General features: G+C 40.4%; 2 protein-coding genes and 1 long non-coding RNA gene across 4 annotated transcripts in view; 2 read left to right on the plus strand and 1 right to left on the minus strand.

The window, feature by feature from the left end:
• Nucleotides 1-8,215: 8,215 nt before the first annotated feature.
• LOC137654472 (WD repeat-containing protein 26) lies at nt 8,216-73,461 on the plus strand. 2 transcript variants are annotated; one of them, XM_068388137.1, is made up of 12 exons: nt 8,216-8,726; nt 21,520-21,676; nt 26,162-26,298; nt 26,634-26,768; nt 40,463-40,541; nt 43,046-43,231; nt 44,630-44,755; nt 48,097-48,180; nt 59,206-59,402; nt 59,652-59,860; nt 68,028-68,243; nt 71,740-73,461. In XM_068388137.1, exons 1-12 carry the CDS (start codon nt 8,473-8,475, stop codon nt 71,796-71,798), a joined length of 1,839 nt encoding a protein of 612 aa, XP_068244238.1. In that variant the 5' UTR covers nt 8,216-8,472; the 3' UTR covers nt 71,799-73,461. The 2 variants fall into 2 exon arrangements, with proteins under 2 accessions (XP_068244238.1, XP_068244245.1); XM_068388144.1 differs by having other exon boundaries at nt 8,217-8,726; nt 71,702-73,461.
• A 5,547-nt stretch (nt 73,462-79,008) lies between these two features.
• LOC137644138 (uncharacterized) lies at nt 79,009-83,204 on the plus strand. Its single transcript, XR_011045142.1, has 2 exons — nt 79,009-79,650; nt 82,499-83,204. It is a non-coding gene; the product is annotated as an uncharacterized lncRNA (long non-coding RNA).
• Nucleotides 83,205-142,316: 59,112 nt separating this feature from the next.
• The window catches only part of LOC137638509 (uro-adherence factor A-like), a 105,201-nt gene continuing 103,338 nt past the window's right edge, over nt 142,317-144,179 (minus strand). Inside the window, exon 10 of the mRNA XM_068370620.1 lies at nt 142,317-142,661. Coding sequence (XP_068226721.1) covers nt 142,317-142,661 — 345 coding nt within the window. The remainder of the gene's footprint in view (nt 142,662-144,179) is intronic.

Genomic DNA, 144,179 nt, shown 5'->3' on the forward strand with positions numbered 1-144,179 from the left:
TCCTATTATGAGTGGGGATACCTTAACGTGATGAAAGGATTTGCGTATCGCCATAATCAGCAAAGCTGTACTAGTCACGACCACCCATACTAGGTTGGTTTCCTGTGAGCGATCACAAGAAAATATCCCACTATCACCAATCCACACTGGCCAGTGGGATGATGAAAATAAGCTAAACCCTAGACATGAATTGACATGTCTGAGGCCTTTGTCTGGCAGTGGACTAGATACGGTTGCATAGTTGTTTGTTGTATATATATATATATATATATATATATATATATATATATATATATATATATATATATATATATATATAAATGTGTGTGTGTATACATAACTTTCCCAACAGAAATAATGAAACACCTAAGCCAGTACTAAAAGTTACAGTAGGGAAATTACAGAAAGCCTTAATAGGCATGAATAAAGGCAAAGCAGCAGGAGAAGATGACCTAACTATTGATTTAATAATAGATAGCGGAGGTTTCATAGTAGAAAAACTCACTGAACTTTACACAATATTTCTGCAAGAGTCCTTAATACTTGAAGCTTGGAGAAACTTTATAATTATACTAATTCACAAAAAAAAGGAGCCACAAAAGACCTAAAACATTATCACCCAATAAGTTTACTCTCAGTAATATATAGAATATTTTAAAAAGATCATATTAGGCCAAATGGAAAAACAGCCAGACTTTAATCAATCAAGAGAGCAAGGAGGATTCAGAAGCGGCTATTCAACAACTGATCATATCCATGTAAATAATCAGCTAATGGAAAAATCAATAGAGAATGACAAACCATGTATAGACTATGATAAAGCTTTTGAACCTGTCAAAACTTGAGCAGTAATGATAGCCCTTCAAAGACAAGGAATAGATGAATTTTACGTTAGAACACTTGAAGATATCTATATGGATAGTACAACAATCCTAAAACTAATTATATGTAGTGAGAAAATTTTGTATGAGAAAGGAGTTAGACAGGGAGACCCCATCTCCTAAATTGTTCACAGCATACCTAGAAGTTTTTAAGGATTTAGATTGGGAAAATGTAGGAATTAGTATTAATGGGGAATGCCTTAACAATGAGAGATTTGCAGATGACATAGTTCTGTTTAGAGAATCATGGGAGGAATTACAAAAGACGATTAAAGATTTGAATAAAGGAAGCAGAAATGTAGGACTGGATATGAATATGAGTGAAACTAAGATGAAGTTCAATGAAAATAATGATAGAAAACAAATAAGAGATATGGACGAACCTCTAGAGACTGTTAATGAATATATGTAGGCTACTTAGGACAGACAGTAAGTGTTCCCTAGTTTGCGTTCTGTTTTTTTTTTTTTTTTTTTTTTTTTTTTTTTTTTTTTGTAAAGGCCTTGGCGCATATGATGCCCTTCTTACAATCTCCAATGCTGCACAGAAATCCTTTGATTGTGGTCATGAATTTCATATATTTAGCCTTGATTTTAGTGCTGCCTTTGACCGTGTTAATCATGAGGTCCTTGTTTTCAAACTCAAACAGTTTGGAGTAGGTGGGTGGTTTCTTAGCATCATTATTGAATTTTTAAGCAATATATCACAAAGAGTTGCTATTGATAGGCACTAGAGTGATTATATGAATCTGATATCTGCTGTTCTTCAGGTAGTGTTTGTGGCCCATTACTTTTTATACTATATACACATAACATGTGGTTTGGCCTAGAAAACAAGCTTGTTGCATATGCAGATGATGCTACTCTCTTTGCATCAATTCAATCCCCTAAATGTAGATCTGGGATTGCTAAATCCCTTAATAGAGATCTAGCTAAAATGAGTGCATGGTGCAAATTATGGGGCATGAAGTTGAATCCTAACAAAACTCAAAGTATGATTGTAAATAGGTCAAGGATAGTGGCTACTCAACATATGGATCTCAGCATTGATAATATTTCTTTAAATCGGTATGACTCTTTTAAAATCATGGATGTTATTCTCGACAGCAAATTTACTTTTGAGAAACACATTAGGTCTGTGTCTTCTTCACTTGCACAAAATAATTGGCTCATTGAGAAAATCTTTTAAGATTTTCGGTGATCAATCTATTCTGAATTGTTTTAATTCTTTCATTCTACCTTGTTTCGAGTATTGTTCTGTCTGGTCTTCAGTTGCCGATTCTCATCTTAATTTGTTAGACAGGAACTCACGGTCTATTAAATTTCTTAATCCTGATCTAGATATTAACCTCTGGCACCGTCGTTCAATTAGTTTGTTATGCATGTTGCATAAATTCTTTTTTTATAATTCTGATCATCCTCTAGATTTAGATCTTCCTGGACAGTTCCATCCTGTTCGTAATACTAGACATGCAGTTAATTCTAATAGTCAGGCTTTCTCCATCATGAGGCTCAATACTACACAGTATTCTAGTTTTTATTCCAGCTGTGACTAAGTTGTGGAATGTTCATCCTAATCAGGTAGTTGAATTGGTAGAACTTAAAAAGTTCAAACTTGTTGCAAATGTTTCTATGTTGAACAGGCTGATATAAGTCTTTTATAGTTTATATAGAAAATATCTGTTTTGTTGTTGTTACTGTTTTTTAAATATTTCATATTCATTGTTCATTATTTTTCATATCGTTTATCTATTTCCTTATTTCCTTTCCTCACTGGGGTATTTTTCCTTGTTGGGGCCCCTGGATTTATAGCATCTTGCTTTCCAACTTGAGTTGTAGCTTAGATAATAATAATAATAATAATAATAATAATAATAATAATAATAATAATAATAATAATACTATTCTAGCAACATGTATGCATGTATTTGTATGTATATGCATATATATATATATATATATATATATATATATATATATATATATATATATATATGTATATATATATATATATATATATATATATATATATATATATATATATATATATATATTCTCGACAGCAAATTTACTTTTGAGAAACACATTAGGTCTGTGTCTTCTTCACTTGCACAAAATAATTGGCTCATTGAGAAAATCTTTTAAGATTTTCGGTGATCAATCTATTCTGAATTGTTTTAATTCTTTCATTCTACCTTGTTTCGAGTATTGTTCTGTTCTGTCTGTCTGTTCTGTTCTGTATATATATAAATGGACATGGACTACTTCTCCACTTTGTAGTGCAATGCAAATTATTTACCTCAAAAGATTTAACTCTTTCTTCTTTCATTTTTTCCCTTTACCAGTCATACTTCGATTCCACACACACACACACAAAAAAAAAGAGTTGGATCAGAAATAGAATAATACAATCTAGCTTTAGCTCTTATAAGCCCACTTCTCTTCCAAACCTTTGCATATTTCTTGCTGCGTTCCTCACTTCACTTATTTTGCTATTTAGCATTTCTCTTAACCTACCATTATCCATTACATTTACTCATAAACTATAGTCTACATACGAACCAGCCACTTCCATTTTTGTTCCCTTTCCATAGTAGTGGCGGTAAGTTTGATTTCATGTCAATGATAAGTGATATATTATACAATGGTGTTTATACTTTTAGGAAATCAAACGCCTAATACGCAATCAAAAAGGTCAATAAAAGAAGGAAATATAACATTCAAAGTCCAATAGGCCATACAAGATTCTAGTACTATATTAAAAAATCTGTGCACAAGTTGTAGAAGGGAACTATCAAAGGTAATCCCCCCTTACATAATAACGAGCATTCGGTCACGCTCAGCTCTCTCCATCCCTCGGGTATGGACTATGGGGGAGAGAGAGAGAGAGAGAGAGTAGTCATACCATGGTGAGAGGGTGTGCGTGTGCATACCTATCCAAATATTTAGCCGTCAATTTTGACGGTTCGCGTACACCAGTATAGAATAATCAAGAAGTAATTCCAGACTCCAAACGCTGGGATTCTGGTTGATTCATTTGAAGTTCTCTGACGTCATGACATCCAATGTTACTGATGCTGATATCATTTGCCAAAAGTATAATAAGAATGAGAAAATCAGACCAACTTAAAAGGGGGAATATATTAGGAAATATATCACTATTACATTCATTTGAAAATAGGACATACCTTTACGTGCAATTAAACATAATTAAGAAAAACTTTACTACAATACCCTATTGAAAAAAGCTTCAAGAGTATGTACAATCTTTATCAATCGAATAGTGGGAAGGGGGTTCTAAAACATTGTATGCAGATAAGAAAAGGTATGCTTAAAATAATACTGAATTACTCCAAATGAGTAAAGGATTCTTTCTTTAGAAAAGATTAAACTTGTCATGGAATAATCGTGCCTAATATCTTGTTTTATAAATATTCGGCCAGACTTAGCAGTACCATCTTTGTTTAAACCGTCACTTCCTATACAAAGGAAAGCGAGACTCCTTTGTGACTGATTTTATTTTTGTGAGTTGAGTAAATAATTAAAGGATTAGTTTAGGTTTTCGTTCCCATGAAGTTCTCTTTTATCCTTTTTAGGTTAGATAAAAACAAAATATCTTTCTAAATATGTTGGAGAATTGATAATGTTACACCATTATTTGTTAATTTATAGGCCTATATCTTAATAAAAATGTAAACTTGTAAGTAGTAGATCACACCCTCCCGATCATTGCAAAAATTCTTTAAATATCAAATCATCTAAACTTTTTTCGTATGTATGTTGACAAAAACGTTAGGATACCAACTCTGAAAATAATCAAATGTTTCGTAAGTTACTGTTTTTTTTCCTATAAATATATATGCATGACACAGTTTGACATAAAAACGAGCTTGTTATGTTACTGCCATATTGGCACCAACCCCATCTCTGAATCTCTTAACAGAAATTCAACTAAGATGACCTAAGCATTATTTCTAATAGGCCTATATCTGGGATATTGAGTCTTCTTCATCTAGATCTCTTTATTGCCTTCTCTATCATAAGGCTCAACAGTACACAGTATTCTAGAAGTTTTATTCCAGCTGTGACCAGATTATGTAAGGATCTTCCTAATCAGACAGTTGAATCAGTGAAACTTTAGAAGTTCAAACTTGCAGCGAATGTTTTCATAATTTATATATGAAAGATCTATTTAAACGTTGTTACTGATCCAAAGATATTTCATATCCTTTATTCAATACTTATCATTTGGTTTATTTATTTTATTTTCTATTTCCTTTCCTCACTGGGCTATTTTTCCCTGCTGGAGCCCTTGGGCTTATAGCATATTGCTTTGGAACTTTGCCTATCCCTAGCCTCCTTGTTGACAGCTTGACGGTGGCCAATACCAGCCATATTGCGACGCTGTTTGGTACACTTAACAGTGAGCCATTTGTTGACGGAATGCCCCACTTGTGGGACCGAAGGAAAAAGATACCTGCTTGAGGCTCGAGGTGAAGATGGCAGGTTCAGCCTTGCCAAGATTCTTGGACAGGATGTCTCGTACTATGGTAGCCGCATTTTTAGAATTATTTCCGAAGCAGGTCTTCTGAAAGCCATTTAACTGTTATAATGATATTTTTGATATTATGGTTTTAATTGAATATTCTTTTATTTTCTATTTATGATAAATTATATCGGCGTCAAATGACCTTAGATGTCAGGATGCCAGGGAACTTCAAATCAATCAATCAATTTTCCTAGGGTCATATAGCATAGCCATTAATAATAATAATAATAATAATAATAATAATAATAACGTTCTTCCAACTGCAAACGATTCCGTTCATCTTCTAAGCTCATCCATGACTGAAAAACCACTCCTTGAGATCCATATATAACCGGTCTATCTCTTCCTTAGTTACACATCAGTATTGGTATTTCAAGAATATCGAATAGCTGTCAGGCCTATAAAAAAAGCATATTCTCTAATCCCACCTTGTGTATTCAGAGTATGTTCCACGAGGTTACTTACCGGAAATGCTTGTTTTTCTAAGAAAAAAAAAAAAAAAAAATAAGGTTAGTTACAAGGTTCGTGTTTTCTTACTGGACACAGATTTGGTCTTTAATAGATACCTCAGCGCTTAAAGCATTGGACATAAATAACTATTATTTATTACCCGTCTTTATGTTAATTTCAATTCCGCTTATACTACTCTATTCCCTTGGTTTTTCTCAAGACAAAAAAAGTATCTTTTCTTAATCCAATTATTGCCTATGATTTATTTTGTTTCTATTTTCTGGGATTTTTTTTCTTCTAATTGGCAGGTCTTAGCCTAATTCTGCTTTTCCAGCCATGGATGCTGCTTGACTAATAAAATAAGGCAATAATCTGGTTTCACTTTAGTTTCTGTTTACTTACAATTGTTTTGTTATTGTAGGCGAAGAGAAGTATGGCCATATGATTATCATCATTATTTTTCGTATCAATACTAATATAGATGAATCATTATTACTATAATTAGTGACAATATTTAAATAAACTGCACCATTATTATGTTATGTACACTAATTGATGAAGCCCAGTACTTTTGAAAGATTAATATATCAATATATTAGAATAATATTTTGTCTTGGCTTAATTCTATAATTAAAAAAATGACTGGTAAAACAATTGAAATTAACTTTAATATGCTGAGCAGTAGGCTAAACAAATATTGCACTCATGCCATCAATCTGGTAATATGTATTGTGGCACAATAGGTGGTAGGCCCATAAAGACCAATGAACTAAGTTTTTTAAGTATCACTGAAAGTTTTGCATAGCCAAAGGAATATTTAAATATTTATTTTAGATAGTTTTTCACAGCAAAGAGGATTTTTATTTTTCGTAATTAGACAAATTTAAACTAAGCAATTTTCAAAACTTATAAACCCTTTTTTATCACCCGACTTCTTATCATCTGTGTATTCGAACGTTTTATGTTTATTTCTAAAAGTCTCGCATAAATATTTCACAATTCTCTAGAAACCTTTTATTGTTAACTGGACGCACGTTCCTCTATGTCAATCCTTCTGTCTTATATTTACTTTCACAGTCAAATTCCTACGATGTCCCTACTAATAGTTTTATTCTACCTTTTATCAAATAATGTCATTCTAAATTATTGATGTAATGTCGAACCAATGTTTCTCTTGATCTGTCATTCTTTACTGTGGTATATTATTACATAATGTCTTTCATTCAACTTAAATGCAGTGGAATTTCACAATCTAGTTGCTGTTTTATGGGTCTATGAACTTTTCATATACCCGTAATAGCTCGTAAAACATCTTTATTGTAAGCATGTGAGTAATCTGTTGATATTCGTAGTCCATTGTGTGTGTGTGTGTGTGTGTGAGAGAGAGAGAGAGAGAGAGAGAGAGAGAGAGAGAGAGAGAGAGAGAGAGAGAGAGAGAGAGAGAGAGAGAGAGAGAGAGAATGGAAAAGAACATTTTTAATATTGATCTTTTTTACACTTGAAGGTTTATTACGAAAACAAGCTGTGAATAAAATATCCATAATATTGTATGCATCCATGAAATAATGTGAAATTAACTTACAAACAATTCTGCTTTAATTTCAGTCATAAACTTTTCTTTCGGCAAAACACAGTAACATAAGTAAAACCATCTTAATTCGATAACGCCAGATATCAATACTCATAACATGCACCATTAAAACTTATACAAGCAAGAAAGGCCTATAATCATCAAAGACCTTGGCAGGCACTTCCTCCTTAAATGGTCACAGGAAAGAACTAGACAAACATTTGTTACTTTTTATCTTAAAAGATAGTAATTTAACAATAGTCAGGCGAGTTACCCAGCTAAAAACACACCCAGGCACGAATAAGTAAAATATTAGAAACTTTAGAATTATACCTCAGGGAAAAGGTGTCATTTATCAAGACAAGAGAAAGAGAGCAAAATGACGTCATCGGTTGTACCAAAACAATGATCAGGTTCCAATAATACCATAGTCATCAAAGAAACCCCTAATTCACTTTCTCAACAACACAGTTAGATTTCAATAAAATAGGCAATGTCAATTTCATTGTATAACTGGTAATATTTAATGAAGGCACGTCGACAAGGTTAGCAAGGTTCTTTTTTGTTAAGACTTTACTGTTTTTATACAACTCGTGGAAAAACAGAGCTGCATTCCAGTAATAGAATTTATTGCTCTTCCTACTTTTTTATTCATTTTATCTATATCAGGTCAATTATAAATTTACGTATATAATATAGTTAAAATATTCAAGTATATTTTTTGTTTAAAAATAATACGAGATACTATATGAAGAGCTCTTAGAACCTTTTAGAAGAGGTTGCGTGTCCAGTCGCAAGTTCGATCTCCCAGCTGAGAGTGAAGGAGACACGAAAAGTCGATCCTGTCTCGAGCGTTAATGTTGCGCACCACCGTAATTTCGGTGATTTTTTCGGCTCGCGTGAAGCAGGAGTGGTGTGGCTTCACCACGGCGTTCACATAAGACACACTGGCCTCCTGGCAGAACCCACAATACGGTGGAGTTACTCCGCCTCCACGCAAGAAACGCAAACAATCCATAGACAATATGCAGCAACAGAACTTGCAACAACAGCAGTTGCAGCAGCAGCAGCAGCAGGAGGCGACCAATGGCACAACAATAAACGAAGTGCAACAGAATGGTATGGAACAAACCAATGGGTGCGAGGAAAATAACAGTGTTCACACTCAAAATGGTGTGATGAGGGAGGAAGATTCTTCTACACACAACAACAAGTTGAGTTCAGTGCAGCAGGAGATGGTGCGACTTATTGGCCAACATCTCATAGAACTCGGGCTAAAGTGAGTGTCTCATTTGTTGCTCTGCTAAAGTGTAAGATTTGTATGTGAATTCAATGCTGGATATCTATGTCGCACGAGAGTTGTTATACTCGCGTTTACTGGGAAGTTCAACGTGAGCCCAATCCCATCGTCAGAGGTCTCCATGTAAGGAAGTCAGGTCATATGTTTACCATTATATCAGTAATTCATTTATTAATTTATATTAATGAGTTATGGATATGGTTACATAATGTAGCCTACAACCCGTATGTTGGGCCAATTAGGGTTTACCACCTTAGCCAATTTCAATTGGTTTTTCATGAGAAAAGCAGTGTACCCAAGAACAGTTATTATTATATCATATGTTACATCCTTTCATTATTCATGCATTTCTTTGACTTCAGTTTGAACATCTAATCTACTTTTGTAGAAATTTACTGAAATTCTAAAGTTCAAACTTGCAGTGAATGTCTTTGTGTTGAACAGGCTGACAGGAATTTTTCCTAGTTCAGATATGACAGGTCTATTTTAACGTTGTTACTGGCCTTAGAATATTTTGGTATTATTCATTCCTTAATTTTCCTATAGCTTATTTTGGTATTGTTGTTGTTACATTTTATTTCTATATTTCCTTTCCTCACTAGGCTATTTTCTTCTATTGGAGCCCTAAGACTGGAATCGGCCCACTTTTCGAATCAGGGGTGTAGCATAGCTAATAATGACATGTTACTTGGGTAATATATGCAGAAATTATACCTTCACTTTAGTTTGTTTGTGTCACCATATTTACCAATATTTTTATATTACTATAAGAAGATATGGTGCCAGGTGTTTATTATTAAAATTGAATTAAACTAGTCCCCAATTAGTTTGGACTTTTCCTAAAGTCAGGTCAGTGGTAGTAATCCGGGGCTTAATATATAGTAGTTCTATTAGGTGAAGTGAAGGACTATTTCTGAGTTAATTTCGTATTAAACACCATTCAGTAAAGTGAAATTATCCTAATTTAAGTGAATAAAAATGATGATTGATTACTTGAGTTATTTGGCATCTTGACATCTAAGGCCATCGACGCCAAATAAGATGACATTCAATTTTGTTAGGTATACTTTAATTGACCCATTACACTCTCCTGTAATGTCTTAACTTTAAGGAGGGACAAACTTGGGAAATTTAGGTACTGGAGTAATTAAAAGCAATTTCTATGAAATATAGAAAGCAATTTAACCATCTTAGGGCTTCACATCCTTTCTGACAACTGGTATAGTTTTTTGTTTCACCCTTTTTAACCCTAATTCAAAAAGTGCTTTCAGTGCAATAAAGTGTAGCCATTACTGTACTTAATATTTAAGGGTCTTGTAATATTTTGAGCTTTACACTTTGCCTTGTTCTCACTTCCTTTCTTCCATCTTGCTGCTCTCCAGCGTGTGTCTGACCTTTGGCCTACATTCTATTATGGAATCTCTTCACTTTTGCTGTATTTCTTAGTTTTTCTCCAGTTGTACCTGTAGCTAATGGTATTCTGGGCTCATGGCCCAGTCTGTAAACACATCCACCCATCCATTCACATCTAACCTGACTTAGGCCACCATAAACCAAAATGGGAAATTCAAGAATACATATTAATTACCTTTTACTGTGGTTGGCCTTGGTTTAACTGAACCTGGCGAGAATACTGTAAATTACAGAGAAACAGTTATATATCTATAATGGTCTCTTTTTATTGTCCTCACAGGAAATGTTCCCTCTTAATTTACCCGAACCCTACGACTGGTTTCCCATTTGATTCCCTCATTGTTGTTATAGTAAGAATGGTGAAATGAGTTCAACAACAATGTGATGAAAGTTATAGGAGCTTGATTAGTCAATCACATTTTAAACTATCAAACAACTAAATTTCATTGAATTCATTGAAGTTGTTTTTTCGTTCTTCGAAAAATATGAAAACATTCAAAAGTGATGCATTATTATTGTGTTTCATATGAGCATGGTAGACAAGTGACTGAATGAAGTTAGAATTTCTTGAAACAAACTATGATTACCAGACAAAACATGGATTCCCCAAAACATTGAAAGGTATTTATTATTGCTTAGTGATAAACAAGAAGCATTGAAGACCTGTTCAGAGTGATAGAATGACACAGGCTAAGTAAATTGAAAGCTATTTTCTTGATTTTACACATTTTCAATGATTTGGATACAGATATGAAATTATAGATTTTGTTGCAAATTGTGCAGTACTTTACGTAAGAAGCGCTTTTCCATTTGCTTATCTACCATATACAGTATTTATTTATGCCATTTGCATGTGTGAGTATACGTAATGAAAAGCATATTTATACTGATGTTTGTGTGCAGATTAATACTCAGATTTGCCAAAAGGTACAGAGATTGGCAGTACACTAGGCTCGTATAAGTCTGTGCTAAATATGATCTATAATTTGTTTATTATCAATATTAACCATTTATTTGCCCTAGCAATAGTAATGCTGTACAGTATTGTACCAACCGTGTGTCACACAATTGTACATAATTCCTTTTGCATATATTATGCTTGTATCTTCGCTCTTCCCTCGCACTAAACAAACATGAAAATTCATGTCTGCTGTTTCCTCTTCGTCACGAGTGGAGGCGTTGATGGAGGTTTTGAAGGTCATGAATTTTCATGTTCGTTTAGTGCGAGGGAAGAGCGAAGATACAAGCATAATATATGCAAAAGGAATTATGTACAATTGTGTGACACACGGTTGGTACAGTATATAGAAAAGAAACTGCTATAATGAACAAAATTAAAAGAAGTAAAAGACAAATCACTTTAATTTTTTGTAGGTTACATTTACCATTGCATTTAAGAATATTTTGAGGAACTGGAGTGATTATCATAGGATTTTGGGGAAATATGTATATATAGGAATCATAAGTTATACTTAAATTGTGACAATGATCATGAGAAGAAGACAGTTTTTGTGTTCAAGGACAAAGACTTGAGAACAAGTAAGAAGTAACAAGGTAAAAAGCAGGATGATAATCATTGATGATTGAGGGGATTCAGTCCAACTTAACTCGGGTACCACATCCCAGAAGCCACTGACTGGGTTCTTTGCTTTCCCACAGGATAATCTAGACCTTTGCTGAAATGTATGGCCTTGGTACATGCATTTACATTGATGGGTCTAAGCCAAACATACTTAAGATACCATAACCCACCCAATTGACCCCTTTAATGTACTAGTATCATATATAGGTGCAAGAGGTATTGCGTACTTGGAATTTTTTATTTTTTGTAAAGCACTCTATATTACCCTGAATAGTTTAGATGATATAGATATCCATTATATATTACTTTTAAATCTGTAATCATATAGTGTGTTTGAATTGTAAATCCTAAGGAGATTTTCTCCTTTACCAAAATTAATGCAAAATTGTAGTTACTGGGGTATTGAGAAAGTGTAAAAAGTATCTTGTTTGTTGTTTACCCATGTCAGCATAATGTGAGTTATTTAAGTTGCCCTTCCTTGTACGGTCCCTTCTTGATATTTTTTATAGTTACAAGAGTTACCATTTGAAAATGGTGAATACTTTCCCTTATTGTTCCGTTACCCAACCCATGGTACGTTTGTTTTCATGGAAGCCTCCTAGGTATTTTTAGTTTGATTGAATTTTGAAGTTTGCTTAGCCGTATTTTGTCTTTTCTGGTGGGTCATGGGGCAATTTTAAAGAATTGCTTAAAACTACTGTTACTTTTTTAATTTTTGTGGACAATCTGATGTTAAATAGTCTGTCCATATCTTTGGAAAAGACATGTTTGTAGGTGTATAGGTTCTTCAAACTGCTGTCACATGCTATGTTTGTGTTAGATGTTAGGTAATGTAAGTGTGACAAGAAAAAGATACTTTTCAAAGAGATCAGCTTTATTCAAACGTAGTTTAAAGGTGAATACAGTTGAGAATAATTTTTAATTAATAATGGTTACTCTTAGTAATAACCCTGTTTAAGTGAGGAGATCGGTAAGGGGGTAGCACTATGGACTATACTATCTTGAACAGTACATAATAAAGTATGTGCAGACACAAAACTGCACCTGACTGGTCGTGATCTGGAGTCTATATCCCTCCCATTTTGAAGGGATTTCTTCTTGTTTAACTTTCTTGGGTGAAGTGTTGCGATGGTAGCGGATCCATTTGAAATCATTGGCCCTTTCCTTTCTCAGTCTTGCTGATCATAGTAACCTTTTTCACCTTAACAAGGGGTGAAAATGGGTTGTGTTTACATTTTTCATAACCGTCAACTGGTCAGTGTCAAGAAACCTTCATTGTTATTATTTCCCAAGAGGTCGTAGGGCATTGCTCTCTGACCTTGGCACATTTATTGTCTTTCTATGTGACACTGCCATTACATATGAAGTACAGAACGACACAATATGATTTTAATACTTTGTCTTGCATATTTGAAAATCTGGCCAGTTTGAATCCTATTTTGTTCCAACACGAAGTACTTACCTCGAACTACTTTCTTAGGAGTATGTGGGATCTTCTTCCCATCCGACCAGAGTTTTGTGTAGTTTACCCTAAACCCATTTTCTATGAGGGGTAACCTCAGGCGGAGTGATATGCGCCCTGAGGCTAACCCCGGGTCAGAGAGCATGCTTGCTCAGGTCTCGACCTCCAGTAAGTTCTCTGGTCGCGTCGCGATATCATCTCACCGCTCTCCTAATCCCAGTGTGACTTTGTGTGTCCCCGACCCCTTTGTGTCTCACGCGGTACCCACGTGGTCCCCTTGTGCTTTCCCTGTGCGTGCTTGTGTCTCGTGGTGCTTTCTCCTGCCTCATGGAGCATCCCCGCCGTTGTCCTGGGCCTATGGCCGGTAAATCGTGTGGAGCGTTCCTCTCGAAACCCGAAGTTGACCCGCACTCCTTGTGTTCCTCGTGCAGGGGCAGCGTTTTCCTATTTTTTGTGTTACACATTTTGGAATCACTCAGTGGTGTGATTAATCAAGAAAAATACACAGTATTTATATCCTCTTAAACATTAAGGCTTCTCTTCCTTGTACGAGGAAAGGTGGGAAATGAGTTCTTTCCACACTTCAGTTGCTGATATTGTCTTCCTGAACTTCATTAGGTCAAGGTTTTCTTTTATCCCCTTTTTACACGATTTGCTGGTGTTTCCAACCGATTTATATCTGGCTACTGTATTTCTATACAGTATTTACTGCTTTTTTTATCTTATGTTCCTCATCCTTTTTCATCACATGTTGAACCTTCTCTCCACAAATTCCCCATTTATAATGTGATTTCCACACCCTATATTCCAACCACGGAAACTATATTATCCTTGTTATTACCCATGTTTTTGATGTTTAGAATACAGTTCTGAAGTACTGGCCAAAAAATCCCAACTTGATTGGACTATTTATTTACCTTTTGTCTAGCTCTTTCTTTATTTTATCCTTGCTGCATCTACTGTCTTTTTCAACTCGGTCCACATTTCTTTTATATCAATTCTATCATAAGCACTTTATAGGCCTATGAATGCTGTATTTGATTGTATCCTTTTACCTACAAACTTTGCTTATAACTTCTGTTTGTAATAAGCAAATGCTACATTTTATCTTACTTTTCTATACCTACACTTTTCTTCCCCCCGTGAGTCCTGTCATTTGTCATATGTTCTCAGTCAAGATAGCATAAATCTTCCCTGGTATACTTTTAATTTTAACCGCTGCCTTTATCGCCTTGATCTTTATATGGTGCAACAATTCTTCCTCTCCCCCATAGGCCTAAGTTCAGGTCCATTCTGTCATCCAGATATACCTTACAAATTCTGGTTAGCCACTCCATCACTTTCAGCACTATACTGCAGTATCTCACTAGTAAGCTCATCAACTTATGTCTTTCCATTTGTTGACCTCAACAGTCACTTCCACAATCACTTGCAGCCTTGTACTTACCTTTTTATTTTTTTTTCCATTATTAGGGTTTGTTTGTTCTATCCTTCCCATTTAACAAAACTTCAAATTGAATTTGCAGTACTCGCTTTATCACACTAAGTGTTCAAGCTTGGTTGTATATTTTCACTTGCATCTTTTATTTCCGGATCCACTGGTCATATTTTTGTATCACTATATTCTTGCCTATTCTATCTGTGATCTTGTTCTTCTCTTCTGTTATGCAGCTCCACCTTAAATAATCTCTTTGGTTTTCCCTAGACATTTTTCATTTTCATCTCTCCATATGTTATTTTGTTCCCACTCCTCCCTACCCTCTTGTGCTCATTAACACAGTTGCAGTTCCCATGACCCAACCATGAAATTTAATCAAACTCAATCTACTTTATCCACCTTCATATCTTTAGCCTAGCCCACATTACATTCTAATTTCTCACTCGTTTAAAGTACTTTTACAGTAAAATTTTTTAACTTTAATTCTCCAACTTGCAGCTAATGTAAATACTTTAGGAGCCTGGTCTTCAAGAGGTGTAAAGTAACACAGTTATCGTATGTGCAATAGAAATAGCAGTTACATGCACAAGTGTTTGAAGATTTCTATCTTCATTTTCAATAAGTACAGTAGTAGCAATTCAAGAGAAATACCACGAATTGAGTTAGTATAAATCCTCGATTTTTGTTCTTCTAAATATATACGATACATAGATTGACAGAAATTAGTGATAAGGCTATTGCTGGTGTAATGATGGAATGTGAGCATTTTAAGGTTCATCTGTTAAGTGAAAAGAATTGGTGATTGTCTGTTAATGAAAAAGTTTAATTCAGAATTGTTAGTAGGTGAAGTAGAGAAAATCGTATGAATAGTGGGGTACTGTATATGGTTTGTTATGCATATTGGTATAAACGAGCCTTAATGGCCAAGAAGCATGAATGCATGCAAGGTAGCGGTGAGCGGTGCAGTTTGTTTATGACTTGGTTCTACTGCTAACTAGCCTTCAGTGAAGGTATATGAAGCTAATAATGTGAACATTTTACTGCATTTGAGTTTCATTCATTATTATCTTTTGAATATGGCAAGGAACTGTTGCTGTTTTTTCTATGAAACCATCAATATGATGGGAAAAAATTTACTCCATTTAGGTTTCATCCATTATTTAGCATTGGAAATATGAATCTGACCAGGGACTCTTGCTCTTTTTCTGAAACCATCCCTGTTATGGGAAATTATTTTATACATATATAATAGGTGTGTTGCTGTTTAGGGGTCATAGAAGTAACAAAAAGTTTTTGTAGGCCTAGGAAGGAGGTTGGGTTAGAGTTTATAAAAAACACTTGAATGGTGGGTTGAGGAAATGAAAAGTTTAGTGAAGGAAACTTGAGATCTTTGTGGAAAAAATTAAAAGCCAGATGGAAGAAAGTGTTCAGGGATACAAGTAGATGAATAAAAAATGAAAAAGGGAGACAAAAAGATGGCCCTACCTCACCCAATGGGATAACCAAATGGGGACTTGTTTGCCACTTCTGTAAACAAAATCAAAGTAATTTACATATCCAGTTTCAGATTCTGTAACATGGATAGGTGGATACAATACCCTCTTACAGGACTGGTCTAATCTGGGTTTGTACGTCTTTCCACCGTTAGCCATGATTCGACTACAGTAGTGATAAATAGTATGGGGGTCCACGAATGTTGGAATGGTTCTTTTAGCTCCATTTTTCCCTTAAGGTTCTTCATTCTTTTCTTTTCTTACTGGAGAAGAAAATCTCATGCAATATCATCTTACTCAAAGTTGGAACAATAGGTTCAATCCATATATAATCTTTATTCCAGTTATGAAGAACCAACTTCAACTGCTGAGTTGGTTGGACAGTCACCATTGGTAATCCCAGTTTCCTTGGAAATTAGGATCCTAGACCTATCTCTGTTTACGGATGCTTACAGTTAGGATGGGGAGTAACTTTAGAGCTTATCCATAGGTCGGAGATATGAACGGTGCAAGAATCAACTCTTCATATCAGTTGCCTTGATATTCTAGCGGTGTTTAAGGTCCTTCAAAATCTGGAACCGATTATAATAGGACTTCATATCGGTGGTTTCAGACAATACGACAGCATTAGCATTTATTGTATGTATCTGGGAATAAGGGGGGACAAGGTAAGAAATCTTGTACTGGATAGCAGAGATGCTATTGACTTTGGTAATTTTAAGGAAATATTTCATCTTCTAGGGTTTATCTCATGAATATCAAACATCTTGACAGTTCAGATAAGCAAAAAACCAGGTCCTTCAGAACGAATGCTGTTCATCCATCAATATGTTTTAAGAGATCTGAAATTCATAATGACAACCTAATGTAGACAGGGTTGTAACATCACTTAACAAAAATTGTGTTTTGTTCACTAGTTCTAGGTGCTGTAACATGGAAGGAAGATGCCTTTTTATAGGATGTGGTAAATCTGGACCTATATTAATTTCCATTGTTTGCCATGATTTGACAGGTGAAAATAAAGTTCAGGGTCTCTGCAAACAGGAAGATAGTTTTGGTGGCTGGCTTCATTTTTCTTTAGTAGGATTAGGTGTTCTGATTGGCCTCTGTCCAAAAATGTTATGGTCTTGTTAAGTTTGGTCACAGAATCTCACAAGGAGTTGGTATTCGCTAAGCATTATCTTGAAGAAACCTGGCTTGGTTATCAAGTTTGCTGGGCTTTGGGTGCTATATTAGCTGCTGATGATTAATAGAATTGGTTAGATTTATCTAGTGTGTAAATTTCACCATATTGTTTTATTATAGTTTTTGTTTAGAACACTGTTGGGTAAATTATATAAACAAGTAAACAGGTAAAATATAGTTATTTAAAATGCAGTCTGGAGAATCAAGTGATTACAAACTTAAGGAACATTCTGGGGGAATCAAGGTACAGTATTACAAACTTTACTTTGAGGTGGTCTGTTTCCAAGATGTTAGTCTAATAGGTGAGTGTAGGGTATCAAATTTGTTATTGTCTTTCCTAAAATCAAATATGTTACAAAGACATGTATTCACCCCTGTCTATTTGTTAGGTTTATTTATGTTTGTGAGCAACTTTACACAAAAACTACTGTACCAGTTTTGACCAAACTTGGTAGTCATGTTGGGTATAACCCAAGTATTAGTCTAACATTTTGGATAAAGTAAATTAAAGTACAAGTACACAGCAGTACTGTACTTTGAAAATAACCACAATGTTAAGTAAATGGCAAATATTTTGTTAATATTTTGTTAGTGAACAACTTGGCACAAAAACTGCAGAACCAATTTCACCAAAACGATGGACATGTTGGGTATCACCCAAGGACAAATTCATTAGATTATGTAGTAGATACATCTGAGTACAAGTGCATAGTGGAGGTAAGAACAAAATAAGATAGCTTGGCATAGTAAAGGCATACTCTCTATCGAGTGCCTTGCTAGTTTTAGGTCTATTAATGGGTCATCTCTCTTTCAGAGACAATTTCCATCATATAGGAATCGGCAATATGAACGCCAGGGGAGGTTCACAGAAATAAATGAAATTTTAATGATAACATTTCTTATGTTAATACTCTTCTGATTTCATATACATGCTCACCGTCCTCTTCACTGACTTAGTGTGAAGAGGATAATGACTCGTTTCGATTTTGAGACTTGAAAGTTAAAAAATGGTGTGGCCAACACACACCGTTCTTATCGGCAATGACAGCTAAAATGTCTTGATACTATACTAGAGGCCAAAGCTTGTTAAAAGGAAAGAAAGTAACTTTATTTGAGAGAATGAACGTCTATACTGTATAAGCAAACTTTGAGAGTGAAACAGTATGAACGTTAGGTGAGTGTAGAAATAGCAAGTTTTATAATTAAAATTCTGTTATTTTGATGTAAAAATGTGTATAGTTTTGTTGTAAGTTCTTTTTGTTGAATTTGTTCACTGAATGATTTTCACATTCAACAATTATTTTTGGCTTTTCAATGACTATTACTGTTACACATTGTAGTCATGGGATGACTTGCTACATTGTTTGAATCTTCCCATTAGGTAACCATCGGAACAGGTTCTTGAATCTTTGACAAGATTGAAAGTTCCCAAAGTCTTTTACTAAAGTATCATAAAAAAAAACTGAAGCCATTGATGAGTTTTTTTTTTTGTACTTAAATTTCATTTCAGTACATATAGTAAAAGTATCCTTTTTTTTTTTTTTTAAATTTCATTTCAGTACATATAGTAAAAGTATCCTTTTTTTTTTTTTTTTTTTTTTAAAGATTATTGTAATTTTTATTTTATGAAGAAACCACGAGTCAAAATCACTATTCTGTCATGGTTTAATTAAGGACAAATCAAATTTTAGAGTTGGGTGTTAGTGGGTGACTTGATAAGTTCATTATATTATTTTCTATTCCTCTAAATTCATCATCTCCTTCACCATTTGATGCAAAGAGCCTCTGTTAGATTTTGCCAGTCATCTCTATATTGAGCTTTTAAATCAATACATATGAAATATTACTGATGGTGTTCCTACACAAGTACAAATCTGAGTTCTTTACATAGGAGTATGACTTAAGCAAAGCTGGAACACTGCTGTTAAAAGTTCTAATGAGGTGTCAATAGGTTGTTACCAGTTGATAGCAGGTAAGGCCCCCCTCCCTTGGTGCTCACTTGCTACAACTCCATGTTGATTTCAGCAGTCAGTGGAAACAGACCTCTGTTCTTTCTGGCTGGAAACTGGGCAAATTCCAGATTTATTCTTAGTATCTGTTCTTGGTATTACACTGAGACTTCTCAGGGATTTTGTTCTTGAGTTGGGAACTTGATCAATGCTATGTTCCTTTTGACTCCTTATGTTGGCCAAGATTGAAAGCTCATCCTGGACTCCTTGGCGTTAGACTTATATGAAGTCTTATGATTAGACTTGTCTACTTATGAATTCTTTTTCTGTCCATGTGTAAACGCCGACCCGCGAAGGGTTGGGTTTTTCGGCGGACATGCGAGCAGCGTGTCCTAGAGTATTGATTCAACATTTTCAGACTTGCTATTGGAAACTAGTTGCTTCACGATTTGGTCTGATGACCAAATTGTTAATGAAAGCTATTTGAGAGGTGCTTAACAATCTGCCTCTCAGCATGCACTCAGGTGGAAGCTAGCCTTTCACTTGAGAGATATGATTTAGTCAGGATATCCCTCTGAACTTGCCGACCCCTCCATGTTTTTTGGCAGACATATTTGCAAGAGCCAGGCTGAAAGGGTTTGACCTTCTTCTCTTCAGTAGTGCTGTTTATGCACACTCGAAGTTAGAAGTAGGTCTGCCCTTCATCGAAGGAGGTGACCGAAGTTCTATGTTCCGTAGAGGAGACCTCATGTGACTCACTGTCCTTGTCAACCAGTCATAGGTTAAGTTGGAAGTGGTCCTTGTTCTCGCTGACCTCAATCAGACTGGTTTGCGAGATCTATGGTTTCTCCTGCAACAACGCCTAGTCAATATATTTTTTGTTCTCTTTCATTCCTGGCTCAGATTGTTCATAGGTTACATATTTTCAGATTTGATGTCTTAAGGAGGGAACCAATCTTCTTGATCGATTGTTGTGTGTTCAGGGAGGGCACTAGGGCACTGCCTCAGGAACTCACATGGAGCTCATCCTCGGAGGAACATTTCTGCCAATGACATGAGAGTTGAGAAGATGACTAAGAACGTGATCTCTGCGTGAGCCAGGGAGGTCACTGACCGTATTTCAACCCCCTCTTCTTCCTTCCAAGTGGGACACGTCCCAGAGCTCATCCTGTCAAGGGCGTAAGGACGTCCCTGTCATTCAGAAAGATCCTTTGTGATGCAAGTTCTAAAAGCAGGGCCTCTGGAAGTGTCAGACATTTTCACAGTCCACTACCTGCAAGATGTGAACACACAGGTTTCCAGACATGTTCTCTCTAGGCCCTGTGGTAGCTACTGTATTCAGAAAATGGTGTAGCCACCTTAGCTCCTCTTTCTTATTTTGTATGCATTTTCATGGCCAAGTGTAGAAATCCCAGGTAAAGGTTTCTATCCAGTTGGAAAGGGGACTTCTACCCACATAAGGGTGTCTCCTATGTAAAGAACGAGGGTTTGTATTCGTGTAGGAACAAATAAAAAATTTGGAAGTAATTTGTATTTTTCTCAACTATACAAACCTGAGTTCTTTACACCAATGTGCTTACCGGAAGTCCCATCTGTAATCAAAGTGGAATTGTGCTTCCACGCTACCGTAACAACATATATGGATGTTGATACCATGTTAAATGTTGTAACAGCACTGTTCCAGCTTTGCAGAAGTCATACTCCTATTTAAAAAATGTAGGTTTGTATAGTTGGGGAAAATATAGATTACCTGTGCTTCCAAATTTGCCATTTTAAATTTCCCCTTAGTCACATGTCATTAAAAGAGTCACATTTTTAGGCTTCCTTGTTACTAACCTATACAGTAGGTTTCATTTTAAAAGAGAATTGAATATTGGTACAGAACTAGAAGTTTGAAAGCTGGAAAGGAACAGGCCGAAGGCAACATGTATAAAGATGGTTGTTGGAAACAGTGCACCTTGTCAAATGGATCCTAGCAACAAACCTTTAATGCTTCATGACATCTGGGAACATAAATTTTTTCACCTCTTTACTATCTAATTATCACTTGTTAAATCTCTTTTCTTATGCTTGTAATTCTTTACCATTCTAGATGCAACCATCATCATCTGTTTTAATCTGAAGTCCCTCTTGTAGGGTTGTATATATTATGAGCTGATGTTGACAGTTTAAATTATTTCCTTTATATTGTGGGTTGTTTTTCATAGGATTGAGGTGCAGTTTTTTATTCATTATTCTAATTTCTTACAGAAAGAGTGCCGACTTGCTCATGTCAGAATCTGGGTGTCGTCTTGACCACCCAGCAGCAGCTAGATTTCGACAATGTGTGATGGATGGCGAATGGGCAAAAGCAGAAACGGCTCTGAGTGAGTTGCGGAATATGCTTGATGACCCTGCTAGTCTTAAGGTACAGTATTTCATGTTTTTTTTTTTTTTCTTTCAAGGGAACCTTCAACAAGTATGTTGGGACTAAAGTATACTGTATTATTGTAGATATTCATATCAAGTTTAAGTATACAGTATGTGAATATTTGTCACTCTTACATCCGTTGAGATACTACCACTAGAGAGTTACGTGGTCCTTTGACTGGTCAGACAGCACTACATTGATTCTTCTCTCAAGTTACGGTTCACTTTTGCTTTGCCTACACAAACCGAATAGTCTGGCCTGTTCTTTACAGATTCTCCTCTGTCTTCATATAACTGACAACACTGAGATTACCAAACAATTCATTCAAGGGATTAACTAATGCACTGTTAATTGTTCAGTGGCTACTTTCCTCTTGGTGGTAAGGGTAGAAGATACTCTTTAGCTGTGGTAAGCAGCTCTTCTAGGAGAATGACACTCCAAAATCAAACCATTGTTCTCTTGTCATGGTTAGTGCCATAGCCTCTGTACCTTAGTCTTCCACTGTCTCTTGGGTTAGAGTTCTCTTGCTTGAGGGTATGCTCGGGCACACTATTTTATCTAATTTCTCTTTCTCTTGTTTTGTCTAAATTTTTATAGTTTATTTTAATGTTGTTACTGTTCTTAAAATATTTCATTTTTCCTTCTTTCCTTTCCTCACTAGGCTGTTTTCCCTATTTGGGCCACTGGGCTTACAGCATCCTGCTTATTTTATCAAAATTGGCTGTTATTTGAGTCATTATCAGCTAACAATATATTTGTAGATTAAAGCACGCCAGGCCATACACATGGTGGACTGGCTTGCTGATTTGACCATGACTGGCACAAACCAAGCAATCCTTATCGTGTAAGGGGGTAAACATAACAAACCCGGGGACACTAGCCTGTCCTCTCATGTTTTCAGCATGTTCAACCAGACATACCAGTCTCGCTAAGACTGGCAGTATCCACCCCCCGTATGTGTTGTCACAGGGCATGGGTTAATTACATAATATTAATGATTGGAGGCGGTGAAATAGACGATTGTTACATCGTAAGAGGATTTATTGTCTAAGTTAATTTTCACAACAAAAATTAGCATAAATCTTTTTGAAAGCGAGCGAAATAGAACTTTAAATTTTGATATTACATAACAAGAATTGATAAGTTTCTCGCTGGCTTTTAAATGATTTCATCAGTCAAATACAACGGAATTAACTTTTAACTAATACAATAATTACACACGGGGAGAGTGAACACTCGGGGAGACATTTAAATGACTACGAATTATTACAAAAAGAAATTGTTGGACGTCTTATGGTGTATGGACTTCCGCCCTGATTGAGGTAGGCTTACCATGGCAGGTGGGCCTAGTGAGGGTTGCCCACTCACGAGTAGAACTCAAACTTAACTGCCTTTGACTTACATAATCGGAGCGTTCTTATTTCCCCTACATTACTGGGGGGTTTGAGGGTTTGTCTCGCCTAAGGGTAGCAGTGGCAGGTGATGTAACCGCACCATACTGGTTCTCACTCTGCGTCCCATCTCCCCAGTGTACCTGTTGACATGAAAACAGTTTCAGTACACGTGTGCTTGAGTCAGCAAATACCCAGCAATAATGAAAGCGGCTTTAACTGCTTCCCACAAAACCCATGGATCAGGGAGACAATATCATAGCTCGGCAATATCCGCCTTACTTCCTGCGCATTTACTCTACTGTTTAGCCTTTGTTTAAAAGCATTAATTAGTCTGTGACAGTGTATATGGAGATGAATTAGCATGGAGACTAGGATGACATATGTATTTTGACATATACTTAATCATTATACGACCATACTTCGTCCCTTGATCGAAACGCTTTTTATAATATAATGAACTTTCTCCCCTAGAATGTCCCAGCTCCAATCAAAGTGACTTCTTAGTGAGCAAGTGGTGGGGCTGGTGCTTCCCCTCTCCTGGCCCGGCCACTTGTTTACTTGTCATAAGAATTTAACTGCTGTATAGTGTACTCTAGCTTCGCTGTTATCTCTCCTATGTGAAGGACTCAGGTTTGTATTTAGAAAAAGTACAAATTATTTCCAAATTTGTTATTTTGATACATACTAAGAAAGTATCCACTTGAGAAGACAATCCATGAATATTCTCGCCTCATAGAGGTATCGTATCGGGATCACTTTCTTCCCAGAGAATACGGTTCATAATGAACTACTACTCGGGACCTTAACAGTTGCCCCCGCCCTTCTACTGTCATTGGACACTTCAGTGGTGCCAACATTTTGAAGAACATTGAGAGATTTACCAAAATGTACTAAGGAACGTATCCACATGGGAAGGCAATCCTGGTACAGTACATTCTCGCCTTGTACGCAAGGGAAGGGGTTTCATATCAGGAAAGTATCCTTCCCAAAGAATATATTTTGGTACGCAGGACTGGTGTCACATGCCCGCCATCACTGCTTATTCTCCAAGACTAAACTCACTCATCCTCGTTCAGAAAGATAGGTGTTGTCCTTGTCTCCTTCCATTTTCGGAAAGTTCCAGAGACAGCCAACCAGCAGAAGTATTGAGGTACAAACTCTGACTAGTCAAAATCCATAGAAAAATTAATTTTTACCTTTCATATTGTGAAGCTTGCACTTTGAAGCATATATCATATGAATATGGGACATGTGTTTGAAGTAATAAGTTTTATGAAAATTTGCTTATCCAAATAAAAATTAATGTAGTTTTTCTGGTTTTGGAAAATTGAAAAAGCTCAATCATACCGTTTCTAACTCTCACACCCGTCATAATTTTGTCATTCTCTTTTGACATTTCTTTTTATAATCAATTTCTGCCTTCTTTTTTGTAATCACTTTTTTATCTTACAACATCTTAATAAACCATAAAATAAACTTCCACAAATTCAATGAAACTCCAGATAACTCCATCCAAATTTTCCATCATGCTTTAATTATTGTAGTTGTTATTTTTGCATCTATTTTATCATTCTTTGTGTCAGTTTCACCAGCCACCCATTGAGATACTACAGCTAGAGAGTTATTGGGTTATTTGTGGTCAGATAGTACTATATTGAATCCTTCTCTGGTTACGGTTCATTTTTCCTTTGCCTACCCATACACTGAATATTAGCCTATTCTTAACAAATTCTCCTCTTTCCTCACCCCTGACAACCCTAAGATAACCAAAAAATTCTTCTTCGCTCAAGAGGTTAACTGCTGCCATTCAGTGGCTCCTTTCTACTTGGTAAAGGTAAAAGAGAGTCATTAGCTATGGTAAGCAGCTCTTATAGCAGGGCACTATAAAATCAAACCATTTTTCTCTTAGCTTGGGTGGGGCCATAACCTGTTTACCATGGTCTTTCAGTGTCTTGGGTTATAGTTTTCTTGCCTGAGGGTACACTCAGACGCATTATTTTATCAGTTTCCTTACTGGGCTGTTTTCTCCAACAAGGAAAATACCCCTTGGCTTATAGCATCCTGCTTTTCCAACTAGGGTTGTAGCTTAGCAAGTAATAATAATACTAATATTAATATTCTTTAAACTGTACAGAATCTCCTAGCCTATTTAATCTCTACTTCATGAACTTTTCTATGTCATTTTTATTTCCTCCACTTTTTGCTTCTGAGAGAGATCTAATACTCCTTTGACTTTGTAAGTAGGAACCATGCCATGGATAAGAATAGTAAGGGGAAACATAAGTGAGTCATCTGTTCAGAAGGCCTCTGTAAGGTCAATGCCATTAATACCAAATGCCTTAATTTTCAAAAGTAATAAATCATATCCAAGACCTGTATTTATTTAAAACTGACATTCTGTAATCATCAACAAGACTTTTTATTTATTTTGAATAACTGTAACATCTAACTTTTGCTTTTACCCATTATTGAGAAATCACAAATCATTTCATGGTCTTACTATCATTGTGGTTTGGAGAAATGGGTAAATATGTCAGCTAAATCCATCATAACCATCTTGTATTCATCCCTTCTTTTAGATATTGTTGATTTGGAGGCTGATATGATCCAGCATAACATAGTAACATTGAACAGTACAGTTCTCACAAAGGTCCTATAATTTCATGCTTTTGTTCCCCATGATACAATACTTGGTTGATAAAAACCTTGGAAATACCTTAATAAGTTTGTTAAATTTTCTGGTGATATTACATACTTAATGCTTTTCAATTTATACGAATAGCTTTAGTAAAATATCCCATTTAAGTAGTGACCCAGTGTGAATGGTATGCAATGTTTTTATGCACTGTAGGACCAAGTCGATTTTCTAATACTTATAGTTTTATTTTACTAGTTACATCATCTTTGGAAGTTGTCTTTATTTATCTGGACTTCCTGAGGGTTGTCAACAACATTTCTGGATTGAATATAGGGCTTTCTTTAATGATAAATAAGAGTCGAGTAAAAACTATAATATTTTGATGGTTATACACATTGTTTGACAAAATCCTATTTAAAACTTGAATTATGATTTGATTTTCTTTGATAGGAAATGCGATTTTTGTTACTGGAACAAAAATACTTGGAATTGTTAGAAAGTGGTAAGGCGATGGAAGCTCTCACGTGTCTTCGATCGCAACTTACTCCCCTTCAACACAATATGGACCGTGTGCATCAGTTATCAAGGTAAGGGTGTATTATGTATGGAGTGAATTTTTAGTATTATTACTGATATTGTAACATATGCAGTATGGTTATGAATTTCATTACCCAACTTGTGTGCATTTGCATTCATGGCACCTTATAGATTTATTTTACATTTATTTTGTCATGGATTTTATTGATTTTTTTTTTTTTATTGATATTATTGGGATATCACCTCTTTGGGTTTTGACTACTGTACTTTTTTTTTTTGCAATAGTTACAGAACTTGGATTAATTATTATTTTTTTTTCTTTAATTTTATGATTTTCTTGAATGAAGGGTATTCACCAGGTATTAAGACGTCAAGCATTTTACAGCTTGATGTTCATGTCCAATCCTGAAGAGCTTCGTGTCGCAGCTCAGTGGTCAGGTATGGGAAAGGAATCTCGGAAAGGGTTGATGGACCGCCTCCAGCATTTCCTGCCACCATCCATAATGCTTCCTCCTCACAGGTATAGCAAAACGCTTTACTTTCATAGACTACCCGTGATATCGAAGTAAAACTCTCCTGTAGTACACTGCATGCATTTCCTTTTTATTTTTTGGCACTAGAATAATTGCTCATTACCAATCATAATTTAGTGTTCTTGAGTAATTATTTTTAACGACTATTTTTCAATATTTAACTTAGCCGGTGATTATAATAGCTGCAACTCTGTTGCTCGACAGAAAACTCTAAGGTAAAACTCGCCAGCGATCGCTACACAGGTTGCGGGTGTGCCCAACAGCGCCATCTGTCGTCCAGATACCCAGTACTCAATGTAAACAAAGACTCAATTTTCTCTGTCGTGCTATCGACAAGACGTACTTACTCGCTGTTGCTAAACTGGAGTTTTTTCACAACTAATTGGTGAAGTACATTATTCTAGTTTTGAGCTTTCGCTGTGCAGGGTTTCTCTTCACACAAATCCTTGAACTCTTTTTGATAACGGATTCTTTGTTGATGACTTTTTGATAGTTTTTTTGAATTCCCCTTTGACCAATTCAAAATGGCTGACCCTTCACAAGTCCCAAAATTTAGGAAGTGCAATGCTAGGGACTGTTCAAGGCGTCTTCCGAAGGCTTCTATCGACCCTCACACTGTTTGTTCCAATTGTCGGGATAAAACCTGTCAATTGGAAGATCGGTGTGAGGAGTGCGTTGGGCTTTCGGAATTCGATTTTATCGAATTCCAAAAGTATACACGTAGGCTAGAGAGAGATAGAGTTAGGAGAAGTTCCTCTCGTTCTATTGATATTTCCTCTCCTCATGCCCCACAACCTATTCCTTCCCCTGTAGTGGTTGCTCCTAATCCCCCTCCTGGCACTCAGGAACCTTCGATGGCTGATATGATGCGTGCCATCCAAGCTCTGGGTGAGAGAGTTGAGTCCCTTGCTAGTGACCGTAATCAACTTATGGCGGATGTGAAGGAGCTGAAGTGCAAAAGTGCAGTGGGAAGTGTTAAAGTGAGTGATAGTGTTGTGGATAGTGTTGCGCTTGAGGGTTCGTCTGTTCGTGCCTGTCGTCCTCCTAGTCCGGGACCTCTTGCAAGCTCCCAAGTCCAGGGGAGAAGCAATGTCGTACGACAAATGGGTTCGAGAGGCTTTAATCAGCGAACAGACGTTCCCTCCGTGGTATCGGGCGTATCTACCCAAGATCGCCCCTGCCTAACTAAGACGAGAGAGCCCATTTATACCTCGTCTTCGGAAGGTGTTTCTCACAAGAAACCCTGGACCAAGGTCTCACGACCGTTAAAGCGCAAGTCGGTCCCTTCCGCACAAGTCCAACGGCCCAGTTGTAGCCACTGGGTCAGTTCGGACTCGCTGCAGTCATCCGATGACTGCTCACCTCCTAAGAGAGGCAAAGCGGTACCGCTTCAGACAGTTACACCGTCTGTCGCCGCACCTGCTCCTGTAGACCCTAAGTGGTCTCTACTGCAAGACATGCAGTCTAAACTAACGTCTCTTATGCAGGACTTTCGTGCGGAGAAGGTTGCTGCCGCACCAGCTAGTGCAGCTCCTTGCCTACAACCGCCCACACGATCGGTTGTGCGTCCTGTGGACGCTGAGGTAACCTTCTCACGCACACCAGTTGAGAGAGTTCCGCCACCCATGCGTTCCAGTGTGATCTGCCAGCCGCATGTTGACGTTCAGCGACGCACGGAGGTCTCCGTTGACGTTCGTGAGGTTCAACAACCGTCAGAGTTGTTTTGTTTTGACGCGGTGCGTCAACCTCCGCAACCCAGTGTGGTTGCCACTGCTCACCCACATCAGTCCAGACAGTCTGGAGTAGACGCTGTGCGTCCCCGCGCTGCTATGGTTGTTGCCAGCTCACAGACTGGGCAGCAGTTCCATGACGTTGCGTCCGGCTCAGTCACGCATGCACCCGTGCGACCGGACTCAGCTATCCAGCCGTTACCCACTCCGTTGCCGTTCCCTCATCAGTTATCGGATGAGGGACTTTCTGATGATGATGTGGCTGCACACGTAGATGAACCGCATTCAGAACTGGACGAGCCTAAGTCTACGCAACCCTCTTTGGACTTTAGAAAAATTTTGGCCCTTTTCAAAGAGATGTTTCCGGACCAGTTTGTTTCTGTGGCTCCGCGTTCTCCTCCGTCAGAGTTTGTGTTAGGCATGCCGTCAACCACTCCTGCCTTTACTAGACTCGTCCTCGCACGCTCGTCCAAGAGAGCTTTGCGGGTTATAGGAGAATGGCTGCAGTCCAAGAAGAGTTTAGGGAAGACAGCTTTTACGTTTCCCCCTGCTAGACTCTCTTCTAGATCGAGCGTCTGGTATGCCACGGGAGAAGTTCTCGGCTTGGGAGTTCCTGCCTCTGCCCAGGGCGACTTCTCAAGTCTTGTAGACTCTCCCCGCCGCCTTGCCATGAGACGCTCAAAGATATGTTGGTCATCTTCGGACCTGGACCACCTTTTGAAAGGTATCTTTAGAGCCTTCGAAGTTTTTAACTTCTTAGACTGGTGTCTAGGAGCTCTAAGCAGAAAGATATCTCCAACAGAGAAGGAGACTTCCTTGCTCATTATGTCCTGCATGGACAAGGCCGTACTTGATGGGTCTAATGAGCTTGCTGCATCATTTGTGTCCGGAGTCCTTAAGAAGCGTGAAAACCTATGCTCATTCCTTTCAGCTGGAGTTACACCATGCCAGAGATCCGAACTTCTGTTTGCTCCTCTTTCCAAGTGCCTTTTTCCAGAAGACCTAATTAAGGAAATTGCCGCTTCTTTGATACAGAAGGACACTCACGATCTTGTTGCGTCCTCCGCTCGCAAAGCCACCCCTTTGCCTACCTTGTCAGCTAGACCAAGGATGGACACTCCAGCGTCCCGTTTTATTCCGCCCTTTCGTGGCAGAGCCTCCAGCAGAGGAGGTGCTCGTGCCGAAGGGAAACGAGGAAAGAAGAAAGGAACCAAGTCCTTTAAGGGCAGAGTCTGACTGCCAGCTTCTTCAGACAGCAGTGGGAGCCAGACTCAAGAACTTCTGGCAGACCTGGGAAAAGAGAGGCGCAGATGCACAATCTGTGAAGTTACTCAGAGAGGGGTACAAGATCCCGTTTGTACGGAAACCCCCTCTAGCAACGTCTCCCATCGATCTCTCTCCCAGGTACAGAGAGGAAGACAAGAGACGAGCCTTGAAACAGGAAGTGTCTCTTTTACTAGAGAAGGTAGCGGTGGTCAAAGTCTCGGACCATCAAACCCCGGGATTCTACAACCGCCTCTTCTTGGTGTCAAAGAAGACAGGAGGGTGGAGGCCGGTGCTAGACGTCAGTGCGCTGAATGTCTTTGTCACAAAGCAGACGTTCTCCATGGAGACCACAAAGTCGGTTCTAGCAGCGGTCAGAAAGGAAGACTGGATGGTCTCTTTAGACCTAAGGGACGCCTACTTCCACGTCCCCATCCACCCGGACTCCCAACCTTTTCTGAGATTCGTTTTCGAAAAGGTTGTCTACCAGTTTCAAGCCCTGTGCTTTGGCCTAAGCACAGCTCCTCTTGTGTTTACGAGGCTGATGAAGAATGTAGCCAAATTCCTTCATTTAGCGGACATCCGAGCTTCCCTCTATTTGGACGACTGGCTTCTCAGAGCTTCTTCCAGTCGTCGCTGTCTGAAGGATCTAAAGTGGACTCTAGATCTGACCAAGGAATTGGGTCTCCTTGTCAATATGGAAAAGTCACAAGTGGTCCCATCCCAAACTATTGTGTATTTAGGGATGGAGATTCACAGTCTAGCTTTTCGGGCTTTTCCGTCGGCCCCCAGAACAAGCCAAGCCCAGTAATGCATCCAGAACATGCTGAAGAAGGAACGATGTTCAGTCAGGAAGTGGATGAGTCTGATAGGGACGCTATCATCCCTGGAACAGTTTGTGTCATTAGGAAGACTACACCTCCGTCCTCTTCAATATCACCTAGCATTTCACTGGAAAAAGGACAAGACGCTAGAAGCGGTCTCGATCCCCATTTCCGAGAAGATGAAGTCTTGCCTGACGTGGTGGAAGGACAGTATCAGCCTCAGAGAGGGTCTGCCCCTGGCTGTTCAGACTCCCAACCACGTTCTCTTCTCGGACGCATCGGACGTAGGCTGGGGCGCGACATTAGACGGTCGGGAATGTTCGGGAATATGGAACTCGAGTCAAAGGACAATGCATATCAACTGCAAGGAGCTACTGGCAGTACATCTGGCCTTGAAAAGCTTCAGGTCTCTCCTTCAAGGCAAAGTGGTGGAGGTGAACTCGGACAACACCACTGCTTTGGCGTACATCTCCAAGCAAGGAGGGACCCACTCACTGACGTTGTACGAGATCGCAAGGGACCTGCTCATCTGGTCAAAAGGTCTAAACATATCGCTAGTAACGAGGTTCATCCAAGGCAACTTGAATGTCATGGCAGATTGTCTCAGTCGGAAGGGACAAGTAATTCCAACAGAATGGACCCTCCACAAGGATGTATGCAAGAGACTTTGGGCCACTTGGGGCCAGCCAACCATAGATCTCTTTGCAACCTCGATGACCAAGAGGCTCCCAATATATTGCTCACCAATCCCGGACCCAGCAGCAGTTCATATAGATGCCTTTCTCCTAGATTGGTCACATCTGGATCTATACGCATTCCCACCGTTCAAGATTGTCAACAAGGTACTGCAGAAGTTCGCCTCTCACGAAGGGACAAGGTTGACGCTAGTTGCTCCCCTCTGGCCCGCGAGAGAATGGTTCACCGAGGTACTTCGATGGCTAGTAGACGTTCCCAGAACTCTTCCTCTAAGGGTGGACCTTCTACGTCAGCCACACGTAAAGAAGGTACACCAAAGCCTCCACGCTCTTCGTCTGACTGCCTTCAGACTATCGAAAGACTCTCGAGAGCTAGAGGCTTTTCGAAGGAGGCAGCCAGGGCGATTGCTAGAGCAAGGAGAACATCCACCCTTAGAGTCTACCAATCGAAGTGGGAAGTCTTCCGAAACTGGTGCAAGTCAGTATCTGTATCCTCGACCAGTACCTCTGTAACTCAAATAGCTGACTTCCTCTTATACCTGAGGAAAGAACGATCACTTTCAGCTCCCACTATCAAGGGTTACAGAAGCATGTTGGCATCAGTCTTCCGTCACAGAGGCTTAGATCTTTCCAACAATAAAGATCTACAGGACCTCCTTAAGTCTTTTGAGACCACGAAGGAGCGTCGTTTGGTTACGCCTGGTTGGAATTTAGACGTGGTACTAAGATTCCTCATGTCAGACAGTTTCGAGCCGCTACAATCAGCCTCCCTGAAAGATCTCACCTTAAAGACTCTTTTCCTGGTATGCTTAGCCACAGCTAAAAGAGTCAGTGAGATTCATGCCTTCAGCAAGAACATCGGATTTTCGTCAGAAAAGGCTACATGTTCACTACAACTTGGTTTTCTGGCCAAAAACGAGCTGCCTTCTCGACCTTGGCCGAAATCGTTCGATATTCCCAGCTTATCGAATATGGTTGGCAATGAACTAGAAAGAGTCTTATGACCTGTGAGAGCTCTTAAGTTCTATTTAAAACGAACTAAACCTTTACGAGGCCTTTCTGAAGCTTTATGGTGTTCAGTTAAGAAACCATCCTTGCCTATGTCAAAGAATGCTTTATCCTATTTTATCAGACTGTTAATACGAGAAGCTCATTCCCATCTGAGTGAGGAAGACCAAGCATTGCTGAAGGTAAGGACACACGAAGTTAGAGCTGTCGCAACTTCCGTGGCCTTTAAACAAAATAGATCTCTGCGAAGTATAATGGACGCAACCTATTGGAGAAGCAAGTCAGTGTTCGCGTCTTTTTATCTTAAGGATGTCCAGTCTCTTTACGAGGACTGCTACACACTGGGACCATTCGTAGCAGCGAGTGCAGTAGTGGGTGAGGGCTCAACCACTACAATTCCCTAATTCCATAACCTTTTAATCTTTCTCTTGAAATGTTTTTATTGTTGTTTTTTGGGTTGTCCGGAAGGCTAAGAAGCCTTTCGCATCCTGGTTGATTTGGCGGGTGGTCAAAGTCATTTCTTGAGAGCGCCTAGATTAGGGGTTTTGATGAGGTCCTGTTGTATGGGTTGCAACCCTTGATACTTCAGATCCTAGGGGTCGATCAGCATCCTAAGAGGATCGCGAGGCTCCGTAAGGAAGACGTACTTAAAAAGGCAGAGTAATTGTTCAAGTCGACTTCCTTACCAGGTACCTATTTATTTTGTTTTTGTTATTTTGATAACTTCTAAAATGAAATAAAAACTCTTAGCTCATAATGATGTAAACATATATTGCTGGTCTCTACCCACCCCCCTGGGTGTGAATCAGCTATTATAATCACCGGCTAAGTTAAATATTGAAAAATGTTATTTTGATAATAAAATAAATTTTTGAATATACTTACCTGGTGATTATAAATTAAAGGACCCTCCCTTCCTCCCCAATAGAGACGCAGTGGAACGAGGAGAAAATTGAGTCTTTGTTTACATTGAGTACTGGGTATCTGGACGACAGATGGCGCTGTTGGGCACACCCGCAACCTGTGTAGCGATCGCTGGCGAGTTTTACCTTAGAGTTTTCTGTCGAGCAACAGAGTTGCAGCTATTATAATCACCGGGTAAGTATATTCAAAAATTTATTTTATTATCAAAATAACATTTTATGTTTATTCAGTTCTCAAGGCACCAATATTAATTTTCCCATGCATGAAACATCCTTGGGATATTTTGTCATGTAGCTTACTGTCAATTCATGTTCATCTTGGGTTACTCTGTTCTCCAGTCATTAATCATCACTTATGGATGTTACCTAAGAATTCCTGTGTTGGAGAGGCCTTGAATAGATGTGCAGATGAGAACTTATCTGGCAGTCTACAATTTTTTATGAAGAGAAAGTCTCTCTAGAGTTGTCGTTAGGGATTCAAATTTGTGTGTAAAGGTATACAAGTCTTCAAATGTAATTTAGAAATTATTATGACTTAACATCTGAAGTTTGCTGAAAGCACTTGTAAGAGTGACATGAAGAATGCGATGACATTCATGCATTACTGTTGAAATCTAGAACATGATCTTGCCAAGGTACTGCAGAATATTGTAAGATAGCTTTAGAATCCTTCAGTGCAGCTTGTATGAAACTATTTGGAATTTGATTATTGTTGAGTCAGACATTTTTTGGTTAAGGAACAGATTTCTAAAGGCTTTTAGTCAAGACTTCCATACTAGAGGATATTGTGTGGTAAAACTTAATTTTAATAAGGGCTATTTAATAAAAATTCAGCTTAAACAAAGAAAACAGTATGCTTTTTTTTTAACAGTGGCTGTGATAGTTTCAAGGCAATTCTACATATGAAGATTTGTGTTTGGATGTCAGTACCTGAACCCAATCAAGTCTCTAGTTGGATCAGTTGTTTGTTGGTAGTGTTGCATGACCTTTGCCCTTTTTGATAGATCTGTACTGAAAGGCCCATTCAACTTGTGTTATAATAACAAAGATATGTTCAGTCATATTTTTTTCTGATTTTGTAATTGTGGATGGGATTACCTGGCCACTTGGATGTCAACGTGACCTCAAGTAGCATCAAGACTTATGTAAAACACTCCTTGTTAGTCATTTGAGCTTTTGACATGTTTATCAACAATTTGGATCCAGTACTGAACACAACAAAAGAGATTTGGACTGGAATAATTTGATTGGGGTATTAGAAACTTTAGATCAAATTAGAATTAGATTAACAAAGATTAGCTGAGTAGCTTGTAATAAGGAGTTATTCACCTCCTTCCCAAGTAACTTATTCACTATAAGTAGATTTGTGGTTTGTATAAACCTGTACAAAAAATACAGAATGATGTAAACTATCATAATGGCTTTGGAATTACCATCTATAAATGCTGATTAATGCTCATTTCATGACCTATGCCAGAATCAAGAAAAAGTGTTTAGATGAAATTATACTTGATAAGAATTCTCATTTATTTTCTTAACTATTTTCTTATTAAAAGACACTTAGGGTTGTATTTGTACATTATAAAGATGTTTAAGGATATGTAGAAGTGTATGATAAGTTATCCTCTTGACATCATGAAACTTTTGGGTTAGATATAATATGAGTCATCCCTACTCTTTTCTGCTATAAACATTGTATGAATTGATTTCATGCATGGGTCTTCATCTTGCCAATTTTTGAACTCTCATTGTCCTTCTCCAGCAAATTTTTTTGTTAATTTTTTGTAGTGAGGTTTTTAGACTCGTTGAGATCAGGCAAGTCTTTGCGTTAATGTGCATTTTTCTTCCAAAGCTGAAGTACTACGGTATCTTTGGAGCACATTCATCTCTGCTCCCTTACAATCCAAAGGTTACTGTCATCACACCTTGCTGTTCCTGAGAGAGGCTAGGTCTTGGTCTCTTTCTCTCAAGCAGAAGTGTCTTCCATGGAGGCCACAGCAATGAACACCCTCCAGGCTGTTTCCTGGCTTGACCACGAGTCGGAGACTGTTGGGTACCTAACAGACACCAAGGACTTAACCAGCCTGAAGAAGAAGCAGTCATTGAAGGACATGATGCTAACGGGCATAAGGGCAGTAAGTACCTTAGGTACCAGGCTGCCAACCAGTGGACAAACTGGGTTCTTGAACACTGTGAAGCTGTGACCCCCACGATGCGCAAGCTCATTGGCCGCCGATATAGACTGGATCTATGTAATTCCTCGCTGAAGACTCCTTTTCTTTTTTCACTAGAAGTAGCATGAACAGTAGAGAACTGGAGGAAGGAAACCCAGCACTCCTTAATGCAGAGTTTTGTAAGCACAGCAACCTTCAACTTCAGGACACCCCAAGTCATCGGGATAGCCTGTTCAATCCAAGAAGGTACAGAGAGGAGGACTGCATCCTCAGCAGTCTATCCTCAAGAAGTCAGCACATTATTCCCCGTCTTCGGAGTCAGGGTCGCAGCCAAGGAATGGGAAAGGTAGAGGAAGATGCCTGCATTAGGATCTGCATTCCCTCTACCTTGCCCCAAGTGTGGGGATGCTTACATAGGAATTGGATGAGATGGTGGTTTCACATGGAAAAGGACTGGACAGTTCAGGTTCTATGCTCAGGATACCTCCTTCCTTTCAGCAGCTCTCCCCCTCCTCTGATTCCTTCTACGGTGACATCATCATCTTATCACCGTGAGTTGGAGAAAGATTTTGCCTTACAACAAGAGATCAAGATGATATTGGGGAAGGACGTGCTGCAGGAGGTCAACGACTGGTCTCCTGGCTTCTATAATCGACACTTTCTTGTGAGAAAGGTGTCTGGAGACCAGTCATCATTTTCTCAGTCCTGAATGTGTTCATTCAGCAGACCACATTAAAAATGGAAACACCAGCTATAGTCATCCAGGTGATAAGACTTTCGACCTAAGGGAAGCTTATTTGAAATAACTGTTTCCTCCATCTTCAGGTAACAACTTTGAGTAGTTGTCAACGGGTTTGTATGAGAGTTTTCGAACTGGCTTGGCTTGGGCTCATGACAATGGGATCAGGTTGCTTCATTACCTGGATGACTGGTTGATTTTAGCAAAATCAATGGAAAGCCTTCTAGTCCTTTGGGACAGGGTTCTCGACTTTTGTCAAGACCTGAGGTTTTCGTTAGGTCTTTTCTCATCCCCACGTAGAGGCTGAGTTACCTGGAATGTATTTAGGCACCATTCAGGGAAAAGTCTTTCCTTATCAGGTCAGAATCTTGGGTCTGCAAGAGGTAGCCCTCCTCTTTCTTTGTCAGTCTCATCTGCCAATTCATCATTGGCAAATACTCGTCAGCCACATGGTATCCTTGGAATGTTTGGTTCCGAAGGTAGGCTTTGCTTACAATCTTTGTAATGGCAGCTGAAGTCATAATGGTCTAAAAATCAGGTCAATCCTCTAACTTTGGTTCACATCTGAGAAAACTCCAAGGAAGATCTCAGAAAGTGGTGTCAACTCTCGATTCCCTGTCCAGAGTTTCATCTTTTAAACAGATGCATCCAAGGAAAATTGGCAGCTCATGTAGGCCTTTGCATGGTATAAGACTGCCTAGTGCACATCGTAATGGAAATAAAGGCAGCCTTGCTCTCTTTCCAGCTTTTTCAATTAGCAATATGGGCCTCAAGTAAGCAGAAGCCAACTCAATAGCTCTCAGGCCATTTATCCCGGTGAAGAAAAATATGATAGCGACAAACTGAACAAGAAGACCTAGGTCACTGGGGCAGAATGGTCTTTGTCGTCACATAGCGACAGAGATCCTGACTCAATGGGGTACCCTGTCAATCGACCTGTTTGTGATGGTCTTGAACAAAAAGATGCCAATATACTGCTCCCCTGTGCCAGATCCAGTGGCAGCCGCGTTCCAATACCCATGGGAAGCCCTCTACGTGTACGCTTTTCTGCTATGTTGCCTCCATAGAATGGTCCTGAACAAAGTCCAATCAGCTCCTAACATGTCCATGACACTCTTAGCACCAAAGTGGCTACAAAAGGAGTGGTACACGGATTTCCTGCATCTTCTAACAGAAACTCGAAGAGAACTTCCCCACCTGCCACACTTACATCAACCACATATCAAGATTTTCTCTGAGAGTTTTCTCAAGAGACAGCGCATTAGTTGTCTGGATACCTCTGCAAATCCTCAACCTCTGTATACCAAGCAAAGTGGACCTTTTCATTTGGTTGGTATTGTGAAAGGAGTCTCTCTCTCTCTCATAAAGCCGCTGTTCTGTTGATTGCCAACTTCTTGTTTTACCTCCATGAAGAGAAACTCTGCTCCATTTCCGTGGTAAAAAGTTATTGCTTGATCTTGAGCCAGGTCTTTAGACTAAAGGGAGTAGATATTTTTTCTTTGGAGGCACTCTCCATGCTCATACAAAGTTTTGAGTAGTCCTACCCTCCTCTTGAAGTGAGTCCACCTTCCTGGAACATTATTAAGGTGTTGCATTCCTTGAAGGGGGCACCTTATGAACTGTTGAGTCAAGCCTTAAAACAGGGACCTTACCCTGAAAACGGGGTTCCTGCTTGCATTACCCTTGGCTAAGCGAGTTCGCAAACTTCACATGATTTCGTCACCTACTCAAGGGGGTGGAGAGATCTTTCTCTATCTCCTTCGTTCCTGAGCACGTATCTCAAAACCTGTTGCACACAACCCACAATTTTTATCTTTTCAGGTTTAAGTCTCTGAGAGGTAACCGAGGATTCTTATCAGCTGATACTATGTCCTGTACGGGCGCTGAGGTGTTACCTCAAACGTGCCAGGTCAGCCAGACCTCGCCTGCAACATCTCTTTAGCATGGGAGGGAAGAAAAAGGTTTTGAAGAACACCATCTTCTGGTTGAGGGAAGTCATCTATTCGCTGTAATCTTCATCTGATTCAGAGGTATTGATTAAAGCCCTTGACATTAGGGGCATCTATACCTCCTTGGCATTTCATCGCAGGTTCTGTGTTGTAGGTTCTTAAGGCAGGTATCTGGAGACAACAGACCTCCTTCAGAGTCCATTACCTGCTGGATGTGACTCACAGGTTTGTAGACACTTTCACTTTAGGACCTGTAATAACTGTTCAGCTGATGGTTTAGCTACCTCAGTTCCTCTTACAGGATTAGTAACTTCAGGTTGAAGGCTAAGGTTATGAGTAAGTCTGGGATGAAATCGAAGAATGGCGGGCCTTTTCCTTCCTTTTCATCTTCCCCTCTCCTGGGGTATAGCCTTTGAAGCTTCACCAGTTGGACATGATCTAAAGTGAAGGTAAGGTCACTGCTTTCAGCAAGGGAGTCTTGTCTTCACTCTCCTTGCAAGGGGAAGGGTGAAGTATCCAGGTAAACCCAATTGTCTATAGAATGGCCTTCTACAGTATCTTTGACAAGCTCGGTATTGGGGGTAATGCCCTCAGATCTCCTAAGGAAGCTCCTCGTAAGTATAGCTGGGAAAAATACAAATTACTTGAAATTTGTTATTTTATGCATGAATCTCGAGTTCTTGGGCCAAGTTCCAGCCAGTTGGAAAGGCGATTTCCTTTCACCTAAGGATGGTCTCTTATATTAAAGAACGATGGTTTGTATTGCATAGGAACAAATGAAAAAATTAAAAAGTGATTTGTATTTTTCCTAACTATACAAACCTGAATTCTTTACTCGAACTTTCCCGCCAACACCAACCCTGAAGTAAGTCCCAACTGCAACCAAAGGGAGTTTGCTGTGGGTCAGCTGGAGGGTGGTTGTCTCCCTGCTTGTTTACACCTCATTTAAAGTATTACCATGTTAAAGGGAGAAATTTTAAGACCAGTTTTGGATGAAAAAAGTCAGGGTTTGCCTATTATACAATACTTTTGGGCCTATGAAAATATTTATTTTCTTGTCCTCTATTTTGTTGTAGTTAGGGTATTCTAATTGCATATGTTTCATTAATACGGTCGTAGTTTGCAAGGATTGACTTAAAATCGTAAAATATATTAATTTTAGTTACGGTATATAGTTTTGTTGAATAAAATATAAATATTTAGCGGTAATTTTGTCTTTATTTATTTATAATACTGTACTCTGGCTCTGTTGTGAACCTGTTGGTAGGCTAGTCTAATTGTTCGAATCCTAGAATTTTCCATATTTGTATCCGTAATTAATTTTTCTTCTTATATAGTAGTTAGGAAGGATTGACTTAACAGCTTTTAATGTGCTCAGTTTAATCATACACTGTAGTTGTGTGTTTAAATAAAATAAAATAATAAGAATTAATTTTTTCTGTTACAATACTTCCGTCACCAAAAACTTCTTTCGGACAACTAAGAATGTTTACCTTATTTTCCAAGAGATGGCGGTAGTGTTCGTTGTGCCAGGTTGCCTAAAACCTTAAAATTTGCAGGCTACTGGTATCTTACTATGGTATACAAAAAACAATGATGCAATTAGGTTTAAACAAAGGAATAAACTTTAAATTCATGATAGTTAGTAGGTAAGCAGCAACTGTTGTATAAAAATGGTTGTTTTGACATTTAACGGCCGTGGCAAGCGTATTAGTTGTAGCAAATTTGCCAAACAACTACTGCTAGTTATTGAGAAAGATGATTTTAAAGTACAGTATATGCTAATTACAATTATACAGTTGTATGTAAAGGTAAATTTATCAAATACAAGACTTTTTTATTTGATCTTTATTGCAGAAAACATTTTTTCTTAGTTGCAAAATATTGAGTGAGAATGGGAGGAAGAAGGTTACGAATGATGATATGTAAACATTGAGTGAATAATGTAAACATTGTGCTCAAACTCACTAATTGTTTTAGTTTAATACTTTCTTAAACAAATGCAGCTTATTTTATAAACTAAAAACATAAATGTATAACAGTAACAACAATAAAGATTATAATATGTGTGGTAAGATTTATAATAAAAGTTTAGTAACATTAGGCTGGTTTTGAAATTGCCATTCTCCCATTACATGGAATACAGTATTTGATAAAAATGCCTTTTTTTTTTTTTTTTTTTTTTTTTTTTTTTTTTTTTTTTTTTTGGGGGGGGGGGGGGGGTTTGCCCTTTATACAGTAATTGGCTTATTCCAGCTATATTATCATTCTCCTTGACCATTAGTAAAGAACTCAGGTTGTATAGTTAGGAAATATACAAATTACTTAAAAAATTTGTAATTTTTCAGTTGGTCACTGAATTATCCTCTATTACAGACTTGAAACGCTGATTTTACAAGCTGTTGAACAGCAGCGTACACAGTGTGCCTACCATAATACTCGTAGTGACAGTCAGGTTAGTAAATAAATCTGTTAAAATTTATATACCTTGATATTACAGGACATTGGTTTGTATTGCGAGAAAACAGAAAAATAACATGTAGAAAATGTGGTTTGTCCCTACATAAAATGTAAACCATCACCCTAGACCATGGGGTACCTTATTGGTAAGATATGCCTTTTTAAAAGACTCTGGTATGTAAAGCTATGAAAAATAAAGATGATTTGAGAAATATGTGTTTGTAGATTTTACTTGAGCTTTTTCACAAAAAGAAACCAAAACCAGTAACAATGTAGCTATGTGTATGCACTATCAGTTAGTTACTCTGTAACTTTTTTGGGGAGATAACAGTGAATGTTAGAAATCTAGGAACTTGTATTATCCACAGACCCTTTATTTCCTTACAAAGCAATCACATTTCAATATTTAAAATAGATAATTTTTTTATGTTTACTCTATTGTATATTGCTTATAATGTTTTATAATTTTCAATTGCAATTTGCCATTGCAAAATTTTTGGCTTTTGTTTGATTTTTTTTATAAAAGTGCTACATATCTTAACCCTTTTACCCCCAAAGGACGTACTGGTACGTTTCACAAAAGCCATCCCTTTACCCCCATGGACGTACCGGTACGTCCTTGCAAAAAAATGCTATAAAAATTAGTTTTTCATATTTTTTGATAATTTTTTTGAGAAAATTCAGGCATTTTCCAAGAGAATGAGACCAACCTGACCTCTCTATGACAAAAATTAAGGTTGTTAGAGCAATTTAAATAAAATATACTGCAAAATGTGCTTGGAAAAAAATAACCCCCTGGGGGTTAAGGGTGGGAAATTTCCAAATACCCCGGGGGTAAAGGGGTTAAAAATTTGAGTTATGGGTCTTGTATAAGAGCAAAGTTTATACGAGTAAAATCAATTTTTACAACAATTTGGTTACTAGTATACAGTAATACAAGAAATTACCTGTCACAAAATGTTAGCGAAAGGAATGATGTCAGTGATTGCTGACTAGTTTCCATCCTCCCTGTGCTCCTAGTCGGAAGTAATAAGAAAAAATGACTATTGCAAGGTATAATTTATTTTATATTTAGTTGGAAAGAACTGCTTCACATTTGTACTAAAATTCTGGGCTTTTAGGAGCACATACTGTATACACTCGTGTAACATGCGAGTTTTGAAGACTAATTTTGAAGCTAAATTCAAGGGGTCACATCATACATACATGAGATGTAAAATTAGCTTATGCACTATTGGACTAGGCTACTTCATTGTTCAAACTGTATATTCGTTTACTGTGGTTGAAATTACAGCTATATTGGAAATAAACCAGATTTGATTAAACTGATGTTATACTTAACTGTATCCAGTAATAATGCATGTAATATTCATATTTTAGTATTTAACTATTTATAATAAAACCATACTGAATTATAATCTTTTCCATTTATGCATAAAAGTTGATCGGCAGTCCTCTACGCTACCCATATCAGCTGTAAGGCAAACTACCGAAGGATATTTCACATTTCCTAAAAGAAACAATTATTGCTTGATCTATCATTTTCCAATTAGCATACAAATTTCAAAAGTTTTATTTGAAAAACTTCTCTTATTTTATGTACTGTTTAGTTGAATCCGATGTAGAAGCTAACAGGCGTTTCGTTCATGTTGCTGATACATGTGAATTTGATAGTTTTTCTAGCTCTGTGGTACTTGATTATAAAGCTAAAGAAATTATTTATATCAAAACTATATTGTCAGTTTTTACACACTAAATTCATCTTTGAAATTTGGCTTTTACATTTTATTACACGATTTGCAAATTCATAGGTTCTCAGTAAGTTTCCCTTTTGTTTCCTCCAGTATCAGACACAGCTTTCCAAGATTCCAAACAGAATGAAGGCTATGAATAGTTTGTTTTCTCGCCTTCATTTACAGCTTGTCAATTTATATTTAGCAGTAGCTGTATATCTTGAACTTTTCTCCATAGCGAATAAGGGTATAATGTAAAAATGTCAGTCTTATGCTACCTTGTTTACTATCGTACAATATCGATATGTAAGCCAAACAGCTGGTATCTGATTCGAGTGTTCATAACAAAACAACTGTTTTTTGTTTTGGTTGTTGTTATGGCTATATGCTTTTACGCAATGATTATAATGTTACTAACGATACTTTTAACGTCATCTTTTAATTTTTTAACCCATTGAAGTAGAAGATGGAATGAAAAAATGGTTTCTCAAAACATAACTCGCACGATACACGAGATATATGATAAAATCATATTTTATGGGAGAAAATTTGGGGTTACACAGTACGTGAGTTCGGCTGTTATACGAGTATATACGATATGTGCATGTAAGTTGTTTTCATCTTTTGTTCAGAAGTAATGGAATGATGATAAATTCTACATTTTATACACTCATAGTGAAGGATTTTTGTTTTAGACCAACTTTTAAATAAGGTTTTGTATTAGTTATTTATGGGGTTGCTGATAGGTGTATTTTTTTTTCATTAGGTTCTAGGATCGGGTGGATCCTTATTAATGGACCATAGTTGCTCACGTCACTCCTTCCCCGGAACAACCGTCCAGATTCTTTCGGATCACTGCGATGAGGTCTGGATTGCCCGCTTCAGCCCTGATGGAAACAAGTTAGCAACCGGCTCAAAGGACTCAACAGTTATTATCTGGGATGTTGATCCTGTAAGTAATGATGGATTTCATGACTTCATTTAGTAAAGTATCACTTGTATTCATGTGGTTATCCGGTTCCGATAAGTTTAACCCCCTTCATTATTTAGATATACAGTACAGTACTTTTATGCTTATAGAAGTGGTTGCCAAACATTTTTCTATCATTTCCCCCTGCACCCAGTTCAACCATCCAGGTTTTCCCCTTCATGGGTATGAGGTAGTTGAACACACTGACTATTTACTAATGTATTTTAAAAATAGAAAAATATAGTGATAAAAACACACCCCCATCCAACCCCCCCCCCCCCCCACACACACACACACACACAGGCGCACGCATGCACTAGGCATCATTGACCAGCTAGCTGGATGTAATCAGTGAAGCTTCAGAGTGGGCAGCTATTACAAGCGAAGTACCTCAATGATCCGTCCTTGGCCCATTACTATTTCTGATTTACATTAATAACATAGATTTCGAACTCAGAAGACGTAGAAGCCTTAAGAGAGGATCTAATTAAGTAAGGTGAATGGTCTGGAAAATGGCAAATGCTTTTCTACTGTAGGAAATGCTAAGTTATGCACATAAGTAATAGTAACCCACAAATAGATTGCTCTCTCCTGGGGTATGAAATAGAAAGAGTGGGCCAGGAGGATCTCGGCCTTATTATTAGCAATGCTTTGAAGTTCACCAAACAGAGCGTAAAAGCTGAAAAGAAAGCACAAAAACTAATAGGTTACATAGACAATTCAAATACAGAAAACAAAGACTGTTTATTTCAGAGAAATAAAAAATGTAGATTACAACAATCTATTCTCGTTTAGCACAAATCAGTTCTAAGTTAACAGATACAAACTGAAATTGAAGAGTTACAGCACAACGCAATGTGGCAATTTCTTTACATATAGAATAGGGAATACTTGGAGCAGACTTCCAGTCGATGTAGTAAACAGTAACATGGTAAACGAGTTCAAGAATAATTTAGACAAAATCATAAAAACTATCAACGTTAAAACGTTAATCGCTCTACCCAAGAGTAAATGGAGTCTCCCCAGATGAATTAAAAATTCTTTGAAAAAAGAGAGGGAGAGAGAGAGAGGGGGGGGGGGGAGGGAGGGAGGGAGATTGTAATGCGCCTGAACTTGCAGATCTCCCCTATACTTATTTTGTCAGTGATCTGCACGTTGATATACTGGCCCTAGAGCAGGGGATCAATATTTCTTTGGTAATCAGGTCTTATTGGATACCCTGCTCTAACCTTAAACAGGAAAGTCCTTGGAGACCACACATCACTTTAACTGCAAAAATTATTAAAACAAGAAATAAGTTGGACAAAATCATTTCATAACAGCTTGAAGGGAAGACTCGAGATAAATGTTAATGACTATTGTGGTTTTATTTTTTCCCAGGAAACCTTAACAGTCACCAGAAGGTTCACTTTGGATGGCCATTCATATGGTGTTGTATACCTAGCATGGAGTCCTGACAGTTCGAAGTTGATTGTTTGTTTGCAAGAGGAAGCAGCAGAGCTTGTGGTAAGACAGAAAACTTAATATTTGTTATATTTTTCCTGTATTAATGACAAATGGGAAATGGAAGGATTTTGCTTGGGTGTTAGCTAATTTTAATGATTGAAGGCATTTTATTACCTTTTATCTCTTATCTATCTTGTTTAGGTCATATGAAAAAAAGTTAAATGAAGGTCTTTTTTTCAACAAACCCATTACAGTAGTTATAATAGTCCACATAAGTTGTCAATAAACCTTATGGAGACTGTAATAGTTTTAAGAAAAAAAATAAATCAAAGCTGTCGCTAAGCATGCAATAATAGATCATCAGGTTCTATGTAGCTGCCGTAGTCTCTAGTTGTGTTTGTGTAGTGGCTAACATTGCAATTATTTTTGGCTACTACGTTCTTTCAATATTTTTGCTCATTCTCTGGTCTGAAATCTGTTAGAATGGTTTGGAATCTCTCTTAAATGTGTATCCCTCCTTTTGTATGTGTTATTTTAAGAAGTGAATCCTCACCAATATGCATATACTGGCTCTTCAGTCGTGAACTGGACTGCGAAAAAAGTAGTAACGAGAGTTTACTTGGATTTTACACCTCTCACAATGAGTGATAGAAGTTAGCATCCTTTGGTAACCTCCTTCAGTTTGCCTTTTGTCGCTAATGTGGCATTGTTTGAGTTGCAGTACATAATTTTTAAGTATTTTCCTATCCTGACATGAGGTTTTTGGGGGCCACTATTAAGCTGAAATTTGGTATCAGGTAGAATTGATGCAAGGGTAGTCTGGGTTGTCCTAATAAGATGTAAACATTTGTCAAGTTTGAGGATGATATTTCATCCTCATACACCCACTCCAACCTTCTGATCCATCAGAATTAAGCCCATAGAATGGAGCTGTTCAGTTTATCATGTATTGATCAGGGTTTATTCCTATGCGGATACAAACTTCCAAGTCATTTATATGCGGTTACAGGTAGTCGCCGACTTACGACAGATAGGGACCGTCTTAAGTCGATTTCTTGTTTCATAGGATATCACATACTCTATTAATGCATTTTTATGTTGACTTCCATGAAACTTTTAACTACAATAGGCAACACACATAATATCCAGAATAGTGTTGACTACTCACTCCGAGACCTTGAGCCAGAGCTTGTTCAAGATTCTTGCTTTTAGCCATGTCTCTGCACATCAGCCGTGATTTTGGAAGTTGAACAGTCTTGTTCAGAAAGACATTCCCATTGGAGAGACTCTAGAGATGAGACATGTTTCCCTCTAAGTCATTAAGCAACAGTTTTGGAAGAGGAAAGTTTATAATCCCAACATGTTCTCACAAACTAGGTTTGCCTTATAAGTAGGGGGGCGTCCTAAGCTTAGTTCTCCTCTACAGAGTCATATGAATCTTTAGAGGCTTATGATAATGGTAGTCAGACCATATCTTCACACAACTACAAATTCCTTTCAATTTACGCTCTCCTTCCTTATCAACTAAAGTAGGGAAGGGTCTTCCTGTTTTCAGTGGCGTTTCTTCACTGGACAGGAGTTGAATATGTTGCACTGATCCCAGACTTCTTCATGGTTGAAGTAAATATTCATTAGTTGTCAACATAATTTTCTACACAAACATTGACAGGATTGTAATAGACGCCTGCATATGCTTTACACTTGTTCTTTGGAAATGAAACCTAAATTGAGCCAAAACTTTGTTTTTACACTGGATCAATTTTCCCACTAAGTATAATTGGGAATATCATTAATTAGTCCCCACCCAAGGATGCTCTTATTTTGGGCCTTTTTTCCTCAACATACATATACCAAGGCACTTCCCCCAGTTTTTGGGGGTAGCCGACATCTATCAAAAGAAAAAAAAAGGGGGGGGGGCCACCTCTCCTCTCTACGTTCCTCCCAGCCTGACAAGGGACTTAACCGTGTTCGGCTGGTACTGCTAGGGTGCCACGGCCCACCCTCCCCCGTTATCCTCAAAGTTTACAATAAAGTAAATAAAATTATACAGAAATAAGAAACCGTTATAATTAATAGAATACTGTAAATAAATAAATATAGGCTAAATGTACATTGAACTCCACTTGTCTGTTGTAAGGAGAGTGAATAGCTTAAGTGGAGGGTAAGGAAGATGTATTGTTGTTGCTTGGAAATGTAGTCCTCGTCCATAAAAATTGATAACTACCCTTTTGTGGTTCTTTCTTTTCTTTGCCTTTTTTACTGCCACTAATTGTTATTTATTTGATCAAGGAAGGAATGTTTGTCTTATATTGTGATGTTTCTGAAATGAGTCGATGCACTGTCATCATGAAAATTATTTACGCTGCTGCTAGATAATGTCTTATATGGGTGATATTTTTCTACAACATGTACCTCAGCCCCTTTTTACATCACCTCCTCTATCAATGAACTATTTGTGGGATCCTTTCCCTTCCCCTCCTCTGAAGACATCTTATTTTGCTATTGTGTTGACCAGGCTGACATGAGTCTTTTTATAGTTTATATATGACATATCTGTTTTTTACGTTGTTAATAGTTTATATAGGACATATCTGTTTTGACATTACTGTTTTTAGAATGATTTATTGTTAATTTATTCTCATCATTTATTTATTTCCTTTCCTCACTGAGCTATTTTTCCCTATTGGAGCCCTTGGGCTTATAGCATCTTGCTTTTCCAACTAGGGTTGTAGCTTGGCTAATAATAATAATAATAATAATTGTGTATGGATGACAAAAAAACTAGAATGAACGAAATTAACAATAAAGTTGAAGGATCCAAGTTTTCTGGGTCTGAATGGAGTAAGAGCTACATGTAAACTAGCTTGGTTGCCTTTTTCTCAGTTGCATCAGCGTTTCGGCCCTTATAGATTCTTTCTGTGCAAGTGTTTGGACAGTGATGATCAAACAGCAAGCAAACAATATGCGTTGAGAAATGTTAAATGCTCCCAAATAAACATCGTAAAACAACCATGGAGGTCCTATAGAGAGTAGGGTTCCCCTGCTGTACGGGACCAGATAAGCAGCCCTTAAAGTAAAGTAAAGTTTAACCTCCAAATTTTTGGGTGATCTCTGGGGCAAAAGGTGCTCAAAAATATTTTTGCCTCTGAATAGTTTAGTTAGTGTGTTTGACCTCTGAGGTTCTACTGTATTTCTCTTTCTTTGAAGATTATTATTTCCATGTGATTTATTGACCTTAAATGTTGGGGTTGTATGAAAAAATTAATCTCTGCATATATATGTTATGTGAGGTAAAAGATGGTAATTTATTGCATGAATATGCTTAAAAAATAGGAAATGGTAATTTTATGTACACTTTAGAAAAGTCCTTTAAATAGTTTTTTGTATGTCATGTCTCTCAGGTGTGGGATACAGAACGAGGCGAGCAAATCTGCAAGGTATCCAATTCCCCAGATGATTCCTTGACGTGTGCAGCTTGGCATAAGGTAATGTGTACTTGTTAAAACTTTAGTTTTTAGTATTTTGTAAAAAATTTATTGTGGTCATTTTAGAAACAAGATTAAAAGAACAGTTTTAGGAGTTGTGATTTTAGTGTTATTTTTCTAATTTATGAAAATTTGGCATAGATAAAAGCAAATACATGTAGTAGGTAATCACTGCTGGTATATCTCCTGGGAAGTTTATTGATATACAGTACTGTCTAAGGATAGGCTGTACATGTCTGACCCATGGATTCTTGATGGCAGACGAACAGTAATCTTATTGTGAAGACTATTTAGTCCCCTTCACTGTGATGCACATGCCGTTAGAGTGCCCCTGTCTTGCAGACCTTTGTGGTTGGTTCCTCTCTGAGGCCCTAAATATGAATGGCTGGTATATCTGTGCCAGGGTGCTCAGAGAGATTGTAAGCTATGATGGTATTGTAATTTCTAAATTTGTTGCTAAAAATGCTAGTCTACATAAAATTTTCTTTTTGATATATTTTAATTTTAAATACAGTATTTTACTTTTGAGTATTCTAATGTATACCCTGTGTTTGTTACTTTTTATATTTGAATCTTTCCAGTGTTTCACTATTGAATATTTTAAATTTTTTAATTTGTGTTAATGGTTTATCATAATACCAGATAAGCCCAAGTACTGTAATAGATCGATATTAGTTTTTTTTGGTGGTGTTATCTGTGTCCTAAGTGTCACGATTAATGCCATTGGTGATTGGTGTGGTGGTTCCCCCAGTGTCAGGGAACCTTGTGGTTCTCCCCCTCCCAGTAAACCTGAAAATATATGCGAGCCTGGTATGGTAGCCCCCTAGCCCAGAAGGTAAGGTGTCAGAGTTATGAGTTATGGCCCTAATGGTTGGTAAACCAAATTGTAAGGGTAAGGGGAAGAAGAGTGTTGCCCCTATCCCTGGTGTGACATCGATCCCTAACTTGGTGACTGTGATTCCCACCCCCTTCTGGCGTCTGATGCTGTGACCCTTGTGGCAAGGAGGAGTCTGGTGCCCATTCCTACTTCCTCAGTGTCAGTGGTTGTGCCTTCAGCGTAGCAAAGTCTTGGGAGTGTGCCTTCCCCTTCCCATCTCCCTGTGGCAGTGTGCCCTATTGTTGTGGCTCCTGTTGAAGCAACCCTTGTGGTTTATTTCCTTTGTGGAGCCTCCTCATCAACGGTCGCTCAGACCTGGACCTCTGTGCTTGCAGAGCCAGGAGTGAGACTCATGAAAAAAAAAAAGCATACGCATTGTTCTTCCTTGTGGTCCTCCTCTTCTTCCCCCTCTAACTCATATTCTGACTCCACTTCTCATATTAGATGAAGAAAAGGAAGAGGTAAAAGAAGTCCTCAACGGCAGCCTTAATCATTGTGATAGGGCTTCTTGCAACACCAACACTCTCGAGGTGGGTGAACATCATCCTTGTGGTTCTCTGCCTCATACTACAGCCTCCCGGGTCTGAGGCCTGGATCCTGGGTACTCCGCTAGCCCCTGGGTTGCCCAGCTGGCCATTTAGCCTGCCGGGACAGTATTTTATGGCGACATACACTGTCTGTTCCAAGGTTGATGGAGTAGGTGTGATGACATCCCTCTCCCTTCCTTCCTGGACGTTAGACTCCTGGTCCTCGCTCTACCAATGAGCTGTTGGTCAGTGTGGCAGAGAAGATGGTACCTTTCTAGGCTATACTCAAGCACATGCCCACTTTGGTAGGGAAGAATATAGGGTGAAGGGATTTGTTCTTCAGGCTTCAGAGCAAGAATACAGAATAATGATAACGAAAAGAACTGCTAATCAGAGCTTGAGGGAGTGGAAAGGTCAGCACTAAACCACATTTTATTCATAAGTTATTTTTTGGTTGCGGCCAGTATTTTGCCGGTATCATACACTACTCTACTCTTCTTTTTTTGGGGGGGGGAGGGGAGATGGGAGGGAGTGGCATGAATACTGAATTTATTTGGTTTTCAATGTCATGAGGTCATAAAGCTGGTGCTGCTTTAATTGAGTTTGTGATCCAAAGATATATTTGAAAATGATAGATTTTATATTTTAACTTCTTGTTTGATCATAAGTATTGCAATGTATTTTCAGTAGGTGTTTAGTATAAATTGTCATAAAACTTGTAATTTTTGTTAATTTTTTTAGTTTTATTCAAATGGGTGTAGATATTCTTGATAGCAGTATCAAATCAACTGATAAAGTAAAAATGGTTGAAAGCTAGTTTTTTTTTGTGTGAAGTAAACCCTAAAACAGTATAGAAAAAAATTTAAAAATAATGATAATAAGCTTACTTATATTAAAAAAGTAATTCAGTTATAATAATGATGAAAGAAATAGCAAGACCTGAAATTGTCAGACTTCTGTATTTAGCAATTATGTAGGTATGGTTGATTTTGCTAGACTACCTTTTTGAACAGTGATATATGTTGTTAATAATTCAATGAAATGGAATGGTAAATGTTAGGTGGTGGTTTTTGCGGTATAAATTATGGCGCTAGGACCATTGCCACTGGGTACATTCCCCATGTGGGAACAATGCCACTGGGTACAGTGCCCCTTTTTTTCTAAGATAATTAGCTATTTTACTTTTAACTTGTTTTTTTTTTTAATTCAAAAGATAATTAGCTAGTTTACTAGTTAAATGTTACTTACAACCTATTTTGTTAGTTTCCATAATTAGAAATTAGTAATCTTTTAAACTGTTATTAGATTGTTGGAGAATGTAAGCTGAACATCTATTTAACTTTTACGTACAGTATATTACATTAATAAAAAAAATATTTAGTTGATATTTCCACAAATCTAACCTAACCTAACCCACCTACCTAACAAAAATTTATTTTCAATATCTTTTGTGTTTAAAAAGGCAACGTACACACAGGCAATGTACCCACCCAGTGGCAATGTTCCACATATGATAAATTATGTAATTAGTGTTACCTGTGATATATCTTCAATACTCGGACAAAGGTTAAATCCGAGTGTCTATCACTTATAAGAAAGCCAGCCCTCCAAGGTACAGTATTTGGTATGTTGAAGGGCTGCTGTTTTAATTAACATGAAACTTAATTTAGTCAGACTTGTCTGGATAAAAATCACTGTCACCAACTTTATTTCTCTCGAGCTACTTGTAAGTTTAATGTACTGTAATTTTATATAGCTGAATAAATCCATACTTTTTATGAAAGTTGAAATCTAGCTGTAAGAACAAGTGTATCATAGTAACATTTGAATAATGGATTATGAGACACATTGTTTCGGTTCAATCTTAGGCCCCTACCCATATTTCCCTGGTCATAATCCTGAGTTATGTGATCATCAAAGACTTGTGTATAGAGAACAAAGCCACTTCAGTGCCATACAAATGATGCAGCTTTTGATCAAAATGGTACATAATATTGGTAAAATTCAACAAAAGATCATTCTTCAGCTCTGATCCCTTGCATAGTCTATAGTAGAACTTTTTCTTTAAAATGTTTTGAAATTATCAATAAATGCATTTTAGGGTTGATGTTTTCTATTTTCATTCAGAATTTAGTACACACTGTGAATATAGCATAGTATTCTTGCACCACAGGCAAAAGTAATACAAAGCTATAATCTTTCAAAGACAAATTAAAAGTGGTTTTTCTTTTGGAATTCATCCATATTTGAGGTACAGTACTGTTTTCTCTTTTCTATTGAGAATTCTAGCTTCATTTTAAAGAAAATGCAAAACCACAGAATAATGTAAAAGGATATTTTTAAAACTTGATACTACAGGTATGTTGTGATTAACTACTTTCTTTTTTTTTAGATAGGATATTTAAACAATGTTACAAAAATATGCAAATCAATTGGCTGCTTGTACACCCTGCCAGCTTCAAAAGTTTTAAGAGGAACTTGAATTGTTTTGTTTAATTTCTTTTAAATAGTTCATGATTACTGGTAATATTTCACTAGGTCACAAAGCTGAAACCGAATAAACTTATGATTTCAACTGCACAACCATCTATATCTCAGTTAATCTTCCCTCTACTTTTTACCTTCATGTTGCTCATATAATTTCAAATTTAACTTAATTTTCACTCTGTATGGGTTCACTGTAAAAATAACATGTTCTGTCAGAATATCCATTATATAGGATTATGTTTTGTACCGATTAATATGAACTAATCTTTCTCAGACGATTTGATGTCAGTAAATATAAATGACCTTAAGTTTTATCCACACTTTTGTTCATTGCCTTTTTACCTATAAGACCTGATGTAAAGTTGTAGTTTAATGGGATGACTGATTCAATACAAAAAATTTCTAATTTAATTAAGAGATTTTAATTGCTTAGCTAATGCATATTTGTGTGCAATCTGTTCAAAATTGTATGTGGGGTTGGTGACATGGAGTTTTACAGATAGATCTGCTCTTTTTTCCTGCTCTTCTCTTCAAATCATATCTTTTGTCCCTTAAATCTTTTCATTCTGTCTCTTGTCTCTCTTCTGTGATCCATCTAATTACATACATTCTCTTACTGTGCTGCTGAAACCTCAAGTTCCCTCCTTCACGCAAAGGGATTTCCCTGACGAAATCTTTTTTGAGCAGCGCCTTGTGTCCAATTAAGAACATTTAAATTTAATATTTAAAAGGTTAGTGATAATGAAAGTGGCAGTGACAGGTGCTTGACAGTGACTTTATGCAAATTGATTTTGAAAGGGTGTTTGTTATTTTCTTAGAGTTACGTAAAGTTTATTTCCTTTGCAGTATAAAGCAAATTCGTAAAGGGTAAGTGGAGAATATTTAAGAGGTAAATTTTCTTTCATTTTGCACTTGCATTGTAGAGTAAAAACAAAATGGATTATCTAGAAGTTGAGGTGAATATGTGTTCTGTTCATTTTTGTAACTATTAGGTTTTGAGGTCATGCTGTGGAACTTACTAAACTTTTATGATAACAGTTGGTGGGCTGTGTAGTTTTCTTTTGCTATTATCAATCCTTGTAGGTAGACTTAATTAATGATATTGAACTAGTCTCATTTCACCTTAAATCTGAGGAATTTAGTAAACATAGAATGATGTATAATACCACCAAATTAAAACACTGTTTAAAACTTTATTTCTTACAAATTACTCTGTTTAGGAATACTACCGCTAGAGAGTTATGGGGTCTTATGACTGGTCAGACAGTACTACAATAGATCCTTCTCTCTGGTTATGGTTCACTTTCCCGTTGTCTACACATACACCGAATAGTCTGGCCTGTTCTTTATAGATTCTCCTCTGTCCTCATACACCTGACAACACTGAGATTACTAAAAAAAATTCTTCTTCACCAAAGGGGCTAACTACTGCACTGTAATTGTTCAGTGGCTACTTTCCACTTGGTAAAGATAGAAGAGACTTTAGCTATGGTAAGCAGCTCTTCTAGGAGAAGGACACTCCAAAATCAAATCATTGTTCTCTATTCTTGATTAGTGTTATACCCTGTGTACCATGGTCTTCCACTATGTTTGGTTAGTGCTCTTGCTTGGCACACTATTCTATCTAATTTTTCTTCCTCTTGTTTTGTTAAAGTTTTTATAGTTTATGTAGGAAATATTTATTTTAATATTGTTACTGTTCTTAGAATATTGTATTTTTCCTTGTTTCCTTTCCTCACTGGGCTATTTTCCCTGTTGGGGCCCCTGGGCTTTTAGCATCCTGCTTTTCAAATTAGGGTTGTAGCTTAACAAATAATAATAATTGTAATAATTTGGGTAATATTGTGGGCCAAGGAAAATAATGATAATTAGCAAAGTTCAACTGCAATTTGGAAAGTGTTGCAGAGATGAAATATTTACCATTTTTTATATTCAAAATAATATAGATTAAAAGAATTTTATTTATTGAAATTTTATGAATTATAAAAGGTAGAATAGGCCTGCAACATCCCCTCTTGTTTTTAAATTTCATGTTATGTAATAGCACTTTTTTTCTAGAAAAGATGTCTGCAAGTATCAAATAAAATGAGTGCACTTAATGATGATTTTCTTGATGTAGAATTTATTACAATTAAACAAATAAATGTTGAGATTTACAATAAGGACATAAAGTAACTCCATTTATTATTATTATCATTATTATTATTATTATTATTATTATTATTATTATTATTATTATTATTATTACAAGCTAAGCTACAATCCTAGTTGGAAAAGCAAGATGCTATAAGCCCAAGGGCTCCAACAGGGAGAAATATCCTAATGAGAAAGGAAATAAAACGATTTGAGAAATAAAGTTCTACCAATTCAAATACCCTACTAGGAAGATCATTCCACAGCTTGGTCACAGCTGGAATAAAACTTCTACAGTATTTGGGCTCACTGTGCCTTATATTACCTTCCAGAAAGTAAAATTCATGATAGATGATATTTTAACAAGTGGTTCAGTAAATACTGATTTTTTTTTTTCTTTTTTTTTTTTTTTTTTTTTTGCGTCTTAGGCTCCTAGTCTCATTAGAAATGTGAAGAATGTGCGAGTTGCCAGTTAGTGACCTTCAAACAAAAATCACTGAAATCAGATATCACGAGTTTTGCTGCATACTGAACCACTGAATGTTTGTAAATTGAGGACCTTCTATGTATAACCTGCTCCCTCTTTATAAAAACCAAATAGAATATGAAGATATTTACTAATGTAATATTAACACTAACAATGGTCACTTTATCTTAAACTGGGCGTCTCTTCTGCTTGCTGCTCTCGAAAGCTAGATATGACAAACTAGTTGTTTAAAAGTCGCTCATGAATAGCAGAGGCAAAGGACATAACAGTGCCTTATAAACTGACCATATATGCATAATTATCAGTGCCCAAGCTCTCTCACCATCAAGTTAGGACCAGGGATGACCAGACAATGGCTGTTTGTGACTCACTAGGTAGTTCTATAGGTTTCCCAAAACCCCTCCTCATTAACCAGGTAGATCTATAGGTTTTGCCAAACTCCTCATCATTAGCTCAGATGGATGGTGAGGTTGCAGATGTTACTAGAAATTATCAAGTTTTAACTCCCTCTCATGTGCAATTATTTTGGGTCGGGTACGATGTACGATACATACCTTGGGTATCGTACACTTTTGTACTATAATTTTGAGGTATGCAATCTTATGTATGGTGTGATCTAGGAAATTATTATTTTGCTTTGGTATGCGATCTCAATATTTTCTAGCTCTTTATGTACTGTCAAGCGATGATGTTGAGCTACGCACACTAACATCAATGATTGATTATTATTTTTTAGAGGGTTATTTCCATTGTCTTTATGATCCATTTTATTGAAGTCTTTTACCATTTTTTATTGGGTTTGCAGAAATGTCAGTGCCTTTTCTTTTGTCAGGCAAAGTAGTTATTACGATACTGCACTACTCGTGAAAGTTTCGTTGCTATATAAGGAGTTATTATTGTCATTTATAGAAAGACAGTACATGATAAAGACAAGTCTTGAAACAGTAGACCCACGTAGAGTAGAAAATTAACTCGAGGATATGGAGTTAGAAACAGTTCACTGTTATACAAAAAAGTTTTTTAACAATCTTGATATTAAATATATATATATATATATATATATATATATATATATATATATATATATATATATATATATATATATATATATACATTTACATTGTATGTATACACATACATATATATTATATCTAATTATTTATATATACATATATATATATATATATATATATATATATATATATATATATATATATATATATATATATATATATATATACACACCAAGGCACTTCCCCCAATTTTGGGGGGTAGCCGACATCAAACAAATGAAACAGTAAAGGGGACCTCTCCTCTCTATGTCCTCCCAGCCTGACAAGGGACTCGACCGAGTTCGGCTGGTACTGCTAGGGGTGCCACAGCCCACCCTCCCCCGTTATCCACCTCAGATGAAGCTTCATAACGCTGAATCCCCTACTGCTTCTACCTCCGTGGTCTTCCAAGGCACTGGAGGAAGCAGCTCGCTGTTCATTCCTATTTCTAGTACGCTCTCTTACCTCTCTCACATGTATCCTCCTATCACCCAGAGCTTTCTTCACTCCATCCATCCACTCAAACCTTGGCCCTCTACTTGTAGTTCTCCCATCAACTCTTGCATTCATCACCTTTAGCAGACAGCCATTTTCCATTCTTTCAACATGGCCAAACCACCTCAACACATTCATATCCACACTAGCTGCTAAATCATTTCTTACACCCCTTCTCACCCCCACTACTTTGTTCCTAACCCTATCTTATCGAAATACACCAGCCATACTCCTCAGACACTTCATCTCAAACACATTCAATTTATATGTCTCTGTCAATTTCATTCCCCATAACTCTGAGCCATACATCACAGTTGGTACTACCACTTTCTCATACAGAACTCTTTGCATTCATGCCTAACCCTCTATTCTTTACCATTCCCTTCACTGCCCCCCAACACTTAGCATCCTTCCTTCGCTCTATGACGTACATCTGCTTCCACTCCACCATTGCTGCATCAACATACCTCAAGTACATAAACTGATCTACTTCCTCAAGTAACTCTCCTTTCAACATGACATCCAACCTTGCACCACCCTCCCTTCTCGTGCATCTCATAACCTTACACCTACCCACATTAACTCAACTTCCTTTTCTCACATTCCCTTCCAAACTCTGTCACTAATTAACTGAGCTTCCCTTCCTAGTCTGCAACCAGTACAGTATCATCTGCAAACAACAACTGAGTTACCTCCAATTCATGATCACTCTCGTCTATCAGTTTCAATCCTCGACCAAGCACTCGAGCATTCATCTCTATCACCACTCCATCAACAAACAAAGTGAACAACCATGGCGACATGACACATCCCTGTCTCGGCCCCACTTTCACTGGAAACCATTCGCTCACTTCATTTCGTATCCTAACACATGCTTTACTACTTATGTAGAAACTCTTCACTGCTTGCAACAACCTTCCATCAATTCCATATAACCTCATCACATTCCATATCGCTTCTCTATCAATTCTATCATACGCTTTCTCCAGATCCATAAACGCAACATACACCTCCGTGCCTTTTGCTAAATATTTCTTGCATATCTGCCTAACAGTAAAAATCTGATTCATACATCCCCTACCCCTTCTAAAACCACTCTGTACTTCTAAGATTGCATTCTCTGTTTTATCCTTAATCCTATTAGTTAGTACTCTACCATACATTTTTCCAACCACACTCAAGTCTACTGGTACCATTGACAACATAAAACACATATTAAACAATATCACCAACCATTCAAGTACAGTCACACCCCCTTCCTTTAACATCTCAGTCCTCACATCATCCATACTAGGGGCTTTTCTTACTCGTTTCATCTAGTGCTCTCCTCAGTACCTCTTGTAATATCTCTCTCATTCTCCTCTCCCATCAGTCGCACCTCAACACATGCAACAGCAATTATATCTGCCTCCCTATTATCCTCAGCATTCAGTAAATTTTCAAAATATTCTGCCCACCTTCTTACCTCCTCTCCTTTTAACAGCCTTCCATTTCCATCTTTCACTGTCTCTTCAATTCTTGAACCGCCCTTCCCTACTCTCTTCACTTCTTTCCAAAACTTTTTCTTATTCTCTTCATATGAACGACCCAAACCTTGACCCCACCTCCAGTCAGCCACCCTCTTTGCTTCATCTAACTTACTTTTTACTTCCACATTTTTCTTTCTATATCTTTCATACTTCTCTACACTATTACTCTGCAGCCATTCTTCAAATGCCCTCTTTTTCTCTTCCTCATTTATCTTCACTCCATTCCCACTACCCTTCCTCATGCTGCCTCCAGCAATCCTCATGCCACACACATCACTTGCAATCCCAACAAAATTTTCTTTTACTAACTTCTATCCTCCTCTAAATTACCAGTTTCTCTCGCTTTCACTCTGTCATATGTCATTTCCAGCCTTTCTGGATATTCACTTTTTACCTCTGATTTTATTAACCCTTCAACCTTCACTACCTCCCTTTTGTATTCCCCACTCTTTTACTACAACTAAAAGGGCATTCATGTATTGTGTGTTGATAACTAGAAGAATGTTTAGAAAATTGAAAGACGTGCACGTATTAAGAGGTATGGCTAACAGTATGTCTGATCATTTTTGGTGGAAGTAAGAAAATATTGATAAAATATGACATAAATGACTGCCAAATCATGATGTAGCTTAATAAATCTACAGAAACTTCACTTTCTGAGTTTGACATATGTCCAGATCGACTTACTACATGTCTCTCGGTCCCTATCTAGGTCGCAAGTCGATGACTACCTGTATTCAGAATAATTTTTTTTTTCAAGATTGAGAAGGGACGTTCTTTGTTCATTTGGGTTGTTAAAATTGTTGAATAAGTTTATGCAAATTATTTCCAAAGTCAGAAAATAGTGTTAAACATAGATATGAAAATTTCAAGAAATTTAATTGTTGTGAATGGTCCTCGGCTATTTTGTCTGTACATAATAACATTGCTTATTGGTTTCTCACTTATTTTGGTTACTCCTTCAAAAAAGTAGGGGATGTAATTTTTTTTTCATGATTTGAATTGTCTTTGATAATAATGAAAATCCTTGTGCTGCAGTTTACTCCGGTGGATCAGTGTGGGTTATTTGAAATTTGTTGCTTTTTCCAAATGGACTTATTTATTACTGCATGTTTCAAAGAAAGGACACAAAAGTATTAAGAACTTTATTTATGCTCAGCTTCTTTGGGATGGAAAACATGAGAGAAGCTTGTATACTGGCAAAAAATATCATATTTTAAAAGTGAGGTTTACTAATATCATGACCAAACTGTAATGTGTATCCTCCTTAGTGACTGTTTTCCATCTCACTATCATTGTAAAACCATGAAATTATGTATAGCCAAAATACAAAACCATTGCATATGATTTGTGTGTTTTTTTTTTTATTTTTACTCTGATGATTACAAACTAGTAAAGTTTTATTGGTTGGTGTAATACATACTTATTATTAATTCAGGATTCCAGAAAGTTTGTATGTGGTGGAATGAGAGGTCAGTTTTACCAGTGTGACTTGGAGGGACACATCTTGGATTCTTGGGAAGGTGTTCGTGTTCAGTGCCTAGCTATCCAGAATGATGGTAAAACAGTTTTAGCTTCAGATACACACCACCGTATCAGAGGTTACCACTTTGACGAAGTTCAAGACCACAATATGTAAGTGATATTATTTTGCTGAATTTGTAAATATTTGTGGTATGGTATGTCTGAAATGAAGGCTTGTTTTGACTGCTAATTGTAACAGAAAAATACTAGAAAATATTCTGTTAATATGATTCTTCTTGGTTTTTAAGAACTTTTTACAGTTGATTGTGAAATTATGGAATGAGGGACTTTGAGAAGTGTGCTTCTTATTCAATTTGCAATTTTGTGTTTGTAAAGGCAAAACTAATAATTTTTCCACAGAATTCAGGAGGACCACAGCATTATGTCATTTACTTTAGACAACACCGGGAACTATGCACTTCTCAACGTAGCCAACCAGGGTGTCCATCTTTGGGACCTCCGTAATAAAACCTTGGTAAGAAAATTCCGAGGTCTTACTCAGGGCCATTACACCATACATTCTTGTTTTGGTGGTGATAATCAAGACTTCATTGCCTCAGGAAGTGAAGGTTGGTAATGGGCTTTTTGTTTTGCCTCACTTGTTTTGTTGTCAATAGAGATTGGTTTTAGTCTATGGACTGAATTGCCCCTTCTTTAAGTCATTGGAGTTTTGTGTCATTTTAATATTTGAGTGGAGGAAAATCAGTAGAATTTCAAATCACTTACATTCCTTTATGGATTTTATGAAAAGGAATTTTGCTGAAATTTAAATCTTACATTCATTACCTTTGAAAATATGATTGTTTTTTAAACATACCTATTACATTCTTGGTCATCATGACTTGTAGATACTGCATTTCCCTAATTCAAACTAAAGTAGTCTTTTGGACAGCAGCTTAAACCCAGGCAGCATGAACTTCATTTAGTGAAGTCTATACTATAAGTGTGAAGAATTTTTGGGTTTGGTGTCACAGTTTTGTTACCTATTGCTAGTGTTATTGGGTCCTTTAACTGAACAATATTACAATGGATCCATCTCTGGTTACAGCTCATTTTTCATTTGCCTACACATACACTGAATAGTCTGCCCCATTCTATCCTTATTCTCTTCTGTCCTTGTACACCTGACAACACTAGAGATTACCAAACAGTTCTTCTTCGCTTGAGTTAACTACTGCACTGTAATTGTTCAGTGGCTACTTGCCTCTTGATAAGAGTAGAAGAGGGGATAATATAGCCTGAAACTTTTAAAGGCAATAATCTTTAGAGAGTTCAAAGTGTGGGTTGTCAAAAGAAGGTAGACAGGACTGATGCAATGATGATGGTAAATCTTTCAATCTTGAATAGAATAGTTTAACAAATATCCAACTGCTACTAAGTCATTATTAGATCCAAGGCCAATCCAGTGTTGCTTCACCAAAAACTGTTAGTAAAAGTCTTAACACCTCCACGTGTCTGCCTGAGTGACTTTGCACAGATTTGTCTGTGAAGAATCATGACCCTTTTTCTTGAAGTGTTTGTTGAAGATTTTTTGACAAGTCCTCTTTGCTGTCCTTGCTTCTTCAAGATATGATTATTTGCTGTTATGGGAGTTGTAAAGGGCTAGTCTATGAATTCCAATTTTTGGCTAGAATTAGGATTAGAAGTTCAAGAAGTTATTTACATGCCTTGGAGATGCTTGTATCAGAAAAAAATCTGTCTTCAGCAAGATGTAATAAACCAGTTAGAAAAAACGGTTCAAAGGAAGTTTAGCAAAGCTCTCCTGGGTTAATTAAGGCCTCCATATAGATATTTTAGTTTATTTCATATTCCTTTAATGCCCAAATAAATATCGGTAGTATAGCTCAAATGATATCTGATAACTATTAAAAAGTCATGAGTATCCTTTCTGATCAAGATTTTTTCTTTTAGTTAAGGCAAGGAGGTGTATGTTGCGTTTATGGATGTGGAGAAAGCGTATGATAGAGTTGATAGGGAAGCAATGTGGAATGAGATGAGTTTATATGGAGTTGATGGAAGGTTGTTGCAAGCTGTGAAAAGTTTCTGCAAAGGTATTAAAGCATGTGTTAGGATAGGAAATGAAGTGAGTGATTGGTTTCCGGTGAGAGTGGGGCCGAGACAGGGATGTGTGATGTCGCCGCCGTAGTTGTTTAACTTGTATTTTGATGGAGTGTGAGAGAGAGGTGAATGCTCAAGTGCTTGGACGAGGATTGAAACTGGTAGACGAGAATGACCATGAATGGGAGGTATATCAGTTGTTGTTTGCAGATGATACTGTACTGGTTGCAGACTCGGAAGAGATGCTTGGCCGATTAGTGCTAGAATTTGGTAGTGTGTGTGAGAGAAGGAAGTTGATAGTTAATGTGGGTAAGAGTAAGGTTATGAGATGTACCGGAAGGGAAGGTGGTGCAAGGTTGAATGTCATGTTGAATGGAGAGTTACTTGAGGAGGTGGATCAGTTTAAGTACTTGGGGTCTGGTGGAGTGGAAGCAGATGTACGTCAGAGAGTGAAGGAAGGATCCAAAGTGTTGGGGGGCAGTTAAGGGAGTAGTAAAAAATAGAGGGTTGGGCATGAATGTAAAGAGGGTTCTGTATGAGAAAGCGATTGTACCAACTGTGATGTATGGATCGGAGTTGTGGGGAATGAAAGTGACGGAGAGACAGAAATTGAATGTGTTGGAGATGAAGTGTCTAAGGAGTATGACTGGTGTATCTCGAGTAGATAGGGTTAGGAACAAAGTAGTGAGGGTGAGAACGGGTGTAAGAAATAGTTAGCAGCTAAAGTGGATATGAATGTGTTGAGGTGGTTTGGCCATGTTGAGAGAATGGAAAATGGCTGTCTGCTAAAGAAGGTGATGAATGCAAGAGTTGATGGGAGAAGTACAAGAGGAAGGCCAAGGTTTGGGTGGATGGATGAATTGAAGGAAGCTCTGGGTGATAGGAGGATAGATGTGAGAGAGGTAAGAGAGCGTGCTAGAAATAGGAATGAATGGCGAGCGATTGTGACGCAGTTCCGGTAGGCCTTGCTGCTTCCTCCGGTGCCTTGGATGACTGCGGAGGTAGTAGCAGTAGGGGATTCAGCATTATGAAGCTTCATCTGTGGTGGATAATTTGGGAGGGTGGGCTGTGGCACCCTAGCAGTACCAGCCGAACTCGGTTGAGTCCCTTGTCAGTTTTGTTTCATTTGTTTGATGTCGGCTACCCCCAAAATTGGCGGAAGTGCCTTGGTATATGTATGTACTAAAATTGATGAAATAACTTAGTTGCAAAAGGATGATCTAAATAACTCGTAATTTCACAAAATGAAATATCATCATCTAGAGACAGCAAATTATTGTAAAAGAAAAATTTTGTAGAATTTCTTGAAATATACTCAAGAAAGCTGTTTGATGCGTGTAGCGAGTGTCAAGACTATTAGGCCAATAAGTAATGAGACGATTTGAGAGATAACTCTCATCAAAAAAGGAGTTCCTCATACAGCGAGAAAAGACACCTCTCAATATTACCCAAGAGATGTTCCTGCTCCCTTTCTGCTGTAGGAACCACATTCCAAGAATAACTACTTAACAAGACATCCTAAACCTGGGCGTATGGGCATCGCGTGATGCATTCTGCGCATCACATGCTAGTCTTGTTAGTACTCATCCACATAAAAGCCCCATATCGAGCTAAAGTTTTACTCAGAAGGATGCATTTTGCGTTATGCAAATTGAATTTGTATGCTTCCATCCCAATTTGCCCATATTCAGAGTTACTTGTAAACTGTTTTTTTATCTTTCCATATGGTTTTTATAAAAAGTACCAGGCTGTAAGTACTTTGTCGTCCATTTTGTCATTATAGGGAACATATTCTTTACTTTGTAGAATGGATTTCTAACCTACGTCAAAAATTGGGTCCCTGCACATCCCCTGGAACCAGATAATGCCAGATGGTCGGGGTATTACTGTAAATGTTATCTAGGTAGTACAGTGTTTGACAGTTCATGTTTAAGGAAAGCCTAAAAAGTCTGCATTTATTCCTGACATAACTGTTATAACCCTAAATAACAACCACCTAATAATTTCATAAATTTAGTCTTATAATTGATTTCCATTCTACAAGTTAGGAAAATATTGTATGAAAATCAATCTCTCTCTCTCTCTCTCTCTCTCTCTCTCTCTCTCTCTCTCTCTCTCTCTCTCTCTCTCTCTCTCTCTCTCTCTCTCTCTCTCTCTCTCTCTCATATATATATGAAAGATCTTATTTAATGTTATTACTGTTCATAAAATATTTTATTTTGATTGTTCATTACTAGTTTATTTGTTTCCTTTCCTCACTGGGTTGTTTGGCTCTTGGAGCCTTTGCGCTTAAAGCATCTTTCTTTTTCAAGTAAGGTTGTAGCTTAGCTTTTCATGATAATAGTAGTGTCTATAAAGGTTCATAGATTGGTCCTTTTCTTGCTGATGCAAAAGATTATCAGCCCTCATAACTTTACATCAACAAAATGTTTTTAAGAAGTCTGGGATGAAATGAGTGAATGGTCCGAGGGATTTCTAATGTCATGCTGTGTAGAAAGGAAGAGTTGGATGGTGCTTAACATCTTGTGCCAGAACTAAAGTACCTGTGGTTGTATTTGTTGAACATCTACTTAACCTCAATTTAATGCAAATCAGAGTGCTTAGTTACAATTTATTGGAGTATCATTCAATGCTGCCAAAAAGTATTTCCATAGAACTTTTGGTCCTTGGTGCATAAAGTAGATACAGAAGTCCCCTTTTCTGCTTGTAGCAGAGGACATCTCATTGATTCCATCTGGTGTCCCAACTAAATACGCAAAAGCAAACATCTACCACTAAAATAGGCAAATTGAAAAATTAAGAGACAAAGTGGTAATGTACACAGATATGAAACAGACAAGTTATTTAGTGATTAGTGGAATCTCATGGTAAGCATCCTAACAATCATACTGTGAAATAAGGACAATTCATCAGCATTATATATGGTTATATGTCGGCTCCTCCCTTCATGGGGTTAGACAATTAAATTGTAAAAGTACTAAATAAAGGACAAATTGACACATTCCTCCAAAAGATTACATTATCTTAACAGTTTTTCAAATTACGCAGATGTAGTAATAGAAGAGTACCCAGCAAAATAAAGCCACCGAGCCAGCGACAAGAACCATTGTCAAGAATGGGGCCAAAATCCTTTTTTAACTTGTGCTTAAGTTAAAGAAAAGGGTGATATTAAAAGTAATTAGTTTTCAACTAATAAAGAAATTTAGAAGGAAAAATGGGTCAAATATCTTTGAAGATGGAACCTTTGTCATCAATGAGGTTATATACATTGAGTGAGTCTCAGGTCTGGATATATGGGGAACATGTGCACATGCTATGAGGCAGTAACCAATTTCTTTTTGATTGGAGAAGTCGTAGGGATTAAAAAGAAGACTGCATAATTACAGTCAATGGGTTTGTGAAATAAATTTGTAGATTAATACAGTACAGTGGAACCTCTACATACGAATTTAATCCGTTCCAGAACCAACTTCGGATGTAGAAATTGATCGGATGTCGAAACGAATTTTCCCATAAGAATACATTGAAATAGGATTAATCCGTGGTTGAGCCCAAAAACCTATGATAACTTCTTAATAAACTACTACACATAACTTTCCCATGAGAATAATGAACACTAAATTAGATAATAGACATGTAAATAAGAAGAATAGACATGTAAATAAGAAGAATTAGCAAAAAATGATAAATAAGAAACGGGTTTTTAGCGTCACTTTACCTTAGAAACTCCAGCGCAGGTGTTGTTCGTCTTCGCTACGCAGAGAGGAGAGAGGAGACGGACGGACGGCGAGGAGGTAGAGAGGTTAACTACGATAAACGTAACACTACCGTAACTTATTCTAACTTACACTAAGTGAACTTTAACATAACTTAGCTTATTTTTTTTTTTATTTTTATATTTTATATTTTTTTTTACATTTTCTTTTTTTCTTTTTGATGATTACGTAATTTTAATCACTATCACTTACATTTAAAATTGACTGAATTTCTTTTGCTTCACTCTTTTCCGTTTTCTGTGTTTCACTTTCTTCCTCTTCACTCTTTGCCGTTTTCTTCGGTTCACTTACATCCTCTTCATCGCGAGTTCGCTTCGCAGTTTTTTTAAAGAAAGCATCGATAGATAATTGCTTCGTACGGCTTTTCAGAATGTTTCGAAAGTGCGTTAGGCAAACATCATCGAATTGAGAAACTACACGACAAACCTGCAATTTCTTTGGATGGTATTTGTCGATGAAGTCGACCACGTCTTGATATTTTCCTAACACCTCTTTTATTTGCGCTGAACCTAACACATGTTCTACCTCCTCGCTCTCTTCCTCGTCATCACTCATGTGCTCCGACATAGCATGGAGTTCCTTGAGCTCATCCGTCGTCAGTTCGTCGTGATGTTCGGCGACGAGTTCCGTAACGTCATCTGCGTCGACCTCCAGACCCATGGACTTGCCAAGGGAGACGATTTCCTCTACGGCTTCCGCTGCACCGACCACGGGATCAGGTTCGGGGTCAAAACCCTCGAAATCTCGGGGAGAAACTGCATCAGGCCACAGCTTCTTCCATGCAGAATTGAGGGTCCGTCGAGTTAATCCCACCCAAGCCTGATCAATGATCTTTAAGCAGTGCACGATATTGAAGTGGCCCCTCCAAAATTCACGCAAAGTTAAGTTGGTGCTTTGCGTGACATTAAAGCACTGCTTGAATAAGTGCTTGGTGTACAGCTTCTTAAAATTAGAGATGACTTGCTGGTCCATGGGCTGGAGGATAGAGGTGGTATTTGGTGGAAGATACAGCACCTTTATGAACTTGAATTCATCGAAGATATCATCTTCAAGTCCGGGGGGTGAGCGGGTGCATTGTCAAGGCATAGCAGGCACTTTAAAGGCAATTTCTGCTCATGAAGATACTTCTTCACCGAAGGACCGAAAACTTGGTTTACCCATTGCACAAAGAATTGCCTAGTGACCCAGGCCTTCGAGTTGGATCGCCAGAAAACATGAAGCTGATCCTTATCGACGTTGTGTGCTTTAAAGGCCCTAGGGTTCTCCGAATGGTAAACAAGCAAGGGTTTGACTTTAAAGTCCCCGCTAGCGTTGGCACATAGAGCAAGAGTCAACCGATCCTTCATTGGCTTATGCCCAGGCAATTTCTTCTCTTCAGCAGTGATGTAGGTTCGACTCGGCATCTTCTTCCAAAACAGCCCGGTTTCATCACAATTGAACACCTGCTGCTCTACGTAGCCTTCTTCCTTTACGATATTTTCGAATTTCTTAACAAAGTCAGTTGCAGCCTTTGTGTCCGCACTAGCAGCCTCTCCGTGGCGAACAACTGAATGAATCCCGGACCGTTTCTTAAATTTCTCGAACCAGCCACGAGATGCCTTGAAATCATCTGAGGAAGGCTCGGTTGAACTCTCCCCAGCATCACCCACAGAGCTCTCCTCCTTCAAGTCCGTAAAGATGGCGTGCGCCTTCTCGCAGATAACGGTTTCGGTGATGGTGTCGCCAACGATCTCTCTATCCTTAATCCACACTAGTAGAAGTCGTTCCATCTCTTCTATGATAGGGGTACGGCGTTTGGAAATTATAGTGATCCCCTTAGAAGGTTTCACTGCTTTAATAGCTTCCTTCTGTTTAAGGATTGTCGAGATCGTCGACATATTACGGCCATACTGTTTAGCAAGTTCACTCACGCGGATGCCACGCTCATGTTTTTCAATAATTTCCTGCTTAATTTCTATAGAAAGCATTTCCTTCTTCCTTTTCTCACCACTACCACTGGCAAAACTAAGCCTTTTTGGACCCATGATTTACGTAAATTATCGTTAATGGATGCACGTAAAAAATCACGATTAATTCACAGTTAATATCACAACGCAAAGAGCACAACCGCACGAAGCCGACGAGAACAGAGGACTGACCCAAGCCGCGCTAATTGAGCGTCCCTCCGAGGTCGATGTGCTGCCTTCTATCGGCGGAAATAAAAAACACTTCAGGCGCTATGAGCACCGACTACGCGTACGAGTATTGTTTACTTCGGGTGTCGAAAAAAACATTCGGGTGTAGAGTCGGAACGTGTTCGAATTGTACTTCGCGTGTCGAAAAATTCGGATACAACCGGTACGACGAAAATTGCTACTTCGTGTGTCGAAATAAAATTCGGGTGTAGAGTAAAAAATTTGCTCGAATTTTACTTCGGATGTTGGAAAATTCGGATGTAGATACGATCGGATGTAGAGGTTCCACTGTATATAGATGTCAGTTATTTTCAATGTACAGTATTCTCTTGAAAGGGGTAGATCATATGGTCACTTTCATCTCCAACCAAAGATTAGCAAGTAATTAATTTTTGGTTATTTTGGGGGATTTTGAAGATTTTTATTACAGTTGTGGATTTTTAATTGAAGTAATATTGGGAAAACATGGTTATTGTAGTAATGACTGGCTAGAACAGGAAAAAGTTAAATGCTAGACTTTTAGATTTGAAGCCTGTTTTAATATTCTAAACCGATGATTGCTAGGAGGAAATAACATTTGTATTTGGCAAAAGAAAAGAAATTATTAATTTTGTACAATGAAAGTAGTATTGTACATTTGAAATAAGAATATGCCTTGATCAGTACCATGTCTTTGCACTACTCAAAATGTATGCAACAATACATAAGTACTTCATGTTTTTTGACAGATAATAAAGTGTACATATGGCATCATCGAAGAGAATTACCAGTGGTAAGCCTTGTTGGTCACACACGTACAGTGAATTGTGTCACGTGGAACCCACGATATCCTGCGATGATTGCCTCTGTATCCGATGATGCCACAGTTCGGATATGGGGTCCTGCACCACAACACAGAGGGTCTTCTTCCTCAACACAAAATGGTGTGAAAGCCACATCCACTGGTAAGTGACTCCTATAATTATTCATGAGAGAAGCAACATTTGAAATCGTTACAAAAAAAAATTCTATTTTGGGGAATCCGCATCTGTATCATTAATTACTTTAAACAAACTATAAGTTATTTATAATTTTAGTATTATTTAGTTTACTGTTATCTCAGTTAGTTCTATGTGACTAAACAGCATTCCTAGGATGTTTTACTTGTGACTTATCACAATTGTCATTGTTCATTCTCAAAATTAATTTTCATTCTTTACTTTGCTGCTGGTGTTGCTAACATTATTTTTGCATATTTATGTTCGTGTTTTGGGATACGAGTGTGAGGTTAAAGTGATTCTGCACAGAAATCCTGTTTTATTGTGCACTAGTTTCTCTTACTTTTGGATGATGGTTTTATGGGAGAAAAACATTTCTATTCAGATGATAAAGTATGCAAGTGTTAGAAGGGAGACAAAAGATGGCCAAGGAATAATTGAAAATGAGGGAAATATGAAGTGTTTGCCATTATACAACCTTAGGAAGATAGAATACAAGAGAAAGTGAATGGAGAGAACTGATTGTTGAACATTTTTATGAATTTTAAGTAGGCCTTAGCTAACAATGTTTTTTTTAAAAAAATTCTTGAGTGCTGCCTTTCAACTGTGCCTCAGCATATAGTATGTCTTGGGGTCTGCATAGCTAAGCTTGTAGCTTTCTTTAATCATTCTCAGTTTCTGTGTACTGGTATGTCCTTAGGTGCCAACAGTGTTTATCTTGTATTGCATGCAATACCCTCTTCACTTGACCTTGGTATCAGTGGCTAGGTTTTGCTGAGAATATCATAGAAGAGTTAATACAGTAATCCCTCACCATATTGAGCTTCACCTGTTGATCCCATTGTACATCCCAGATTTTTAAACATATGTAAATCTATTTTGGAGTGTCTGAGGGCAGATAAGTTTTACATTTCTCTTTTGATAATTTTTCAAGTAATTTTTGGCTCTAAAAATAAATAAAGTAAATTAAAGTAATACCATATGTTGTGCAACCCACAAATTTTTGCCCTTATAAAATGATTTTTTTTGTGTGTTATGTATCATGCAATTTTTATTTTCATTTTTGAGACAGAATTATAATGACACCTCTATCCCACTTCTAGTTCAAAAAGTTAAAAGAGCAAAAGAATGTGATTAAAGTATCGTTAGTAATAGATATGGCTATAAACAATCAAACCAAAAGTAACTGTTATGATATGAACAACCAAAATTGATAAAAGTTGTTTTGCTTGCATTTCAACTTTCATACGATAGTGAACAATTACACAGTTACCATAGTTGTTACAAATGATGTTAACTAGACAAATTGCCGAAACTGCTGAGTTGTAGTAAAGAAAAGGGGTATGTGGGAAGGGTGGAATCTGTGTGTGTGTGCATATCTATCTACATATTTAGCCATCATTTTTTACGGCTTTTGTACACTTGTCTTAAATGAATAACCCTTCTGTGAGTCCCAAGTGATCCAAAGGATTAGTATTCCCCTTTCTTATCCCTACTTATCCCTCCACTACGTTCAAGTCCCTACTTTATCTTGACAATTCTGTGGCTAGGCCATTTATTTACTGAAGGTAGACATGTAAATTACAGTGATACAGTACCACAAATTTTCTTACAGCATTAGTTTTTTTTTTCAATGGATACTGGAAATTTGATTTAAAGTTAACCCCTTGAAGAAATTACTATGATGGGAAAACTTAGAATTAGAATGTAACTGAGATGAGAATAATTCTCTATATTATATTTATAATTATTGTTATTCTCAAGGCACTAAGACCTTTTACACTTTTCTTTCATTGCCCCTTTTAGGTGTCCTTGCTTTTGTGACTAGAAGCTGAATAAGGACTATATCGGGAAAGTACCCTTCTTAGTGAAATTTAATTTTATTCATGCCAAGTTCTAGAATTTTGGCTCAACTATTAAATTTTGTATAAATGATAATATACTATTTTTTAAGTTTGGAATTCTCTCTATAATCAAATTTCATCATAGATAATAGCTGTATCTTCAATATATGACTCCCTATTTTTTATTGGGGTTTAGTGGGTAAGGGTTGCTGGCTATGAATCATTTAAGAATTCTATATTCATTGCAAGGCAGATAAATGGCAACTTTGAATTATCTATGCCTCAAGATTAAATATGATAGGAAAGTGGAGAGAGAGTTACAGCTTTCTGTGTAAAGAGAAGTACAGTATTGATTTAAAAGCTCAAGATAGACATGACTGGCGAATTCTAACTGAGGTCCTTTGCATCAATAGGGGTGGGAGGAGAAGATGACGATGAATTGCTATAGATTTTTATTCTTATTAATTCATATATAGTAGAGTTTTTTTACTTAGATAAGGCTGTTCAACAGGTAAAGTAGATGACACTTTTTGGTGGTCTTTGAAGTTCTCAAAGAGAAAGTCCTGTTTATTAAGGGTTACACAATTTGGGTGGTAGTATATGATAGTATTAGTAATTGGTGTAATTATCTAATTAGATGAAAAATGAGGGTAGAAATTTAATAGAAAAGCAATATAGTTAAAGGGAAACTTAGCAAAGTAACATTCCTAAAATAGTTATTCCTTTAGGTTTCTTGTCATTTACTGTGTGGTTATGTTGAAAAGTGTATTGGCAAAATTTGTCATTTTTTTATTGTTATTTGAAGTATCCCACCATCACCCTTACAAACAGGAACAACTGATGCTTATTTGCTCTGCATGATGTATTTTTTTTTAATACTATGACTTCTTTCATTAAAGATTATCATCAAAGTTTAGTGATATGACTTTCACTGAAAATAGTTAACCATAGAAAAAAAAAGGTTTCTCAGTTGTATGGAATTCATGACTGAAGTCACATTGGAACACATTATTTTGGCAGTGGCTTAACTTTAATCATTCATATGTCAAAGCTTGTGACTTCAAGCTAGTTGTTATTTTTCAACCTACTGTATTCATCTTAAATATGTAGACACCTGACATTTATTTATACATTTGAAAGAATTAAAAAATTAATTTATTTGCTGAATCTATATTTTAAAATTACATTCAATTTCATTTCACCGTATTGATTTCCTTCTTGTAGAAGCGGAGTGTGCATTTGGGGGCAGTGCAAAAAGTTAGTCTGAGAATTGATGTTTATGTTACCCTTTATTGTTGAAATTAATATTGCAGCCAGATTCCTTTAGATACAGGTGTTCCATCCTAAACTGGCTGGGCCCCTTAATTGTTATTATAATTTGCCTAATAATTTTTTACTTTCATTGTGATAAGTAGCTCTTATTTTTTTTTTTATAAGGGAAACTTTATTTTTTGCTTATAACATGCATTTGCTTGTTGCTAAAGTGTGTTTTTCCATGCAGTATCCCACTTTAAACAAAGTTGTTAGACAAACAGCAATAACTCCTTCTTATCTTTGTTTTGTTATTAATCATCATTTCAGGTGATATGCAAGTTCCATCATTGTGATGTATTCTGCAGGTAGTGAGAGCGAGTCTCCAACATCACACATGTTCCTGAGCAATGGTGCAGCTGTATAGTGGAGAAGGGAACTACCTGTGCCATGGACTTCATACTGTATCTCGTCGCTTATGGTGTGTTCATGGTTGCTGGCGCCACTGTCACACCAACTGTTGTTTCAATCACAAGTCTGAATGGAGGCACAAATCCCACTTTGATGGGACCACTAGAATGCATGCTGATTCTGTGGGTAATATCATCTTCCCTTGAAATTGTGCAGTAGATAGGTATGTATTCCAGTCTACCTTGGCTCAGAATTTTGTGAAAAACCTTACCATGTATTAAGACATATGTAAGTTGAACAACATGGTGAATAATACTTCTCTGTTAATCATTCCTCTTATTTAGGCTTTTGTCAAAGGTGGTGAGTTTTGTGTCAAAGTGCTCTAAATTTTCCTTTTAAGTAATTCAGGCATTTTAACAGAAAGGTTTATCAAAATAAAGCATTTTAAAAAGTGTGTGGAGCATTCGTAGTAATATGATCAGTGGTATTATTAAAAATTTGAAAGTTAAGATAAGGATTTAATTAGAATAATCATCCTGTTAAGCTTCCTATTAGCATTACAGTAATGGGTATTTCCGTGCAATAAACTTGTATATAAAACGTGAGTTTCTAGGTTTTTAGTTATTCTGATATTGCTGTGTAAAGTAGCTGAGAGGTAAAAGTAGTACTGTATATTACAGTACACCAGAATGAACAAAAACTAATAAAGATGATTTTAGACAGTTTAACATAGCTTTGGGAAACAACTCTTTCACCTACTTTTGACAAGGTCAGTCAGTCATTCTTTGGAGAGATTGTCATAAGAATATGACTTGCAGAAAGGTTGCAGTGGCTGCCAAGGATTACTCCTCGGCTCTGGTTAAAATGCTTGGCAATTCATTATTCATAAAATCACCTTTAATTCATCATCATTGTATGTGTACCAGCTCCACAAACATCTTTTGTACATAAAACATCTATCTGGATTAATTTTTTTTGTCTTGTTTTAATTGTGCAGGGTTAGGTTGTTTTCGTGTGATAAAAATGGAATTAGTGTGGTCAACATAGCGGAATGACTTGACCCTGCATTGTATCATAGAGGTTTCTGTCCAAACCTGTGTGTTTGAATGTAGTGTGTGCATTTTATAGGAAAAGAATTTTATGTTTAAGCTAGATAATCTTATGTACCATTATAAGGATCATAGCGAGAGAGAGAGAGACTGTCATCATTTTGTAACCTTACAACTATATTGTTTCCTGGCTGCCTCATATAGCCCAGGGAACTTGATTATGAATTAGAAGTTCCAGATATAGGCAGATGACAAAGTACAAATACTATTGACATGAATACATATTTATGATAATAACTAGCTCATTTCTTTTTAAATATTATGGTAAGGAGTGATTATTAATGTGTTATTTTCAACCTTGTTATCTTTACATTTTGTCTATACTTCGAGACCATTCATTGATTTGTTACAGAAGCAAAAGTCTTGTTGTGAGTACTAAGTTTGGTTTAAAAAAAAAAGTGTGCTAGTGACTTTGTAAAGTTTTAAATTTCACAAAAATAGTTATGAGCATGAATGTTATGGAACAAAAGTTGTTCTTGTAAAGGTACTGCACAAAGTGCAGAACGTCATGTTTTTATTTTGTATGCTGTATATTTCTTTGAAGTTTCCTAATAAATTTGATCATAGGAATTGTGTTATTTCGATATAGCCCTCTCAAGTGAATACTGCTTTGAAATATTTAATCGTGATCTTTAGATTGGATGTTAATGTCCAACTTTGTTATTTTGGTGAAAACTAACGCCAAAACTGGAGGATGTTTTACAAGTATATATTGGAGGGCAAAATATGGTAGAGATATCAAGGGAATAGCTGGAAGTGTTAATCTAACCCCCCCCCCCCCCTCCAAGAAAAAAAGAAGTAGTAATCAGTTTATAGTTATATTAAAATAAATGTCTGGAAAGAAATATTAAGCCATTTTCAGTTTTGACAAAGATTATGACTTACTATTCTAGGTGATAAGATATTGCAGAAAACTGAAGCTTAACCTTGCCAGCTACTAAAGATTACTTTTTTATTGTAAATGTACAGATTGTAATGATGAAAGTTGACAAATGCATTGGTTTTAATATAAAAATTTTCCTCCCATTCTTATATTCATGTTGTATTGAAACTATCTTTTAGTCAAGATTAGTCAAGACACATGTCCTGTTTCTAATTTTGCTTGTAGGATTTAATCATCTTGTCAAAATTGTTTTCAAACTTCATCTCGAGTTCCTTACTCAGGGATATCAAGTTCTTTGATATGTTCTTTACTGACTAATGAAAACCTTTGAAATCATGAACAAATTTAGGGCACAGTTTCTTCCATACACCTTTCATTGCTGTTTGAGTCACATCGGTCCAAGGAGCACAGGTGTTTAATACTGCATGATGAATATTGTAGCCCTTCCATATAGATTCTAAGTTTTCATGCCAACAACTGTAGAATTGAAACCCTTGTCGGAGCTTCTTATTCAGGGTTTAAGAAATCGGTAATTTTGAAACGGGATACCATTCCTAGGGTAAGGGGAATGGCGTTATAAATTAGGACCGAGTACCCTGTTTCTCATAAGTCTAGCTATGAATGTGGATGTCATGAGATTCAGGTATTCAAATTTTGTGCACCATCGTGGATGATTCTATCTTAGATTGTCTTCTTACCATTATGGCTAAGATACAAGAAGATGATAGAAAGGCTTCTTTTGTGCTTTTTGGTGATTTCAACTATCACCATAAGGAGCAGTTGAATTTTGTTTTTACTCATCTCCATGGCTTAAGAGCATTGGACATTGCCTCTGGATCAGGGTGTAAGCAAATCGTAACTGAAGTTACTCACAGGTCTGGTAACTGCTTGGACCTAGTATAAACTGACACCTTTGGTGTTATAACAAATAAGATTGATTCTCCAGTTGAGATGTCTGATCATGCCTTGGTTTCATTAGTAATCAAGACTGAGCAACCTGTTCTTGATGCATCATACTCGTTTAACTTATATCAAATCTTAAGCAGACTGGAATGGCATTTTGATTTATTGTTTGTATGTGCATTGGTCACAAATTTATAAAAGGGCAGAGCCTGTTGTTCTCTTGAATGAGAATCTGATCAATGTAACAGATAAGCATATCCCTTTTTAAGTGTTAAAATACTGAGTGAAAGACAAATCCTGGTTCATTGATGATTTTAGATGCGCTTATTGAGAGAAACTGAAGGCATATCATCTATGGAAGTATAATCAATCATATTTGACTTTGAATATCTATGTTTAGGTAAAAACTTGCTCAGATTTTATACTTCAACTGAAAAGGAATACAATTTACCTTGAAAGAAACCGTTTCAGGTACAACCTAGGAACATAAGTGGTAGGCTACCCTAAAACCTGCATTCTTTGGTGTAGAATTAACAGTTCCTACTTTACTTAAACCAGAGGGCTCTGTCACTTACAATCCAAATGAAAAGGTTGCCATTTTTGTTGATGTGTTTGACAGTAAGCAGAGAAATGAGAATCTTAATCTTCCTCATTCCTGTTTTTCTGGGGCCAAACCAGTTTCTTTAGTTCTTCATTCCCATGAAATTAAAACATGCTTACTGGACCTAGATGCTTATAGAGGTGTATACCCAAATGGATGGTATTTTACTTTTGATTTTCATCGACAACCAATTTCTTAGCTCTTAACTTGCCTGTCATTTTTTGCAAGTTAGCAAGGAGTTCGTTTATAATGTTACTCCATTAAGTAAATGTTTGTGGTAACTCCATCCTTGTTGATTACTGCCAAATTTCCATAACTCCCTTATTATCTAAAGCTTTTTAATGTTTTATGACAACTTGTAATAAATAGGTTTGCTAAATGTAATCTGTTTTCTAGTTTGCAATTTGGCTTTTGCTATACAGAAATCAGTTGATTGTGGTCAGGAAGTTTGTATAATTGACCTCGATTTTAGTGCTACCTTTAACCATGTTAATCAAAAGGTCCTAGATTTTAAACTAAAAACAGTTGGTAGTACAGTAGGTTTGTTTTTAAAGCATCATTATTGAATTTTAAAGCAATAGATTGTAGAGAGTTACTTATGAACAGGTAGTATGAACAGTGAGTATAGGAATACAATACTGGGTGTTCCTCAGGGTAGTGTTCTGGGCCCATTACTTTTCATACTATGTATGGTACACATGATATGTGGTTTGGCCAAGAAAACAAGCGCTTAACATATCCAAATGTTATTCGCTTTACATCAATTCCATCTGAATGTAGATCTGTGGTTGCTGAATTCCTTGATGGAGGTCTAACTAAAATTAGTGTAGGGTGTAAATTATGACGCATGAAGTTGAACCCTAACAAAACTCGAAGTATTACTGTAAGTATGCTGAGGACTGTGCCTCCTATGCATCCAGATTTCTGCATTGATAAAGTTTCTTTAATTATATGCAACTCAGAAATTTAAGTATGATTGCAAATTTAGTTTTGAGAAACACATACGGTCTGTTTCTATATCAATTGCACAACAGTTACTTTAATGAGATTTTCATTGAACAATTTATCCTGAAGAAAGGTTTTAATTCTTTCATTCTACCCTGTTTCAAGTTTTTTTTTTTTCTCATGTCCGGTCTTCAGTTGCTGACTCATCATTTGTTGGACAAAACTTGGTAAATTAAATTTCTTTTTCCTGATCTTGATATTAATCTCTAGCACATCATTCAGCTCTTTAAGCAGGTTGCATAAATTTTTTTGATAATTCTTATCATGCTTTAGCATTCAGATCTTACTAGAATGTACCATCCTGTACGTAGTACAAGGTATGCAGTTAAATCTAAAGGTATTGCATTCTTTATCATAAGGCTGAACACTACACAGTATTTTAGAAGTTTTATTCCAGTTGTAACCAGATTGTAGAATGAACTTTATAATCAGGCAGTTGAATCTGTGGAACTAAGGAAATTTAAAACTTGTCGAGATTATTTTTATATTGAATATGTTGATGTAAGTGTCTTCATAGTTTATGTGACAGGTCCATTTTAACATTGTTACTGATATCAAGATACTTGTATTTTATATTTTTTATTCATTAATTCTCATAAACAGTTCACTTTATTTCCTTTTCTCACTGGGCTATTTTTTCTGTTGGAGCCCAAGGGCTTGTAGCATACTGCTTTTCCAACTAGGGTTGTAGCTTAGCTAATAATAAGTGATAATAGTAATACTGCATCATCAACTGCCTGATGTAAGGAATATATGAGGAGAGCTATGATGCCTTGGTACATGAGTTGAAGTTGAGACGTAATATTAGATAGAGAAAACAAGTCACATTTAGGTTCAGGTCATTCAGTTGAGTGTGATCAATATAACCCTAAAAGGAAGTTTCTTTACCCTGCAATTTTAATTGCTGGTATAGAATGAACATGCAACCATTCTTCGAAAATTCCCATGGTGACCCATGTGTTCCGATTAGCCATCCTAATGACGAGGTGATGACTTTTCAATGTTTTTTGAGGGCCCGGGGATCAAGGACAATGTAGACTAACAATGGCTTCAGCTTGAAATTGCCAGGAACGTTACCTTCCAACATTAATCTTAGACTATCTTTAGCTACCTTGTACCCTGGCAGTGTTTCCTTCCTTCCTTTGAAATAATGAGCATTCCGGAATTCCTTTCTGAAACAAGTCGGTCTCATCGACATTGAAGATGAATTCAGGAGGAATTTGTTTTTCATAGACAATAATTTTTGTTACAGGAGAGTCTTGCGCAGCAGCAACTTTTCCTTGAATTTTAATGTTGTATATGTCAAAGGGGTTCTTAAATCTCTGGGATGCATAATAAATTCACTAGACATGGAGATCCTCTTCCCTTAAATGCTTGTCTCACTCTTTTGTTTACATTTTGGAAGTCGGATGTTTCTCCTCCCATTGCGCGTTTGTGTATGGTTTCTTGCACGATTACAAGTTTATACTTCTACACACAAGCCCGCCTCCTTGTTGCTCCATGACAAGTTTGTACTTCCTGCGCACATACATCATTCTCTTACCATGCCTACCATTATATGACGAAGTTACCATATTTGGGCATGTATGTACGCTGGAGTGTGATGTAGGTAGTTCTGTGAAACATCCCGTTTTCTCCGAAAATGCTTCAGTTCCTTTGTAACTCTGTATGTTGTGTGTTGGATGAGCCTTAGGGAGCTCAAAGTAACAAAGTGTAATGGCTACTCTTTTGCTCTTTTGGCGATTTCAAAGCTATAACCAAGTTTCACAGGACTCACAGGACTCCTGGTGTATAGTAGTGAATAATTTTTTAAAAGCTCTATGTTATCCCTTAAAGTGTCCTAAGTGCGATTCTGACTTAGCTTTTAGGGAAGATCAGCACAATTCCTACTACAATGCTTCTGTAAAGATTGCCAAGACCCAAAAAACAAGAGACGTGTGTCAATCATAAGGTAAGGATTTATTTGTTTTAGTTTGTGACCTGGGTAGTGGGGTCCGGAGGACTAGGGGTTGTGACCTGGTAACTACTAGGTTATGTTAGGTGGATTATTGAGGTTCTGTACCCTTTTACAAATCTCAAAAGTGTTAAATAATCACCTTTTGGGACCTGGGAAGGGAATTCTGGGGACTTGCCCCCGGATAGAGGTTATGACCCGGGAACTATTAGGTTACATTAGGTAGATTTGTTAGCTTCTGTACACTTTTAGAAATCTTAAAAGTGTTAGATAATCACGTTTGTCCTGTTTTTTCACACCCAAAATTCCAGATTCCTATCTGTGTCCTTTGGAAAGGTTGGATTCCATAACAGTAGAACTGTAGAAAAGTAACAATAATGGAAGTTATGCATAAAAAGAACTCTTTAGTAGAAAAATTCCTTTTTTTCCAGAATTACAATTTTTTTTTATCTTGGGAAATCTGATAGTTTACCTGTTTATATTCTATAGAATAATTTATAGATCCAATGTTTTAACTTCTCGTTCAGGTATTCGTAAAGATGAAGGTATGGTTGAAATATCATTGAAAATATTCTCAAGTTACTGTTGGTGAAATTGACTAATTAGGGCAGGTAGACTATAAAAGTTATTGTGTATTTTAGTTACCAGATTCTCAACCACGAGCTCTTATCATCATGTGGCACTTGACGTTGACATAAAAACTTATCTTAGATAAAAATGATAATATTCCACGTGAAGTACAGTACACAATCACAGTAAATCCATGTGAAACTACTTTTAATTAAGTCTAACATCAAGATAATTTTCCCTAGTAGAGAAAGGTGACCCAATATAGCAAGAGTTTCAATTTCACTCCATGTAATCATTTGTTCACTTGCAAAGGTCTTGACAAACTCAGAGGCAGATTGAAGTCTTGCAAACCTATAATTGAGGTTTCTGTTTGCTGCAATTTTGAAATTAAGATTAGAGTGATAGTGAATCATTTAATGTTTTGATTAACTATAGAACTATTTTTTGTATTTGAAATGTAAATAGTCATTATCTATATCCATAGATTAGAAACATTTCATCGCGAATGCATATTTCACTATTTATTTTTCCATATTTAATTAATGGGATTTAATTTTTAGTGCACTTCAACATTCATTTTTGTAAAAGAATATGAGTACTTTTGTGATTAGGTCGAGAGAGTTGCGCTTGGTTTGAATAAAAAACTTTTATTTTGAATATGATTACAAATAGTAAAGTTATGTTTGTGATTAGTATACAGTATTGGCTTAAGATAAGAGAACCACAACAATAGCTACTGTGATTCCGAAGGGAGGGAGGTTTTCCTCGAAACAAGTTTTGTGATGCCAGTTTTGTCAGTTTAGTTATAACAAGTATAAATCATCTAGACATTTGGAAATTTGTGTGAGTGGAGTCCAAATATTCCTTGTGTTTATTGAATCCTTTTCAGTTTGTAACAAAGTATGGTTTTTATAGATATTGAATTTGGCAAGGTGAACTGTTGCTTAGTTTAGCCAATAGGACTGCTGGATTCAGGTTTGTTTCACAATTGTTTCCACTAACTTATCTCCATTTTTGCTGTCCAACTTCTGTTTGCTTTTAGCTCACAGTACAACTGCTTGAGTTGCATCTTATCACTAAATGGTCTCTGAAATTAAATGAATTTACAGTACGGATTTTCAAGATAAAGATTTAAAAAACTTTTGTTGGAAGCACTGTTCGGACATTTCTTGGGGTTTATGTCTGTTGGTAAACTTTTTGATCAAGTGTTTAATTCTGCTATCTTGAAAGAGACAAAGCTCTTCAAATTGTTAAAAATGAAGAGGGTGAAATCTTTTATATTGTTATTTTCCTCCATGAGCATCTTAGTTGGATTTTAAACTTGTTTTCTTCATAACCCCATAATCTGCTTCCTCATGCCAAGAGCCTGTACTGATGTAAAATGTTTGAACTCTGTTATATATTTCTTTTTTTTCATAGTTTTGTAGAGTTGTGCATGAGATAAGAACTTTTATTGTAATATTGTGAACGATTTTTAGAGGGAATTGAATAAAAACCCCACTGAATTATTGAACTACAGTAGCACATTGATGATGAGATACAGTATAAAGACACTGGAAGTTTATAAGTAATTTCCTGTCTTTTAATTGATTTTTTCCAAGGATAAGTTACTAATAAAGTGCTTATTCAGAGAAAAATTAGGCAACAGTCACTGTCCCTTTCATTACAAACTGATATAAGGGCGAATTCTCTGTCAAAATAGAAAATCACTGATACAGTAAATTTCATAATGGTAATTTCTCCAAAAATTATGACAGAAAGGATTTACCTACCTTTTGTGTTGTATGTTTGGAAAAAAATCCAGGCTAAAAAGTCAAAAGTTTTTAATTTTATACAAATAATTTTAACCAGTGAAAGAGTCTATAGCCAATTGAAACTGGCCTTATTTAGTAATTACATGTAAGCAGGAATGACAAATTGAATATGTGGGGTGAGGGGTTAAGTAACAAGTATTTTTAGGGTAGATGAATGATGAAAATCTGTATAAAGTTTGTAAAGTAGTACTATAATTATATTACTTTGAATTTTCAGAAATTTGTACATCAGGTGAATGCAAGGTCAGTAAATAATTTCCCAAAAGCTATTGCGGAGCCTGCACTGATGCAAGCATCAGCCATTTTTGTCTGGTCATATGTTTTACAGGAGACCATATTATATCCAGAATCAAGAAACCAAAGAAATTAGGTAATAAGTTTATATAAGAAATTTGGGAGAAAGTTGTTGTTAAGTCAAAACAAATGGAGGGCAATTGAACTGGAGAGCTTTTGGTAAAATTTTTGCTCAGTATCTAAAGCTCAAGAAAAATTACATAATCTCAGGCATTTATAGATCAACATCATGGTTTCTATGACAAGCAACTGTAAATTTATTATTGGTAACAAGTTATACGAGTTGAATATATGAATCAATAACTTGAAGACAAGCATGTTGATGGATTACGAATATACAGTACGCTTACTTTTAAGACATCTAAATACTGTATTGTACACCATTTCACAATCAAAATGGTGAAATACTGTTTTCCCTACGTAATGTAGTAACATGATAGTTGGGCAAAGAAGAAAACTAGTTATTCTCCCATTTGACAGTTAACAGGCCAAAGTTAATTCCTTTACACTATATATAGAGTTGATATGCTTAATAAATAAAAAAATATACTGTATGAAGATTAGAATTCAAGATCTAAATAAATCCATTTCTAATTAAAGAATAATGTAGATAGTTATCGGGGAAAAATACAGAATGACTATTGGTGAAATGGGGATACCAACAAAGAAACTAAAATTCCAATGACAATGACCAAGTCAAATGTAATTTTTCTCAGTGATTATTCAATATCTGTAAAACAATATCTTCAGCAATGTGTAGATAATTATTATATATATATATATATATATACTGTATATATATATATATATATATATATATATATATATATATATATATATATATATACAGTATATATATGTATATATATATGTATATATATACAGTATATATATGTATATATATATATGTATATATATATATATATATATATATATATATATATATATATATATATATATATATATATGCCACATTGAAGCAATTTTATTTTTTCACCGTTTTGGTCATGTTCTGTTGAATTATTTGATGAATAATCCAAATGATATTACATGCACACAGAAAATACAGTTGTGCATATTTTAGTTGTTCGGTGGTTACCAAATGTTCAAATCAATCCGTTTGTTCCACTTCTAACAGACTTGGGAGTTTTGACTTCTTGGATAAAGCTATTTGATGCAGTAATATTTACCAGTTGTGGGAAGTAAATTATGAATACTGCAACAATAATTATTAGGGTATTTATTAAAAAATAATTATGTTGAGATATGTATGATACCTTCACACCAGGTTTTATTGAAATATAATGGTTATTACTAGCCAGATCTTGAATTATTTTACTCTGAAAGAGAGTTGTCTGGTGAGGTATGACTTTTTTTTTAGTAGTTTCTTTCTTGGAAAAGGAAGAGAGAAAACAATAGTTTTAGTTTTCCAAAGGATTATAAAATATTCATATACAATATAAGATGAAAGCTTATGAAGATTTTATTTTATAGCTTGGAAAGTTTAATTTTTTTTTTCCTATGATTGTAATATAATTGTATGTTTACTAAAAGTGTGTTTTGATGATACATTTCTTTTCCAGAGGTTTATATAACTGAAATGGAACAAGATTTTGGTTATGTTAAAGTCAGAAGGGGTCCCCTCTTTCCTTCTAAAGGGAATGGGCAGCCACACAATAGTTATCAAATAGAATTTGAAAGACATCCACCTCATTACCAAGGATCAAGATATTTAAAACCAAAGTATGTAGAACATACTACGTCAAATTATGATAACTATTTTGAGCAGACACGTCGAGGTGACATTGGAATGAGGCAGTCATCTGGGTATGCTAACTATAACAGTATGAATTATCACTTCCATCCAAAGGATCATCAATATCCAGATATCCAAAGTGAGGAGAACTTGATACAAAGAAGAAAGAAACAATTACTTAGGCCGAATCAAGTACAGCGTTCAACTAGTTTCTACAGTCTGTCACATCAGAGGACATCTAATAATGGAGATGATACAAGACTCCATTTTCCTCAACCTGGTTATGGATATCGATCTCGTTCTGTGAATCCCCAGCATAGAGTTAGTCAGGAAAGCCAAAGGAGTAGCTCTGTTGATCGTCAACATAGGCTTAGCCATGAAAGCAGGATTAGAAAAGTTTGTGATTATCCAAAGGAAATAAACTTTGGCACCAAAGCTAATAATAATAATTTGAAGAAACCATTTATCCCTAAACCAGATTATACATGGCATAGAAAAAAGAAACATATTTATGACTAAGGTGACTACATAGATGATAACTACACGAAGTGTCTTAGATATTTTATTGGATTGCCATACATATTCTGTAGGCATTGTAACTTGAGTGTGAATAGTATATATATATATATATATATATATATATATATATATATATATATATATATATATATATATATTCATTTGTTGGGCAAGTGGACTCTGGTAACATTTTTTGATTACATGTAAATGATTTTAAAACTTTGATTTTTTATGTCTTCCTGTTAAATATTGTTATCAGTTATTTCTCTATGGACATTTTATTTTATATTTACTACATAAAGTTACAATTCCAAAAGTTTTTACAGGTACCTAAATATATTCAGTCATGCTGCAAGCTATATATAGAATAATGTCATTTTTTGTGAGCTCTTGAATTTAACTAAAGTACAGTAGCCTTTAATTCAATCGTTGGAACTTCAGTTCTTAAAATTTGGAACAAATTATTTTATGATAATCATGTTGACATGAGTTTATCTTCCTATTTTGTATATGAATTGACAGGTCTATTTTAATGTTGTTACTGATCTTAGGATATTCTATATTCTTTATTCATCACTTCTCATAAAATTTATTTATTTCCTTATTTTTTCCCCACCTGGCTATATTTCCATGTTGGAGCACTTGGGTGAGCATCCTGCTTTTTCAACTAGGGTTGTAACTTAGCTAATAATAATAATAATAATAATAATAATAATAATAATAATAATAATAATAATAATAATAATAATAATATTTTTTTGCGACTGTATTTATTTATAGCTTAAATTGTGAGATGTATGCTAATGATTAGTTGATGAACAATTCACAATTCTGCTATTTCCACACCATTAGATTATAAATCTTATTGGTAGGAGACTTAAATCCTTAGTTGTCAACTTTTGAGTTAGTGATAATCGTACCAGAGCACATGGTTAATGATACTCTTTTGGAGATTAAATCCCCATACATTAAAAACAGCGGATAAGGTCGCAGGCATCATTCGATAAAACCTGACTTTAATGACGATATTTAGTTATTTTCCTTTTTAAATATTATTCTGAATCCTTTGATATTTTCATTGACTGACTGTTTTCTAGTAATTAAAATTCCACATTCTTATTAAGTTAGATTAAACTTTAAGACCTCTACAATCTCTATAGTGCCCCATTAAGATTTCCACCATAGTTGTGGAAAATACTGGTGACTAGTATCAAATTTGTTAATCTGCCAACCAGTAAATTTAGACTGTCTTAGATAATAAGCTACTTCACCACAGTCTTCGGTTTGTCTACTCAAGTTGTGCTTCCAAATTAATTTTTCAATGGCAGGCAAAGCAAGCATTTTAGATCATATATAATTTTACTATTAAAAATATCATGTAATTCTGTATGTTTCTTACCTTCTAGTAGGCATTCATTTCATTAAAAGGGATCAATAGTATATTTTAAAATTTTGAAGTGTGATGATAAAAGTCAAGGAATGTTGGATATATATATATATATATATATATATAAAGTCATGTACGTAACTCACAGAAATAAACGTTTCTTTGTATATGCTTCTAATTTCTTTCCATCTTCAGATAGTCAGAACATAAACAAATGATTTATAAATTTTCAGCCATGCATCATATCTTATCACTATTCCATACTTATAGTTCACATGAAAAAACTCACAATATTACACATTGAACTTTCGGGACCAGTGTGGATTATATAAGGCTTATAGCCTAAATTCCACAATTACAATCCAAAATTACAAAAATATTCATTTCCATGAACTTTTCATAATATAAATAGAATTTACAAGTTAGAAATATTGTATCCCAAAACAATTACAAAAATGTAAACGCAATTTTTAAAAGAAACAGTTTTATACTTTGGGTGCAGTAGGCCTATAAATTTGATCATTGAGTGCTATACTGTACAGTATTCCCAACAATTTCAATTACAAAATCAAGGCATAGACACTTCAGATGTCATATAAATGATCCTAATCTAAAATAATTCTTCTGGCTCACAGGAAAACAAAATAAAGTTTGTTAATTTTTTTATCGTAAGTAGGCCATTGGTTATGAAGAACTACCTCATACATTTGTTAGCAAAATTATTGGCAAATTGTATAAATCTTATAAGTGACGAAACATCCCATTCCTTTATATATAATTTTTCATCAGTGAGAGAATCCTCCCAGTTTCTGTATTATGCCAAGGCCTGCTAGAGAGGCAAGGTTCCTCAAAGTTACAATATATATATATATATATATATATATATATATATATATATATATATATATATATATATATATATATATATATATATATATAATGTGCATACAATATATAAATCCACTTTTGATGGCCTTTGTGAACTATGAAAAAGCTTTTAATAGTGTGCCCCAGCCAATTTTGTGGAAAGTTCTGCGTTATTATGGAATTCCTCTTAAATATGTGATTTTGATTAAATCTGTTCATAAGCGTAGCAAGTGCAAAATTAATGCTAATGGAGTCTTATCAAATGAATTTCCAGTGAACAGAAGAGTACTCCAAGGGGAATGTGTTGCCACCCATGTTGTTTACCCACCTCATGGATTTTGTAAAAATGTAGAACAGTCGGAGATGGTGGAGAAGATTGGATTGGATTGGTGATAGGAATTTAGCAGGCCTAGAGTATGCTGATGATATGTCCTTGTTAGCAGAACGCCACAGGATTTGCAATGCTTGCTTACCGAAATGCATGCAATATCACACGAGGTGGGGCTGAACATAAATAGAAGAAAGACAGATGATGGGAATGGAGTATGCAATTGAAGATGAAATATCATTGGAAGGAGGAAGGATTAATGAGGTAGAATCGTTTAAGTTTTTAGGAACTATGATGTCCAACACAGGGTTTTTATTAGAATTAGAGTCTAGTGAAAGATTGTAAAAAGCAAACCAGACAATGGTTAGGTTAAGTAAAATTTGGAAATCAAATCGCCTGAAATTACAAATAAAAATCTGACTAGCCGATATATCAGTTTTGTGAGAACAGTGTTACTGTATGGACATGCGTCATGGGATGACAATGAAACAATCTCCAATAGATTTAGTAGATTTGAAAACAAAGTCCTCATAAGGTTATGGGGGTTAAATGGCAGGACAGGATTGTAAATGAAACTACAAGAGAGATTACTCGAGGGCCATATGTGGATGAGATCATGATGAAGGGTAGGTAGAGATGGTGTGGACATGCTCTTCACACTCCCCGAGAGAGATCAGTTCACGAAAGGTTCTGCTGTGGTCCACAAGTTACTAGAAGAGTTGGAAGACCCAGGTCTACATAGCTGAGGACTAAGAAGCTTAAAGTAGGAGACGATGAATGGAGAAATATTGAATTAAAAATCACAAGATAGAGACGGCTACCGGAATCTAACCGAAGACCTTTGCGCCAATAGGCGTAGAAGATTTTTTTTCTTTTTTTAATAAACAACTTGTGCTCGGTATCATCAAAACATAATAGTAAATCTCCCTCTCTTACATTAAATTTGTCACTTTGTAACTCTATTAGAGTTACGTATTTTGATACGTTATACAGTTTTTACAAAACAGTAAGTAAATCTTAATATAACATTATTTTAAAAATATGAATCATTTCTTTATACAACGGAAGAATGAGTACCAAATATAAGGAGGGATTTTATTATAGCATATTACGCAAGTAATTTTATATTTGTTTATTGCTTTTATAGAAAATTAAGAAAAAGAACATATATAAAATAATAATACCAATTCCCTATTATCGCAAGAGGGTCTGCCCCTCTCTTTTATTCTTCTCCTGTACTTCTCTTTCTCCCTATTTCCTAAATCTTTCCCATCCCGAGTACCTGCCTTTGAGCTTTAAACTGGATTGTATCTAGAGGTACTCTTACTTTCCCCATATTCCTCACTTCCCTATTCATCTTCTTCTTATTATTATTATTGACTAAAATGAATACCATTTCTCATGTTCTTTTGGCTTCCCTATACCCCTGTAAAAGAGCATATATTCATATTAGGATATCTATGATACTCAAGGACTCATATATAGCCTTGAGATATTTTCTATGATCTCGATTATAGCAGCAGTCGTAGTATAGACTTTTAAAAATTCAAAAGCCTTTTAAAGAAAGTAAAGTATGATACCATTTAAATAAATTGAATTATATAAATATTTTTAGTATAAATAGATGATGAATTATATTACACAATAACCTATTTTTATCTATTCCTTATGTAAAAGATATTAAGAAAATTACTGGAACGTTGTTTTGATTGTGTCTATGATGATCATATGTGGCGGGTCGGGATGAAACAACGCTGACTGAACAAGTGAATTATCTGCTGTCAGGATGATGTTAAGAGTAATTGGCATACTTTAACCCTGTCGTTACTTGTATGTATACACGAATGGGTAAAACTCAGGTATGTCTCTCACAGTAAGAAATACCATTTCTCCAAATTGCTGACTAATTTACCTAGTGTCATGAATATCCCTTTTCATTTCTTTTATTACTTATTGTCAGTATGTTACTGATTGGTTGAAATACCATAGGTTAGATTGATATAAACGTAAATAGAAAAAAGTTGATATATGCTACTTTAATTTATAGGAAAACTGGACTTTGCTATAAATGACAAGTGGTCCCAATTTTGAAGTTTTTTGCTATGGCTAAGGAGCATAATCACTTGTTGATCGAACGATTAAAATGTCAACACTTTCATCGTCTGGTATGTGTGTAGGTCATTAGCCCACCAGACCTGCCACTTGCCTTGAAAATGGGAGTCCTCCCCATTCCTGTGTCGGTCGTCATCCACAATTACGCCTATTTACGTGATGTTGGTCCGCCCAACTAACACTAAGTATTCTCTTACTGGTCTTTGCTCAGCCATAGCTGGCTTGGTAAATTTGTATTGTATTACAGGGTGTGATTTTCGAACAAAATATATGATTTCCTATGGTAAATTACGTGATTTAACCGACTTTGACCTTCATTTCAACCGGAATCAAACAGATCAACCAATCCGACTAACTTTAAGTTGACGAATTGGTTGATGTTATTACGGATGAAATGAAGGTGAAAACCGGTTAAATCGACGAATTGGTTGATGTTATTACGGATGAAATGAAGGTGAAAACCGGTTAAATCACGATATTTCCTACAGGAAAACATATATTTTCTGTTAAAATGGTTAAATATTATCACTGTTGACATATATGTTGTGTTAAAATATTTAGACATAAGCACTTGTTCAACGTTGTCACTTCTCTTACGAATGTACTGAGAACGATAACATTAGCAACGTTACCAATGATTCACAGTACTACCAACGATAACGAATGGTACACAGATTTACCAACGACACGATGACATTACTAGCGGTAGAAATGCTAAATATTTTCATACGTATTTTAGATAATTTTTCCATATAACTATTATACAATATATAAAAAGTACAAAAAGGGCACAGAACCTAACAAACCCACCTAACCTGGCCTAGAAGTACCCCGGTCACAAAACACATATAATGACTATTGAGGAATGACTTTTATGAAGAAAACGACGAATCTTGCGGGTCACGGGAGGGTGAGACTGACGGATTAACTCCTATGACTGGGATGTGCATGGATGGGGGTCATCGGGGTCTTGTGGGTCGAGGGGGTCCATTGTCTGTTGTTGTAAAGGAGGGTAAAGGCGACTGGCAGTAATGAAGAAGTGGTGCAGTAACGTATGTTCTGGATAGTAGTGGGTAAAAAAGAACCTGGAAAAATATTGCTTGAAATATTCAGTCTTCTTTCCAGGTCAATGAACCCACTCCTTCACTTCTCTCCAGAGCCGTTCTATATTTTGAGTATGGATGGTTGGGTCTAGGGGGTCAACGAAATGTTCCGAATGATTAATAGACATGTTCGTAACCAATTTCCGAAAGAGAGTTGTATGCAGCCCACTTATCACTGATAATAACACTACCAGGTTTGATATATTTCTGAATGAGGGGAATTAGAGTAGCAGCATCTCGTTTCGTAGAAAGGGGGGGAACTAAAGGGATAATGAAAAATTTCTTGGATTCACGTTCAATACCCCCAAAGACCCATATGGCACTTAACGGTCTACCACGTTTGTATTTAGCTTTACAAAAATGAGATTCGTCTATTTCAACTGTTACTCCATCACCACCAATCGCCTCTTGATTATCGAAGAAGTATTCGGTAACCTCGGAACAGAAACTTCTCCAATCGACACTAGTTTTCGAGGATATGTCGATACCATGCATGAGGGTCTCATGGTCCGAATGTTAATGCAAAAAGTGGTTTGCAAATAATATTATCTTCCATGGGGTTAGACGACTTTTCCCCAAAAATGTACCTTTATAGGCAGTAACGGTATAACCACGACGACGTTTCTTCTTAGTTTTAGGTATGATGGATTCAGAATTGCAATAAAACACGTGAATGGTCTTTCCTATATGATAAAAGAGAACGGAACTTGGGGCACTGTAAACGTTGAGGAATTACGCTGTGTGATTTAAGGAAATAATCAACATTGGCTGAAGAATCATAAAAATCACCATGGAATTTAGCCACTGCTTTTAGGTACGGAATACTGCAGCCGTTACATGTTTCTATAACTTCCTCCATCGAAAAATACGAAAAAATAAATCTCACTTGAAATGACGCACACCTTACTAGGTCAAGGGTTACAACGCAACAGGGATTGGAGGAAAGGGCATGAACAGACCACTCAAAGAGATAAAGGAAGGGGGGGTTAGGGAAACAACCCCCTTGTGTAAACTTTGAATAGGCATCGGTTGGTGATTGGTTAAGGGGAAAACAAAGACTAGCAGGTAAACATGAATCAACTAAATAGGGAAACTAGTCCAGAGAAAGTATTTATGTGAAACAGAGGAGTGAAAAGGAAATAACCAAAGAAAAGAAATAAAAACAATATAGGAAGATAAAATTGAATGAATGATAAATAATATTGAATGGGAATATAAAATAAGATGATTTTACGGTGAATGAACTGGATAGGGAAACTAGTCCAGAGCAAGTATTTATGTGAAACCGGGGAGAGAAAAGGAAATAACCAAAGAAATAAACCCAATATAGGAAGATAAAATGGAATGTATGATAAATAATATTGAATGGGAGTATAAAATGAGATGATAATACGATAATAAAAAGAGTAATTGGGGGGGAAGCTTCTGCGCAGGGGGAGTGATATTTGCGCAGACCGAATACTGGTATGCACGAACGTACGTACAAATGGGTGCTAATGTTAGCATGGAATGCTAACATTTGATCTACATCAGACGTTGGCAGCACTGGTTACTGTATTTTTTCATGAAATAATCTTTGCAACGGCTCCTCCAAAGTTTATCCAGTTTACTGTTTTGTATTTTCCTCCGGTTATAATACATACAAGAAGGTAATGTATAGAGAAGAAAAGGCTTGTTTTACGTTTATATATCGATTCCCCAGTATGTTTTCCCCACCCAAAACCCCGAGTTCCCACTGGGGGTCCCCCATTATTGGAGGATATAGATGTATATATATTTCTGAAACTATTCATTTGCGACGGGAACAAGTGTCATTTTCGAAGAGAGCGTAATTTTTTTCTATAAGAAAAAGTAGTTATTTTCCAAGGTTACATTGCCCTGTAATACACTACAATGAAACCTCTGGCTTTGCTCACAAATTAACATTACCTCACGGTTTTCATGTTCTGGCAAACGGTAAATATTGCGCTACGCGCATTAACTGCATTGGCGAGTATTTTGGGTACAAAAATTTTGTGACAACTACTTACACACTACCCCATTTTCTTTGTCCATTTTTTATTTTATAGAGACAGAGTAGGTTACTTGGGGTGAATGTAGTTTGTTGCAACAGGCGATATCTTTCTTATTACTTGTCAAATCGTTTTTCCTTATGGGGAAAATGTTCCTTATAGTGGTCTGATATGCCATATGAAGCTGTTTTATTATTTTACATAATATTATTTTTTGCCTTTACCTCGGAAATATTTTATAAGTTCAGCCTGGTCCGCATACCATCCACGGGTAGCTCCTGCTTAGTTTCCAAATTTCCAGATTGATAGAGCCCGTGTCGTCCCAAGTTATGAAGCATTCGTTTTAACTAATAATGCTGTCCTATTCATATACATTCTTACCTCTCGGTTTAGTTTGTAGTTGGTTGGGACACATCCTGTACATTCGTGTCTAATACTGCTGTAATGATTATCATGAAATATTAGGTAGGGGACGTATCGATGTGATGCATTGGTCGCTGAAGCCGTGGCCAAGGTACTCTGTCATAAAATTGTTCCCAAGCACTGCTTCCTGCCTGACTTTAAAAAACACTTTTGGTGACTCGCTGTTCACCTATAATTTCCGATTGTTGGAAGGCTTACGCCAAAGTAAAAGATTACGATTTCCATCATTACACCGTTAACCTGTGTTAAATTTGTTGATCCTGATGACCTGACAGTACTTACGAACACTAGAGAATCGCAGTGGTGGGTTCTCTAAAGGAGCCTACTACCAAGATTCGTTGCCCAGAAAGAGCTGTATGACAGCTATTTTGCATAGTACTGTATCGGGAAGCGATATATAGAGAAGTCAGTATGTCTGTTCTGAGCATTTCTACAGTTGATCAAGCCTGTTTACCCTCTCCAAGTCAATCCTCTTTCCTTGCTGATTCCTGAATCCCCTCCCTCCACAAGTCGTCGTCCGGCTAGTAATGTTTGGCCCTCCACCAGCCGTTCTTCCGCAAGAGATGTCCGACCATTCACAAGCAGTCTGAATTCAGGTACAAAGTGAATTATTAAACCTCACATTCACGGGTATGTGAAGACGGTGGTGTGGGGGCGGAGATTTGGGTCCGGAGCCCCCACATGTTAAATACCCTGTGAATCAAACTTTGAATTTGTCTTTAATGAGGTAGTTAACGACGGGGTGAGTGCGGGCAAGAACCCCTGCACTACCACCTGTTGGAAGCACATAACTATTGTTTTTAAACATAAAACTTACCCGCTGGTTATGTAAGAATGGCTAAAGTCCCTGACGCTCTGGCAGAACTATTCAAAACTCGTGGCTAACGCAGGTATGCCAGGTGTACACTAGCGCCCTGGTGCACTACAGGTAGAACTACTCCAACTTATTCAGATTTTCTCTGCCAGCCATACTGGCCAGAACGTTGAAAATTCACTCGCTATTTACTTTCAATTGGACGGTTTATTTGGTGATGTACTCTGTCTTTTTGTTTTTGGCTTTCGCTTTAGTAATTTCCTTTTCAAATATTCTTGAAATCTTTATTTTGTTCCGTAACCGAAATACAAACCGCGCTATTTACACAGGGTTTACTTTCGGCGTGGCTGAAAATGACGAGCCATTAGATTTTTAACGAGGGTTAACTACCCCCACGCTAGTTAGCAAGGGGGTAGGGGAATGGGTAGCTTGCTACCCCTCCCCCCCACACACCGGTGAATTGTCTCACTTCACTTTTGGCTCGGACGATGAGCAGACGTGTCTGTCTTTCGTCCTCCTCGCTTTTGACAGCCTTAATCTGTTTTTTCTTTTTCTTCAGCTTTGTGTGTTTGGAAGTTGGCCTCTACCTTCATCGCAATTATGCGCAAATGCCCTGGACTCTCCGGCCGCCCCTGTGGTACCTTCATGTCGGCGGTCGAGACGGATCCTCACACCCTTTGCCCACAGTGTCGAGGTCAACGGTGTGCTCGAGACTTAACGTGTAGTGAGTGCAGGGAGTGGTCTACCTCCCAGTGGGAGAGGTTTGCCCGGCGGCGTAAGAAGAAGTCCAAGAGATACCTTTCTCCTTCAAGGGTTGCCTTGAAGAAGGAAGGCTCCAAGGACTCTTCTTCCGCCGCCCAAACCTCCTCCGAAGCTCCCACTCGGTCGGCCTCTCGTGAGAGACCGTCTAGTGATAGCGTAGCCCATTGTTCTGTTTCCCGATCTCGGGGTGCGGGAGAGGGTGTTGCCTCCCATAGCGAGGCGGCTCCCCCTCCTCCTCTGGGGGAGGATTTTGATTCTGACCATGCTGTTTCTAATGATGATCTCTTTCAGCTTTGGGCTTCCTTGGGGCTTGAGGGCTTGCCCTCCAAGGAAGCCCTGTTTGACCTTATCCAGTTGGGGGCTGTTGTCAAACAATCGCCGGTAATAGCAGAGGTAGACCTTCTGTCTATTGTCGACGTGGTTGTGGCAGAGGCTTCCGATGGGTCTGGTCAAACCTCTGCTGCTGCTGCTGTTGCGGACGTTGCTGAAGGCTCTGCCTCCCCTTCCGAACATCCTTCGTAGGGGAAGTTGAGTCCCACGGTCTCTCCTGCGGGTGCGTCTCCTCCCCGGGGGAGCGCACTGACAGAGACTCCTCTTCGGAGGACCGACGATGTGGATGACCTTCCTCGTGGCTGCCTTCGCCGTAAGGTTCGTCCTCTTCTTCGCCGTCTGGGCCTCCCCTCTCCCTATAAGGGAGTGAAGAGGCGCCTCTTCGAGTCGTCTCCGCCGCCTTCCCCTGCAGAGGATTCTCCTCGTCGGAAGCAGACCATAGCAGCCACGTCCTTGGACCTCTCCGCAGATCGCTCGCGATCTCCTACGCCTGCCAGACCTTCCAGTCCTTCGGGCCTACCTTCACCTCTGGTTGCAGATGCGCCTTCTCACCCCGTCACCCGACGGGCACTGGTCCCTTCGGGGCAAAGGGATGTCGCCTACGGTGTGGGCAATTCCCTTGCGCATCAGGGTTCCCCTGCGCGCAGTAGCGCACAAGCGCTCTCCTGAGTTGCAGCCATCAGACTCGCCTCGCCAGCGCTCTCCTGCTCGTCAATGCTCGCCTGCTCGCCAGCTCTCTCCTGCTCGCCAGCGCTCCCCTGTTAGCCGTCAGCGCCCTTCTGTTCCTGCTGCGCGCTAGACGCGCCATCGGTCTCCTGAGCGCTCACAATCTCCTGCTCGTCAGCGCGCACCTGCGCACCTTGTTCCTGATGCGCGCCAACGCTCGCCCACGCGCCCTAGATCTTTGGATCTGGACGCAGGCAAGGACTTTACTCCTTCACCTCGCCCTCGCGCTCCTGTGCGTCCATCTTCGCCTGCGCAACAGCGCGCACGCTCCCCGGTGCGCACTTCAAGAGTTCCTGCACATCCACGCGCCCACGAGTCTTCATCTCCTGAGCCCGACCGCGAGCGTTTGCCCTTGCCCGTTTCCTCGCCACCTGTTCCTGCGCCCCAGCTGACTGCGCGTTGACACCCTCCTGCGCGCCAATGATCTCCTGAGCGCCCGTGCGATCCTTCGCATGCGCGCAAGTGCTCGTCAGCGCGCCCATGACTCGGATCGCCACAGGTCGCCGACGCGCTAAATCGCCTGTGCGCGGTCGATCGTCTGCACGTATTGTGTGCCATCGTTCGCCAACGCGCCATCGCTCGCCCACGCGCCATAGATCTCCAGTGTGCCGTCGATCTCCTGCGCTTCACCATTCTCCTGACAGACAGCGATCTCCTCTACCCTCGCACGCTTTTTCACCTGCGCGCCAACGCGCACCTTCACCTGTGCGCCCACTTGCCCACTCGCCCGCGTGCGTTTATCCCCGCGCGACTGTGCGCCCGCGCTCCAGCACCCCCCCGCGCGCGATCCCTTGAATGCTCCATCGCGCGAGCGCCAGCGCGACCCCCGTTCTCGCCGGGTTCTGCAGCTCGTGCCTGCGACAGGGACACGTACTTCCAGATCGCCACCGTGCAAGCGCAGGTCTCTCACCCAGGACCAGGAAGAGTCTCCGGAGAGGGCTAGGCAACTCCGAAGGATCAGGAGATCCCCTTCCCTCCAGCGGGAAGGGGATGAAAGCGGTGGTGCAGGCTGTGAAGCCAGCCCTCGCTGATCTGGGACTCAAGCCAAAGACAGACTCGCCCCCACTGAAGAGGAGAGGAGTGGACTTCATGGTGACTTCTCCCAGGGAGAAGTTGGCTCCTAAGAGGTCCGTCAGGAAGGCTCCATCCCCTTCCCGGTCGTTTTCTCCTTCTCCTGTGGACGAAGCCTTTCCGCCCTCAGGAGAGTCCAGCGAGGCGAGGGCCTCTCCCACGGCACCAATGGGAGGAACCCCACCTCGAGGGAGAGAAACGTCCCGCGTGGAAGGTACCTTCCAGACCTCTTTGTTGGAGTTCTGTATCCCGCCCCGGAGGGAACCCAAGGACTCAAAGACGATTCCTAAGTCGTCTTCACGGATTCGTCCAGAGCCAACCAGACCCCGGGAGAACGTCCACGTGTCTCCCCAAGAAGTCTGGGGACGGGAGACTTAGCTGCCAGTCCACAGGGAGGAGAGCAGCATGAGTCTGAGCATGCCTTCTGGCAGGTCTTGAATCTGATGAGGCAACTCAACAGGTTCAAGGACCGGGAGATCGCCCCTCGCGAAGGCAAGGATACGGTCCTAGACCAAGTCTATGGTACCCAGAAACCCCCAAGGGCCAGCGCGGCTTTGCCTTGGTCCCAGGGGGTGAAGAGTGCCAGAGACAAGGTCGAAGCTCAGCTCTCGGATCTCGCCTCCTCCAGCCTTTCCTTTGCCGGGAACAGACTCCTTCCACCTCCTCGTTTACAGCAGAGGAGGTATTTTGAGATCATGGGGGAGTCCAGTGTAGCTCTTCCCCTCCACCACTCGGTGGAAGAGCTCACCAGGGGAACTCCTCTTGAGAAGCTCTCCTCCCGGCAGGTGACATTCTCGGCTTCGGAGATCCTTAGCCAGGAGAAGGTCACGAAGTGTGCCATGCAGGCCACTTCGTGGCTGGACGTCTGGCTGGGTTCTCTGGGCATCCTATTGCGCTCCGAGGACTTGTCTAAGGAGAGCAATAGGAAGGCCCTGGAGATGTTCCTCCTCTCGGGCACTCGCTCCATCGAGTTCCTGGCCCACCAGGTTACCAACCTGTGGGCCAACTCGATCTTAAAGCAACGTGATGCGGTGACCGAGAAGTTCCATCCGAAGGTCCCCGCCGTGGATGTCTGCAGGCTCAGACACTCCTCCATCCTTGGAGGAAGCTTGTTTGAGCCCAAGGATGTGAAACACACAGCTGAGAGGTGGAGGAAGTCGAACCAGGATTCGCTCCTCCAAAGGGCCCTCACATCTTGGCCCTACAAGCCTCCAGCTCCACAACAGCATCAACAGCAGCCTCGCAGGACACCGAAGCAGGCTCCGGCAGCTAAAACGAAGGTGTCTAAGCCTCAGCCCTTTCCTGTCAAGGATAAGAGGGGCGGTAAGTCCTCCAGGGGAGGCAAGACTCCTAGAGGGAGCGGCCGTGGCCGTAAACGCTAGGAGTGGCAGTCCCCCCGCGTGTCCACCTGTGGGGGGATGCCTACAAAGTTGCGTGCACAGGTGGCAGCAACATGGGGCCGATTCTTGGACGGTCTCTGTGATCGGCCAAGGTTATCGCGTCCCATTCACAACATCTCAACCTCCCCTGACAGCGAATCCAGTGTCGTTGAGCTCCTATGCCATGGGATCAGCAAAGGGGCTAGCCCTTCGGGCGGAAGTCGAGACCATGTTCAAGAAGGATGCTCTCCAAGAGGTTGTCGACGGCTCCCCAGGCTGCTTCAGTCGACTCTTTCTTGTAAAGAAGGCGTCTGGAGGCTGGAGACCCGTCATCGATCTCTCAGCTCTGAACAAGTTTGTCAAACAAACTTCGTTCAGCATGGAGACAGCGGACACGGTCAGACTTGCAGTGAGACCACAAGACTTCATGTGCACACTGGATCTGAAGGACGCGTACTTCCAGATCCCAATCCATCCGTCTTCCAAGAAGTACTTGAGATTCAGCCTAGACAGCAAGACCTACCAGTTCAAGGTACTGTGCTTCAGTCTCTTCACAGCACCTCAGGTGTTCACCCTGATTTCGTCATGGGCGCACAGGAACGGCATCCGTCTCCTCCGATATCTGGACGACTGGCTGATCCTAGCAGACTCGGAGTCGACCCTTCTTCGACACCGAGACAGGCTTCTGAGACTTTGCCAAGAACTGGGGATCATGGTAAATCTCGAGAAGTCCTCTCTGCAGCCGTCCCAGCGACTGGTTTATCTAGGCATGTTATTAGACACCAATCTCCACAAAGCCTTTCCATCAGACGACAGGATAGCAAGGCTGAGGAGGGTGGCAGAGCCCTTGCTCAGGCGGGAAGAGCTTCCAGCCCAATCATGGTTACGTCTTTTAGTTTCACCTAGCCTCCCTGGCCTGTCTAGTCCTGAACGGCCGTCTCAGGATGAGATCCCTGCAATGGCGGCTCAAGTCCCGGTGGAGTCAGGGCTCCGATTCCCCGGACTCTGGTCCCTATATGACCCACGGAACAGGTGGACCTGCAGTTGTGGCTGATCGACGAAAACCTACGAAAGGGAGTGGATCTTCTCGTCCTTCCCCCGGATTTGACACTGTTTTCGGACGCGTCAAAAGAAGGGTGGGGAACCCACATTCTGAACCAGAGGGTCTCAGGCCTTTGGTCAGAATCAGAAAAGTACCTACACATCAACCTGCTAGAGATGAAGGCTGTGTATCTGGCTCTTCAGCAGTTCCAACGGACCCTGGCAGGCCACTCCGTGGTGGTGATGAGCGACAACACCACGGTAGTGGCTTATATCAACATGCAGGCAGGTACCTTTTCACAACAGCTATCCCATCTTGCAGTAGTGATTCTGAGGTGGTCCGAAGTCCACTCGATAACACTATCAGCTCGCTTCATTCCTGGCAAGAGGAATGTGCTCGCCGACAGTCTGAGCAGAGCTACGCAGATAGTGAGTACCGAGTGGTCTTTGGATCCTCAGATAGCCAACAAAGTCCTGACTTTGTGGGGGTCCCCGACTGTGGACCTGTTCGCGACAGCCTTGAATTTCAAGCTGCCTCTGTACTGCTCCCCAGTCCTGGACCCCAAGGCTCTCTGGCAAGATGCTTTCTAACAGCGGTGGGACAACATCGACGTGTACGCCTTCCCACCGTTTTGTCTGATGAGAAGGGTGCTCAACAAGACCAGACTATCGGTCAACCTGTCAATGACCTTAATATCCACTATGGCATCACGCGGAATGGTTCCCGGACCTTCTGCAACTCCTAACGGAACCTCCGAGAGAACTTCCCCCTCGACACGAGCTACTCAGGCAACCACTTTGCAACATCTACCACAAAGCCGTAGCCTCGCTTCGGCTTCACGCCTGGAGACTATCCAGCGTCTCCTCACTGAGAGAGGCTTTTCACAGCAGGTTGCGGAAAGAATGTCTCGACACCTGCGGAAGTCCTCCGCGGGAGTCTACCAGGCGAAGTGGAGAATCTTTTGTGGTTGGTGTTGTGGGAGAGGTATCTCTCCACTCGATGCCACTATTCCAGCAATAGCGGAGTTCCTCGTGTATTTGCGGGAGGAAATGCGCTTTTCGGTCTCGGCGGTGAAAGGCTATCGCTCAAGCCTTAAGCCTGGCCTTTAGGCTGAAAGGAGTGGACATTTCTTCCTCGCTAGAACTCTCTTTACTCATACGTAGCTATGAGCTTACCTGCTCTCAGTCGGAAGTGAGACCTCCTCCATGGAACGTGGTTCGGGTCCTCAGGGCTCTGAAGAGACCCCCTTTGAACCATTACTCCAGGCCTCTGATCGTCACCTGACTTGGAAGACGGTTTTCTTACTCGCGTTGGCCTCGGCCAAACGAGTTAGTGAACTTCATGGTCTCTCATACGACAACGCCCATTCAAGGGGATGGGGGGAAGGTAACGTTCAGGTTCGTCCCTGAGTTTGTTGCCAAGACTCAGAACTCTGGAGTGCCGGACCCACGGTTCGACTCCTTCAGGGTCACGAGTCTCCGTTCTGTAGCAAGTGACCCAGACCATCTGCTATTATGCCCAGTGAGGAGTCTGAGGCGTTACTTGAAGAGAACAGCTGCAGTTCGTCCCCGCGTGCAGGCGTTGTTCGTAAGCACGGGAAGGACTAAGGGGAGGCTCACCAAGAACACCATCTCGGCCTGGATTGGAAGGGTTATCCATCACGCCTTGAATCCTGACCCTCCTCCGTCACGTCGCCCTAGAGCACACAACGTCAGGGGCATCATTACGTCCCTTGCCTTTAAGAGAAACTTCTCTGTGACGCAGGTGCTACAAGCTGGGGTCTAGAAGCATCAAACGACCTTCGCAGCCCACTACCTGCAGGACGTGACCCACAGGAGCCTCGATACTTTTTCTATCGGCCCCGTGGTGGCTGCGCAACAGCTGGTCTAACCTCAGGCTCCTTATTGGACAGGTAGCAGAAGGTTGAGGGCATTGTTACCCGGTCTCAGTCTGCGTGAATGGAAGAGTATGTCTGGCCCTTACTTTTTTCTTCATCCTCCCCTCTCTTAGGGAAAGCAGCATCCTGGTCTCTGCATAGCTGACCTCAACCTCTGCAGGTAAACCATGCTCCCTTGTGTTCCTAGTATTAAGTTAATACTGTCGCGTCCCCCATACCCTGACGAGGTGGTATTGGGAACGTCCTAGCCTAGAATTCCATCTAAAGGTCTTCAGGTCAACTTCCTAGGATGAGTCACACTCTATTCCTCCACACACAAACTTATGTAGGCCGCACGTTCCTTACAGAGCAAGGAACTTGTGAGGTGCAGGGACTCTTTTTCTCGAGTGCTGCTCACTCGGATTCTGAGTCCCCGGGTAAAGCCAAAGCCAGTAAGGCTGGGGACTTTCCATCCTTCCTAAGGGGTAAGTCACCCTATGTAAATAGCGTGGTTTGTATTTCGGTTACGGAACAAATGACAAATTCGGAGATAATTTGTATTTTTCCTAACCATACAAACCTTAGCTGTTTACACATATTTGCCCGCCAGCCCTGTCCCCCAAGACAAGTCCTACCTCTAAGTGAAGTGAGACAATTCACCGGTGTGTGGGGGGGAGGGATAGCAAGCTACCCCTTCCCCTACCGCCTTGCTAACTAGCGCGGGGGGATAGTTAACCCTCGTTAAAAATCTAATGGCTCGTCATTTTCAGCTACGCCGAAAGTAATACCCTGTGTAAATAGCTAAGGTTTGTATGGTTAGGAAAAATACAAATTATCTCCGAGTTTGTCATTTCTCGCTCCATCACAACAATTGTTGAGGATGTTAGCTTTCTTATGTATTATGAGAGTTAGCAAGGTTACAGGGTGTCTAAACAGCTTGTGGATTGGGACTTCTACTCATCTAATTGTGAGTATCCAGTGTAGAGAGCAAAATGGTTTGTATATAGTGCTGGAATGAATGATGATATTTGGAAATAATTTGTATTTTTCCTATCTATACAAACTTCAAACTCTCTGCACATACTGTACTGTACTGGTCGCGTCATCACCTATCCCCCAAGAAATCCTGCCTGCAATTTCAAAGAGACCTAATGTAACCAGTACAGGTGTGAGTTGAGTGGCGGATCTACCCCCCCCCACATATTAATGGTGGGTAGTTACACCTCGCTAAAAGTCTTTTGGCTGGTTTCACCTGTTGCTGAAATATATCTCCACTGTAAAGAGTTCCAGGTTTGTATAGTTAGGAAAAATACTAGTTATTCCAAATTTGTTGTGGTTTGTCATGATTGTATCTCAGGCTTTTCAATCTTTCTTTTCTAAACAATTCATATAATAACTTTTGAATAAAAATTGCTGAATTACTTTATATGAAGAAGACAGTACTTACCTGTTAGTTTGTATCATTGAATTTTACCAACCATGTTGGGGGGGTTCACCACAGAGACTCCTCTTCGGAGGTCTCCTTCTGCTGTTGTTGCTGAGGGCTCAGTCCCCTTCGGGGGCAGCTGATGCCACGGTCTCTCCTGCAAGTGCTTCTCCCCCTTGGGGGAGTTCACTCCAGAGACTCCTCTTCGGAGGTCGGATGATGGGGCTCCTGCCTGTGGTCGTCTTCATCTTCTCCCTCCCCGCAGAGGATCCTCCTGCCAGACCTTCTCCTGGACGCAGATGCACAGTGGGTGCCAACGAACCTCGTTTCCAACGAGCACTGGTCCCTTCGGGGCAAAAGGGCTTACTCCACAATGTGGGTAAGTCCCGTAAGTGCCAGGTTTTACCTGCGCGCCCACGTTTTCCTGCGCGCTCGCGCTCTCCTGCTGTGTTCCAGACTTCTCTCCTGCGATCTCCTGTAGCTGAGTCTCGCCGTAGATCTCCTGATCGCCAGCGCTCACCTGCGCCTCTGAGACCTTCTGTGCGCCAGCTCTCTTCTGGACGCCCTTTTCTAATGTGCACAATGCGCGCCAACGTTCGCCCTCGCGCCCACGATCTTTGGATCTAGGCACAGGCAAGGAGATTGTTCCTTCTTTTTACTCCCACGATCGCCTGCTCGCCAGCGCACATCTGTACGCCCTTTCCTGATGTGCGCAATGCGCACCAGCGTTTTCCACGAGCTTCCAGATGTGGGTGGAGGCGAAAGAGATGATTCCTTCACCTCCTCGCCGACGATCTCCTGTGCTCTAGATTTGAACGAGTCTCTGAGCGCCCACGAGAAGTCTTCTGTACTCTCCCACGAGCGTTCGCTATTATGCCCAACCTCACCATCTGGTTCTGCCCCTCGCTGATATCTTCTGGCCGCGTAACCGCGCTCCATCGATCTCCTAGCGAACGCGCGCGATTCTTTGCCTGCCCGCTAGTGTTTTCAATGCGCCAACGCTTCAGATCGCCGTACACGGCCACGCGTTGGCTCTCCTGTACGCGGTCGGTCGCTACGCACCATCGCTAGCCAACGCTCGCCAACACGCCATCTCCCGCAAAGAACCATCGCTCGCCAATCGCGCCAACGTGCCATCGCTCGCTTACGCGTTTTCGGTCTTCCGACCGCGCCTATGTATCCTCGTGCGCATGCGCGCACCCACCCGCATGCGCACACATATTCGCCCGTGCGCGAACCAACGATTGTACCATTGCGCGAGCGCCAAGGGCGATTTCGACCTCGATTCCCGTCGGGTTTTGCAACACGGGCAACCTGGAGAGTTTTTTCTGTAGCGCATACTTTCAGATCATCATAGTCACGATCTTCACCTCGTAAGCGCAGAGCATGACACGTATAAGAGCAAGAAGAATCTTCAGAAGAGTCTGGGTAACATTCTTCTCCCTTTTCAGGCAGGCCCCATCATCCCTCTCCTCAGGATCGCCCGATCCCCTTCCCTCCAACGGTGGCTGCTGACACTGCCTCTGTCAGTCGTCAACAGAGGGAATACTTCGAGATCATGGGGTAGCCTGATTTAGCTCTTCCTCTCCACCATTCTGTGCAACGGGCCTTCCGGGGGTTTTTCCCGCGAGAAACTCTCCGCCCGGCAGGTGACATTCTCGACTGCGGGAATCTTGAACCAGGAGGAAGCCGCAAAGGGTACCAGGCAGGCCACCTCGTGGCTGATCGTCGAGCTTGAGTCTCTGGCCATCCGGTCGCGACCCGAGGTTTTATACAAGGAAGCTCTGGGAAGGTTATGGAGCTTTCCTCCTCTCGAACACGTGCACCATCGTTTCCCGACACCAAGTGTCGAACTTGGGGACAAACTCGATGTTGAAGCATTGAGATGCATTGACCGAGAGGTTTTCTCTCGAAGGTCCCTACCGTGGATATCGGCAAACCCAGACACTCTTCTATCCTTGGAAGGGGCTTGTTTCAGCCCAAGGACAAGGAACGAGCGACTGAGAGGTGGAGAAAATCGTATCACGATTTGCTCCTCCAAGGCGCTTACATCCAGTCCCTACAAGTCTCCAGCGCCTCAACTTCAACAGCCTCGTTCAGCCTAGGACATCAGAACCGGCACGGGCAGCTAGACAAGGTTTCTATGCAGCTTCCCCCCTCCTGTCGGGGACGAAGGGCGAGGAGCCCTCCTGGGAAGGCAATAATCCTAGAGGGGGCGGCCTAGGCCGCAAACGCTAGGATTGGCAACCCCTACCTGCATCCCCCATTGGGGGGGATGCCTGGATTCGCGCCTTCAAGTGGCAGCAACTCGGGGCTGATTCCTGAACGATCTCCATGATCAGCCAGGGATTTCGTGTCCCGTTTCGTAGCATCTCTACCTCCCTGTCAGCGAATCCAATGTCGCTGAGCCCCTATGCCATGGGATCGGCAAAGGGGATAGCCCCTCGGGCAGAGGGCGAGACCATTCTCTAGAAGGATGCTCTCCAAGGTTGTCGGCGGCTCCCCCCAAGGTTCTTTAAACGACTCTTTCTTGTAAGAAGCGCCTGAAGGCTGGAGACCCGCCATCGTCCTCTTAGCCCTGAACAAGTTTGTCGTACAATCTTCGGTCAGTGTGATACAACAGATTCGATCAGACTTGTGGGGAAACCACAAGACTTCACGTGCATACTGGATCCGAAAGACAGGTACAGTACTTCCAGATCCCAATCCATCCGTCTTTACAGGAAGTACTTGGAATTCAGCCTAGGCAACAGATATACCAGTTCAAGGTGCTGTGCTTCGATCTGTCCACAGCACCGCAGGCATTCACCAGGAAGTTCATTCCAAATCCTCATGTCCACACAGGAGCGGCATCCGCCTCCTTCGCTTTCTGGATGACTGGCTACCCGGGCAGTTTCGGTATCGGCCCTTCTTCGACTCCGAGACAAGCCTATGGGACTTTGCCAAGATCTAAGGATCATGGTAAATCTCGAGAAGTTTTCTCTGTTTCCATCGCAACAACTGGGATATCTAGGCTTGTTTTTAGACTCCAATCTCCGTTAAGCCTTCCCACCAGATGACATGATAGCAAGGCGGAGGAGAGTAGTAGAACATTTCCTCAGGCGAGGAGTCTCCAGCCTTTTTCTGGTTACGCCTCCTAGGTCACCTTCCTCCTTGACCCCTCTAGTCCCAAACGCTCGCCTCTGGATGAGTCTCCTGCTTTGGCGACTCAAATCCCGGTGGAATTAAGACTACGATTCCCCAGACATTCCGGTCCTATGGGACCTGCCGAACGAGGGATCCTGCAGTGGTGGTTGACCTACGAAGCTTTTTGCTAGAGAGTGGATCTTCTCGTCCCTCCTCCGCATTTGATGCTGTCCTCGGACGCGTCAAAGAAGGGGGGGGGGGGGGGCACGTTCTGAACCAAAGGATCTCAAGCCTATGGCCAGAACTAGAAGGGTACCTCCACATCAATTGGCTAGGGATGAAGGCCATATTCTGGCCTGTCAACAGTTCCAACAGGCCCCGGCGAGTCACTCCGTGAATGAATGAATGATTTAAAGTTTTCAGGCATCCTGACATCTCACTCCGTGAGCGACAACACCACGGTAGTTGCTTATTTCATCAAGCGGGGAGGTACCTTTTCATAACAGTCTTCCCATCTCACAGTAGAGATACTGAGATGAGCCGAAGTCCACTCAATACCACTATCGGCTTGCTTCATTCCGTACAAAGGAATGTGCTCTCCGACAGTCGGAACAGAGCATCGCAGAAAGAGAGTACCGAGTGGTCTTTGGAACCCCCAGTAGCCAACAAGCTCTAACCTTGTGGTCCTGTTCGCGACAACCTTGAATTTCAAGCTGTCGCTGTACTTCTCCCCAGCCCCGGACCCCAAGGCACCCTGCCGAGATGTCTTCCCACATCGGTGGGACAACATCGACGTCTACGCCTTGCCACCATTGGGTCTGAGGGGAAGGGGGGCTCAACAAGACCAGACTATCGGTCAACCTGTCGATGACTCTGATAGCTCCGCTACGGCATCATGCAGAGTGGTTTCCGGATCTTCTGCATCCCTTGATGGAACTCCCGAGAGAGCTTCCCCCACGACAAGAGCTAAAGCAACCACACCACTACAGCTACCACAAGCCGTAGCTCCGCTTCGGCTCTACGCCTGGAGTCCATCCAGCATCTCCTCACGGAGAGAGGCGTTCCGCAACAGGTCGCAGAGCGGATGTCTTGACACCTGCGAAGTCATCCGCAGGGGTCCACCAGGCGAGGTGGAGAGTCTTCTGAGGTTAGTGTCGTGGGAGAGGTATCTCTCCCCTTGATGCCACTATTCCAGCATTAGCGGAGTTATTGTCCATCTGCGGGAGGAAATACGCCTTTTGCTCTCGGCGGTAAGCCAATCGCTCAGCCTCAAGCCTGGCCTTCAGGCTCTAAGGTTAGACAATTCCTCCTCGCGGGATCTTTCTTCGCTCATACGAAGCTACGAACTTACATGCACCCAGTCGGAAGTGAGACCTCCTCCATGGAACATGGCTCGGGTTCTTAGGGATCTTAAGACTTCTCTCTGTGAACCATTACGCTAGTCATCTGATAGGCACCTGACTTAACAGATGGTGCTCTGGCTTCGGCCAAGCGTATCAGCGTACTTCATGGTCTCTCTTACGACTTAGCCCATTCAAGAAGATAGGGAGAGGTAACGTTCGGGTTCGTCCCTGAGTCGGTTACTAGTCTCAAGATCTTGGAGTCCCAAACCTTGGGTTCGACTCCTTCAGGATTTCGAGTCTCCGTTCTGTAACAGATGACCCAGGCCTTCTCCTACTATGCCCAGTAAGGAGTCGGAGGTGTTATCTTAAAGAACAGCTGCAGTTCGTCCTCACGTGCAAGCCCTGTTTGGGAGCACAGGAAGGATGAAGAGGAGGGTCACCAAGAATACCTTTGCAGCCTGGATTCAAGGACCATCCATCTCGCCCTGAATCCAGACCCTCCTCCGTCATGTAGCCTTAGAGCACACGATGTCAGAGGCATCACAACGTCACTGGTCTTCAAGAAAACTACTCTGTGAAGCAGGTGCTACAAACTGGAGTCTGGAAGCATCAGACGACCTTCACAGCCCACTACCTGCAGGACGTGACCCACAGGAGCCTCGATACGTTTTTCTATCGGCCTGTGGTGGCTACACAACAGCTGGTCTAACCTCAGGCTCCTTAATGGACAAGTAGCAGAAGGTTGAGGGCATTGTTACCCGGTGTCAGACTGCATGAATGAAAGAGGTATGTCTGGCCCTTACTTCTTTCTTCATCCTCCCCTCTCTTGGGGAAAGCAGCATCCTAGGTTCTCTGCATAGCTGACCTCAAACCTCTGCAGGTAAACCATGCTTCCTTGTGTTCCTAGTATTAGGATAATACTGTCGCGTCCCCCATACCCTGATGAGGTGGTATTGGGATAGTCCTAGTCCAGAATTCCATCTAAAGGTCTTCAGGTCGACTGCCTAGGACAAGTCACGCTTCATCCCTCCACACACACAAGCTTATGCAGGCCGCACGCTCCTTGCGGAGCAAGGAACTTGCGAGGTGCAGGGACTCTTTTTCTCGAAGTGCTGCTCACTCGGATTCTGAGTCCCCGAGTAAAGCCAAAGCCAGTATGGCTGGGGACTTTCCATCCTTCCTAAGGGGTAAGTCACCCTATGTAAATAGCGTGGTTTGTATTTCGGTTACGGAACAAATGACAAATTCGGAGATAATTTGTATTTGTCCTAACCATACAAACCTTAGCTATTTACACATATTTGCCCTCCAGCCCTGTCCCCCAAGTCAAGTCCTACCTCTAAGCGAAGTGAGTCAGTTCACCAGTGTGTGAGGGTGGAGGGGTAGCTAGCTACCCCTCCTCTACCCCCTGCTCGCCATTTCAGCTACGCCGAAAGTAATACCCCTATGTAAATAGCTAAGGTTTGTATGGTTAGGAAAAAAGGGATTTTGACGTGGGAAAAATCTATTTCTGGGCGAAGGACCTGTGCCGCCCAGTGAATAAGCTCCATTTAGCACTTATTCTTAGGTAATTTACTGCTAAATATACCAGAGAAAAAATGTAAAGGAGTGCTAGGTTAACTAGCTCGCTCACCTATTGGTGTCGGTATAAAATTGGGCGTATATTCCAGAGGTCCCGCACTATTTAGATTAATCCACGACAGAGAACCCCAATAGAGGAGAGCCGTTCAACCTCACTCGGTACTACTAACAATGCATCCGCTCAGAACCCAACTCCTTAGCACCCAAAGTTTGGGGACTCCAAGGGAGAGGAGCTGGGAGGGTTCACTGGGCGGCACAGGTCCTTCGCCCAGAAATAGATTTTTCCTACGTCAAAATCCCGTTTCTGGGCTCGAACCTGTGCCGCCCAGTGAATCTATACAAGAGAAAAATGTCACCAAACTTGCAAAATAAAGGAAAAAACATAAGCGTAAGGGAAATACAGGATGCTTTAATCAGAGATGAGTACCAAAAAACAATTATAAGGGTATCTTAAATATGAACATAAATCCAATAAGGTAGGTATAATAATGCCGTGAGTGATAATATATACAGATACTCAGGAGCATAAAATTTACAAATATAATAACAGTATTCAGGTGCGAGACCAACGAATACAATAGGGTATAAATGAGGCAGGTAAGAGGGAGATAAAGAGTCAAGGCATTAACCTGGGAGTTACTTGGGAGTAACTACGCTCCCTGCGGCTACTGTAGAAAATTTTAGGGCTTCCAAATGTTTAAGGTAGTGTTTCTTGAACACTGACGGTGATTTCCACCCTGTATACCTGGAAAGGTCAGTAAAATTCATGTGGTGAAAGAAGTTCACCGAGGTGGCAACCGCCCTGATATCATGTGCAAGAGGAAAAGAGTCAGGGTTAGCTTGTTTAATAAAATACAAAATTTGTTGCCTGATCCCTTTAATAGTAATGGTACCGCCTTGTTCTCTAACGAATAGAGGCCCCGAGGAGTTAGAGGAGGTCCGGGATAAATAAGACCTAAGAGTAGTGACAGGGCACAGCGACGGATCTTGCGTGAGGGGAACAATTTTCCAGGAGGTCCATCTGTTTTGAGGGTCTTCATTCTTAGCCAAAAAGAATTTGTTAGGAGAAAGAAGGACCTCTCCTGAAGGCAGAAAGTCAATATGACCCGGGTCTCTCGACAAGGCTGCCAATTCAGAAATTCTTGCCCCGGAAGCCAAGCTCACTAGGAAAAGTGTTTTCCTGAGAAGGGTCATGTAATCACAAGAACTGTTAATGGTATCAGAAGCCAATTTGAGTACGTCATTAAGGAACCAGGTCACCGGGGTAGGACGAGTAACCGGTTTCAGTCTGGCACAAGCTTTCGGAATTGAAGCTAACAAAGAGTCGGTTAAGTCTATGTTAAAACCCACTAGGAAGATCTTTTTCAGAGCCGATTTAATAGTGGTGATAGTATTGGCTGCCAGACCTGATTCTAATAAAGATCTAAAGAAAGTGACTGTAAGGTTCAAGTTCATACAGTTCACGTCTGAGTCTATTAAAAATTTTGCCAACTTTTTAACTGCAGAGTCATACTGGCGGATAGTGGAATCCCGTTTATCCGATTCTAGGAACAAGGTGTTTTGAGGATCAATATTGGCACCATGCATAGCCGCAAACTTCATAAAGTCCATAAAGTTAGGGCGCTCTGAATGTTTGAGAAAGCGTACACAACGCGTGTTTGTACTATCTGAGACAGAACCGGATTGGGTATCGGGTGAGGGTATAGTCTCAACTCCCGCAGGAGAGGATACCAGTTGCTCTTGGGCCAGTTGGGTGCGACCAAGGCTACTTGTCCCTTGAAGGATCTCAGTTTGTCTAGAACTTAAAGTAAAAGATTCACCGGGGGAAAGAGATAAATCTTTTCCCAGTTGTCCCAATTCTGTGACATGGCGTCTGTGGCGTAAGCCTGAGGGTCTAGATTGGGAGCCACATATACTCTCAATTTGTGGTTGGATTCCGTGGCGAAGAGGTCCACTTGGAGACCGGGAACCTGAGAGAGAATCCACCGAAATGACTTTAGATCGAGTGACCATTCCGATTCTAGAGGGGAGGTCCGGGACAGGGCGTCTGCCACTACATTCCGGACTCCCGCCAGGTGGACAGCTGAAAGATGCCAACGGTTCAAGGCTGCTAGGGAGAATATGGCTACTAGAACATGGTTCAGAGGCCCTGACTTTGACCCGCCTCTGTTGAGGCAGCGGACCACCACTTCGCTGTCGAGGACCAGACGAAGGTGTTGTTTCTTGGGAAGAGCGAGACGTTTCAGGGTTAGAAGAACTGCCATGGCCTCTAGCACATTGATGTGAAAATGGCGGAACAAGGGAGTCCAAAGACCTTGAACTTTCTTGAGCTGAGAATAGCCGCCCCAACCTGATAAGGATGCGTCTGTGTGAATGATTAATTCCGGAGGCGGAAATTGAAGGGGAACTGACTTTGACAGACTGTTTGCTCTTGTCCAAGGAAGAAGTCTTTCCCGTAGAATGGGAGGAAGGCGGACTTTCCTGTCCCGGAGCTTCCGGTTCGCCCTCGAACGCCAGACACGATTGATATCTTTCAATTTTGCCTTCAGAAGAAGATCCGTCACTGAGGCAAACTGAAGGGACCCCAGAATCTTCTCTTGGAGTCGTCTGGAACTTACTTTGTCTTTGAGAAAGCGTTTGGTGTTCCTTGCAATCTCTAACCTCTTGGGTCTGGGAAGACACAGAGTATGAGATATAAGATCCCATTGCAGGCCGAGCCATTGGAACTTCGATTTTGGAAGAAGACGGGACTTCTTGAAGTTGATCTGGAAGCCTAGAGACTGAAGATAATGGATGACTTTGTGAGTGGCTTTTAGGCAATTTTGGGAGGTGTCTGACCAAATGAGCCAGTCGTCCAGATAGGCTACTACTTGAATCCCTTGATTCCTGAGTTCCTGAACAGCGACTTCTGCTAGCTTTGTGAAGATCCTTGGGGCGATGTTGAGCCCGAAAGGCATCACCTTGAAGGAGTAACTTTTGTCCCCTAAGCGAAAGCCTAGGTACGGACGGAAGTGTCTCGCTATCGGGACGTGATAGTAGGCGTCTGTAAGATCGATAGAGGTGGTGACGGCCCCACGGGGAAGTAAGGTCCGCACCTGCGAGACGGTAAGCATTCGAAACTTGTCGCATTGAATGGACAAGTTGAGAAGGGATAGATCTAGAATCACTCTTCTCTTGTCTGAATCCTTCTTCAGGACACTGAACAGCCGACCTTGAAACTTCAGATGTCTCGTTTCTTGTATGGCGTTCTTTTGTAAAAGATCCTGGACAAATTCGACCAGGTCCGGAGTGGAATGTTGACGAAATTTGTTCGGAGGAGGAGGTCCTTGAATCCAACTCCACCCCAGTCCCTTGGAGATGATACTGAACGCCCAGGGACTGAACCTCCATTTGTTGCGGAAGGCATAGAGCCTCCCCCCTACCTGCTGCACCTCAGTATTGGTTTGAGGAGTTGCCTCCACGTCCGCCTCGGAAGTTCTTTCCTCTGCGAAAGGCTCTTCCCCTGCCTTTGTTCTGGTTAGAGCCACGGTGGTAGCCTCTACCTCTACCATAACTCTGGGAAGAGCTATGAGCCTCGTAAGACTGGTTAAAGGCAGGGGAAGTGGCGGAGGCACCAGAAAGCTGGCTCTTAGGTAGCAGAACGGTGACATAGTCATCCGAAGGAGCCCGAGAGGTGGAAGGCTGTGCAGGGACAACAGAAGATGGAGGAAGAGGCAGCCGGAAGTTGGATGAAGCACTCTGTTGTTGCCTGAACTGGGTGGAGGTATATGGTCTAAGCTTCTTCCTACCCCGGGCTTGATAATTTGCGGGGTCATACTTGCGTTTAGGGGTCAAACCCCAACGGGCTTTAAGGCTCTGATTAACCCTAGTGGCCTCCGCCAAGACTTCCTCTACGAGATCCTCGGGGAAGAGATTTGAACCCCAACAGGAGGACCGGATGAGTTTATTAGGTTCATGCCTAATCGTCGCCTCAGCTAGGACATGCTTGCGACATCTGCGTTTAGCAGTAGCGAAGTCATATAAGTCATAATATAAAGACTGTAACGTAGCCTTGTTGAGAGACTTAAAAATACTCTCCGTATCGTAAGTCAAGGCTATCGACTCCGTGGATGTGGCCAGGTTTAGAGTACGGTCCACACGTAGGCGGGAATCATATTCCTGTTTAATGAGGGATTCCGGGAGACGGGGAAGCTTCTCACTAAACAAGACTGAGGCACAGTCTGCTGCAAGCTTGCCGGAGGTAAAGGTGGTATGGACGTTGTCCCAACACTCAATACCTGAGGGAAGAAGGAGGGAGATTGGATCCACCTCTCGGATGGGAGGCAAGGGCTTCTCCTCCAGAGCATATTGAAAGGCAAGCTCTGCCACCTTATTGACGCATGGAGTCAAGGTGTTCTTGTCCATTAAGAACATCGTAAAGGAGCTTTTATAAGGCGTCAGCATGGTGTTAGTGCAGCCGATGTCATTCAAAAATCTGGCCCAAACAGATTGGGCTTGCTCCTTCGGGAAGATGACCGTCTCTTTGGGGACCTTGTCTAATCGAACTAAAGCTTCCTCGGTAAGTCTGGCATAACCATGAAATGGAAATGCCAGACCAGGAGGAAAGAATTCAAAGTCCTCTAGAGGACGAGTGCCAAGGCCCTCCAGAGTCAACATTCCGTCTGAGAACGGGGAATGAAGAGCCATCCGCCAGGGGTTGTTCTTGGCAAACGGCGGGAGCTTAGAGGCATCCGGGATGAGAGAGCTTTGGACTCTCTCCGGAGCTCCTTGCTCTAAAGCCCCAATTCTCTGACCGAAGTTAGAGAACATCGAGTCCATCCTCGACTGCATCTCCGAAACCAACTTTGCCTGCATCTCCGACACGATGCGAAGCATGGCTGATTCGGAAAGGCCCGGGCTAGCAGCAGGAGGGGCGGAAGGAACTCCCGGGTCGTGAGACTTAGAGGAGGAACCAGAGGTCTTTGAAGACGGGTTCGTACAATGTTTAGAGCCATGAGAAGTCTTGTGAGGCTTGCGGGCTTTGGGTAAGGTCCTTGAAGTAGACTTATCCTTAGGGGGAACCGGGTATGAACGTTGAGACGAATCACGGTCCCCAGAAAATCCAAGAAAAGAAGAGCGATCAGAAGAAGAAGAAAGAGCGGGGCTGAGGATAGGAATCTCAGCGCCGGACACACCTGCCTCACTTACCACCCTACCTGTATCCGGCTCGTCTAGCAACATTGGTTCGACGTCCAGGTTCATGGAGGCAACATTATCCTCCAGACCTCCGGGGGCGTCCGATGAATCTTGCTCTGGGTCGATGAGACCCGTTATAGTGGCATCAATGTGGGCAATGATGGGAGCTGCCACATGCCTAGCCACAGCAGCTGAAGACTTGGCGTTGGGGTAAACCATGGTGCAGTAGTCCTCAGATAGGACGTACGGCCGCTTAGACTTCACATTCCGGGCAAACCCACCAACCCACACCTTCAGTGTGGCCCGAGCCGCAGACTTTTGCTCCGGGGATGCCTGAAATAATAGTGGGAATTATAAAAGGGAGACTCCCAATGGTCCTTCAAGACCATATATATCTTACTAATAGTAAATAAAATAAGAAGGCAATATAGCCAACGGGACTCACCGAGTCAGATCCAAGGGTAGTGATGAGGTCGAAGCAAATCACACAGTTATCCGGGTGCCATACCACAACGTCTTCCAGTTGAACCCCACAAGGGGCGTGAGATCGGCAGACGGAGTGGCCACAAGGCTGGTGCAGAACAGCTGCACAGGCCGGCGTCAGACAATGCACCATCTATAAAAAGAATAGTATATGAGAAACTGTAATTCTCTTAAATAGGGGCGGGTCCGGAGGACCCGGGCCTAACATAGGTCTAACACAAGATTAGAGCTTAACTGTACTATTCTTTAAGTAGGGGCGGGTCCGGAGGACCCGGGCCTAACATAGGTCTAACACAAGAATAGAGCTTAACTGTACTATTCTTTAAGTAGGGGCGGGTCCGGAGGACCCGGGCCTAACATAGGTCTAACACAAGATTAGAGCTTAACTGTACTTTTTTTTTTTTTTTTTTTTTTTTTTTTTAAGTAGGGGCGGGTCCGGAGGACCCGGGCCTAACATAGGTCTAACGCAAGGTTAGAGCTTAACTGTAATATTCTTACATAGGGGCGGGACCGGAGGTCCCGGGCCTAAACATAAGTCTAACTTGAAACTAAAGTATAGCCATCCATTCCGGTCAAGCCGGGAGCATAAAAAAGGATGCAATAACAAGGAATTAAGACACATGGTGTCTGATTTCCCGGGGCGGGGTAGACCCCGGGCCGGGAAATAAAGGTATATTCAATACCAATTCCTTTAGGGACTCCGGGGTAGTGATCTGTCATATATAATCATCATAGGAAATGTTATAAAATAATAGGGGGGCGGAACTGTAGCTAAGAACTGCCAATCGAACCCGGAGGGTTTCGTATAACATAAGCCAGAATGAAAAGTGAATATAAAATAGGGTGCACCGGGATCCAACTCTGTTGACCGGTGGCCAACCAGACTAGACAGAGACGAAACCGCCGGGCCACCCGGAGGACAAAGTCCATAAACACTTAACTACCCCCTCTAAAAGGAGGGAAGGCAACGGTCCCTTAGTGGAGGGGGGAGAAGCCTAGCCTCCCACCTAGCTAGAGGGGGAGCGTGGGGGAGGATCACGTGATACGAGGCAGCAGGGCTACCAACTGACGATCCCCAACCAGACAGATCAAACGGAGTAATGGCACAAATATTCATTATAATAATAATAATAGCGTTAAATATATGAATAAACACATAGAAAATTTTTGGGCAAGGCATGCAACATAAATAATTAAATCACAAAAGACACACCTGATGGCTAAAAATAACATTGCCGCCTTAGCACGAAGGTCGGCAGCCATAGCGATACGTAAATGATATCGGCCCAAAAATTGAACCACGAGGATTCTAAACGCTAAATAATGAATATTCACAATAACAAATAATATTTGATAATAAAAATAATACACATAGTAACACCGCAAGTGAAAATTAAAAGCTCTCAAAAACAGGAGTACCAACTGTAGTGAAATCAAGCAAGATCGGAATGAACGAAGAGAATAAACTCCTATAATATAAATATTAAACGATCTAGGTTGCTCAAAACACAGTAAAACCCAGCTTGGTACTTAACTTAGACGGCGTCTCCCGGGAAACCGACGAAGAAGCCACAATTCACCAGAAAATAACCAAAATTCGAGAGCACCACAAAAATGCGGGTTACTTTACTCGTCGTTCTAAAAGGAGTTGGGTTCTGAGCGGATGCATTGTTAGTAGTACCGAGTGAGGTTGAACGGCTCTCCTCTATTGGGGTTCTCTGTCGTGGATTAATCTAAATAGTGCGGGACCTCTGGAATATACGCCCAATTTTATACCGACACCAATAGGTAAGCGAGCTAGTTAACCTAGCACTCCTTTACATTTTTTCTCTGGTATATTTAGCAGTAAATTACCTAAGAATAAGTGCTAAATGGAGCTTATTCACTGGGCGGCACAGGTTCGAGCCCAGAAATACAAATTATCTCCGAATTTATCATGTTAAAATAGCCTGGCTAAATGTTAAAAGTTATGCCACCACAACATGGGTACAATATTCGAATATCAGGTCTTTTGTTAATTGGACAAGGCAGCCATAATTCTTTGAGTCATGGTAGACATTGAATTTTCTTTTTCAATTCAGGCTGAACAATTTAAAAAGTATTTTGTGATTACTGCAATACCTTTTTTTAAATATTAAACTTAGCCGGTGAATATATAATAGCTGACGTCTCCGACGGCTCGACAGATTCCAAAAACTCGCGAGCGATCGCCGTGAAGGTTGCGGGTGTGACCACCAGCGCCGACTATCGGCCAGATACCGCATATACTTGTAAACTTCTCCAGTTCTTCTCTGTCGGTCTTGTCGACAAGTTGGTTCCACTCGCTTTATGACCTCGAGTTTTCTACCGAATTGGTGAAGTACTTGGTTTTGGTTTTATTGCTTTCGCCGTGTTGGATTATTCAATACTATCTTCAAAAGAAATGCTTTTGAAAGGAGAGGAAAAGTGTTTTGCCCTTGCTTTTTTTTTTATCTCTGGTTTTTCCATAGAGTAAAGATGGCCGACCTTTCCCTCAGTGTACGGAAGTGTGTTTAAGGCTTTTAGTAATTATTTTATCACGTTATAAATTATTGTTGATATTTATAGATTTTCCTCTATATATTTTATATCTCACCCGCCTTTATTAGGCCTCTTCGATTAGCTTTCCATTTATACTAAACATCAAGATAAATTTTATGTTTTGTTTATATGCGGCCTTTACCTATTCCTTGTAGGAGGTCCTAACTTTGAAAACGAAGTTAAACAACGTTGAGCCCATTCAACTTTTATTTTTGTTAAGTTTAAATCAATTGCTCTGTAAGAGTTATGAGATGAATATTTTTTAGAAAATATTTTAAGAAATATATTCTTTGAATAGTCTTCGTGCTGTTTTTTTCAAAGATGAACTAACGTTTGGTTTATTTATGCTACGCAGTTTGCGCTCTATCGTTACGATAGAGAAAGAGAGAATCACGGTTTCACTTTGCAGAAAGAGTAAATCGATTTTGACGTTTTGTTCATTCTTCTTTCAAACTGAAGTGTTTTAGATACTAATTTAAAGGAACTTGTTAATTTTCAATTTCTTAGTCCTTTCAGTTTTTTCCTTTGGTCAAATAACCTGTTTATTGACGAAGGGTGAGTGGGCAATTCTCTTGTGTGTGACAAGAGAGAGAGAGACGGAGAGAGAGAGAGAAAGAGAGAACGATCCGATCTTTATTCTCGTCCCAAGTCTCTGTACAAGGAGTTTGGGAGCGAGTAACGTTGTTCTCGATTCAGTTTTTTACTCTCGTCCCAAGTCTCTGTACGGGGAGAGAGGATAAAACGTTTTTAGTTTTTATTCTCGTCCCAAGGCACTGTACGGTGAGAGATTGAAAACGTAGTCTTTAGTGAACTAGTGTTTAGTCTCCTCCCCAGTCACTGATCCTTTTTAACTTTATATATTTCCGTTTTATTCGATATATATGTATATGTTTATTGATTTTTGCATGTGTGTTTCATTTTGTACTAATGTGCTTACATTATACGACTCATTTCGCAATTATAACCTTTTGATGTAAGGGAGAATTGCGTGCTTCAGGTAGAAATCAGTTTTATTCATGCCTAATGTGAAATTATTGAAAAATACGATATCAGTGAAGTAAGTGCAAAAAAAAAAAACATGTTCTGTGTTGCGGAGGGTTCGTTTGTTCGTGCATGTCGCTCCCCTAGTCCGAGACCTCTTTCAGGCTCCCCTGCACCAGGGAGAAGTAATGTCGTAGGACTTAAGGGGACGAGAGGCTTTAACCAACGTACAGACGTTCCCTCTTTGGTATCGGACGTTTCTCATCAAGATCGCCCTTACCATAAGATGGGTGAGACTGTGTTCTCCTCGTCATCCGAAGACTTTTCGCAAAAGAAACCTTGGCGCAAGGTTTCTAGACCCTTGAAGCGAAAGTCAGTCCCTTCAGGACAGGTCCAGCGTCCTGGCTGTAGCCATTGGGACAGCTCTGACCCTTTGCAGTCGTCGGAAGACTGTTCGCCTATTAAACACAAGCGTAACACGGGGTCCGAGGGTCGCGGTAAAGGCAATGTTTTGCCAACACAGACGTTACCGTCGTCTCGGCCCGTTCCGACTCCCGTTGATCCTAAATGGGTTGTCCTGCAGGACATGCAGACTAAGGTTGCCTCCCTTATGGAGAAGTATGACGTTGAGCAGGTTCACGATGAACCTTCGCTTTCGAGTCGCCGTTACGCTAAACGAGACTCTGGCCGTCAGCCGCCCAAACGAGCATTTACTCGTCCGTTTGACGTTAGTGCTGACGTTTCTTGTACTTTGAAACGTGATGTCAGTAGTTTTTCACGTCAGTCACGTGACATGGATCCTCCCTCGCTGCAGTCTCGTGTTGACTTAAAGCCGCTGCCGCAGTCTCGTGTTGACGTTCAGCCGCTGCCGCAGTCTCGTGTTGACGTTCAGCCGCTGCCGCCGCAGCCCCGACCTGACGTTCGCCGACCGGCTCAGTTGCCTCGACTTGAAGTTGAGCGTCAATCACCGCAGTCGAAGGTTGATTTGCCTGCTCAGTCTATGCAGTCAAGGCAGTTCCGACGTGACGTCGAGCGTCAATCAACTTCAGTTGTTGTTGTTGGTCAGTCACAAGGATTTCAGTCCTTTCAGCAGCGGCGTGACGTCGCTTCCTCTACTGCTACTGCTGCTCCTTTGCTTGTTGACATTGCCTGTCAAGCGTTGCCGCCGCGGCAGGTCTCTCCTTTTCATGAGACTCGGCAATTGTCGGACGAGGTTCCTTCAGATGAGGAAGTTGCTGATCCTACTCCTACTGATATTCCTTTGGGGACTTTGTCAGACGGAGAGGAGCCTAAAGCTGCTCAGCCCTCTATGGACTTTAAAAAAATCATGCTGATTTTTAAGGATCTTTTTCCGGACCATTTTGTAACTGCTGCTCCTCGTTCGCCTTCGTCAGAGTTTACGCTAGGCCTAGCTACTTCGAAGCCGTCGTTTTCTAAGCTAGTGCTCTCTCGCTCTTCTAAGAGAGCTTTACGTTTGCTAGGCGACTGGTTGATCACCAGGAGGAGTTTGGGGGAGACAGCCTTTGCTTTCCCTCCTTTTAAACTGGCTTCTAGAGCGAGCGTCTGGTATGACACGGGAGAAGTTCTCGGCTTGGGAGTTCCTGCCTCTGCCCAGGGAGACTTCTCAAGCCTCATAGACTCTCCCCGTCGCCTGGCCATGAGACGCTCCAAGATTTTATGGTCGGCTTCAGAGCTAGACCATCTCCTGTTAGGAGTTTTTCGAGCGTTTGAAGTTTTTATTTGTTGGATTGGTCCCTGGGAGCCTTAAGTAAGAAGGTCTCTCCAGCTGTCATTGTATTGCTGTACAATTATGTCATGCATGAACAAGGCTATCAGGGATGGCTCCAATGATCTGACAGCCACGTTCACTGCAGGAACAAGGCTATCAGGGATGGCTCCAATGATCTGGCAGCCACGTTCACTGCAGGAGTACTTAAGATGTAAGTGCGCTCGATGTGTTCATTGTCAAGACAAACTTCACGATGAAGACTACCAAATCTGTCTTGGCAGCAGTAAGGGAAGGCGACTGGATGGTCTCTCTCGACCTTCAGGATGCATACTTCCACATCCCGATTCATCCAAACTTTCAACAACATCTGAGGTTTGTGGACGGGAAAGTAATGTACCAATGTCGAGCACTGTACTTCGGCCTCATTCCTGCTCCTCTTGTTTTTACAAGGCCCTTGCAAAATGTAGCAAGCTTTCTACATTTTTTGAGGATTCAGAGCCTCCCTTTATTTTGACGACTGGCTAATCAGGGCGTCGTCATTATATCGCTGTCTGGAGAGCCTCTAATGGACATTAGACCTACCCAAGGAGCTAGGTCTCATAGTGAACGTAGAGAAGTCATAACTTACAGTACCCCATCCCAGACTATTCTTTATTTTGGAATGGAGATACAGTGTCTGATTTTTCGGGCCTTTTCGTCTCCCACAAGAATGGAACAAGCTCTGTTAAAAGTCCTTCACTTGCAAGAGAAAAACAGTTGCTCTGTAAGAGTTTGAACTAGCCTCGTGGGAACTCTTTCATCGCTGGAGTAGTTTATCTCTCTGGGGAGACTCAACCTATGCCCTCTCCAATTTCACCTAAACCATTGGAACAAGGAGAAGGGCTTAGAGAGTATCTCTTTCCCAATCTCCAACTCAGTCTAGACATGTCTGACTTGGTGGGACAGCAACATCAGACTTCGAGAAGGTCTTTCTCTTGCAATCAAGAACCCAAACCATGTGTTGTATTCAGATGCATCGGATTTGGGTTAGGGAGCTCCACTGGACAGTCTGGAATGCTCGGGTCTTTGATCCACGGATCAGAAGGAACTTCATTTAAGGCAAGTAACATCTCTCCTTTGGCGAGATTTGTGCAAGGAAAAATGAATGTCTTGGCGGACTGCCTCAGCAGAAGAGGACAAGTCATCTCCATGGAGTGGACGTTGCATAAGACTGTGTGCGAGAAGCTATGGATGACATGGGGTCAACCCACCATAGATCTTTTTGCGACTTCTCTGACAAAGAGGCTCTCGACTTACTGCTTTCCAGTTCCAGATCCAGAGGCAGCCCACATAGACGCTTTCCTGCTGGACTGGTCTCACCTGGACGTTTATGCCTTTCCACCTTTCAAGATCCTAAACAAGGTGCTGCAGAAGTTCACCTCTCACGAAGGGACCAGGTTGACATTGGTTGCTCCACTCTGGCCCGCGAGAGAGTGGTTCACAGAGGTACTTCTATGGCTGGTAGACGTTCCAAGAAGTCTGCCGTTACGGACGGATCTCTTGCGACAGCCTCACGTAAAGAGATTTTATCAAAGCCTCCCCACGCTTCGTCTAACTGCCTTCAGACTATCGAAAGACTCTCTTGAGCTCGAGGGTTTTCGAAGGAGGCAGCTAGAGCGATCGCGAGGGCTAGAAGATCCTCTACCATCAGGATCTATCAGTCGAAATGGGAGGTATTTAGAGACTGGTGCAAGTCCTCCTCTATTTTCTCTTCCAAGTGCCTCTGTAGCGCAGATTGTGAATTTTCTGCCTTATCTGAGAAACGGTCTTTCCCTCTCTGCATCCACCATTAAAGGCTACAGAAGCATGTTAGCTTCTGTTTTCAGGCATAAGGGTTTGGATCTTTCTAATAACAAAGATCTCCAAGACCTGCTTAAGTCTTTCGAGACTTCCAAGGAGCGTCATATTTCGACTCCTGCTTGGAACTTGGACGTGGTCCTACAGTTCCATATGTCAGACAGGTTTGAACCATTAAATTCAGCCTCCCTGAAGGATCTTACCCTCAAGACACTTTTTTTTGGTGAGCTTGGCTTCGGCTAAAAGGGTTTGTGAGATACATGCTTTTAGCAAGAACATCGGTTTCTCCGCTAATAAAGCAGTATGCGCTCTTCAACTTGGTTTTTTTAGCCAAGAATGAACTTCCGTCTCGTCCTTGGCCTAAATCATTTGAAATCCCCAGTCTCTCTGAGATTGTGGGGAATGAAGTTGAAAGAGTGCTGTGCCCCGTTAGAGCTCTTAATTTTTGTTTATCCAGAACTAAACCGCGACGAGGTTGTTCAGAGGCTTTATGGTGCTCCGTTAAAAAGCCCTCTTGGCCAATGTCTAAGAATGCGTGGTCTTATTTTATTAGACTTTTGATTCGGGAGGCACACTCTCAATTAAGTGAGAAGGATCATAATTTACTTAAAGTCAAGGCTCATGAAGTTAGAGCGATAGCAACTTCTGTAGCGTTTAAGCAAAACAGACCCATTAAAAGTATTATGGACGCGACCTTTTGGAGAGGCAAGTCGGTTTTCGCTTTATATTACTTGAAAGATGTCCAGACTCTTTATGAGGACTGCTACACACTGGGACCATTCGTAGAAGCGAGTGCAGTAGTGGGTGAAGGCTCTACCACTACATTCCCTTAATCCCAATATCCTTTTAATCTACTCTTGAAATTTTTAATCTTATTTTGGGTTGTACGGGAGACTAAGAAGTCTTTCGCAATTTTTTTGATTTGGCGGGTGGTCAAAATATTGTTTCTTGAGAGCGCCCAGATTAAGGGTATTGATGAGGTCCTGTTATAGGGGTGTTCACCCTAGTTATAGCAGATCCTGGGAGTCTTTCGGCATCCTAAGAGGATCACTGGGCTTCATGAGGATAGCGGACTAATGAGGCAGAGTAATAATCAGAGTCTGCATCCTTACCAGGTACCTATACTTAGTCTGTTTTTTGAATAATTGTCAAAAACTCTTGAGCATATACGCCTTTATTGTATTAATACTGGTCTCTACCCACCACCATGGGTGTGAATCAGCTATTATATATTCACCGGCTAAGTTTAATATTTAAAAATGATATTTTGATTATAAAATAAATTTTTGAATATACTTACCCGGTGAATATATAATTTTCTATATTAATCTTACCCGATGATCATGTAGCTGTCAACTCCGTTGCCCGACAGAAATCTACGGTCGGGATATGCCAGCGATCGCTATCCAGGTGGGGGTGTACACAACAGCGCCATCTGTGAGTAGGTACTCAAGTACTTCTTGTCAACAAGAACTCAATTTTTCCTCTGTCGTGCCGCCGGCAAGACCTACTTGGATACGCTGTTGATTCTGGAGTTGTTGTTCACGATTTGGTGATGTATTCACTCTAGAGTTTAGCCTTCGCTATTCAGGAAGCTTTATCATTAGCTTAGCAAGCTTTTGGAATTAATTTGGATTAATTGTTAACGAACTTTGCTAGATTTTGGAATTCCCCCTTGACTACTTCTAGAATTCAAGATGTCTGACCAGTCTCAAGTCCCTAAGTACAGGCAGTGTAGCGTTAGGACTTGTGCTAGGCGTCTTCCGAAGGCCTCTATAGATCCTCACACCGTTTGTTCCAATTGTAGGGGTAAATCCTGTCAATTGGAAGATCGATGTGGGGAATGCGCTGGGCTTTCGGAATTCGATTTTAACGAATTCCTCAAAAATGCACGTAGGTTAGAGAAGGAGAGAATCAGGAGGAGTTCTTCTCGCTCTGTGGATTTTTCCTCTCCCCATGCCCCTCAACCTTTTCCTTCCCCTGTGGTGGTGACTCCCGAACCTGCTACTAGTGCTCAGCCATCCATGGCGGATATGTTGCGTGCCATTCAGGCTCTCGGTGACAAAGTGGAGTCATTGGCTAATGACCGTAATCAGCTCTTGGCAGATGTCAGAGAGCTGAAAGCGAAAAGTGCAGTGGGAAGTGTTAGTGCTAGTGATGTGAAAAGTGTCAGTGTCAGTGTTGCGCATGAGGGTACATCTGTGCGTGCCAGTCGTCCTCCCAGTCCGGGACCTCTTGCAAGCTCCCAAGCCCAGGGGAGAAGCAATGTCGAAGGACCAAAGGGTTCGGCAGGCCTTGATCGGCGCACGGATGTATCCTCAGTGGTTGCGGACGTATCTGCCAAAGATCGTCCCATCCACAAACAGACGAATGAGCCCTTACATTCCTCGTCTGTGGAAGAAGTTTCCAGGAGGAAACGCTGGACCAAGGTCTCACGACCGCTCAAACGTAAGGTCCCCTCCGAGCGAGTCCAACGGCCCAGGTGTAGCCACTGGGTCAGTTCGGACTCGCTGCAGTCATCTGATGACTGCACACCTCCCAAGAGAGGTAGAGTGGTTCCACAACAGGCTGCTGCTCCGTCTGTTGTTGCTCCAACCACGGTAGACCCTAAGTGGTCCATGCTGCAGACTATGCAGTCTCAGCTTGCGGCATTCATGCAGGAGTATCATGCTGAGAAGGTTAACACTGCACCTGTTAACCTACAACCCGCCGAGGTTGTGCGCTCAGCAGATACTGCGGCTGCCTGCTCCCACACTCCACCTGTGAGAGCTCCACCACCGATGCGCAGTCCACCCTGCCAGACGCATGTTCTTGCTGCTCCATCCGTTGACATGCGTGAGCTACCGCATCAGCAGTGGGAAGGTGCTGTAGAGCTGCCGGGTTCCAGCACTATGCGGCTTTCTCCGCAACCCATGCAGCATGCTCCGCATACCATACAGCATGCTCCGCATACCATACAGCATGCTCCGCATACCATACAGCATGCTCCGCAACCCACCGCAGCCCCTCCCACGCTCCAGCACTCTGCTTTTGTTGTTGCCAGCTCGCAGACTGACCAGCAGCGGCATGATGTTGGATCCGCAGCTACGCATGCACCCGTACTGCCGGATTCAGCCGTTCAGCTTTCTGCTCTGCCTTTGCCACTTCCTACTCAGCTTTCGGATGATGGAGTATCGGATGACGAAGCTGCACACTTGGATGAGCCGCACTCTGACTATGAAGGGCCCATGTCTACGCCTCCCTCCTTAGACTTTCGTAAAGTCCTTGCCTTGTTCAGGGACTTGTATCCTGAGCAGTTTGTGTCTGCAACCCCTCGCTCTCCTCCCTCCGAGTTTGCTCTGGGCATGCAGTCTGCTGCGCCTGCCTTCACCAAGCTTGTTCTCGCACGATCATCTAAGAGAGCTTTGAGGGTTATGGGAGAATGGTTGCATTCCAAGAAGCAACTGGGAAAGACTGCATTCATCTTTCCGCCTACCAAGCTTGCTTCCAAGTCGAGCGTCTGGTATGCCACGGGAGAGGAACCCGGCTTGGGAGTTCCTGCCTCTGCCCAGGGCGACTTCTCAAATCTGGTTGACTCTCCCCGCAGGTTGGCTATGAGACGATCGAAGATCTGCTGGTCCTTTTCTGATATGGATCATCTGTTGAAGGGAGTCTTTCGTGCCTTCGAGATTTTCAACTTCCTCGATTGGTGTTTGGGAGCCTTAAGCAGGAAGACTTCCCCTTCAGATAGGGACTCTGCCATGCTGATCATGTCTAGCATGGACAAAGCCATTCGGGATGGGTCCGGTGAACTTGCGGCTTCGTACGTGTCAGGAGTGCTCAAGAAGAGAGAACATCTTTGCTCCTTCTTATCGGCTGGTATCACTCCTTGCCAGAAGTCAGAGTTGTTGTTCGCTCCTCTCTCCAAGTGTCTGTTTCCGGAGGAGCTGATTAAGGGGATGGCTGCCTCTCTTATCCAGAAGGATACCCATGATCTGATGGCATCTTCTGCACGTAAGGCTAAAACCTTACCTTCCGTGCCTAGACCCTTCCGCCCTGCAGCAGTAGACACTCCTGCAACTCGGTTCATCCCGCCCTTTCGTGGCAGAACCTCCAGCAGAGGAGGTACCCGTGCCGACAGTCACCGTGGCAAATCCAAGAAGGGTTCCAAGTCCGCAAAAGGCAAGTTCTGACTTCCTTCCTCTCCAGACAGCAGTGGGTGCCAGACTCAAGACCTTCTGGCAAGCTTGGGAGAGCAGAGGTGCAGACGCTCAGTCTGTGAAGTGGCTAAGGGAGGGATACAGAATTCCGTTCTGCCGCAGTCCCCCTCTAGCTACATCTCCCATCAACCTCTCTCCCAACTACAAGGAGAAGGACAAGAGGCTAGCGTTGCAACAAGAGGTGTCGCTCTTGCTACAAAAGGAAGCGGTAGTCATAGTCCGGGACCATCAATCCCCGGGCTTCTACAACCGTCTCTTCCTGGTAGCGAAGAAGACAGGAGGTTGGAGACCGGTGCTGGACGTCAGTGCTCTCAATGCTTTTGTCACCAAGCAGACGTTCACGATGGAGACGACGAAGTCGGTCCTAGCAGCGGTCAGGCAGGAGGACTGGATGGTCTCGTTAGACCTGAAAGACGCATACTTTCACGTCCCCATCCATCCAGACTCCCAACCTTTCCTAAGGTTCGTCTTTGGAAAGGTTGTGTACCAGTTCCAAGCCCTGTGCTTTGGCCTAAGCACGGCACCTCTTGTGTTTACCAAACTGATGAGGAATATTGCGAAATTCCTTCACTTGGCAGACATCAGAGCCTCCCTCTATTTAGACGACTGGCTTTTAAGAGCTCCAACAAGTCGTCGCTGTCTGGAGAATCTCAGATGGACTATGGATCTGACCAAGGAACTGGGCCTCCTGGTCAATATAGAGAAGTCCCAGCTCGTTCCATCCCAGACCATTGTCTATCTAGGTATGGAGATTCAGAGTCGAGCTTTTCGGGCTTTTCTGTCGGCCCCAAGGATCAATCAAGCCCTAGAATGCATCCAGAGCATGCTGAGAAGGAACCGATGTTCAGTCAGGCAGTGGATGAGTCTAACAGGGACACTTTCATCGCTGGCCCAGTTCATCGAGTTAGGGAGACTCCACCTCCGCCCCCTTCAGTATCATCTAGCTGCTCACTGGATAAAGGACATGACGCTAGAGGCGGTCTCAGTTCCTGTTTCCGAAGAGATGAGGTCTACTCTAACGTGGTGGAAGAACAGCATTCTTCTCAAGGAAGGTCTACCATTGGCTGTTCAGACCCCCGACCACCGTCTCTTCTCGGACGCATCGGACACGGGCTGGGGTGCGACACTGGACGGACAGGAATGCTCGGGCACATGGAATCAGGAGCAAAGGACACTTCACATCAATTGCAAGGAGTTGTTGGCAGTTCATCTGGCCTTGATAAACTTCAAGTCCCTCCAGCTAAACAAGGTGGTGGAGGTGAACTCCGACAACACCACAGCCTTGGCTTACATCTCCAAGCAGGGAGGGACTCATTCGAGGAAGTTGTTCGAGATCGCAAGGGACCTCCTCATTTGGTCAAAAGATCGAAAGCTTTCGCTGGTAACGAGGTTCATTCAGGGCGATATGAATGTCATGGCAGATCGCCTCAGCCGGAAGGGTCAGGTCATCCCCACAGAGTGGACCCTTCACAAGAATGTTTGCAGCAGACTATGGGCCCTGTGGGGTCAGCCAACCATAGATCTATTCGCTACCTCGATGACCAAGAGGCTCCCGATGTATTGTTCTCCGATTCCAGACCCAGCAGCAGTTCATGTGGATGCCTTTCTGCTGGATTGGTCCCATCTCGACCTGTATGCGTTCCCGCCGTTCAAGATTGTCAACAGGGTACTTCAGAAGTTCGCCTCTCACAAAGGGACACGGCTGACGTTGGTTGCTCCCCTCTGGCCCGCGAGAGAATGGTTCACCGAGGTACTGCAATGGCTAGTCGACGTTCCCAGGACTCTTCCTCTAAGAGTGGACCTTCTGCGTCAACCTCACGTAAAGAAGGTACACCCAAACCTCCACGCTCTTCGTCTGACTGCCTTCAGACTATCGAAAGACTCTCAAGAGCTAGAGGCTTTTCGAAGGAGGCAGCCAGAGCGATTGCCAGAGCAAGGAGGACATCCACTCTCAGAGTCTATCAGTCTAAATGGCAAGTCTTCCGAAGCTGGTGCAAGGCGAATGCAGTTTCCTCAACCAGTACCACTGTAACCCAGATTGCTGACTTCCTGTTACATCTAAGGAACGTAAGATCCCTATCAGCTCCTACGATCAAGGGTTACAGAAGTATGTTGGCAGCGGTATTCCGCCACAGAGGCTTGGATCTTTCCACCAACAAAGATCTACAGGACCTCCTTAGGTCTTTTGAGACCTCAAAGGAACGTCGGTTGTCCACTCCAGGCTGGAATCTAGACGTGGTTTTAAGGTTCCTAATGTCATCAAGATTTGAACCGTTCCAATCAGCCTCTTTTAAGGACCTCACATTAAAAACTCTTTTCCTCGTGTGCTTAGCAACAGCTAAAAGAGTAAGTGAGATCTACGCCTTCAGCAGGAACATAGGTTTTACATCTGAAACGGCTACATGTTCCTTGCAGCTCGGTTTTTTGGCTAAAAACGAGCTTCCTTCCCGTCCTTGGCCTAAGTCGTTCGAGATCCCAAGCCTGTCCAACTTGGTGGGGAACGAACTAGAGAGAGTACTTTGCCCAGTAAGAGCTCTTAGGTACTATTTAAGAAGGTCAAAGCCATTACGAGGACAATCAGAAGCTTTATGGTGTGCTATCAAGAAGCCTTCTCTACCGATGTCTAAGAACGCAGTTTCTTACTACATCAGGCTTCTGATTAGAGAAGCACATTCTCATCTGAAGGAAGAAGACCTTGCTTTGCTGAAGGTAAGGACACATGAAGTGAGAGCTGTTGCTACTTCAGTGGCCTTCAAACAGAACCGTTCTCTGCAGAGTGTTATGGATGCAACCTATTGGAGAAGCAAGTCAGTGTTCGCATCATTCTATCTCAAAGATGTCCAGTCTCTTTACGAGAACTGCTACACCCTGGGACCATTCGTAGCAGCGAGTGCAGTAGTAGGTGAGGGCTCAGCCACTACATTCCCATAATCCCATAACCTTTTTAATCTTTCTCTTGAATACTTTTTATTGTTGTTTTTTGGGTTGTACGGAAGGCTAAGAAGCCTTTCGCATCCTGGTTGATTTGGCGGGTGGTCAAATTCTTTCTTGAGAAGCGCCTAGGTTAGAGGTTGTGATGAGGTCCTTTAGTATGGGTTGCAGCCCTTTATACTTCAGCACCTAGGAGTCGTTCAGCATCCTAAGAGGACCGCTAGGCTCAGTAAGGAAGACGTACTTAAAAAAGGCAGAGTAATAGTTCAAGTCGACTTCCTTACCAGGTACTTATTTATTTTATGTTTGTTATTTTGAATAACTGATAAAATGAAATACGGGATACTTAGCTTCTTTGTTAACATGTATGCTGGTCTCCACCCACCACCCTGGGTGTGAATCAGCTACATGATCATCGGGTAAGATTAATATTGAAAAATGTTATTTTCATTAGTAAAATAAATTTTTGAATATACTTACCCGATGATCATGAATTTAAGAACCCGCCCTTCCTCCCCATAGAGAACCAGTGGACCGAGGAGAAAATTGAGTTCTTGTTGACAAGAAGTACTTGAGTACCTACTCACAGATGGCGCTGTTGTGTACACCCCCACCTGGATAGCGATCGCTGGCGTATCCCGACCGTAGATTTCTGTCGGGCAACGGAGTTGACAGCTACATGATCAAAGGGGTAAGTATATTCAAAAATTTATTTTACTAATGAAAATAACATATTAAAGGCCCTCCCTTCCTCCCCGATAGAGACCTAGGGGACTGAGAAGAACTGGAGATGTTTACAAGTATATGCGGTATCTGGCCGATAGTCGGCGCTGGTGGTCACACCCGCAACCTTCACGGCGATCGCTCGCGAGTTTTTGGAATCTGTCGAGCCGTCGGAGACGTCAGCTATTATATATTCACCGGGTAAGTATATTCAAAAATTTATTTTATAATCAAAATATCATTTTTTTCTTTTTTGAAGAGATGGAAATTGCCAGTGGCTCCTATCGTACTCCTTCAAGGAAGATGTCCTTACGTCGTAAGCGGTCCATGAAAATTGAAGGAAATGGTGGTAAGTCATATCTTGCCTAGATTTAATTTTAGTTAATTGAATTTATTAATTATTGGTAACCTGTATATAGCCAGATAATAATATTGTAGGACATAATACCATATGTTATTGGGTGTGCATTGAATACTTATTTGTTCATACATTATTGCAAACCTATGTTCTTTAATAGTATATTGATTCAAGTAGAGCTGGAACTTCAGGTAAAATTTATAACAATGTGTTGGCAGTAGTCGGTGATTACCGGTCGGTGGTGGGGAGACCCTTTCCCCCTTGCTGGTACTGTACACTGAACAGTCACGTTATTCCAGATGCCGAATAACACAGATGATCTATAAATGTCTCTTCAAACTTGTCGTTTTAAATTTGTCTATCTTTTTTCAGTGTGTATATGCTTACCAATGCTGAAGGCAGATCTGCCTGGAAGTGTTGGAAAAATGCGGCACTTTTATGAGTGGCAGGGAGGCGGATCCTCATACTTTGTGCCCTTCATACAGTGGGGATGTGTGCCACTCTGATTCCGTCTGTGAGGAATATAGAGAGTGGTAACCCTCCCAGTGGCAGGTGTATGGCTGGAGACGGAAGAAGGCTAAGCACAATTCTTCTTCCTCATCCTCAAGGTACTTAACCCCTTCTTGCCGGTCTCTTCAGGAGACAAGATTGGGAAGAAGGGTGGCAAATCAACTCTTACACAAGTTTTGAGGCCTTGAGAATTGCCTGTTTCCCCTAGTGAAACAGGTGAGCCTCTCCCTTGAGAGGATTCTCTTGAAGTTTTTTTCATGATTCCAGTTGACAATGCTGTGCTATGCCTTTGGAATTTCCTTGGGTTACAGGGTACTCGCTCCCGAGAGAAACTAGCCTTAGTGTTTAATCCATCAAAGGGGAATAAAACTTATACATCTTATGACATTGACTTTGAGACTGAGTTACTCAGGCTATCAGCCTATATTCCACCCTTAGGTCAGACTTCCTAAGGAGTTTGACGAAGGAAATAGTATCTGGAGGAACAAGCTCTCCTTCCCAGTAGATACCCTTTACCATAATTCTTTTATGTATGATAAGTGTGCTTACAAATATTAATGCTAATGCTCATACTCGTGAGCACTGTATCTCAGATTGCGCTGTTGGGGTTAGTGGTCTGTGACTGGGTATAGCATGCAGACGTACTATCAGGTTAACGACCTTGATCCTGTTTAACCCACAGCTATATAAATGGCCCCTTTAGAGTTCTATGATGTACTGGTTACCACCCCTTGTGTTGGTCTTGGGCAAGGGGACCCATCAAACAAATGAACCTTAGGTGAATTTTTGCTTTGGTGCATTACAATTTGAAACCTGTGATAATGATAATGCTGAGTTTATGCAAGGATAAGACAAGCAAATTAAAAAGATATATTTATTTTGTAAAGTTAATAAAAACTCGTAATTCCTATAATCCTTATGTAAGTTATGGACAAAAAATGTAATAACAATATTGAAAACAATCTCATGGTTACATGTCAACAGTTACAATAAATTGAAATACACCTGGAATGTAGGCAGCCATACATTGTTTGTAATAAATATGGGCACCATTAAACAATGAATATAACCAAATTGGTTATATGTATAGTAGAATATTTGCCAATCAACATATGCAAGGGCGACTGGGACTGAAAATCGGCCCTGGAGTATTGTGATTGGCGAGCGAAGAGAGTCTACTCAGTTGGGGCTTCAGAGAAATATTTGTTAAATAAACAGGCGTGCATGTATATATAATCCACTTAGTCAAGCAATTTATGAAAAAAAAACTGCTATAATGTACACTGTCCAATAAAGTTACCATGTCATAGACCCGTATCAGTTGTATATAATTAAACACACATTGTTCATGATTCAAAACATTTTGAATACAGGTATTGAATGAACATTTTTAAATATGTAACTTCCGTGGTAGTTTATATATATAGCTTAATTCCGCCTATTCGTCGCGCGCACGACAGAAATTCAAATTTCGCGGCAATCACCGACTAGGTGGCCAGTGGTCATACCTGAGCGCCCTCTAAGTAGGTAACTGGAACCATTCCCATAAATCTTCAGAAATTCCTTGCCGTTGTTCGAGATAACACGTCAGAAATTCGCTTCGTTGTGGGTTTGCTTTGTCTACAAATTTGGTGAAGTACCTATTGTTTGATTTAATGTTTATGGCTTTCGCTGATATTGGGTTTTCCTTTCTTTTTCATACGAATAAGATAGTTTTTTGTTGGTCCAACTTGGACAGTTTAATTTAACTTGATTTTCAAGATGGCTCCTCTGTTGTTAGATTTTATGTGTAGGGCTAGACCGGCTTCCTAAAGCTGCTTTTGATCCCCACTCAGTATGTATGAATGCAGAGGGCATGTGTGTATTTTTTCTTTTGAAATATGATCGCTATGTTCATAAGCTTGAAATGGATAGGATCAATCTTAAAGATATAATGGTGGAAGGAAAAACTCTATGACGTCACAATCATGTGACGTAAACTCTTAGCAGGGCGAGATCTGAATGCCGTGAAGGAATTCAGTTCGCCATCGCTATGATGTCACAAATCATGTGACGTAAACTACGTAGTACGACTTGCAAATATGTGATTGTTCCGTAACTAGAATACAAACCACGCTATTTATTAGGGGTTATACTTTCGGCGGAGCTGAAATGACGAGCCATTAAAATTTAGCAAGGGTTAACTACCCACACCGCTAGTTAGCAGGGGCAGGGGGGGGGGGTAGCTTGCTACCACTCCCATTCACACACCTGTGATTTAGTCACTTTACTTTTGGCTCGGATCGAGAGCGGTTGTTTCCTCTCTCCCTCCTCGCCTATTCTGGACTGCCTTTAATTTTTGTCTTTTAACTTACTTTTTCTTATACTTGTATATATATGAAAACGTTCTTAATGTTTATGTATATATATGTGTATAGAAATGTGGTAAGTTTCTTTTTCAGTGTTTGTGCTGTGTGTGATACATATACGACAACGACACTTGCGTAGTAGCAAGGCCAGCACAGTTCCACTTCGTGGGGAACGACCTCTCCCTCTCTGGTCCATCGGTCTTCCCGTCGGCATATAACCGTTAACTTGGCCACCGCAGGGGAATCGTCATCGCCTGGACCCTCTTCATTCAACTATTGTCTTCGCCTTTTCCCTTTTTCCTACGGGAAACATGGATTCTGAGCGAAGGGAATGTGGCCTTTCAAAGATTGACTACGGTCTCTCTCTTCTCGAGGTCGTTCACCTTTACAACAACAGCGTATTATTGGGGAAGCTCCTTTCCCATGCGCTGGTTAAGTTGCTCTTCCGATTGTTTGTCTCAATTATTTTTAGTGAAAATATAATCATATTTTAACTTTTCAGCTTTCTCCGTGGGGAACACTTCCCTTCGGAGGGTCAGTGGTTCTCACTATTAGTGAATATTCTTAGCTGATTTAAATAATTGTAATTCTGTTTTTATTACAGTTACTGCGTTCCCCCCTTCTCCCGTGGATGTCGACTGGGGAAGGAAGGGCGCAATACTTAATTTTATGCTTGCCCTCTTCGGAGTTCCTCCTGGGGAATTTGTTAAATAATTAATTTTTGAACATTTAAACTTACCCGCTGGTTATATATAATAGCTTTTATTCTTTTGTCGGCAGAAATTCAAAACTCGCCACAATAGCACAGATATGCCAGGTATACACTAGCGCCACCACGGAGTTAGGTCGAACCATCCCTCCTAGTATCAGATTTTTTTCTGTCGCCATATTGGCTACATAGAAATGGAATTACTCGTGTTTAACCTGGATTTTAGTAGTACCTTGGTGATGTACTCTTGTTAAGGTTTTGAACAATCGCTTATAAGGCTTTTGTTTAATATGTTATTGCTATGTTATAGCTTAAAAGGTAAGATTAAAAATTTTTCAACCTATATTTGACTGACGAAAGCATAGGGAGATAGGTAAACATCTCACCTCATCGATGATGTCACAGTCATTTGACGTAAGCTAGAGTATGACTTGCATTTTCTTTCTTTTTCTACAAAGAATGATAAGTTAATACTATCTTATAAAGTATTTAGTTATATAAAATAAAAGGATTATATTATTTTGAGAAAATTTTTGTCCTTTTGGTATGCTTTCTTTGGATAATCTTCGATCTGTTTTAAAGATTATCTAGCGTTTATTTTTATTTATGCTACGCAGTCCTCAATCTATCGTTACAGTAATACTCTTTGTATCGATATTTATGAAAAGTACATTTTTCTTTAAAACTAAGTTTTTAAATTATATTAGATAAAAGGAATATGTCATTTTCCAATTATATTAGTCCTTTTAGTATTTTTTCTTTAGCTAATCTGTTTACAAAGATTAAAGAGAATTAGCGTTCAGTTAATTTTTATATGACGTAGTATTCATGACAATCGATATAGTCACACGATTCTTTGTATCGTTGTTCACTTGTTCGTTTTTGGAATACTAAATTTTTTCGTATATTTATTAACCCTGGATAGGTACGATGGGTCGTTCGCGACCCCGAGCGTCAAAAAAAAACAGGTTTTTCTCACGTGACTCACCCCCGTGACTGAATTTGTGGGTGATCGACCTGCAGGAGGTGTCTCCCCTACACGCTCTAGTAGTGTCCAGATGTGCATTGCTGTAGCTGTACTCCTTCCCCGATTTCTGAGACGCGTCGGGGTCGAGCGCGACCGAGTTTACCCTTCTAAGGTAGTTTGCATAATTATCAAAGTTATTACGTATTATGAAATTGTCGTAGAATGGTGCAACTTGTATAGGTTATCAGTTGTGGAAAGTCTTGGTGGATTGTTTGGCTACCATGTGCATGATTTTTTTTTTAGTTAAAATGTCGTTCATCACCACGAGGACCATTTTACCGCGAGTGCCCCTTTTTCATTTTTTTTCATTTTTTTGCCAAGTCATTTTTCCGTAAGATATTGCCAAATAGTGTCGTAAAACTTTTGCTTGTTTAGTGTTGGAAAGTGTGTCTAGATGTCTGGCTACCCATGCATGACTTTGTTTTTGTCAGATACGACGTAGTTATTGGTATATTGGGTATTTAAATGCGGTTACCAATTTCTGTTTTTTTTCAATATTTGTAAAAATTACTACGTAGTAAGGAATTGCCGTATATTATTCATTTTTTTTTTCATGTTTATGTGTTAGAAAGTGTGCCTTGATGGTTGGGCTAACACGTGCATGTCTTTTTTTTTTTATCTGAGATGCCGTATATTAGAATGTCGGGCATTTTACCGCGAGTACCCCTTTTTCATTTTTTTTCATTTTTTTGCCAAGTCATTTTTCCGTAAGATATTGCGAAATAGTGTCGTAAAACTTTTGCTTTTTTAGTGTTGGAAAGTGTGTCTAGATGATCTGGCTACCCATGCGTGATTTTGTTTTTGTCAGATACGACGTAGTTATTAGTATATTGGGTATTTAACTGCGGTTGCCAATTTCTGTTTTTTTTTCAATATTTGTAAAAATTTACTACGTAGTAAGGAATTGCCGTATATTATTGATTTTTTTTCATGTTTATGTGTTAGAAAGTGTGCCTTGATGGTTGGGCTAACACGTGCATGTCTTTTTTTTTATCTGAGATGCCGTTTATTAGAATGTTGGGCATTTTTCCGCGAGTGCCCCTTTTTATTTGTTTTGCATTTTTTTGCTTTGTCATGTTACCGTAAGGAATTGGCAAGTAGTGCCGCAAAACTTATAATTTTATAGTGTTGGAAAGTGTTTCTAGATGATCTGGCTACCCATGCCTATTTTTTTTTTAGCCAGATATGGCGTATATATAAGTATGTGTTCGATTTTCCTGTGATTGCCATTTTTTCGTTTTTTCCCATTTCTTTCAAAATTACTACGTACTAAGGAACTATCACAGAGTAATGATTCATTTATATGTTTATTTGTCGGAAAATGTGCCTTGATGGTTTGCCTAGCACGTGGCTGAAATTTTTTTTTCTGAAATGCCGTATATTAGAATGGCCATTTTTCCACGAGTGCCCCTTTTTATTTGTTTTGCATTTTTTTGCTTAGTCATGTTACCGTAAGGAATTGGCAAGTAGTGTCGCAAAACTTATAATTTTATAGTGTTGGAAAGTGTTTCTAGATGATCTGGCTACCCATGCCTATCTTTTTTTTTTTTTAGCCAGATATGGCGTAGATATAGGTATGTGTTCGATTTTCCTGTGATTGCCATTTTTTCGTTTTTTCCCATTTCTTTCAAAATTACTACGTACTAAGGAACTATCACAGAGTAATGATTCATTAGATGTTTATTTGTCGGAAAATGTGCCTTGATGGTTTGCCTAGCACGTGGCTGAATTTTTTTTTTCTGAAATGCCGTATATTAGAATGTTAGCCATTTTTCCGCGAGTGCCCCTTTTTATTTGTTTTGCATTTTTTCGCTTAGTCATGTTACCGTAAGGAATTGGCAAGTAGTGTCGCAAAACTTATATTTTTATAGTGTTGGAAAGTGTTTCTAGATGATCTGGCTACCCATGCCTATCTTTTTGTTAGCCAGATATGGCGTATATATAGGTATGTGTTCGATTTTCCGGTGATTGCCATTTTTTCGTTTTTTCCCAATTCTTTCAAAATTACTACGTACTAAGGAACTATCACAGAGTAATGATTCCTCTAGATGTTTATTTGTCGGAAAATTTTGTTTACTTTTTTTTTGATTGAATATCATCAAATTTTTTTAGCTAAAATATTATATTGTTTTACATTTTTTTTTTTTTTTATTTTATTTCCCTTCAAAAAATTTTTTTTGGGTCAGAATTTTAATTTTATAGTCGTAAAATAATCGACAATTATCCAGCAACCCACCATACACTTTTTATGCATATCCAATAATAATTAGATTAGTAAATAACACCTTGAAATTGACATACCCTTCCTACATTTCAAGTGGCAGATTAGGGAGTCTGAGTCAGTGTGGTTGGCGGCCATTTTGTGGACATATCCGAAGCGTAAGCTGCCCTATCTATATATATTCTTGTTCCCTATAGAATTTGTGATATTTTGGTATATTTTTACCTGCATAAATATCATATATATTAAATATATGTATTTTTTTACGAAATTTCTAAGTACTCAAAAAATTACCTTTAGATATGGCCCCTGATATAAATGTAATTTACAAAATAATGAAGATTTTTTTACATATTTCTATTTTAGGATAACATATGTTTATTCCCTAAAAAAATTAGCCACTTCCTATTTCATTTGGGTACCCAAAAAAATTCATGAAATTTGGACAAATTTTTTTGGCCAAAAAAAGTTACCCTTTTTTTCTCATTTCAGATCTTCACCTCCATGGGTCTGACTTCATCCAAAATACATCAAGATGTGTCCTAAACATTCAAGAATCAATATCTAAAAGGATTTGTGTATATATGTATAAACTTTTTTTTATGAATTTTTACGTCAGGTCTTTTTTTTTCTACTTAATTTTTTAAAATATTCATAATAAATAGTTTTTCTGCAGATGAGTAGTATTTATCTTTACAGTTGTTTTAAGCATTCATTGAAGTTTTTTTTGGCAAAAGAAAAAAGGAGGTTACTGCAAAAACTGATTTTTCAAGAATTTTTTTTGGCGTCGGGGTCGTTCGCGTCCGAGTATACCCTTAAAGGGGTGTCCGAGGAGCGTACCTATCCAGGGTTAATGTTCCAATTGTTAAATGTGACTTTTCATCTTATATTGGATCCCCTTAATATTAAGGGTTGGTTTGAATATATAGATATATATTCTTTATTCCTATATCTATTCATGTAATGTGTTAATATTTTATATTAGATATTTTGTTACATTTGATATGGGATTCAGTGACTATTGCATTTCCATTCAAGCCCTTGACAGGACAGTAAGTTCTCCCTCTACGGGCGTGTATACTTTTGGTTTTATACCAAAGAGTCAAAAATTCAAATTTTTAGTGCTAAATTAGTGCAGTGAATTTTATTCAATACAGTGGAGGGTGCTTCTGTTCGGACCTGTCGTTATCCTAGCCTTAGACCTCTTTCAAGCTCCCGGACCCATGGGAGAAGTTAAGTCGAGCGGCGAAGGGAAGCGAGAGGTGTAGCCTGGAGCTTATTGTCTTGTGAGACCCGAGCAGAAGTCCCCTCGAGCGTTTTTCTGTTGACAATCCCCAGAACGCTCATCCTCGCCGTAGGTAAGGCGAGGTAAAAGTGTTTTTTCTAACTTTAAACGATTGCGCGCATCAGGCGCGAAGCTGAAAACTAAATTAAAATCTTTCTTGACAGGTAATGAGCATTCAATGTTCTTACCTCTTTAAAAGAGCTGAACTTGATGGCGTGTGCCAAGCAGCTGAGCATGATGGCGCTCGCCAGTTGGCTGAGCATGGCGCCTCTCACCAAGCTGAGCATGGCGCCTCTCACCAAGCTGAACGTGACGCCTCGCACCAAGCTGAGCGTGACGCTTTGCGCTAAACTGAGCGTGACGCCTGGCGCCAAGCTGAGCGTGACGCCTGGCGCCAAGCTGAGCGTGACGCCTGGCGCCAAGCTGAGCGTGACGCCTCGCGCCAAGCTGAGCGTGACGCCTCGCGCCAAGCTGAGCGTGACGCCTCGCGCCAAGCTGAGCGTGACGCCTCGCGCCAAGCTGAGCGTGACACCTCGCGCCAAGCTGAGCGTGACGCCTCGCGCCAAGCTGAGCGTGACGCCTCGCGCCAAGCTGAGCGTGACGCCTCGCGCCAAGCTGAGCGTGACGCCTCGCGCCAAGCTGAGCGTGACAACAACAGAGTGTTGGTCATCTAGCTTTCAATAGACGCGATTGGCATAGCTCCGAGCGTCTGGATCGCGAGAGTTGTTTAATTGCAAGTGAGGAGAGGAAATAAATTATTGTTTTGAAAGTCACGTGGCGCTGAGCGTCAAGAGCTTGCATGACATCAAGTAAAACTTGATGTCTACATGACCATGAGCGTCTGGCGTTGAAACTTTGTTACGCCAGGCGCCATGTTAAGAAATAAATATTAACTAGAAAGATATTATGTTCTCAGACCAGGGCCTGCTTGAACTAATTCTTGGTTGGGAGAGCTAGAATTAAACCTCTAAAGCATTGAGGTCAGAATTCAGAACCTTAAGAAGTGGACTCCTAGGAAACAAGACATTTCTACCTAGGTTAGAGACTAGTAGGAGGAAGGGAGTGACTTTCAGAAACTCAGAGTTTTCTGAAGAGTTTCCATTTTATTTTGTACCTTCTGCTCCTCGTTCCGCCTTCAGAGTTTTTCGCTAAGGAAGACGGCAAAGGAGTCTCTGTTTATCATTTTATTATTTTTACTAGCCAAGCTACAACCCTATTTGAAAAAGCAAGATGCTATAAGCCTAAGGGCTCCAATAGGGAAAGATGGCTCAATTAGGAGTGGAAATAAGTAAATAGATAAATGATGAGAATGAATTAACAATACAGTACTGTAAAGTATGAACGAACATAGCGTCAACTATATATACAAGAGTCTTACGACTTGTATATTGTGTTGGAATATAACATCAGATAGTTATACAAGAGTCTCACTGTTCGTATAACGTATTGGAACATAGCATCACTAGATATTGTTTGTATCTTGTGTAGGAGCAAAAGTATCAGCTATATTTAATGTCCAGACATAATATATGCAGTTTTAATTAGGATAGAAAAACTCTGACTTATACTTTTATTTTAATCAATTGTGGGGCGAAATAAGATGCAAATACACATTGAAATTCATTTATTGACAATAAATGAACAACATAAAGTAACATGTGTAATATATATGTAATATATGTAATGAGAAACATACTAGTCAACATAATACAGAAAATTTTTTTGTTTCCACCTGAAAGGGAAAAATATTTACTAGTGCTACACATGAATTTGAAAATTTAATAAATTTTCCAATATAGATTTCTGTAATGTTGAATATTATCAACACTGTAAAGTATACACGGCACGAGTGTTATCTGTATATTTCTCCACCTGAAATAATTTGAACAGTCCTTAGTGTCACCATGGTGACACTCACTTCACCAGTATTGCACTGGGAGGTGTCAACACCTTCACCCGAAAAATTGAGAGTCCCTATCAATTCACTGTTCATCGCAGCACTAGTCAACAGGTTTTAATACACTACCTGCCACCACCACATAATGCTTCAGTTCATGCACTTGCTTCGCATAATGACTGTAGAACACTCTGGATGACTTCCATCCAGTGTATGAGCGAAGATGCTCAAAGTCCATATACTGAAAAAAATTCTGTGATGAAGCAATTTTCCTTGGATCATACCTGCGGGTGTAATGTCAGGATCCGCTCTGCGAATAAAGTAGGTGAGCTTCGCTCTCAGTTGTTTTAGGGATAAGTTTGATCCTTAAGTTTCTCCTTTAAAGAGCTGTCCTCCCCTTAAGTCTGAAGTTCTTCAAAGATAGACCTTTAGACATTCCACTGGACACAGCGAGACATCTTCCTTCAGAGGGCAGATTCTCCAGGGACCCCATCTCTTAGTGGGTAGCTCGTTCTTAGCGAGAAAGGTTGGATCAGGAAAAAGATTCAGTTCTCCCGCTTCTGTGAACTGAATATGGCCCTCATCTCTGGAAAGGGCCACTATTTCACTAAATCTAGCCCCCGAGGCTATAGCGAATAGGAAAATAACTTTTTGAGTCAAGTCCTTCAGAGGGCAATCTTCATTGTTCACTGTTGAAGCATAGTGTAGGACCTTGTCCAAGGACCATGAAATGGGTTTTGGAGGGGCTGCACATGCCTTAGGGATCTTGTTAAAGATTTCATTCAACAGGTCTACTTGGAAGGCGTATAGTAGAGGTGTAGTCAGAGCCGACTTACACGTAGTTATTGTGTTGGCTGCCAGACCTTGTCTATGAAGGTGGATAAAGAAGGACAGACAGAAATCCATTGAGATTTCTTTTGGTCCTTTTGCTTTGACGAAAGCAACCCACTTTTCCAAGACGATTCATATTGTCTTCTAGTTGACTTAGACTTGTATTCTTCTAAGAAGTCTATACTTCCTTTTGAGATCCCAAATCTTTTCTTTACCGCTAAGGAGAGAAAATCATGAGATGAAGGTTTTGGGTTCTCTGTGATGAAGCGAAGACAGTCGACTTCTGGACCTGTTGAGATAGTGCTGGGTCCGGAAGAGGGACCAGCCTCAGCTTCAGTTCCAATGCCAGAGGGAACCAGTTGCTCTTTGGCCACTTGGGAGCCACAAGAGCTGCTGTTCCCCGAAAGGATCTCAACTTGTTGAGGACCTTCATTAGGAGATTGGTCAGAGGGAACAGGTAAATCCGGTTCCATCTGTTCCAGTCGAGGGACATGGCGTCCGTTGCCTCCGCTAGAGGGTCCTCGTATGGGGCTACATAACGAGGTAGTTTTTTGTTGTCGCTCCTCACGAAGAGGTCGATCTGCAGTTCCGGGACTTGATGCAAGATGGAGGAGAATGAGTCTGCGTCTAGGGACCATTCTGACTCTATCGTCGTGAACCTGGATAGAGCGTCCGTCGTCACATTGTGGAACCCTTGAAGATGAACTGCTGACAAATGCCATCTCTTCTTTTCCGCCAGGCGGAAGATGGCCAATATCACTTGGTTTTTTGGGGCGATCTCGAGCCTTGATGATTCAAACATCTCATTATCACTTCGCTGTCCAGGATCAGCCTGATGTGGGCTGATCTGCGAGGGGAGAGTTTCTTCAACGTCAAAAGGACTGCTATGGCCTTCAAATGTTGATGTGGAAGGTCTTGAATAAAGAAGACCAGGTTCCTTGGACCTTCCGTTGATGGGAGTGACCTCCCCATCCTTCCGTCGAGGCATCCGTGTGGATGGTGACTGAAGGTGGAGGTGGTTGCAAGGGCACGGTCCTCTTTATGTTCTTGGCCTTCGACCATGGCTTGAGAGAAGTGATCGTAGTAAGGTCGGTATCGATCTTCTTTGATCTCTTCGAGCGTTTGATGCATACCTTCTCCAGACTCCTGACGCATCTTTTAGTTGTGCTTTTAGCACTGGGTCTGTCACTGATGCAAACTGGAGAGAGCCCAGTACTCTTCCCTGTTGGCGTATTGAGATCCTGTCGGATTTCAGTAGTCTCTTGACAGATCCTGCAATCTCTCTCCTCTTCCCTGGGGGAATGGAGAGACGGTGTGACTTCAAGTTCCAATGGATTCCCAGCCATTGAAACTCCTGAGCTGGAGAGAGTTGAGACTTCTTGATGTTGATCTTGAATCCCAGATGTTTCAGGAACTTGATCACTTTCTTGGATGCTTGCAGACAAGCAGTCTTGGATGCTGCCCACACCAGCCAGTCGTCCTGGTATGCTACTACCTGAACGCCTTCTAGACGTAGTTGTTGAACGACTGCGTCTGCAAGTTTCGTGAAGATCCTTGGGGTTATGTTTAGTCTGAAGGGCATTGCTCTGAAGACATACTTTTTCTTCTGTAGCCTGAATCCTAGGTAGGAGGAGAGGGGGCGGTTGACTGGAATATGCCAGTAAGCATCTGCCAGGTCTATTTTGACCGTGTACGCCCCTTTTGGTAACGGGGTCCTGATGTGTTGAAGGGTTAACATCCTGAACTTGTTGAGTGGCGACAAGTCTAGAATGACTCTGAGTTTGTCTGAGTCCTTCTTGGGAACACAAAACAGCCTTTCCTGGAATTTGATGGACTTTGTCCTCCTTATTACCCGCTTTCTCAATAGTTCTCGGGTATATTTGATTAGGCTTTGGGCCCAAGGATCGAAGGTCCAACGATCCTGAAATTGTTGGAGCCTCCCTCCTACCTGAAGCATCTCATTGCTTCTGTTTTCCGGAGGATTTACCTCCCTGACTGCGTCCTCCCTTACCACCCTTACCTCGTGAGGGATATTTAGAGGAGCCCCGTTTAGAGCCTCTACCTTTGGCACAAAAGGTAGTGGTCTGCCTCTCAAACGCAGGGTTAAATGCTGGTGACTGCGCAACCAGCTGCTGAGGTACCGTCTGGTAAGTGGTTGGAGGTTGAGCAACCACTTGGGGCACTCCGGTCATAGTGACTGTGGGATGTTGTTGTTGTTTGGCAGGCCGAGAGGGTAATCTAGGTCATTTAGTCTTCTTCTTAGGCTGGGGACCCTCATCTGGAGAAAACTTCCTCTTAGCTGACATGCCCCACTTCTGGAGAAGGTTTCTATTCTCCGTGGCGGCCTTGTCAACTACCTCCTTGACCGTTTCACATGGGTAGAGGTCCTTACCCCAGATATTGGAAGCTATCGTGTTTTACCACTGGTGAAGCAAACACAAACTCTCTACATGCCCTTCTGGCTTTAATAAAGCCATACAGGTCCTTGACCAAGGTAGCCATGTGCATCTTGGCCATGACCATGTTCATATCCGGGGTGCTATTTAGGCTTTCAGTCATCTTTAGACAGTTCTGTAGGGATAGAGATGCCGCTAGTCTTTCCTTCGTTTCTTCCTCCCTACGCAAGAGAAAGTCAGACAGCTTTGAGAGATTTTCATTGAACTGACGTCCAGCGATATCTGCCTCCAACTTCCCAACTGAGAAGGTAAGGTGGACTTCCTTCCAATCCTTATCCTCCACGGTCAGGGCCAACGACAGAGGTCTACACTCGTCGAGTGTAGGACAAGGCTTGCCTGTCTCTATTGCCTTGACCACAGCTTTAAAAGCCTTTGATGTAAATGGAAAGGCTATTGAAGCTGGAGCAAGAAAGGTAGGATGTTTCTTGCTGAGGGCTGACACTTTAGAATTAGTGTAGCCCACCTGCTTCTGGCTGCTTTACAAAAGAGCCTGTGCCTTGTCATGGTCAAATACTATGACCTCCTTGGGTTCTGTCTCTTCCTTCAATGCTGGTTCCAGCTTCAGACGGAGGAAGCAGTCTGGGTAAGCATTAAAGCTTGGCCAGAACTGAACATCTTCGATAGGGACGGCTCCCAACTTCTCTGAGATAAAGAGTTTGCCGTTTGTGATTGGCATGTACTCTGCATACCTCCAAGGATTAGTTTCAGAGCAGGTTGGGAGGTCTTGAACTATGAGTCTCTTATGAGACCCACGGGAGGCGGAGAGTCGAGCAATTTGCCTTTCCAGTTTCGCCTCCCTTTCTTCGCCTTGTTTGCGAATGCTCTCCATCAGTACCGTAAGATTTGCCAGTGCCTGTCTCATGTCATCTGTTGAAGGTAACGGCTCCAGAGCCGGTACTGAAGGAAAGGACTCTGATTTGAGTTCATCATCTTCTTCAGGAGTCGGTGTAGACTCCTCCTCGACCCCTTGCCTCAGAAGATCCTTCTCTGTGTCTGAGGTCACCTCAGACATCCTCTCCTCTTGATGGATGTCCATGCCTTGTAATGCGTCGGTGACTTCCGTATCTACGGCAATCTGGACGCATGGAATATCAGGTCTTGGCTGGGGTATGACAGCTTCTATACCCGTTTTAGGGAACAGCAAGTTGTGCATCCTTTCGTTAGGAAGGTACGGTCCCGTTGCGTTTTTCTCTAACCCACGTACAGTACCCATATGCGCAGCTTCTCTCGTGCTGCATCCCTTGACTCCGCTGACTTGGGGTCATCAAAGGCTTTGGTACCCATCTGCGCAGCTTCTCTCGTGCTGCATCCCTTGACTCCGCTGACTTGGGGTCATCAAAGGCTTTGGTAACCAAGGCCTTGCATATTTTGCAATCCTGGGGCTCCCAGTACCGAAGAGCTTCCTTAGAAGTGGTGCAGGGGACATGAGCTCTGCACTCTACATGGCCGCAGAAGTCCTTACTCCTGACATTGCAGAAGATGACTTTGCACTTCACTTGGTCCTCCTGTAAAGAGAGGAAATTTAAGTGAGTATGCGGTAGTTTATCTCACCTGATAAACAATTATGTAAAATATTACTATTAATATTTTAATTATTATAGCTTAGATAGTCAATCTAGAAAGGAACTAGGAAAGACACATACTTGTGTTTCCTGTCCAGCCAATTGCTGTGACCTCCCCCAAAATTAAAGCCTAGAGTCTTCCTATTCAGGAAACCCAAGGGAAGGGTACTAAACCCTAGGGGTAGATAAGTATAACTTAACACTAACCCTTCCCAAGGTTTTAATAGTGTGGGCTAAATTGTTAACTGACTAGCTATCAGTGTGTTGAAAGAAATCTTTTATTTCAATATATGACTGGTCTCAACAATAGACTGTGCAAGGATACACAGGGTATGTTGGAAAATAATTACTGTATAATATATACTATAGTTTTCTGTCTGCAGTATGATCTATACTGCAAATATACTGGCTACTGTATAATCATATACTGTAGTTTAGCCGGCCTGTTGCTGGCTGGGTTAGTACCTGACAGCACCAGCCCAGCCGGCTTTCGCCGACTGGGTTAGTACCTGGTGGCACTAGCTGACAGAGAGAGAGAAAGCATGGAGTGAAGGGCTACCCTATTAAATGTTTGTTAACAATTACTGTATTAAGGGTGTAAGTACATAATCTTACTATCTTCCTCCAGAATGAGAGTTCAAATGGAAGGGAAGAATGTATCATTCAGGCTTCCATTCGACCACAAAACCCGTTGCCGGTCACTGCTGGTTCCGGGTATGTGGATGGCAGTCCAAGAGAGGACTGAAGAACACTCGACAGAACAGGGGTCTCCCACTGGCAGCCGTCACAGCTGGCACAACCTTTCCCGGAGCCTTGCGTCCATGAGGGAAGACTGAGTGACTAAACAGTTGCTTATGTAGGAGCCCGGCCGGCCCCACAACCTACCCAGCAAGCAGTGAGATTGTAGGACGATGGCCACAGAGTTACGAGGGCTAGGCCATCGCTAAAGGACAGAGGGGGGCAGGGAAAAGGGTCGTTTATAAAGTGTGGAAGGCGGCGGCAAGGTTGCCACCCCTACCACACAAGGGAGAAACTGTTTCAGTATCGGCGCTATCCTAGGCGGCAGAAGAATATCTATTCTTCAGCCTAGGGTCTGCCGAAATAGTGTTAGGAGGAGGTTGCAGGATTGCTGCCACCTCCCAACAGGAGAGAAACATCGTTTCAGTGCCGGTGTGACGGTCTGAACGATCCCCCGGTCTCAGAATTCTCCTTGACATTGTATAATGGTTCTTTTCCGCCATTAGCTCGCTTCGCTCGCATCAAAATAAAACATCAAGCTCGTATGTACTGGCAAGCGGTAATGTTGAGCTGCGCACGCTAACATTACAGGAAAATAAAACATCAACCTTGTATGCACTGGCAAACGGTAATGTTCGCGCATGCGCAGATTATCAAGGAGAATTCTGAGACCGTGGGATCGTTCAGACCATTACACCGGCGCCATCCTAGGCGGCAGAAGAA

This window comes from Palaemon carinicauda, chromosome 1 (assembly GCF_036898095.1).
Source record: "Palaemon carinicauda isolate YSFRI2023 chromosome 1, ASM3689809v2, whole genome shotgun sequence".
In the NCBI taxonomy this organism is placed as follows: Eukaryota; Metazoa; Arthropoda; class Malacostraca; order Decapoda; family Palaemonidae; genus Palaemon; species Palaemon carinicauda.

What these genes read in the sequence shown, in the direction of transcription:
- LOC137654472 (XM_068388137.1), top strand. Translation starts at nt 8,473, where the DNA reads ATGCAGCAACAGAACTTGCAACAACAGCAGTTGCAGCAGCAGCAGCAG. An exon ending in ATAATGCTTCCTCCTCACAG is followed by an intron (nt 26,769 to 40,462) that starts GTATAGCAAAAC and finishes CCTCTATTACAG; the next exon opens with ACTTGAAACGCTGATTTTAC. An exon ending in CGTGTGCAGCTTGGCATAAG is followed by an intron (nt 48,181 to 59,205) that starts GTAATGTGTACT and finishes TTATTAATTCAG; the next exon opens with GATTCCAGAAAGTTTGTATG.